Consider the following 115,663-nt stretch of genomic DNA (forward strand, 5'->3'; position numbering starts at 1 on the left):
CACAGTGGAAATTCTTGTGCTGTTTAAAGATGTTTTTCTATCAAAATAATGAAAATGTATGAACCATCTTGCACTGACTGGATTGGTTGAATTTCTCTGTATGAAACAGTTTGCAGAGTGGAAAAATACCAGACTTCCACCGTGCACGATACTCCTTCATTGCACAGTCACAAAAGAAGACAGAGAGAGGAAATGCCACGGATGACATTTCCGTCGTCACCTGTGGCAACTGCTGATGGCATGATTCTCAGAGAAAGGTGAATTCCTCTGGGTCTGTGGTCTGCCATCTGCTTTCCCCTGTCCAGAAGCTTAGAATAGAAAATGTCTCTGCCTCCTGCTGCAACCATATTGTCACTCCCATATGGCTTTGAGTCAACATACAAACGCAGCTCAAAAAGTTAGTATTTTAAGTCCCCTAGAGTATATTATAGTATCCAACTGACTTGTATAAGAACGTTCATTGTTCCCCTTGGCAAAACACAATTACCACAATGTCGATTTAGTGGCTGTACTTTCCAGCTCTTCTCACAATCTTCTTCTAAACATGGTTTTTGTCCAGTATTAAGTTTCAAATTTAATAGCACCGTAGAGACCTTTTGTTTTCCCATGTTGGTTTAAGGGTGAACCTTTTTCAGAGAACAATCCCCCCCCCACCACCACCACCACCAAGGACCTGTTAGCAGCAGCTCAATATTCAGTTACATCACAGCGTCTTTCTCGACTTTCAGATTAAACCCTCTGCTGACTGTTTTTCTATCTGAGGCAATGTTTCAGGGAAACAGGGAAAGCCTTACATGGCTGAAGAGGTCTACAATACATTTCTTTTACATAACATTTGTTGGCATCAAAGATGCTAATCACTCAGGGTTTCAGGGCATACACAGATTGTGTCGGAGCCTGGGAATAGCTGCTGCCAAACCTGGTTTTATAGATGTGCTCAAAGACTGCTAATTAGCATTTTTTTTTATTCAATCTTTACCACAACTGGAGCACGCATTTTGAATTTGGCATTATAATGCAACAACACCAACACAGTAAGGGAGCCCAGTTCACAGATCGAGACATCTAAGCTGAGGAAGCCAAACAAATGTGAAGCAGAGGTGGGCGGATCGATCCAAATATTGATATAATATGTAATAATTACATTACATTTTTCTATCCTTTAAGTTCAGTATGCATCCCACTGAACTGTGTTAAATACGCACTAAGAAAAATGTCTGAATGTTTTTGTGTTGACAGCAAACTGTGTTTTATTTATAGCCCATTTAAACAACAGAAACTGAACCAAAGTGCTTTGGAAACAGGTGCATTTAAATTCCAGATCTCCAAAAGAAAAAACAGTTTCTAAAAAACATGAATAGCTGAAAGTATGGTAAATTAAGTATGGTAAAAATCACAGTGATTTGTTCAGAATGTGTTCAGAATTTGCAAATTGATGATGATTTATTTCATAAATCATGACACACTGCCCTCCCCTGCCTCTTTTGGTTAACAATATCAATATTGGTATCTGCAATACTGGCCCTGTATTTACTTGGTATCAAATTTGAAGTATCTTGCAGCAGTAATGTCAAGTGACTTGATGTCACAAAAAGAGGTCACGCCCTATATAATAAATTCTTTGCCAGAGAATTCAAATTTTCAAAAGATTTTGTGACAAATTAAAGAAATAATTAAATATTCATTTGCATATATACGTTTAAATTTGTATCCTATTTGCTCCATTTAAAAATGTATTGATCAATTTATTTTTAGGACTTAAGGTGTGTTCTACATTAATGATGTAGAAGAAGAAGAAACTCACAAAAACACTTGTAAACTAATGGGGTTACACTTTCATATAGTCTAAATGGGTAATATACCTTTCACATAATAACATCACACAAAATCTGCACAGCGATGATGTGAAGCTCCCGTTCCACTACACCCCAAAGGTGGATTGAGATCCAGGTATTTACCAAGGCCTTTAGAATACAGTGAACTTGTTCTCATCTTCATGAAACCAGTTTGAGATGATCTGAGCTTTGTGACATGGCACATTCACCTGCTGAAAGCAGCGATTAGAAGATGGGCACACTGTGGTCACAAAGGGATGGACATGGTCAGAAAAAGATAGGTTTAACTCTTTAAAGCCCAAAATATTAAATGATGGCCTGAAAATTCAATTGTTTTGAAAATGAAGAGTTTATTGAACCATCTGACAAATTCGTCAGATGGTTAATTCAATTTGAATTTCCATATGACTTTTAATTTGTGCCATATTTACTATGCCTGTCTATTTCTTTATTTATCTTTTTCAAGGGGGGGGGAATCACACTGATAATGCAGAAGTCTCAAAAACTCACAAAAAACAGTCTGTCTTAAATATGATACACTAGGCGTTAACAGGGAAATCATGCTCAGTTGACATACATGGCCCAAAATATGCCAAGAAAACATACAGATATATATAGAAGATACAAGGCAAGCAACCAAGTGTTACAGCAGAAAGACTCATCAGACCAGAAAATGCTTTTCCAGTCTTTGGTTATCCAATTTTGGTGAGCTGGTGTGAATTGTAGCCTTAGTTCGCTGTTCCTAGCTAACAGGAGTAGCACCCACTGTGATCTTCTGCTGCTGTTTCCCATCTGCTTCAAGGTTTGCAAATGTGCATTCATCTTGGTTGTGACAAGTGGTTCAGCGGTTCTTATCATCTAAAAGGAGTAAGACCATTCTCCTCTGACCTCTGACATCAACAAGGCTCAGGGAATGGCCGCTCACTGGATATTTTTTCCTTTGTCAGACCATTTTCTGTAAACCATAGAGATGATTGTGCTAACCAAACTTCCCAGCAACAGTTGCTGACTCAGCACTCCACCCTTTTTCCCAATGTGGCCATTTCTGGATAGAAAGAGCCAACATGGCACCAGCCAAAGTGCTAAATGGTTGATGGCCAAGTCCATCTTTTATATACAGTCTATAACATTAAATATATGGGTCTGCGGGGACTGAATTTGGAGGCAACTCAAAAGACCATTAGTGACAGTTGGTTTGATCACCCATGGAGGTTGCCATTTCAGAATATACCCTTTGTCATATTTCTGGACTACCAATTGTAGAAGACATCAGAAATTCAATTGCTGATGTTGATCAATCGTGTGTAAATAGGATGTAGTACACCCAAGTTGTACTGTTCACCAGCTACACACGATCCCAAATAAATCCACTATCCTGTTTGAGAAACTACAGTACCCATCTGTTTTCTAGTCACACTATAGGTTTGACTGTTTAGATTATCTCTCGCTACATCTTTCACAGGAATGAGCCTGATCCATAGACAGGCAGAAAAGGGAATTCAAAGACTACTTCTTAGTAGGAGTAGCTGTTCAGCAGCTGCTGACAGATAGCTCATTCTCATGCTTGTGATGGCTGCTTGGCAGACTTGTGCTGCAGTCTCCCAGAGAGCCATCGGAGCAAATCTTATTAGCCCGAGCTCACATGCACAGTCACTGTCAACACCTCTCCACTGTAGGATTTACGATGAGTGAGTGATTGAGCAATGCAACGTTTTTCTCCTTCATCAAAAACGCACATATATACAACCATCACCTTACAGTTGCCATGACAACAATGAATACCCCCCCCCCCCCCTCTTTTTTTGTTCCAAAACACATTGCAGACTTTCTAAAAATATGTATGTTGTCTTTTCTCGCAGACTTTTTTTCCCCCAGATGACAGCCTTCAGAGCAAAAAGCTACAAGGTCAGTCTGTAGCAGTAGAGGAACAAAAAAAAACATGAAGGAAATAAACATATAGTCAATGTGAGTTTATTGAAATTTGTTGCAATCCATTACCAGGGGATGAGAGAGAGCATGAAGTTCAGTTTTGGTTTTTATATTGCAAGAGCAAGAGGCCAACACAAATCCAGCAGACTCTTGCAGAGAGGGTAAGGATATTGTTGGCAGTGCAGACAGACGGGTAAGTTCCAAGTCAGATGCTCCACCATCAGCCGAGCAGACAACGACTTTCACAGTGACACAACAGAAAAAAGAGAAATGAGCTGATATGTGTGTAACTCATCATAACCTTCCTGCCTGCCCCCACTCATCTGATCACTCTGGCTTTAGATGATATTCAAGTAGAAACGCATCCAAAATCTGCACAGTTCTGCTCGTTTTTGAAGGAAAGCATAAAGGAAAATAAAGATAAAGTGATCCAAATTGTGAAGAACACAATGGATACTGTGAATTTCTGAAAACATACTTGAGGTGACATTGTGCAGTTGCATGAGTAAGTGGGCTGAAGTCGCCCTCGTCTCGGAAGCCAGGGGGGCGATGAGCCATTCGACGCTTGGATCTTATGTAACACTGAGAGATGGGCTGTCAGTGGGAAGCAAATCAGGCATTGTGTGACTGATTTCAAAACCTGACCGCTGTGTTGCGATCGTAATCAGTCCGTGACAACACATTTAAGACAAGGAGGAAAACACACTGACTTCAATAAGCAGTAAAATACCCACAGATCACTTTATTTAGCCTCAAGTAAGCACATGACATATTTAAAGTTTAAGATGGAATCCAGTTTACAAAGAGTGTGCGCTTGTATTAACTGTAATAATAATTTTTGGTTGAAGGATAACTAGGTGAAGTCATCGCTGTTGCGTAGCAGCTGATAATGATGAGGTAGACAGCGAGACAGCCAATATATACACATCTGGATGTTAAAAAGACGCCAGCTGTGCCAGCTGAAAATACTTACTGTCGGGTAATTAAAAACACGGAGAACAACAACCTGCATAGGGCTGCGTACTGAGACTAAGAAAAGAAAGACAATAGACACAGCACCTACACAACCAGGGTACAAACATTATACCTGCAGCCTGGAAAGTACAGACTAAACACATAATATTAATAAAAAAGCCCTGTTCTTATACTCTTCTATAATAACTACACATCTTTTTTAATATAGCGGTTATATATCTGCTATTCTTTGAACTGAAACCTGATTAAAAGTAACAGATTTGCCACATTGTTTTCTTGTATTGGGTTCATTATCCGAAATCTACACAGTACAATGTATCTGAAGGTCATATTGTATATGACAAGAAAAAAATCAATGCTCTTTCACTGCACATACAATTCAGAATATAAAAATAAACTTTGTAAATATAAACTGAAGCGAGGAAAAACACATATCAGCAGCTTGGATTTACAGTTGTGTGGTGTTATTATCTTATACTTGGCACACTGTTGCTAAGTTACTTGGCTATAGATGTAAATAACTGATGATACATACAGCGTTATGGCAGCATAAATACTACACACATACATACAGTCAAGCACAGTTTCTCTGTATCATCTGTTTTGTGTCAATAATTTAAATGTAAAATTGTCATCACTTAAGTTGGTTTGGTTTCTGAAGTCAAAACAAATATTTATTTCCAGCTTCACTTCCTCACAGAACCTCTTAAGTTGGAGAAAAACAGGCCACTGATCCCTGTCACCTGTAAAGCTGAGGTAATAGTACCCACATCATCGCAGTTAATAAGCATTGATAAGTTAAGCAACTACGATACACCATTACTACTTTACACTAAGATTAACTGGAAACTGATAGCCAAGGAACAAAGATGTTACAAGTCCTCCAAGATGCCATTTTACTTTCAGTCTCTTAAAGTCATATAACAGTCTTTTAGTTAAAGTTTAGTTTAACAGTCATCAGAAGCTTACTGAAATACTCACACCCTCGACTGAGGAGCGCATCGCACGCCACGTCGGGGAAGGTGCACTTGGACGCCTTAACAGTCGTGGATAACTAAAGAAAGCTATCAGAGAGAGTAAAACAGTTCTTGTCAAGAATCTATTGAATAAAATGTTAAAAAACTGTTTTTTCTTCATCCTAGCAGCTTAAAAGTTAAACGACAAAGTCACTCAAAAGACATGAAATGTAATATCGATTTTAAAAAAACACACAGTTTTGATATTCTTCTGACATTGCATTGTCCCACACGTTCTGTTAAGTATCACTGTGTTCCAGTTAGATAAAGAGCTGCCCTTGCTGGCCACAGTAACCATCACAGTTTGAGCAGTGTGTGATGTCTAATCATAATAACAGCTAGTGTTTCACAAGTGTGCAACTCTTTTAAGATACACCACAAACACCACTACAGTCACTGTTATCATTTGAGTAAATATATCAAAGCCATTATATACAAAATAAAACCCTTCCACAGTTTCCCGAGTGTTTCTTCTCAGTGTGAGGCATTCAGATTACAGTCCGCTTACACTCTGAAACTGTACAAACAGCACTGCCTGGTAGCTAAACATCCACAGCAAAGAAAACACGCTCTGTGACTCGCTGGTCCGACTGAAAAATGTGTAACTATATCACACGTTCGCTACGCTATGCGACCCCACTCACAGAGCAAATGTACAGCAGCTGAAGCCACAATGCTGCAAGTTACACAACCTTATTCCATGGCAACCAACTTGATGATTTGACAACTACTGGCGCCTCAGTCGGCCTTGTCTTCGCCATTTTCGGCATACCCTCGGCTCATCATTGCTACCACAATGCTGTACATGTTGAGCCAGGCTTGACGCAGCGGTGCCGTGTAGGCCGGGCCCAGACTGCACTGCAGCATGTAGAGAAGGGACTCACCCACCGCCTGCAAAACACACAGGAAAAAAAAAAAGAGAAGAAGAAAGTGTTCACGGCTCATTCGCTCGTGAAATTGCTTTGGCAGAGTTGTGCGATAAGATGTTGGTCCTACGGCAAATGACTGCGTTCTGACTCCCACTGCCTGATGCTTCTTCCCGAGGTTGAGCAGAAAGTCCTCCAAGGAGTGAAGGTCATCCAGGTGGCTGACGGCCGCGTCGATCACAAGCATCACCTGAGGCCACGGCCACAAGAGAAACAGAGAGCCATCGCAACTGTCCACAAACGAAACTTTAACGTGTCTGTGTACTTGTGGTGGTTAATGCGGTGAACAGAGCTCACCTTGGTGACATGTTCCAGAAACTCGGGGCTGGCGAGGCGGTCCTGTGTGGAATCGCAGTTTGTACCGTAGTGGAAAAGATTGAGGAGCGCAGGGTCCAGCTCAAACAGTCTAACACAGACAAATACAACGCTGTTCTATAGGTGTGCACACATGGTGTAGCCTCAAATATTCACAGAGGGATAAAAATCAGTCTACAAAGCAAACATCTACACATATCCCCTGTCTGATTTAGCAGCAGCTGTCTCAGAGTAAATTGCAGGATTATTGCAGTCTGTCGCCAAGCAACAAGTCAAGCCTCCGGTCCGTGGTTCATGTGGAAAGTGTGCAGGAAAGGATATACACCTGTGCTACATTTATTTACACTGCTGCTATTAGGTAACAACAATACACAATCCTATCACTTATGCTTTGAGTGCTTTTATATTTGATCTTTTCTTCCAGCGCAAAGAATTAAACAACAGCCTCCTTTTATGTCGTGCTGATCATGATAGAAAATTACCTGGAGAACATGACGACACCATGAGGAACTTTGTTCTTGCCCAGGCTCTCCCAGCTGTCTCGTATCAGCTCCTTGTCTTTCGTCGACAGCTCCTCCATGCTACCTCAGGCTGCAATAACAAGACAAGTTCTTCAACTCCTCTAAACGATCAGTTGGAGGACGGCCATAGCATCCGAGGGAACGCACAGACAAAACTTCTGCCAATCCACCTGCAAAACAAAGTTGAGCATCAGGTGAGCAATTTGCTAACATAGTGTAAGGGTGGGGACACTGGTGCAGGAGAGACGCTCAGCTCAGCACAGCTCGAGACACACAGTCATACTGTACCTTTTTGAGGTCAGTCTTCTCTCTGAACTCCTTCTGGTGCTTCTGTGCTGTGGGGTCTGTCTTTTTCTGTGTGTGTGTGTGTGTGTCTGTGAGTGTTTATGTGTGCAGGCAGAAGCCTTGCCTGACACTCTGGTGCACTTGTTCCTCTCTTTCCCCAGCTCACGGTGCAGTCAGGAAGACAAGTTGTGCCACAATCTTATCTGTCACACAGGCTTCTATCTCTCTCTCTCCCCTTCCTGTTTGCCTCTTGATATGCTCTCTCTCCAGCTCAGGGGATATTATTCATGCCGCTGAAGGAGAAAAAGAGGGATATCTCTCTGCTGCTCCAGATAAGCTGCAGCGAGACACAGCTCCTCCTGCAGGTGAACCGAGGACTGAGACATGCAGAGATGCTGCTTGCACGCATAACATGCACTGCATTTAACCCAAAAAAAATTAGCCACTGGATTTTCAAGTTGTAATCAAGTGAAAATAAGCAAGAAAACAGCAACAGCAAAAATGCTGTGCAGTGCAATTGCTGGGTAAAGCAGGTAAAATCCATTTAAGGCCCACATTATCTATTTTCGGATGTGTCCCCAACTGCCTAAATTTTGCAGCACATGCATTTGAAAAATGAAATGTGTGGGAATTTTAATACTGCACAGCGGCTAGAGTAATAAGAGACCTGCACACACCACTTCGGTGAAATTATATTGTTCATCTGCTGAGCAGAGCCACTCCTTAAACAGCGCGATCATAACATTCAGCGGCCAAGCGTGCAGCCTCTCATTAATTTAAATGGGATGTGTTTCTTTCTTTCTCAGCCTCCACACATATCTGAGGCTGCAGTTTGTTTAAATAGATGTCACAGCCGCCTGCTCCATCGCGTTTCACCGATGCAGGTTCCCGCTCAGACATTATCTAACAGGTTGAAAGCAATTTGTTTTGCTTTGAGCTTTGCATCGGGGAATCAGAGGTGCGCAGCTTTCTCCTAAATGGACTACAGTGGCAGAGTGAGGAGGGATACATGGTTCCCATGACAACCTGACAGGATGTAGCCCTTGAAGCTTGATCCTGTGATATTTGAGCTTTCAAAGAAGCGACTGTCTGATTATTATTTATTACATATTATGTGACAACATTTTGGATTTTTCTCCTTCTCTGTATTTGTGAGGGATGGCTGAGCGGCAGAGGCACAAACAACAGGCTTGCCGACAGCTCCACAGGCTGGTCTCTTATTATTCCCCATTTTTTCTTCACAGCAGTGGATTTTTGCGCCATATTTATAGTGCAGACTGATCAGTCAAACTGAAGATAAAAACATTTAATAGAAAACAAAATGAAAAATAGCCCCACCTTAAAGATGATGATCCAAAACTAAATCAAACCGCTGAGAAACAATTTTGCGCTGGGCTCTTGCGCCTATATAGGTAGTCGCTCCTCCCACTTAAGGAAATAACAATTAAACACTAATTAACTGTTACATTAATTTATACAAGTGCTCAATCTAGCATTTAAAAAAATGTTAATAAGTTAGTAGTGGGAAAATAAATAAAGATGTATTTAGAAAATGTACCTGTTCATTAATTGCGTTAAATCAATGCATCCATCAAACATCACACAAGACTCCCCTTCTTTCACACTGGCCCAGGAACTTGACCATATAAGGAGTCCAAAAGGGCCTGGACTTGTTTGGCAGTTCGTGGGTCTGAGTTAGATAGAGGTTAGAAAGCAAATTAATCAGACGGAAATCTTGAAAACTTATCAAGATTCCATGGCTAATGTGGAGGCAACGCTGCTAAGAAAAAAGCACCATGTAGTATTTTAGAGGTCACGAGCCTCGTCGCCATGGTATATCTTTACTGCAATTATGCAAATATATTTAAATCTGAAGACAGCCAGCTGAATATTACTACAGCTCACTGTAGTAATATTCAGCTGGCTGCATGCAGTTCGTGCAGCATAAATATGCACGCTAGATGCATAGACTATGTTAACTCCTATCTAAGTGTTATGTTTTAAACCATGCTTAGTGATACCACTTAATGAATTTTAATATTTTCTAATGTGAATTTACTACACTGACTCCAAAGCACGGCACAACAGCCAACAAAACCATAAGGGCGTGCACTGATCTCCATTGATTATGCTTGTAAAAATATTCAAACGCTCCCATGTGGTTGGTAAGTAAAAATGTCTCGATGTCTCGAATTCCTGGCAGTCAGCTGTCAAAGCACAAGATACAGCGAGGCCAGTGTGTAAGAGTATTTGATGTGGATGTGCAGGCAGACCACTGAGATGGTTTGTGTGAATGCAGATGCATGGTAAGGACTGTTTATTTAGGTGGCACTGTGGCTGTAGAAATAACTGGGAACTTTAACTCGACAATCTAAGAAAAGCCAATGTCAGATGCCCTGTGTTCTTACGGGCCATTAGAAACATGTAAAAACATGAATTAAAAAATAATAATAATAAAGTAAAATGCAACTGTAAGCATTAGAATATAAGCATTTACATTAAAGCAAATTTAAGTATTGTCTCTTTAACACGGAGACTGATTAATGCTACAGACAAACTGGGCTCAACTGGTTTTCTCAGTTTATTTTTGAACCATTTATTCTGGCAACAACATGCTCATCATCTTCAAAACTACAGCTTACATATTCCTTGGGGAAAGTGTTGTAAAACCAACAGCAATCACTTATGTACATTTTTATAAAGTTTTATCTCTTTCCATTTGTGATTGCAAATTCCAGCTGTTTTGCGATTTCATGATTTAAAGCCGCTCATCTTAAACTATCAAACATTTGGTGCGGACAGTCAGCAGCGACATGAATCATTTTTGAGGACGGTGTTGTTTTCTAGTGGCGAGGCCACAAAACTCTGTGCCGCCTGAACCTTTTTGATCATGGCATTTCTTCCCCTTTGGACTTCACGCTCTTCTCTCCCACATCTTTAATTTTCTCCCCGTCTCCTCCATTTTCTTCCCTAAATCAGACATGTTGGGTTAGAAAATGACTATATTGTAATTACATCGAACTTTTACTTGGCTACGGAAATGGTCTTTTTTTTTCTCTAAAGACTGTAGAGCAAGCTCAGAAAATTATGTAATGCAACATGACCAAACCACATGAAGTCCTTGGCTCTCCCAGCAGCAGTGCTATTCATATTTTTACCGGACACAGTGGTATTACTCACAGGATGAACAAAACTTGCTACAATTTCTCACGCTGCATACCTGCTTCGAATGTCGTCTTCAGTGCTGCGGTCATCCTCGGATATGAGCCCGTCTCCATTTTCTTCAATGAACTGCTCCTTCAGCCCGGCTTTCTTCAGTTTGCTTCTGTATGTCTGCTCTGCGTGAGCTTTCGCATTTCTCTGCCAGTGAAAACTCAGACTTAGATTCCTGAACGTATGTCGCCTAACGCATGTAGTAATGTTCAGGCATTCCTTACCTGTTTCACCTGTTCAAACAGATAAGGGCGTTCACTAACTCGGGCCTTCATTTCCCGTAATTCTCTCATGTAATCCCTCATTCTTTGTTGATCAGCCTCCCTTCACGTAAGAGGAGATGATAGTTTTAACTATTGTAGCAGGCATGTGTGGTTCTTGTGACATGAAATGTAAAACTGCAGAATAAATAGCCGTACTTATACAGAACTCACCGATAGTTCTGTAGTTTCTCGTCATACACTTCTTTCAAGCTGCTGCGTGGGTCCAGTAACTTTGCATGGAGGGTTACTTTCTCCTTCATTGCTTGGGATCTCATTTGGTAGTTCCTCAACCAGTTCAAACTCTCTTGATTCTGACTATCCCTCATCTCCATTGATGTTCTGTTCAGGCAAAAATTGTCTGCATTTCAGATCATTTCATGGTTTAGGTGTTGAAACTATATAGAGCCAAGTTAATTTTTTCCCCAGTGGTCCATGCTGACTTACTGAGTCACCGTAGCTACGTGGTAATCATAAACCACTCTGAAACTCTAAGAGCAACCCGGTGTTCACCTCCCCAGAAGGTGAACATCAGTACACATCAGGTCAACTGTGACTGTCCTGTTCAGCACCCTCGGGTCCTCTGGTGCACTTCCAGCTACTTTTCCGCCAAAGTTTTTCAATTTATCCCTGAGAGAATAACGATCACTGTCCCACTATGAGGAACAATAATTGAAGCATCAACACAAGGACTCACAAATGTCACAAACTCCTGGAGGAAGACTGCAGAAATCGGAATGGATGTGAGGGAATGCACAAAGAAGTGGAAAAACTAGAGGGACATATACGTTTGTCCTCCCCAAACAAACTGACCACAGCTAAGAGTGGAGACCCATAAAGGTCCCAGCATAAGTGCCAGCAACGATGTCGGGCACTTACATAGAGATGTCTAAATCAGGTCTTAGCTGTCAGTGATCCAGGGTTTATGCTTTGGAGCGTTCTGTTTTGGTTGTAATAGTTGAGTTATTCTCTTTGAGTGATCTATGTTTGGTTTTCTTGTACTTTAGTGCTCTCTTTTGATCATTTTGTTTCTGTTAGGTTGTAGCTCTTAGGTTCTTAGTTATTCTTTCAACATGTTTGGGGTGTGTTTTTGTTTTCCTTCAGTTCTTTGGGATTATATTCTGTCTCCCTCAGTGTCTAGTCTCATCCTGTGTTTTCTTAGTCTTGTCTCTGTTTTCATTCCCCCCAGTCACACTGTGACGCTCGCGTATCTTCGTCTACACATTTGTCACGCTTCCTTTTATTTTGATAATCTTTGTTCCGTGTTCAGTGTATTGAGTTTTCCTTTTCTTTGTCTCGTCATGTCAGATTAGGTCCAGCTGTGTCTCCCGCTTGTTGCAAATCCTCCCGTTATCCTGCCTGTGTTTTTAAGTCCTCAGTCACCTTCTGTTAGCTGTCGCGTTCTCCACACTTGCTGTGTGTTCTTGCATAAGCTCCAGGTTCTAGTTGTTTGTTGTCATGTTTAGTTCATCTTTTGTTTCTTTCTTTCAGCGTTCATGTGCTTAGTTTTCATTTGTATTTTCCAGCAATAAAGATTTATGAAGTTAAGCTTTTGGTTTCTGAGTCCTGCGTTTGGGTCCTAACCTAGCCTGCCACACAGCTTACCATGACATTAGCGAAAGTAAGTAAAGGGCTTTTCACTGAACAGCTCCAAAAATCCTCCATTAATCTCATAGACAACAGATTATATCAAAATAGGCTATTTTTTCATACACACGGCCTGAGACTTAAATAGTGTTTCTATCAGCTCCGTATATTAATGTGGTGTATACTGATTACACGGTTATTATGTAACTCAAACCACTTTCTATTTGGTTATTTCAAAGTGTCTGACATTATATTGTTAAAAGCTTAATAGCACCGGAGTGAACACCAGCATTACTAACTGAAGGACAGATTAGCCTCATTAATCTCATTTATCCTTACTGAAAAAACAAATTTATTGCACATGAATACGTCAATAATGAAGTCTTTTTTTTCCTTTTGGGATACACTGAGACAAGATCTGCTGTCATCCATAAATATTCCAACTCACCTGATGGCCAATGAGCGCTTCCTCACAGCGTCTGTGATGTATGTGGGCAGTGTGTCAGTGGATATTAACGTTAAAGCCCCGAGTGACTTGCTTCTACTGAGATTACTCATTTTTGGTGCCTGTGGATGAAGAGACAAAAAAAACTGAAATCAAAACCAAACTGTTGGCCATCATGTGGCATTTTTTCAAGAATTTGAATAACATGAAGAAAATAGTAGCATAAAGACGTGTGTGAGAGCAAATGTAATAGCTTTTCTCCATCAAACATAGCATGACTAGCTTCATTAGTTCAAATGTTTTTTGAAAATGTATCACTGTTGACACAACGGACACTTTATCAGCACTGGGTTGGAACTCGTTTTTCATCCTCAGAACTGACTCAATTAATCATGGCAGAGATTCAACAAGGTGCTGGAAACATTTCTAAAAAATGTTGATCCATATTGACACGAGACATGATAGCATCACACAGCTGCTTCAGATTTATCCGCTGCACATCTATGATGCAAACCTCCCGTTGCACTGCAAAACAAAGGTGTTCTATTGGACTGAGCTCTGGTGATTGGAGGTGAACTCATTGTCATGTAAAGAAACCACTCTGGTCATAACAGGATGGACAGGGTCAGCAACAATACTCAGGCAGGCTGTGAAGTTTAAACGATGATGCTCATTTGTTACTAAGGTTGCCCAGAGTTTGACCAGAAAATATTCCCCACACTGTTACACCACCAGCAGGCTAAACTGTTGACACAAGGCAAGATGGATTCATGCTTTCATGTTCTCTAGGCTATATTCTTGGCCTCAGTATCATCGCCTTCAAGGTTTAATGTGTTGTGCATTCAGAGATGCTCTTCAACCCTTCCTATCAGCTCAAAGTAGTCTGGCCATCCTCCTCTGACCTCTGGCATCAACAAGTCATTTTCACACAGAGAACTGTGGCTCACTGGATATCTTCTTTTGTTCAGGCCACTCTCTGTAAAACCTCTAGATAGTTGTGTAGGAATATCCTAGTAGATCAGCAGTTTCTGAAATATTCAAACCAGCCTGTGTGGCAAAAACAACCATGCCACGTTCAAAGTCACTTAAATCACCTTTCTTCTCTATTCAGATGCTTGATTTGAACTTCAGGCTATCTTGCCCATGTCTATATATGTTTAAATGCACTGAATTACTGCCATGTGATGGCAAATGTGGCTTTAATATTTATACTGACAAGCAGTCTAATATGTGTGCCTAACAAAGTGGGCAATGAGTGTATATTTCCATATATTAGAGTCCAAGCCTAACTAAAACAATGACTGACATTTTAATGCAAGATTAAATGAACTAAGGAAGACCATCATTTGCCATCAACAAGTGTAAACTGGTAGTTTAGTTTTTATGTGTAACTACAATTACTGTGAGAACAACCGCTTCCAGAACCTCTTACTAAACAGTTACAGAAAAATAAAAATAAAAAGATTAATGGCAATAACAGCTTCAGGAATAATTTCATATCACTTACAAAAATCCTAAAGGATCTTCCGGAAATATCACACAGTAAAAGGTAATTTAGTACAATTACATGTGATTATTCTAGACATGTGGTAACAGTTAAGCTAAATGTACAGTAGATATTTGCAACGTCAGTAAAATATTTAAAAATCTGCCTTAACCTTTCTGACAAGCGTCATAAAACAGAACTGTGGTAATTGGATAATTACAAAAGCCACAAGACACATGAAAGGAAGACGTGACGAAACTTTCACTGATCACAAAGTTTGGATTAGAGAAAATTACTGTTATTCTTACCTAATTACTGGTATAATTATTTTTAGCCTTTAATGCTCTCATGTGAATCATCCGCCCAGACAAATTTCAGTGAACATACACTACCAGTCAAAAGTTTGGACACAACTTCTCATGCAATGTTTTTCTTCATTTTTACTACTCTCTACATTGCAGAGTCTCACTGAAGACATCAAATATGTGAAGCAAGATATATGGAACTATGTAGCAAATGAAAAACTGATAAATAACTCTAAACATGTCTTTGCATGCCACCCTTTGCTTTGTTGACAGTGCTGCCTTCTCCCAATGAGCATCATGATGGAGTCACCTGAAATGGTTTTCACTTCACAGATGTGCCTTCTCAGGGTTCATTTGTGGACTTTCTTGCCTTCTAATGAGGTTGGGACCATCAGTTGTGTTGTGCAGAAGTCAGGTTGGTACACAGCTGACAGCCCTATTTGACAACTGTTAGAATTCATATTATGGCAAGAACCAATCAGCTAAGTAAAAAGAAACGACAGTCCATCATTACTTTAAGAACTAAAGGTCAGTCAGTCCAGAAAATTGCAAAAGATTCTGAATGTGTCCCCAAACGCAGTCGTAAAAACCATCAAGCACCATCAAACTGGCTCACATGAGGACGGCCTCAGGAAAGGAAGACCAGGAGTCACCGCTGCTGCTGAGGATAAATTCATCCGAGTCGCCACCCTCAGGAATCGCAGGTTAACAGCGCCTCAGATTAGAGCCCAGATAAATGCCACACAGAGTTCCAGTAGCAGACTCATCTCTACATCAACTGTTAAGAGGAGACTGCACAAATCAGGTCTTTATGGTCAAATAGCAGCTAAGAAACCACTACTAAGGAAAAGCAACAGAAGCGGGAGATATTTGGTTGGGGGAAGAAACAAAAGGAATGGACATTAGAGCAGTGGAAATCTGTGTTTTGGTCTGATGAGTCCAAATTTGAGATCTTTGGTGCATGCATGGTTCCCACCATGAAGCATGGAGGAGGAGGTGTGTTGGTGTGAGGGTGGTTTGCTGGTGACAGAGTTGGGGATTTATTCAAAATTGAAGGCAGTGAACTAACACGGCTACCACAGCATCCTGCAGTGACATGCCATCCAGTTTAGTTGGACCATCATTTATTTTTCAACAGGACAATGACCCCGAATACACCTCCAGGCTGTGTAAGGGCTATTTGACCAAGAAGGATAGATTGATAGATTAGTCACCTGACCTAAACCCAATAGAGATGGTTTCGAATGAGAGGGATGGCAAAGTGAAGGCAAAAGGGCCAACAAGTGCTCAGCATCTCTGGGAAGTCCTTTAAGCCTGTTGGAAAACCATTTCAGGTGACGACCTCATGATGCTCATCAAGAGAATTTCAAGAGTGTGCAAAGCAGTAATCAAATCAATTACTTTGAAGAATCTAAAATATAAAACAGCTGAGTTACTTCACACTTTTTGTTTATTACATAATTGCGTATGTTTTCATTCATAGTTTTGATGCCTTCAGTGAGAATCTACAATGTAAACAGCCATTAAAATAAAGAAAACCATTAAATGAGAAGGTGTGTCCAAACTTTTGACTGGTAGTGTATATATACATCTTCTCGTGAAGTATGTCTCATTTAAAAAAGATCCGGCTCTGTAGAAGCACGACTTGAATTAAAGGTTACAAATCATGAGTCGGAAAAACTTTGAAACACGAGAAGAATAATTCCTCTTTGAAGATGGATTGCTGAAGGTATTTTAAAATAGCAATACGATTCCACAACTGAGGAGACTTGTTTGCAAAGCCACGAAAAAAATAACACACAAGGCCTCAAACCATACAATAAATCTCATTTCATGAAACAAGCTGTTTTCAAAGTCACAGAAACAAAAATGTGACCTGGTCAGATTCCCTTGTTACATTTTGTGAAATAAACACTGTGCTGTGAATACGGGAATATGTTGGATTGCAGAGCTGCCAAAAACTGCAGAGTCAAAGAAGAACAGATTAAAATGAAACAGAATAACATCCTGAACAGTAGAGGCTTTAAAGAAGGTAAGTGGCTCAGAGCAAATCTCCTTAAGAAAAAGAGAAGGGTACTGATTTGATAGGAAAAAAAAAAGTGGGTGGATAAGTCTCAAACTATCCATGAAGCAGAGCAGGGGTGAGACACTTCAAAAAAACTTCTGAAATGTGCATCTGGTTCAATACAGAGATTGTCCATTAAAACTGAGTTTAATATGATTTCTTTCCTGGCTAATAAAAATATTTCTAAAAATCTGAGTTAAAACATGAACTCTACTACATAAATGTTCAGAGAACATAAACTAAAACGAGCACGTAATATCACAACTGAAGTCCAAAAGCAGCTAAAGAAATAAATACCAATAAGAAGCAATGAACATGTTTTACCTGCAAGTGTACCGGACTCGTCCTGCTTTGCCTTGGTGGGCGAGATGAAGTTCTCAGGACAAATGGCTGACACTTTGTCACATCTTTACTCTGCATTTTCTTCAGCGTCTCTGTCTGCAAGGCCTTGTGCAACATGCTGAAATCAGGGATCTCGTGAATGATTTTTGGATGGAAACTAGGCTTCTCATCCAAAAATCTCAGCTTTTCTTTCCTGGTGCGCTCTGCTGTGCGAAGTTTCGGGCCATTCCGAGTAGGATTCTCCTCCCTCGCAGTCGCCTGAGAGTGGACTTTCCTGCAGACTTCCTCCTGGTCTAAATAAAGTTAGACAGGGTATACACTGTAGCCAATTCACTGCCTGGAGTGTACTGTATGCATGCACAAATATGATACAATAACAGTTGAAATCTTCCATTTAAAAACTCTTAATGAAAGTTTGAAGAAACACAGATCAAAATCAGCCAATCACCCAGTTTGCTTCCAGTGAGGACAAAGAAAATCTTCACTTTCGAACAGCTTCGCACATAAGCACTGCTACTTTTGTGGTGTTCTATCAAATGCTGCTAACAAACTACTCAAAACTTATCTGAATCAACTAGGTTTTTTGTTTAAGGTTTTACATGAATGTCAAAAGAAAAAGAAAACATTAGACACCACTGTGTTAAAGGGTTTTTACACTAAATTTGGGGATTTTAATTCAATTTGATTCCTTAAAAAATTCACAATGTCTAATGTTTATTAAAGTGTAGCATGGCTTCTTTCAGATTTGTGGGCTTCATTACTATTTCTTCATGATTTTGGTCTTAATTCATTATTTGATCTCAGAATTTTGCCAGTTCAAGCTTTTATAGTAATTACTCTGGCTGTTTAAAACTTACTTATATGCAGCCTAAGACAAGAAGTCACAGGAATGCTTTACCTGGTTCCAAAGACCACAGCCCAGTTACATGAATACTAAGTACCCTTTCTAATTCATCTGTTCATAAAACCAAACCAAGTCAGAAAAGGAAAACCAACCTTTTGTCTCAGGGTCTGGGGAGTCTTTTATTTCTTTCGGAGATGGTTTTCTAACTCGAACACCGTTTTTCATATCTTGCTCGACTTGGTTTAACCTCGCAAGCAGTTTCTCCCTTTTCTCCTTTTCTCTCTGCAGGAAGCTGAAAGGCTTTTGAATGGAAAGCAAGAACTGCTTCCTCTGTTCATGGGCCTCCTTCCTCTCCTTTTCTCTGTGCTCCATCATGTCCTGGTAGATGGGCTGAATGATGTGGCTGGGGACAGGAAGAGCAGAGAACTTCTTCTGACACTCAGCCTCGGCTTCCTCCTCTTTGATCAGCTGTGAAGTTTTAGCTAAAGGAAACCGCTCAGTCCTGACAGAACAAAGCTTCCCATCTGTTAAAGATAACCAGGCTGGAGAGGATGAGGTGTCGGGCCTCTCTGATTGTAGGGGTTTGTGGGAAGTGTTTAGGATTTCTGAAGAAGATCTTGTCATCCTGTAAAACAGTACAGCTCTTTGAAATAGGTCAATTTTAAGTGGACGAAAGCAAAAAAATAAAATAATAATATGAGGTAACATACTCTGTTGGGTTTTCACTTGAATCAGCTGACAGGTGAGCGTTCTGCTGAATCCTCTTTTCCAGCTCCTCCGTCTGTATCCTTTCTGTCTCCTGCAGCTGCTGTTTCAGGGCTTCTCTAAGAGCCTTAAGATGCAGCTGGAGCATTAACTCTGATTGCAGTCCATCCTCCAGCAAAGTATCCAGCTTTAACTTATCGTTCATACCTGTGATATTGAAAAGAAAAAAAAGAGAAAAAAGAGATTTTTTAAAATCTTGTGAATATCTATGTTGACTAGGAGCTGATATGCTTAATTTAATATTTTATTTGTCTATTGATAAAAACTATGACAATCATTTTGATAATTGACTCATAGTAGATGTCAACTGTCAGGAAATTCAATTCAACTTTATTTGTATAGCCACGCTTTAAAACAATATTTGTTTCAAGGTGTTTTATACTGTAAGGTGAAGACCTTTCAATATTAGAGAGAAAACCCCAACAATAAGATCAGCCCCTGTGAGCAAGCACTTGGTCACTGGTGGGAGGAGAAACTCTCTTTTAACAGGGAAAGATATCCAGCAGAACCAAACACAGGAAGGGGCCAACATTTGCAAAGACTGGTTAATGGATGAGGGGGAAGAGAAGGGAATAGAACCTAGAGAGACCACAAACAAGACCAAAAAAAACACTACAGGACTTAGTACCTAGTGTGTCTGTCTCCTGAACCCAAACTGGAAGATGGTTAGTTGGAAAAAAGTGAAATACTTTACTGAAATAATGTGATACACTATAAGGACAAAAGTACTGAGACAGCTACACATTACACATAGACAAATTACTACATAAATAGTAAACAATATGTATGTGAATAATGTGTATGAGAGCAATGTGTATTTCTTCATTGCAATTAAAAACTATTTCTCTTGCTGCTAAAAAACTCTGCTGAACACGTTTCTCTAAGGTCTTTCTTTTTAGTAATCCCACAAAATTCATGAAATAAACAATAAGGGAATTAGGATTTGTTCGTACTATAAACTGAGAAGGGGAAAATACAATCAAATAACTCTAATCAACGCAAATAAAAATTCCTGCATCCACGGACTACATTGCACATGCGCTCTGCTCTCAGCGTATGAGCTGTGTAAATTGGTCACTATGGCAACCACGCTCTCAGCGGAACATCGACATGGTTGTATGTGTTTAGGATTAATAGCGCTTGTTTAAATAAGATTTATACTTTTTTTCTATACAAACAAACTTCCTTTTCATCTTCTGCTACTTAAGTTCCCGTTAAATACCAATATAATCACAGAAAAATCAACCTGAGAGTACTAATGAGCTGCCAACCTGGGAGCAGACGAGTTTTAACAAGTATTTCACGGCGTCGAAGATTCCTCCAAGCGCTCAGTAGTTGCAGTACAGTTTGTTTGTTTAGCTAATGACTCCCGAAGCTGGTACAGTTCTTTGTATCCCACCAGAAGAGAGGTTTTAGAGTTTTTAGCCAGTTGTCAGTGCTGGTAGCTTTAGCGCTGTTTGTGGTCAGAGGCAGAAACGCCACCCGCGGAAATTGCCTTCTGTGATTGGTCGTAAAACCGGAAGTACTTCCTCTTGCAGCGTTTGTCAACACAACATGGTTGTTGTGTCACAGAAGAGTCGCAGTTGGTCTTAGAAGGACACATTCAAGGGGAAACGTCTGTCTCTTTAATTGTTGTATGACACTCTTCAAAGCCCGACCCAGGACTGTTTCCTTTGTTTATCCAGAGGCTTCTCTCTCATGCGAAGACAGACTGAAACATGCAGAAGCTCACGAGGGCGTCGCTGGCCTTAAACGGACTCAGCCGGTGTTTTGTAACAGAAAAGCATTTATCTGCTATAAAAATCACCAGGCGAGGATTAGTATGTGCAGATCACGGGAATGATGTTTATGATATAATTATATCCGGGGGAGGGATGGTTGGATCTGCAATGGCATGTTCCTTGGGTGAGTGCTCGACTAGTGTTGCAAGACTTTGCTGTTAACTTGTCCAAATCCAGATTAAAGTTGGTGTGCAAAGTAGCAGTGCACTCTTTCTCTCACAGAGAGGGAATGTCACTTTCTACTATACTGGAAAAGATATCTCTAAAATGTGCTGGAGTATTAAAACATGCAGTCAGAGCTCTAAATCAAATGATTGCATCCGTTTCACAGGACAACGAATCCAATTGCAGGTTCATTACACATGTTTAATCTTACACATGTGCTCTCATATTTAAACTATATTATATATTGTATGCATTTACTTTCCATCCACAGGTTTGGATCCAAACTTGGAGGGTAAGAAGATTCTGCTGCTTGAAGCCGGCAACAAGAAACTAATGGACAAAGTCCCGGACACCTATAGCACCAGAGTTAGCTCCATCAGTCCAGGCTCCGCCACACTTCTCAGTGGTACAGTATACAACCAAATCTGAACAGAATCTGCTTGAAAAATGCAGCAAAATATAATCCTGAGTAATTTCCTTTCTGTGACAAGTTTGTTGTCCTTGACTACTAAATGGCTCCCACAAGGTAAGCCAGGGATCAGACACTGGCTGGTCACCCATTTTTAGCAGGGATCGTATTTAACCACAGTTGTTCCTTTTGTAATGGATCACCTGAGGTTTTTCCTAGCAGTGTTTTTTTCCCTGTAGTACAGCTAAGAATGTGAGGTTTGGTCCAGCCCAAACTGCAGTTTAAATATGTCTCCTGAGCTTAAAGAAGTCAAAAGCCAAGGAAAAGGAGAGTCAGGGATTTGACACTGTAATTGCAGTTGGGCTTGATGGGCTTGTTTTTTAAACATAGTCTTTGTCCTAAATTACCACTTCAGGTCTTGAATCCATTAAAAATAGCTGAAGGTGGTCATCAGAACTTTTTCTTCTTCTTTCGACTGGTCCCTTTAGGGGTCGTGGCAGCATCCCACCCTATTCCTAACATCCGTTTTTGTCACAGCAACCCTCTGCATGTCCTACTACACTACATCCATGAATCATTTTTGTGATCTTTCTTTTTTTTCTTCTGCCTGGGAGTTCCTCTATTAATGGTTTTCACCTATCCAAAACATCCTTGCCTGTCTAACTTTGTCTCCAGACCGCTCAACCTTAGCTGTCTCTCTGATATAATCAATTCTGATCCTGTCCATCCAGATCACTACCAATAGAAATCTTAACATCTTCAGCGCTATCACCTCTAGTTCAGCTACCTATTTTTTCGCCACCATTTCCAAATCATACATCATAGCAGGTTTCACTACCACCTTGTAAACCTTCTGGAGAAACAATCCCCCAACAATCAAGCGACCCACTATGAGCAAGAACTTGGCAATGGCGGGAACAATAAACACCCTTTTAACAGGAAGAAACCTCTGGCAGAACCAGGCTCGAGGTGGGACAGCCATCTGCTGCGATCGACTGGTGGTTGGGGGATAATATGTGTTAGGATGTCACAAATCACACATCCAGGGAAGAGGCCCTGCAAATCAATGCAAAGTTGTTCTGAGTGATCACCTTTTTATTATAACTAAGCGTTTTTAGTCCCAGTGGAGTTGTTTCTTCCAGAATGACAATGCCGCCACCCATAGGGCAGGAAGGGTCACTGAATTGCTTAGTGAAGATGGCATTGACATAAATAATATAATATGGGCTTTGCGGCCACAAGATCTCAGCTTAATTACACACCTATGGAAGATTTTAGACTAGCGTGTTAGGCAGCATGCTCAGCCACTGTCATCAAAACACTGAATGAGGGTATATGTTTTGAAAGTATGGTGTTTCACCCCTGCAGTAAATTTCCAGTGACTTTCTTTTTTAGAATCAGTCAAAAGCTGCATTTAAGATGTTCTAGATTTAATGTGGTCCAACAGCTTATTAAGGTAGTTTGTTAGTTTTTCTTTCAATATGTGACATGTCTGTAAGTTAAACCGTATTTATCCAGGTTGAGGTCTACACATGCCAACCTCCAACCTCCTACCTGCCTGGTAGACTATGCAGTCCAGTGTATGAGCATGTGTGATAAACATTATTTTTGCAGGTGCCAGAGACAAACCCTAAAGTTTGTCTTAGCATCTCAAATTAAGCCCTTCACATATCTTATTTGTGTTTTCAGTCACAGTGATCCATTAATAAACTTTTCCTCTCCAATCACAGACTTTTATTTTGACTGTAGTGTCAATAAAAATGTTGAATGCGGCGGTGCGATTTGAAAGGGTAAATGTGAGACGTCAAGTTTGGCTTTGACATCATTGGCCGCAACTGACACCTGCACAAAAAATTAAAAGGTTACTAAAAACAAACAGTGACTGATGAGAGCTCAATGAATGATCTGTGCCATCCTTTAAGCACTTTATAATGTTATGTTTGATGCCTCTACTTTAATTAATACTCCTGAACAAAGGAAAAATGCACCCACAATCCAACATCTGCACCTGATTGTTGATCCTGGAGCTGCCAAAAGTGTCAGTCCTTAACCCTAGTCACAACATTCTGCACATTATGCAAACATGTGCATTCATTTTTGTTATATTTACTTCCAAAGTATGACTATGATTATTTATCCACACACATACTTTTTTTTCCCATTACTGTTAATTGCTCTGAAACGTGCAGAGAAAAACACTGAGGCGCAGAAAAATCCAAACTTCCCTGAATCAGTCTGTGTGAGTCATCTGTGGATCTCTGAATGACTTTACAAACCACATTTGTCCAATCTGACCTCTTTCTTTTGTCAGGTATCGGAGCATGGGAGCACATCACAAAGATGAGGTTCAAGCCCTATAAAAAGATGCAGGTAGGTCAATCTTAAAGTTAACATTGTTAACTGTGAGTATACCTTGAGCCTTCTTTAACACGGCGCATCTCCCCGAGTCGTCCTGTTGCACCGTTCGGCTTTTCCTTCTCACGTCCTCCAGACTTTGTAATTTACTGGAATACTGGATGTATTTCTGTCATCCATCAATCTCGACACTGTGCAATTTGTGGAGAGAAAAATCTGTGACGCTCAGCCTCCGCTCAGTCATTCTTAATAACCAAGCAACACAATACTCAATGTAATTGTTCCCATTAAAATGCCAAGCGGTGGTTTCGCGTGACATGCATTTCCTTCATTCCTTTGTGCAGTTTATGCCCCTTCGGTATCACCGTGCAATCTATAGCACCCCAAAACATCAAAGAACACAAGGCATATTTAAAAGTACAGGATGGCTCTCTGACCATGCTAGTTCTATTTATTAAAACTATGTTTCCTATGAGGAATACATTATTTTGACATTTTCAAATTGGTATACCCCCCAAAAAAAATCCTCTAATTATGAAGATTCATGTGAACAACGGGAAGAAGATGAAAGATTAGGAGAGTGGTTGTTTGCTGCAAAGTCGAGCCCGCTTTACAGCTGTGGGTGCAGCCTCGGTCCCTCTTGTAAGATGTGGTCGGTGTGTACCAAACACTCGACCGCAGGGTTTCTCTCTGGGCCTAAGATGTCATCATGCAGTGCCTCACAGTGATTATGGTAGTGTACCTCACCCATTATACCTTCACTCTGCTACCACTGTTTTGGCTTGTTTGCCCACTGAATTTCAGTCATATACATCCCAGTCATAGCACTGGAAAGTATGTTCTGCAGGTCAACTGTAGAAAGCAGGCTTTCCCTGCATTAAAGTAGGCGACGAGGGTTTAGATTTGAAACACAAGCAAACCGTTTGTTTCTTTTTCTTCCTTTCTGTCTCCCCCCCCCCCCCCCCCCCCCCCCCCCCCCCGCGCATTTTCCCTATAAATTTTTATTCACGCATCTTGTTTAAGTCTTGCAAAAGAAGTAGGAACTCACTCTGCCCCGGAGCTGCATCATTTCACCCTGCATTAAACAAAACCAAAACAATTTTTGGGCTGGTCTCAGTAAATCTTTCTTCCCAACCACTTATCACAAGCTGCAAACTCATTGCCATTAGTGGTTTTCTCATGGGTATATCTTCCTACTTTATGGCAAGTTGGAAAAAAGTAGCGCAGCAGCATATTACTGCAGAATGACGGGTTCTGTCATCCAGGAAAGGATCAACCTTGTACAAACACTTTTCAACCCCCCCCCCCCCCCCAAAATCCCGTTTAGCTAAAGCGGTGCTTTCAGGGTTAGAATTACAGTAGCCTAAAACTATATGTCACTCTGCCACTTTTGGTCGCAGATAAATATTGACTCTCACTCTGTAATGTTCTCAAACATGACATTTGTTATTTGTGTTTCCCAGAAAGTGTTTGAGAGAGAGAAAAAAAATCCACATCACAAAAATATTATTTGGTCCTGCGCCTCACAGAGCTCCATTAAAGCTGAAGTCAGCTGTCCCCACAGAGCGCTGCCCGTGACACTTGCCGCTCTGCATTTGATGCATGTAGGCTGTGCCGTCCTTCGGCGGCAGTTAACAACTTTGATGTGTTCAGCCTAAGCGAAGCGCCATTTCTCTGCTTACTATATATAGGAAACGGAGATGCGTTTAAGGATAGACTTGTAGACCGCAGGCGTAATGAGTCTCTCATTTAGGTTTGGGATGCCTGCTCAGATGCCCTGATCACATTCGATAAGGAGAACGTGGAGGACGAGATGGCGTACATCGTGGAGAACGACCTGGTCGTGGCCGCGCTCACTAGACAGCTGGACAGTCTGTCTGGTAAGATTATGATTAAAACATGAAGCATCCCCCACCCAGAACACACACAAACACACAGTAGTTTGATTTCTATTCCATCTCCCTGCTGCCAGACTCGGGCAGCTAAAGCCACCACTTTTATTCCATCCCGTCCCCAGGTTTTGTTTATTTGTACTCTCTCTCTCTGTCCCTGTGACTGTTTTTAAAGACAAGCTCTTGGAGCCATCCTTGTTTTTCATGCAATTTCAATCTAAACCTCACTGCCAGTGCTCCAGCACCCTGCGAGGACACGTGAAATGGTCCAGTGACCTATTTAAAGCCGCCATGTGCTCCCGGGCTGTGCCACCTCTCAAGACGCTAAATCGCTGACGGGGTATAGCGCCGCATTGCCTTTGACAGCGTCCCAACTTTTGTGAGGTTCACAAATAAAACTGAGCTCTGCTATGTGCTCCACAGTTAAAGTGGCATATTTATAAACACTTTTCGGCGTTGTGCGCCAAACAAAAGGGGCGTGCGGTTACATCACGTTTGTGCCTCATGTGCCACCAGCTGTCTCATTTTTAGCATTTGGGATTGTTATGCTCAAGATGCACATGTACTCGAAAAATCTACTCCTCACCAGCTGTTTTCAATGTAAGCCCTGCTCACCAGTCACTGAAAAAAAACCCAATTTTTGACTTTAGTGTTGCAGAAACTGGTCTGTGGATGGGTACCACTCCAAGTCAGCGTGAGCCAGAATACGATCTGGATCCTTACATGTTTTGCGATGTCCAGCTGTGGATATTTTAGGATGAGGAGCAGTTTTAGTGCAAAATCTAACAAGCTGGCAGCGTGTCTGAAGTGTGGATTGGTGTGCTTGTAGAGAAACACTATTAGTCAGTGCAATGCTTCGTGCCAAGACCATTAAGAGGACTGTCAAATGTGAACTTTGGCAGCTTCTATATGCCACCGAGGAAAACCAGTGGTGTTTTATGAGGTGGTTTATAGATCTTCCACTGCTTTTGCTGCAGGCAAAAACCATCCTTTCTTTCCTTAAAGGAAAAAGTGTCTGATGATGATATATTCACAGGACCAAGATTGATCTCTTTCTTGTGAGAAAGTCACACCAGCTGCTCATTTCTTTTGAGAAACACAGTTTTTCTTTTCTTTGAACAGTAGTCACCATTTTTGTGTGTGTTTATCTGGTGCTTTATTAGAAAATGTACAAGTGAAGTACAGGTCCAAGGTGGTGAAATACACATGGCCCATGCCTTCCCAGGAAACAGACTACATCCCATGGGTGTGCGTCACGCTGGCTAACGGAGAGACTCTTCAGACTAAGCTGCTGGTCAGTTTAATTTTATCACGCAATCTGTGGTTGTTGTTGTGTCATTTTTAATCCATTAATTTCCTCCCACTCATCTGTTTTGCAGATTGGTGCAGATGGACCGAACTCAATGGTGAGGCGGGAATTAGGAATACCCACAGTCAAGTGGAATTATGACCAGTCTGCTGTGGTTGCTGCACTGCACCTATCAGAGGTGAGCGTTACTATTTACACAATGTAAATCCTCGTAATTTGAAGGCTCTTTTGTTTTGTTCTTATTTTATGTCTCATATGTACATTCAAGGGACGTTTTATTAGGTCCTCAATAGCTTCAATATTCGATGTGTTACCTTTTCAGAGATGGTCTTCTGCATAATTTGGTTGAAATGAACGTTTTTTTCTTCTTCTGCTCTCTTAGCCACGTCTCTCTTGAAAAAGAGTTTGTAATCTCAACGAGACTTTTACCCGGATAAATAAAGGATAATTAAATAATAAAAATTTGAGGCACAGTTGCATTCCTATTAGTTTAAAGCTGTCTGACCATTCTCCTCAACCAGGCATTTTGACACAGAGAACTGGCACTCAGTGGATATTTTCTCTTTTTCAGCCTGATCTCTGTAAAGATGCTTGTGTTGGAAATTCCCAGCAGATCAGCAGTTTCTGAAATACTCAGACCAGCCAGTCTGGCACCAACAAACATACCACATTCAGAGCAAAGTCACTTAAAACACCTTTTATCCTATTCTGATGCTCGCTTTGAACTTCACCAGGTCGTCTCAATCATGTCCACGTGCCTAAAGACACTGAGCTGCTGCCCTGTGATTGGCTGATTAGATATTTGTGCTAATGAGTAGTCTAACAGGTGTACCTAACAATGTGGCTGGTGGGTGTATATGTACATATATACTGTTAGAGTAACAGATGCTCATATTAAACCTTGCAGCTGCTCTAAACACTCAGGCAGAGAGTGAACTGAGGGGTTGTGTGAAGGCCAAGTACTCTGAAGTGTGAATCATGCAAAGCTACTCTACTATAGTCCAAAAATAAAAAATATTGAGCTGGAAATGAGCATAAGTCTCCTAAATATTTAAGCAAACCTTATTGTAAATTCCTTGGTAGATTTGCTCAATGATTTTGTTATAATAGTAATTTTAATGTCACATCTGTCAGCAGTCGGAGAACAATACACCCGACCTTTATGATATTGTTTTTATGCACAGTTTATGATATTCAAATATAGCTGTACAAAACAATGCAGCTGTTTAATACGTTTTAATTTATGTGTCGGACAGCCCACGGAGAACAATGTCGCATGGCAGAGGTTCCTCCCAACAGGACCCATTGCAATGTTACCGGTAATATCTGGATTTTTTTTTGCTGCTGCAGTATTTTCATTCTGTCACAGGAGCATTTAATGAAACTTCAGCTGTTGCGTTTTGTTCCTATGCAGCTGTCCGACACACACAGCTCTCTCGTGTGGTCAACCAGCCATTCACTCGCAGAGGAGCTCCTCGAGCTGGATGAGGAGCGCTTTGTTGACGCCATCAACTCTGCCTTTGTAAGTCTCGGTTCATACATAAACTGCCAATGTCGTATTTACACTCAGGTTGCCTGTCTGTCAGTAAGATTTTGCAAAGTGTCTGTATTTGTATGCAGTGTGCCATATGTGGCACGAGGTTCTCCATACACTTCCACGATGAGCAGTTTTAAGTGGCTCACGCAAACAATACGGTCATTGTTTAGCCCAAAGTATACACAATACTAATATTTCATTGCAGGAATGATGCACCTTTCTATTTTTTCTGTTTGGAGAAACTCCTTTTTCCCAAGCTGGCTATTTTTACTGGGCCTGCTTATGGACGGGGTCACCACGGTTGAGTCACGTTTGGTTTTAGGCCTGGTTTGCTAATTAAACCTGTGGTCTCCCAGTGTCGACCATTACTGCATGGAATGTTTTTCAAACAGAGCTAATTCAACTCCATAGCCTGACCGTCATCTTCTTTTAATTAGCCCAGCTCCCGAAGCCTTGCCAAACCAGTTAGTTAGGGAGGGGGGGGAAAAAAGAAAGCCCTTTCGCTGGCCTGGAGTTCAGCTTTGCTCCTGTGTCAGCTAATTTCTTTGTCCACTAAGGGGACGGTGTCTGTTTTCTCTCTTTTCTGGCTGCTTTTCATTCTCTTGTCTTCTTTCCTGTCTGTCTGCTCGCTGGCAGTGGAGTAATGAGAACCAGTCGGACCTAATTGAGACGGCTGGCTCGCTGTTTCGAGGCGCTCTGTCAGCCATCATGCCGTCCGCAGGTTCACCTCGACAGCTTCCCCCGAGTGTGGCGGGGATCGGCCCAAAGTCACGGGTCATGTTCCCGCTCGGAATGGGCCATGCATCTGAGTACATCAGACACAGAGTTGCACTCATTGGGTAAGATAATAAAAACTAAAAGTAACAGCTCAAGCATGTTAATGCCTTTTATAAAGGAGAATGTGTATTACAAGGTCCTGGAAAAAAATTGCTCTTTAAAGCTTTTAACTGTTTGCTTAGTCAGTTAATAAAGGGATGGTGATTTGAACTTGTACTGTCTAGAACTACTCAACTCGTCTTTTGTTTCTATTTCAGGGATGCGGCCCATCGTGTCCATCCTCTGGCTGGTCAGGGAGTTAACCTGGGATTTGGTGATGTGGCCTGCCTCACGCAGATCCTAAGTCAGGCGGCCTTTAACGGGAAAGACCTGGGTCAGTGAGAACTCTAAACAGACATAGCACGGCGGTTTTCACTAAGCTCTTTTCCATTGCCCCAGCTCAAACGCACGCCGTCGATGTGAACTATAAAAAGCATCAGCTTTTCCGGCAACATTCATTTGATGTTTTATTTTTTTCCCATTCTTTCCTGGAGCTCTATGTAGTCGCTTTTCATAGAAAAAACACAAAAATGCTGGTATGTGATGTTCTAAAGTTAACGTAGCGCCAGTGCTTTGAGCTAATGTAGAAAACACATGACGGACTTATTCGGCTTAGAATTTATTCTCAGTTTTTTAACCTCCCGGTTCACGTGTGTTTGTGCAGGAGCAATTCAGCACCTGCTAGAATATGAAACCGAACGTCAGCGGCATAATCTGCCTATGATGGCTGCCATCGACCTCATGAAGCGGCTGTACTCCACCAACGCCGCGCCTGTGGTTCTCCTACGCACCTTCGGTCTGCAGGCCACCAACATGCTCCCAACGCTGAAAGTAAGCCTCTCCGTCTGTTCTAGTTTTAGATGTTAGCGAACCTGGAAATCGCTCAGATAACATCAACCACCTGTCAAGCACAAACCCCGCCTCCACCTTGACCCCACCTTCCGCCCACTTTTCTGATTACACGGAGCTTTACTTTAGCAGCATCTATAATTTTACTGGTTCTCAACCTACTACTATGGCATCTAAGTTTAGCCTCAAATTTAGTGTTACCAAAAGTGTGTGGGTGGGGTGCACGGCTGGTCCTGAGGCAGCGGACAGTGGCTTGTGTTTTCACACCCCTTTTATTACCGACCACTCATGTGAAATGGCTTTATTCCATACTAAGCGATTCAAACCAACACAACTGTAACGGGTTGTAAAGGCATCTCGCTGCGGAGGCACAAAGTTAAAGTCACTTTCTTTTTTTCCACATTAAATGCTGTGAGTTCACTGCTTTACAGTTCTTGTGTAGAGAGTTTGCAGTGCCGCTCGCTTATAACAGGCTTTTTCTGAGCATGAAACAGAGGGTTGGAGAGTTTTTAAGTTCATGTCTGTTTTCACTTCACAGGAGCAAATCATGGCATTTGCGAGCAAATGATGCGTCTCTCATGCAGCGGCCGTTTGTGGATCTCCAGCGACTTTCAGCTCTAAATGTTGTAATGTAAAAATACAATAAAATAATAAAAATTTTATTTTTCTCTTTGCCTGTCTAACATTAAATTATTTAAATCTTTTTTCTTTTAATATATTGAAACATACACAAAGCTTGTTTTTTCATGTTTTATTGACACATACATGATCTCACTGGATTTACTTCAAATGTACATATTGTCACGCATGAGTGTACTCTGATACTGATGAGTATGAGTACAGAGGCATTTGGCAGCAGTTGTGCGGCATAAAGTTTTTGCAATGTAAAAGCACTTCTTACCAAATAAGTTTCACTAAGTTTACATTATGTATATACAGCAGTAGTTATTGGAGTATGTTGAATATTAAAAGGACAGTAGAGGCATGGCTTACGAAACGGTTACACAAAGAGTTTAAACATTAATATCGGATGAGGATAATTAAAATACTCTTACATAAACTTTCAGTTATTTAAATATTTGTACAGTTCACAAGAAATACAAATGACTCTGAGCAACCAACAAGGAGTTCTCAAAGATGTTATTACAAAAACATTTTGCTGTATTTGTTTGGCTGTGGATTAGGAATCTGCATGCATGGTCTACCCTGGATGAGGCTTTCTTTTCCTTTGGTAGTACAGTTCATCACAAAGGCCCCAGGTAATTGAGCCCTGCTTCATAAGATATTTTAATGTCACAGTAATGACTGCACGCTAAAAGAATATGGAATTTAACCTCATTTAAGTAGCAGCATCTATAACCCACTCTGTCAGAGGCATCTCTCCACATCTCTCTTTGCTCCAGGGTCATGGTGAATCCACCACTAATGATGAATATGTACAGCTGTAGAATACATCAAGGTGAGTGACCTTGGCTACATTATCTGCAGTTAAAGTGTTACTTGCAAAGTAAATGGAAGCTATATGATGGTCAGCTGCTCTGTTTTGAGTTTGTCTAAGACTAGAGAAAATTAACTGGGGTCCTAGAAGATGATTTGCATCTAGCATGAAAAGGAAATGGATTTCCAAGCATCTACAAAGACAACAATGGTTGCTGCTCCAGCAACTAGTCTCTAAATGTTCCACTGTACTATACAGTGTACGCTGGGACCACAGTGAGCACCAAAGTACCACGACCTGTTGTATTGCTTCTAAATGACCTGTCAGGCACTTTATAGGTAGGTGGAGAAGCTGTTTCAGATTAGACACTCGGAGGGAATTAGAAAAGGTAAACGTTTTACAAAAATAAAAGTCAGCCCGCCAGTTATGAGCTCAACATACAGTAGAAATAGCTGGCCTTGTAAAAAAATAGTGATTTCTTTTTCAACAGTTCTTGAAGTGTGCTGAGGTTGAGGAGATGAGGGGCATGGTGAGCGAGGAAGCATGGTGTGAGTGGGTGTGTGTTGGTGATGGGCTGATGGAGGAAGGGAAGCCCCACAGTGACGGTCCCTCTCAGTGCCAGCTGCAGCAACAGCGACCCGCCTTAGTGGATGTTAAAGTTTCTGAAGTAGTCAAAGGTCGCCCCCAGGGCCCAGCTTGTCTCCACATTGTTCACCTTTTTGGCAAGCTGTCGAAGCAAAAGAGAGGAGGGATCTCCATCAAAACCATTTAGTTTTACAATGATTTTAAAAATACAGAGTGACAGGATGTGAAGGTTTTTGTAATCCGTTTTTATAAATAGCTACAGTAAAAAACCTGTCTGTAATTAATTTCACTCACATGAAGCACCGTGCTGTCTTTAAAGCCAAAGCCCTCTTTTAACAGGCAGGTGATGTATGTCATATCCATGCACAGGAAGGGATTAATTGCCCGGTATTTGGTCATCTTGTTGCACACTGCAAACACACACACATGAAAAAAACATCGAAACACAGTTTTTATATGTGGCATGAACAGAAGATTCACATGTTACGCAACAGCATAAAAATACCACCATTTCTAACTTGTGTGCAGCATGATTAAAAGATAGCCTTTCTGTTTTGGTTGGCTGAATAATCACGGAGGTGCGATTAATACGGCTCAAGGTCAGCACAAGGCTGTGGGTGGGTGGTGGTGTTAAACAGCCGAGCACAGTGTGTGTGTGTGTGTGTGTGTGTTTCAGTATGTGTCAGCCCCCAGGTGGTGTGTGGCTGTCAGGTGCCCTCCTGCCAGGGCCAGACAGACATCCTCAGCTCAGCTGCCAGCCCAGCTTGAGCTAGACTTGTTCCTCCAGACCACGTGACAGCGTTCTCACAATACAAACAGCCTTACATAACACACCAGCTCATTCCCGCTCGCTATAAATGTGGTTCAGCATGGACATTACAGCTGTCACTTACTGAAAATGATAGGAATGGCATGTGTCAATTGAATATACTTGTGCATTTTAATGGAATGTTAACATATATTTACTCTATAATAAACTACATTTGACCTGTAATTTGTCTCCATAATGCGCTTAGGAAAATAATCTGTTACATTTTACTGTTGTAACACTTTTTTTTTTGACAGGATAAGTTGTGCCAGTTTGGTGTGCCAAGCTTCTGGGCACGAACAAGCCTTTGCTTGACTCTACAGCATGAAGTGTCAGCGGTTAGAATATATATATAACTTGTAAGATTGTCGGTTTCACTCACTTTATCCAACCCCAGAGAAGATAGCGTGTGTAACTCATACCTTCTTTGGCTCTCTTCTTGAAATCCCTGACTTCAACCGTACCACCTCGACTGCCATCTGTGGAACAAATACAAAAACAAATGTGCAACCTGAATACCTACTTTGTGCAAAACATGGTAATTGACATGAAAGATAATGGAAAGAGTTGCTGGCCTGTGCCTACGCACCGATGAGACCAGACTCCACAGCTCTGTCGAAGTAGTAGGAGAAAGCATAGAAGATGCTGCTGCCTCTCACTTCATATGGCTGGTGAATTATTCCTTTGATCACCTTCATGACCTCGTAGTAGCACAACTTATAGCCGGCGTATCCTGAGGAAAGAAAAGAGCAGGAGGAGGAAGAAGATTTGTGACTTAATGTTGCATAGAGGAAGCAATGGAAGGAATGCAGTTCAGAACACTGGGAGCCTCACTCTGAGGTCAGTCAGCGGTTGAAGCTAGGGGCTTACCAGATAATATACCAGGGAAGCCCCAGAAGGGCAAGTTTCACACAGCCCCATAGGTATGGTTGGCTCACTTGTGCCGGCAAAACCATGTGCTGACAAGAGCGGCAGCTTGCACAGCCCTGTTGTGCTGTCTATTTTTACCACATAATTGTGAGCAAGCCAGATCAAGCTGCTCGTTACACAAAAAAATAACAATTCAGGGACAAGCCCAGCATCTTTTGGCTACTCGACTGTGGTATGGGAGTGACTGCCTTATTTGTGAACTTAACTGACAGTTTTCTTTTCGTTTAAATACAAGGTTGACTGCAATATAATTGTTCAAGAGGGAAGACGGAGAGGGAGAGAGGATGACAAAACATGCGTTCGGCGCCAAGGTTAAACTTTAAAATGTTCTCATGTGAGACTGTATTATACTGTACGCTATTGTGTTCCAGAGTTTGGAATGGAATGCTTGGATTGTTGGATCCAAGGCAGTGGGAATACAATCGAAACCTCAGACTGCTTTTATCTTACCGTCTGGAATCCCGCTAACTTTATAGGTGGTTCCTGAAAAAGTCACATTTTCCCTGAACTTTTTCGGGAGGCATGAGCTAGAGAAGACTTTCCAATCCAGACCTGGGAAAACAAACATTAAAAAAAGGCTTTTTTGTCTTGAAATCAATACATTTATGAAAGAATAACAAGAAAGATGATTAAAGTTATAAGACACCCTACCATCAGCTCCCAGTGCTCCAAGAGTTGCAAAGCGAGCTGCAAATAGTCCATTTCCAAGGTAGCTGTATAATGATGACATACAGTTAGGATCAATTTAAAGACATATATGCATGTCCTGCTTTGCATTATACTAAAAATATCTCACTCCTGGATTTACCTGTGTGTGTAGAGCTGATATGTTTGATTGAAGAGGTCAAAGTTGGCGATGTAATTAGTTGGAGCAGACTGAACAGTTTTCTGTTGGATCAACAGCACGTTTAGTTTTGTCGTGGACTTTTGGTGAAAAAAAAAATGTATATTTAACATGTAAAAATGTTTATTCACCTTTGACTTCGGGAGGAACGTGATCTGTGTAGATCCTCCGCCCAAATCCAGAATCCCGACCGTCCTCCTTGTGTTGGAGTAAAGGTGACCTAATGGCAAATAAGCAGCAAGTTGAACACAGGACACGGGATAAGAACGATTAAGTCCATCGTCGGTGTAATAAAAAGTACATATTGTTATAAATCTACTAATTTCCTAAGCTGTAGTTAGAATTTCCTGTGTCGTGTGAAATACATTTGATGGTATCACAGCGGTGTGAAAAACGTGAGGAAATATTGCTTGTTTTTGCAGTCTGTTTTGGACCAATGATTCAAGCTCATAACCTCAGAGAGGAGACAAGAGTCTTTCACTGAAGGGCTTCTGTGTACACTGGAGCCTCAGATATGAGCCTGCTGACCACTAACACCACCATAGCAAAACACAAGCAATGTCTTACCTGTAAGGAAGTTCACTGTGACCCAGGCGAGGACTCCTAAAACAGCACATGGGTGAAAATGTCAGCATGAGTCAATCCCTGAGAAGTGATTACAGCTGAGTTATGATAAATGTGCCCATTTAAACAACTTTAAACCCGCAGAATAACCTGCGAATGACTTTTAGTTCGGTTCTCCTTTATTAGGCTGATACATAAATAGCAGCTTTCGGTCTAACTTGCACGACTGCTGAGCAATCCAGGTAATTACAGTTGTCTCAGATGTAAAAGTTATTGCACTCATAAAGTGAGGATAACAAATAGCGCATACTCTATGATGAAACATAACATAGTGAGGGTGTCTTAATGAGTGATGTGGAGGCTCACGCTAAATTAAAGGGCGTGGGGCAGCTTGCGCTCACACTGCCATATTTATTTGTCTTAAATGAGGTAGTAACAGAACTCTCATAAAAAGAATTACAAGAGCAGCATTGTTTGTCCTCAGTAAATGGGGCTGTTAAAGCACCTGGTCAAACAATACCTCAATTCAAAAATCGTAATTTTTAAGAAAATAAAAATGTTTTGCATACTATAAACAGTCCAAATGGTAATGATGCAATGAAAAAAAATGACCCACCTTCATTTTTGCCATTCATGATGGTAACACTGTTCCTTGGCACATAGAAAGGGGATTCTCCAAACACCTCTTGTACCTGTGGAAAAGATTTATTCTACTCAATATGTCTTCAGCTGTACAATCATAGTAGACTGCATGATCAAGCGTGTCACTCTTTGTCATAAAAGTCTTCTCAACCCCCAGAAGACAAAATGTGCGCTCTTGCTTTAGAGTGACAGATAAGTAAACCACATGCACGGCTGGAACAGTAGTCTGGATAATACTTAAAATGACAAATATGGTTACTCCACACAACCCCACAACAGCTGTCCTTTGCAACATGAGAGCCACCAAACGGGCAGACATGCTGCCTTTTTTTCTGTGACACTTGTAAGCACTTAGTGGTTTCTCATCTCGTTCCTTGGCGGGACGGGTGGTGTTTGTGCCAAACTGTCTGAGGGCAGAGAGAAAACGTGCCTCACCTCCTTCAGAAGAGCCCTGGCCTTGTCTTCAGGCAGCAAGCGCAGACCTGCCGTGGCCTTTAGGACCACCGGGGTTCTTCTCCAGTCCTCCTCTGGCACTGTCTTCTTGGCAATCCTCAGTAACTGGCGGATGGTGTTGCCACCCTATGGAAGAGAGAACAAGGAAAATATTGAAAAATATTTGTAAAAATATATATTAAAAAATCCTACGTTCAAACTCTGTGGACATTTCTTTAGAGATCAGTGTTTAAAAACAGCTCAAAGGTAAGGTAAAAGCAGCAGATATTTTTATAATTACACAGTGTTTACATCACATGAACCCAACCCAATGAAAATCCCAGCGGTTTTGTGGATTCACGACTTAAAGGTATGTGTTTGTGTTGGGGGGTGCCTCCCCATTGTACCTGGTAATTAATACAGAGCTTTTGTGTAAATAGGCATCCATACCTCTTCAGGGTTGTCCTTGTAAGAAGACAGTCCAGGTTTGACTGCGTGGTACATTTCATTGTCCAGAACTGGAAGCTCAACTAAAAAAGAGAGAGAGAAAAGAAAAAAGTCAGTGAACAGATCATAAAACAGACAGACTGTAAAATGTGACATATTGTAATAAAAAAAAATAAAGGGTGACTGAAAAGCTTTATTTGTTTTGTTTTGTTTCGTTGTTTAACTTTTAATTACTGTGGATATTTAGGCTGGAGCTTTGACCTACATCCAGCATGAATTTTAAAAGTCTGCTTCCTACACAGTTGAGTCAGACGGGTAAATTAAAAGTCTCATCTACTTTTAGAAGCTGCATTGGCTGTGCACTCTGTCGGTGCATGTCTGTCCTTACACCACACAGCGAATGACCTAACAGCAAACAGAGTGGGAGTCAGCAGCATGTGCAAAATCCCTACTACTGCTTCAGAGACAGAGCGAGAGAGGGAGGGAGGGAGAGGGAACCGTGCACTTACCGGGGTCTTTCTGAATGAACTTGTAGATATGGATCCTGGTGCCTGTGCTCCCAGCGTCAAACATGATCCCATAGAAAACGCGACTCGTGTTGAAAGGAGAGGACCGCTCAGGCGCGTGATCACGCGCAGGATGCGGGTGGTACCGCTCAGGTGCAGGGTGCACGACTTCGGGCACCGGGTGGAAAGCTTCTGGTATGGTGTGGGTGACTTCAGGTGCCGGGTGGAAGACCTCGGGGACCTCCGGGTAGGTCGGCACACGGGGTGGCGAGACTTCAGACACCGGGTTGGATACCTCGGGGAGGAGGTTCTCCGTGTTGGCGGAGTGCTCCCGGTAGCGGTAGAAGTGGGGGATGTAGCGATGGTGGCGGTAGTAGGTCGCCTCCGCTAAGAGGTTCCCGGACAGAAGCCACACGTATAGAGAGAGGAGCAGGCTCGGCGTGGCCATTGTTTTCACAGCCAGAGTGAAAAGTCAGCTGGATTAAAGAAGAGAAGCCTGTGGATGCTGAGGCAAAGGAAGGCTTGCAGGGGCCCTGGAAAGAGAGAGAAGTGGAGATGAGGAGAGGCAGAGTGGATGCGATGCTCACTCAGGACTGTCCGGTCATCTGTTTACAGTATATAAAGACATAAGGCCTTGGCACGGGGCCATATCCAGAGCAGTCATCCACCAATCCTGTGGCGGTCCATCCCAACTCCATCAGGAGTCCCCCCCCCTCCCCACCATCACCCTCCTCCCGTGAGCTGAGCTAAGCTGACTGACTACCTGCCTACCAACAGCATTGCCTCTTTTCTTTTCTTTTCTTTTTTTTATATGTATATGATCAGGATTATTTTTGGCAGTGTTTTTCCCCTCCTCATCTTTACTGGTTATTCCAAAGCCCTAGAAAAAAAAATCCCTCAGGAAAGGAGAAAGGGGTTTATAAAGAAGTCAAATGAATGGCTCACACTGAAAAGTTCCAAAGAAATGGTCCCAAAATACTTTTATGAGTGCATTTAGGACTTGTATAGTAACTTTGCCTCAGAAATGTCTCCATCCTACAACTCTGGACTTTCACTACTTCACAGGAGCTCAAATGCTGCTGCTGCTGCTTAAATTAGGAGTGATGCAAGTTTATATTTGGCACATCTGCAGAGTTTCACACCAGTTACTGTAGTTTGAAACATTTTGAATGTCTTTGTTATAGGATCGTATTTGCACTAATTTGGGGATTAACCTCTACCAAGTAAGTATTCCCGATTTTTGTTAGGAAGAACAGCAAATTACTTTGAAAGCAACATTTTATTTCAGATTGACAGCTGGACATGATTATAGCTATATTGTATTATCATTATGTACAACATCTACAAAATTATGTTTAGCTGACAGAGTGAATTGTGCAGTTATATATGTATTTATATACAAAATGTAAAAGATTTTCTCTCCTCGACCGTCTCTTCACAATCCTACTATGATCACCATATGAAATCCGCTGCAGCTGTTTCACCAACCTTAAAAAATGCAAATGTGACCTGCAATCCAGCTGGAATAAAAGTTGAAAGAATGTTAGCAATCATCTCACTCCCACTCATCTCTGTGTTAACCACAGGCTTTCCAAGGGAAAAAATATTTGGGCTGCAAGGCACGTTTCATGAGAGAATGCATGAGTAGCTGTTTCTCCAATTTAGGTGGGCGGCTGGCATGCCATCATAAGCCATGCTGTAGAGAATCATCTAAAGCTTTCTCGCGTTACGTGTTTCCTGGTTAATGTTGAGTATGCAGAGGATATCCCACATCAGTCGAGTGCAGAGGCAACTCGGAGACCTTACGTGAACTGAGATTTGAACCAAGCTGTGATATTTTTCACCCACTTTGAATCAACAGAAAGAGGACAGAGATGTGAAAAAAAGGCACTGGTAGTCTAGCAACTAAGGCATCCCTGGAGAAGTGACCCCATCTCAACCACCCTGTTTTGACTCACGCAACAACCAAGGCAGAAACCGAGCTATGGGCCTGCCCAGCCAGGAGGGTACGGGGGGGCAGAGGTCCCATCAGTGGGCACAAGAAAGTCCACGGAAAGGACAATGTGGGGAGGGTGGGGCTTGGCACCAGAGTGCACCCATCATGCCATTCCCCTCCCAGGACACTCAACTGTGCAAAGCACTGTTCCAACACTGTAATTTGGACTAAAAATAATGGACTTTCTTTCCTCCTTCCTTTTTTCTAAATACTGTGGCTACTTTTTTCAATCCTGTGGCTCACCAGAATGGTCGTTCGCCCCTATCAAAGCGTACATGTGCAGGACCTCTCACTACATCTATGTGATCATACATGTCACATTGATATCGCACTTATAACATGGCTGCAAGTTGCAATTGTATGAGATGACGTCAACAAATCCTGAGTAAAGATTTTCTATTAGAAATAATAAAGAAGCAATTTTTGTTTTATTTGCTGAGTGAGTTTATTCTTAAATCATTGGTGCTTATGTTCAGACACATCCTGGGGCTACTGTTGCAATTGATATGTATAATGTGCAATGTTTGGACAACTCCACCTTGGGACATTTAGTGCTTCTGCCATGAATCACAGGACAATTTAGTTTTCAACACACCTATATTTATGTTGCCACTAAAGTTGTGCAACTGGAATTTTCCTCCGTGTAAAATGTCACGTTAACCGAATATGTAAAACAGGTATTTAAGAAACAAATTACTATATTATTGCAGAATAAAGTTTAAAAAATAAATAATTAAAAATAATCTTTTGCTATATTCTGAGTTCAAGAGTGAACTGCTGCTGTATACGCCTGCTGTGCAGTGCTTGTATGGCATGACACAGCACAAAGACGCTGTGTTAAACAAGAGGTAGTTTCAATTCGGCGTTTGGTATTTTGTTCAAGTTAACTGAAACCATAAAGCATGAGAAGGGACCCCAGCTTTGTAATCTACACTGTGCAATATATCATTAATATGCTGCAATGTTACCCTCAGGAATGCCATGTTTGTGGGTGTCCTACCCCAACAAGTCCATTGAAGAGACCCAAACCTTGTCATTACAATTCCAATGATAATGACAGCTTTGAAAAGTTCAGGGTTATTTCAGTTTGCTCTCTTCACTGTCATAGTAATTACCTTTAAATTTAATCTTCAAGCTCTGTTCACGATGCCAGAGCACTGAACGCCCCTATATGGTTCAACTTACAGTATAGCCACACACAACTCGTATTGCGATATCTACTTTTCTTTTTTTCTTCTTTTTTTTCCAATTTGATGAATAATTTGCACTGGACACTCAGGCTCCTGCCTGCAGAAAGCTGAACAAGATGATATGAGAGAATTCAGTGGTTTTGAGCTTGAATTACGACCTGCACTAACTTTACATTGTTTCTATTGGATGAGCTTCTTCGAAGATGTAAGCCAACTGCATTTATGTTGATCATAGTGGTTTTCCCATAACCTCGGCAAAAAACAACTGTGGGGATAGCAAAGAAAAAAACACAGTTCTTTTCAGGACAACATGAACAATACTGCTGACAGGAGCCAAATGTGTCTCATGTCATCATGTGGGAGGAGATCATGTGAAAACAGATCCTGTTTGATAGTGCCCAGCTTGAGACTACTATAATTACAAGACAAGTGACAAATACAGACAGTACTATGTCAGCCTTGCACGTTGTTCAGCAGAACAGACATTTGCACATCATCTCTGACAGTGATTGATTGAGTCATCGAGTAGCTAACTGAACACTTTACCTGTAAAGAACAAGGTCGGAAGTGCTCTTCTGCAGTTGGAGATACAAAATACAAAACTGCAAACACAAAAATGAAAAAGAATCTGTAACTTTTGGCTTTAATTTATCAAACGACAGCAAAACACAGCACCTTTATGACACTTCATTGCAAAAACTCTTTTTTTTTAAAAAAAAATAATCAGCCAATAAATAACTTGTATAATGTTTGCAGCCAAAGGAAAAGGAACAGTACTACATGTAAACTACATAAAATTTTTCTATAGGGGTGAAACCAGACCAGCATGCAGTTCATACAGGCACAGGTTTGAGTAATGTAAGAATATTAATTACAAATAAATAAGTTACTGCTGGGGCATCTAAGTACTTTGTTTTCATGGTCATCTCTTGTACATGTTGGCTCACCATCACGGCTTAAGCCATTTGAGCCAATGTTCATCTTATCTGCACCTTACTATCATAAAATGTAGCAATACACTTATAATAATCTATCTATCATACTATCAAACTAGGTCAGAAGTGACTGAATTTCAATTTTCTTGGAAAATACATGGCACAAAACTTGTCATTTAATTTGTCTATGTTTTCTTTTTTCTTTCTGTCTTTTCCTTTCTTTTCTCCTCCAGCAGCTGCTGGCAGTTTAATGGTGTGGGGGATATTTCCTTGGCTGCCCATGTCCATGCCTTTATGATCACAGTGTAACCATCTTCTGATGACTGCACCAGCAGGATAATATTTGTTCACCTATTTCTAACAAGGAATACTTAATAAAATTGCAGGTAAGTGCAAGATAAAGAAAAATCACTAACAAGCCAACAATCTCCTTTGAATAGCAGTTAAAGATACTGAACATGAACTATCCCTTTCTGTAGCTGCTTCTAAATACACATCCTCTTCCACTTCTCTTGCCTACGGTTTGCCACAAGGTTATGTTTTAAGCCCCAAAATCTTTCTAAGCAACAGCTCTCACATAGGTGCTTAGACTCCATTAAAAGTTGGAAGGCTCCTGGTTTGTAGCCCTGACAAATTTGTGTCTAAGGTAATGGAAACTCTAGCACCCCTTGCCACATTTGTTAAATCTTCTATCAGGAACTTTGGAATAACTTGTGACTCCGATTTCACATTGGACAATCAAATCTCTGGTTTGCTCTTGTTTTTATTACTTAAGCAATATTGCCAAGTTAAGTGCCACTGTATCAGGCTGTGAACTGGAAATTGTTATTCATGCATTCATTTTATTTTGTCTAAGCAAAACCTCCTTGGAACCACCCAAGGTTGTTTAGAACCCAGCTGCAGGATTTCTGACTCTTCTGAGTGTTGCTGACCCAGATGCACTGGCTCCCCATTATGTTCACGGTCCATCTTAAGATTTGGCCTTTGACTTTTAGAGCTGTGCATAGACAAGCACCATCATACATTGGAGATTACATGCACATGTCCCAAGTAGGTCCCTGAAGTTATGTGACTATAGTGTCTGCTGGTTGTTCATCATAAAAGGCTGAAAACTACGGATACAGCGCTTTTTTAACAGTGCCACCTCCACCCCAGACTCAGGAACGCTTTCCCTGTGGGCGGGAGATCTGTGGACTCGGTTCTCTTAAAGAAAAAAAAACTAAACAGCTGTTACTATTGAATAAAAAACAACGGAATTGATGGAGACGGCTAGCACAACCATTGTAACGAGCTATTTGTTGCATATCAATAAAGTTTATACAAAAAAAAGTCTACATCGTGCCCTTGGCAACAACCTTTGACCCAAACATTCCCAGCAGGTTACTGGAGCTACTCATCTTTCAGTGTTATTATTTGCCCTCAGCTTTTCCTCTTTGTTCTAGCACTCGGTTGTTGTAGCAGTAATTGTAGCAGCGATGCCGACGAATAAAGCCTCCAACCCTAAAAAGACCAAAGGCGGGTAAGTGTGCGTTTTGTTGTTGTTAGCCGAGCTGAAGTACAAACGGAAACTTGAACTCCTCTTTGGGTTTTGTTTCAGGAAAGAAAAGAAGGAAGGCAAACGGGACTCGAAAACGGACAAAGAGTCGGACGTGGAGAAGGCCAAGGCCAACGCCGTCCTGTGGGAGCTGAGGTTAAAGGCCACCGAGCAGTCCCTGAGGGACTACACCGAGTCTTGTCAGAAGGTGGCACGCGCAAACGAGCATCTCACCAATCAGCTGTACCACGCGGAGAAAGACGCGATCCATACAGCAGGCCACTGGGAGAGACAGCTGGCAGCTAAAGAGGAAAAGGTCCCGGAATAACTCAACTGAATATTTTAAAGCAGTGCCAACCGAAAGTACAATAAAAGCTAATACAAAATTGTCAAACTTTCATATGTTAGGTGTAAATCAGGGGTGTCAAACATAAGGCTGGAGGGCCAGAATCGGCCCAACAAAGACTCCAATCTGGCCCTCTATGACTTTGGAAAGGAGGGCATAAATGTAGGATTTTTCTACTGATATAGACTTCAGACCAAAGATGAAGCCAAAATTAATCAAGTCATAGATAAACAATCAAATGATGGAAAAGTTTCTGTTTTTTCACTATTTACTACAAAAATGTATGCTTTATATCCACAGTGGAAAAAAAATGAATAAGAAATTTAAAGTAAATTAAGCAAACCTTTATGTTTTATAATAGTTTAGGCAATGTGCTACCAGAACGTTTTGAGTAATATTACACATTAATTTCTTATAATTTAAACCAACATTTAAATTATCAGTTGTGCTGACAGATTTCTGTCATTTACTACTGTAGCATTTCTTTATATGTAGAAAACTGAGACTTACTGCTGAAATTGCACTTCTTTTCTTTTATGAAGATATCTCAAGGATTAAATGTGTACTTAAAGTTCTTTCCACCAACAGAAAGGGGAGATTTACTGGACTGGCCCATTTAAGATCAAAGTTGGTAGATTAGGATCATTTCTACTTTCTATATACAACACCATAAAAGACAAAAATAATTTATTGAATAAAGAACAAAAATACTGCCGACCTGCCCTATAATGACACCAACCTCTCTCCCAAAAACCTTGGTAGTCCTAACGAGGATCACCCTGTACAATCACCAGTGCCTAGTGTCCTAATTCCTAGTTCCCATCTTAGCACCCCCGTTTTATCATTATTTCTATTTGTATTTCATTAATTACCTCTCCTTTTCAGCATTCTTATTGCTATCAAGAAGTAGTAGAAATTGTAGCAGCAGTAGTGATGGTGGGAGTGGTGTTATTACTAATGTTATTACTAATTATATTATTATAATTGTTGTTGTTGTGATTTTTTGATATCACATATATTCACATATGGAAAAACATCAGTAATTTCCACATTTTTCTCAAAATTGATTTTTGACTTTATTTTTTAATATGGCCTGTAAATGGTCTGTATTTATAGCGCCTTACTAGTCCCTAAGACCCCAAAGCGCTTTACACATCCAGTCATCCACACATTCACACACTGGTGATGGCAGCTACATTGTAGCCACAGCCACCCTGGGGCGCACTGACAGAGGCGAGGCTGCCGGACACTGGCGCCACTGGGCCCTCTGACCACCACCAGTAGGCAACGGGTGAAGTGTCTTGCAAGGACACAACGACCGAGACTGTCCGAGCCGGGGCTCGAACCGGCAGTCCGAGCCGGGGCTCGAACCGGCAACCTTCCGATTACAAGGCAAACTCCCAACTCTTGAGCCACGATCGCCCCTCAATATGATCAACAATATTTTTTCTTTCTTAATGTGGCCCTAATATTCCGTCGTAATCTTTCACAGTAAAACACTCTCTGTTTAAAAAAGCTCAAAGTGTGCAGTGTGTGGCCCATGAATATGTAAAATTAGGTTGACAGCCCTCATGTAAGTGATCAATGTGGTGTTTTCTTGGATGATTTAAACTGTTACTTTACAGATTTGTGTGCTGGAGAAGGCCTTACAAACTCAGCAGGCACTTGCCCGAGAAGAGAAGGACAAATTGGTGAGTTCATATAAAACTCAGCCACACTAAAAGAAAGACAGGCACTTTCACATCTGGTCCACGAAACGTGCTCCACATGCCTAGTATGTACATGGCAGAAAACTCCAGTAGAGCTTGTGATTTACTGTACTCGTGTTAAACCTGTAGCATCACAAAAATGTGCTGCGCTGTGTCTCAACAGCTGTCTTGTGTGCAATTATGTGGATATTTATTATGTAAGAAAACAACCAAACAAAGTGACCATAAAGCAAAAAACAAACCCCACACATTCCAAGTTACATGGTCCAATGTTATTTAAATCCACGTCAGTGGCTACAGGGGGGAAAAGCATAATTTAAAAGTGCTTGGTTGGAGAAAAGCAGTCTCGTTGCTGGTCTTGATGTGTTAACCATACCTCACATATCACACATATCCTTACGCTAAAATGCAAAGGAACTTTTGACTCTTCCATCCCTGCACTCAGCTTCTTATAATTAAAATAAAGAAATTTTGCATTGCTTGCTTGACAAGTGGAGACAAAAAAAAATGTACAGAAAGCCTTTTGCTAGCAGCTGTTTTCCATCCTCCAGCTCTTTTTACATGATGGATGAAAAAAGAAGCCTGGTTTGGACCAACTTAAAACAAGCCTGTTACATAAATGTATGGACCTCTCACATACGATCAGTCAGTGGAAAATTCTGTGGCTAACTCCAGAGATGTGACCCAAAACATGCTGTTTACAGCCCTTTTCTTACTGTAAGGTCACATGAGCTGAATGCTTAATCCTTCCTGGAAGACATCGAGTTGGCCTAGGATGCAGCGTTGGCATATAGGGCCTATTTTTGCCACCCTCTCATGGCTTTCAGTGAAATGTAGAATTCTTTTTTTCGTGGACTCTACATGGTCTGGCTTATACTACAGGCCTGCAGCCTCTTTAATTATGTTATCAGTGTTTTTTAACTGTTCTTAAAACCAAGAGGTGACCACGCTTTTGATGTTTTAGCAACCAAACTGTGGAACAGCCTTTCCCCTTCCATCAGGTTGGCTGATTCAGTAGTTTTTGCTAAAAGCTAATTTTTGTAGGTTATTGTTTACATAAACATTCATTCCATAGCTTCTATGTCAGTATGACTGCTTATCTCTGTGTAATGTATGTTTTGATGACTATCCAAACTATTCCAATAGTGATAAGCTGTGTTTTAAAACAGTTATTTTTATAACTGTCCTGCATATGTTCAATTTGCAGCATCAGGAAAAGACATATTTAGGCTGTACTAATCGCTGTGAACTTTAAACTGGAAGGTATTTTTGGAAGGCTTGACCACTTGATAGATCCCACACAGTGAAAATTGCAGATGACGCAAACCAGCTTGTGTAAATACTGTCGAGTGGCTCTCTGAAGTCGACGAATGCGAACGGAGTTATCTGCAGAATAACGATTAGGCCTAACGTTGTAATCAGATGGTTGATAGCCTCTCATTTACTCGTCATGTACATGTTTGTGGGTGCGTGTTTTTCTAGTTTCTCATGACTTTGGTCATTTTGTCACATTTTGCTCAGACTGGCTTCTCCACAGTAGCATCTTGAGGTATTTAGCACGAGTGATCTGTGCTGAAGTCAGTTTGCAAAAGAGCATTGGCCATTTGAACTCCACGATGAAATCTTCCTAAGTATTACAAGCTGCACTTGTGGGATGTTTGCACCAGATCCAGTCTAAGTGGATTTATGCGTACAGTTGAGACATGGCATTTAATACCCAGGATTCTGTTTTTGTGTCTGTGTGTGTGTGTTTGTCTAATTCAAAAGGTCAGTGAGCTTAACATGATCCAGGAAGAAATGAGAAAGATGAAAGAAATAGAAGTCCAAAGGGAGCAGGATATCGTTCACGTGAGGACACACAAAAAAAAACCCAAAAAAAAAATACTTATTACATGTAAGGATATTAAAATGTGACCAGTAACCATGGTTTTTCATATTCCAGATGAAACAAAGCAGCGATGATGCTTACAAGAAGCTAATGCAACACCTAAGAGAGAAGGAGGATCAGTTCTTAAAAGAAATGGTAGGAAGTCAGGAATATAATCCAAAAATTCTCCCCCGGGTTTGGAACTACACTTACTGGTCAACTTTGTTAGCTATGTCTTGCTAGGACCAGCTTGGACCCCCTTTTGGTTTTAGAAATGTCTTCATTCTTCACGGCATAGATTTAACAAGGTGCTGACATGACAGCAACACAGTTTCTGCAGATCTGTGATGTGAATCTTCCGTTCCACCTTGTCCTTGTGCAGAGGTCTGGGGCAATAACTATAAAACCACATTACATTCACTTTTTACTCTTCAAAAGAAAGCAATTCGAATCATCCACAATGCAGGTTATAGGGAACATACAAACTCACTATTTTTGCAGTCTGAAATATTGAAAATTGACGATATAGTGAAATTCCAAACAGCACAAATTCTATTCAAAGCAAAAAATAAAGAACTGCCAGGTAATATTCAGAGTATGTTTTTTTTTGAAAGAAGGAAGTTATAATTTAAGGGGTTTTTGTAACTTCAAAACAATGAAGGTACGTACTACAAGAAAAGGCTTTTGTGTTTCTGTTCAAGGAGTGAAACTATGGAACAAACTGAATATGGAATTAAAGCAATGTCCAAACATAAAACTGTTCAAAAAGAGTTATAAAAATATGATCTTCTCGATCTATAAAGAAAAGGAAAATATTTAAATTAAGTGAATGTCTCTATTTAAAAACAAACAAACAAAAAATTCATGATGTGATATTATAGTATATAGTATATCAGAAATCTGTTCACTATTTTTATTACAAATTATATCAGTAAGGAAGCTGACTAAATATTCACTGATAATTTATGGGACAGGGGTGGGATTAAATAAGTGTATACTTCTTCCCACTCCCTTTCAACATGTAAATTAATCAGAATGTTTTTTTGTATGTAATTTGTATAGTATATTTTTTTTCTCTCATTTCTTTTCTAAATGTGCTTGTATATTGTTCACATGTTGAAATAAATTACCAATCAATCAATCAATCAATCCCAAAAGTGCTCTTCCTATCGGCTTAAAGCAGTCTGGCCATTCTTCTCTCATGTCTGGTATCAACAAGACATTTTCTCCAACAGAACCGCTGCTCACTGCAAATTCTCTCGTTTTTTGGCTGCTGTCTGTAAACTCTAGAGTGAAAAATCCTGAGCAGAGCAGCAATTTCTGAAACACTCAGAACCATTTGGTACCAAATGGTCAAAGTCACTTAAATGACCTTTTTCCCATCTGATGCTCGGTTTGACCAGGTACAAATGTCTAAGTGCAAAAGATGTTGGTGAAAAAGAAGCTTTAATATTGAAAGTTGAAAGAGTGAAAAAGCTGTAAATTTCCCTTCAGGAACACTTGGAGAAAGAAACAAAGGCATGTAGTCAAACAATGGCCAAGATGGCGGAGGACCACCGTGAAGCCATTGTGTGAGTCCTTTGTTTGTTTGTTTGTTTGTTTTGCTGTCACTTTACAGTCTAATTTTGCTCTATAAATTGCACTGTCATGCAAAGTGCAAAGAGAAAATAATTTACTCATATGAGTGATTATGTATAAAAATAGATTTCGCTAGAACTGATGTTATTTTTTGACCACGCCGGCTCGTCATGTTCCAAGGAACACATCCTCAGCCATGCTGCAGCGAGGAAAAAGTAAAGTGTGTGTGTGGAAGACCATAGTTTATTACTTTTGAGGCCATAAGATGTGCACTGCCTCTGCTGTGTTTAGTTATTTTTTACAGCTCATAAAACATTTACATTGATACTGGTGTGGTCCTGTCGGTTTGCTCTTGGTGTCGGTAATTGATTTAATTTTGGACACATGTGGGTGATCTTAAAAAGTCAAGTGCAGTCATTCAGTTAATTCACTTTACGAGGCTTACAAAAGAAAATGTCCTTATTATATTATTGTAATATGCACTACTTAATAACTTTGAAATATGCAGTCATGGTAAAAATAATATTTTCTTTGAATTACATTCAAGTTTTGTGTATCAGGACATCAACAGATGACATATTCGTCAAGGACATCCTTTAATGAACAAAAACTAAGCCAGAACAAAGAAGCAGTGTGTGAAAAACTAAGTACATCCACACCACCTTTATTGTCTGTTTAAAATACACTGAGCTGAAGTATAATGAAATGTGCTGTATGAATAAAATTGCCATCGTCATTTAGCAGAAATAACGTTACTGTGTGACCGTGTGCCTCTTATATCATTGTGGAGGAATTCTGACCCACTTTTCTTTACAATTTTGCTTCAGTTTATTGAGGTTTGCAGCAATTATTCATGCGCAGCTTAAGATCATTTCACTCGGGTTAAAGGTGGCGCTTTGACCAGGTCATTGTTAGTCTTTTTCTTTTTTTTGGCCATTCTGTTGTAGATTTGATGCTGTGCTCGGGATCATTGTCCTGACCACTGGCATGACCGAGTCAAGCCTTAGCTATCAGACAGATGGCCTCTCATTTTGATTCTAGAATACTTTGGTGTACAGAGGAGTTCGTGGTCGACTCAATGACTGCAAGGTGCCCAGGTTCTGTAAAACAAGCCCAAACCATCACTCCTCCACCACCATGCTTGGCAGTCGGTTTGAGGTATTTGTGCTGATATCTTGTGTTTGCTTGTCATGAAATGTGGCACTATAAATTATGGGCAACAACTCAATTTTGGTCTTGTTTCTCCAAAGGATATTGTTCTAGAGGTTTTGTGGTTTGTCTAAGATGCATCTTTGCAAACCGAAGTCATACTGACATGTCTTTTTTTTAGAAAGACGAGGCAAAGATGCAATACTTTGTTTGTTTGTTTGTTTTTGTACTGAAGTTACATGCTAACTGGGGCCTTAGTAGTCTTTTTTTAATTTCTCTTAGCTGGAACATCTACTTTTGCAAAGATTGGCAACTTCCTTGAGTGTTTTCCACTTGTGAACAATCCTTCACTGTAGAAGGACTTCAGATTGTTTAAAATGAGCTAATAACCGTTCCCAGATTCTCTGAGATCATTGCCGATATTTTTCCTAATTGGAATTGTGTCTACACACATCTGAATGCACCAGATGAACAAACTGCCAAAACCTTTGCTTCTGTGAACATGGTCACATTTCATATCATTTGAGTAGCAGCATCTGACTGATAGTTGCTCTCATGATCTCTGTGTAACTAGTACTTAGTTTTCCCCATACACTGCTTCATCAGCCAAGTTGTTCTTGACTCAGTATAATATGCCATGTTTTATAGATCATCTGAGGTTGTGTTTATCTAATTTTAAGTGCTCATAAAGACTAAACACTGATGCACAAAATCTTAGAACTGACAGGGTTTATACTTTTATTTTCATTTTTTGGACTGTATTTCACAAATAAATAAATGAATATTTTTTTTGCAGCAGGCTAGGAATTGACTGCAAATACTGCTGAACACAATATCAAGACTGGTGCGTGTTCATAACTGTTGATTCATTTTTCAGTGTCTCTCTTTTATGCTGTAAACTGTTTAGGCGATTGAAAGATGCTTTGCACTCTGTGATCAAGGAGCGCGATTGCCTCATTGACAAGCTGAAATATCACATAAAGGAGGCAGAGGATCTGCAGAAGTTAGCAAAGTTACTGACTGAGGAAAACACCTCACTGGCATTGGACAAGGTATGTTTAAACCAAAGGACAGCAAACACCAGAGTAGCTATTAGGCACCAGCAGTCCCTGGACAGAGGCCATTCATCTCCATAAAGACATTTTAAATCACTTTCAGTTATGAAACACTTGTCAGATCTGTGCAGAATATATTTCAGGTGGTTTTTCCCTTGTGTTGTTTATTGTGCTGATCCTGTGTATTTTGCTTGTGGTCCCACTCCCACCCCCCTCATCTTCTGACTACTATCCAGCCTCTCAGCGGTCAGTGGTTGTGGTGAGTTTCCACTGGTGTCTGGGTTCAAATAAAGTAGCTTATCCTTGGCCGTTTTCTGGCTGTGATTCTTAAACATAAATAAATGCTGGGCACATTAATCTTACCTCTGATGATGACAGCTAATCAGTAGAGTAAACCTGGCTTACTGAAACTTTGACCACTCACTGAGCAGAACAGGCTGGAACACAAGTCAATATCTGTTCCTTGTTCTACACTGGAATAAAAGTGAGAGGATTTTCTAAAATTAACTCTGTGTTATCCGTTTCCTGCTCACCTAGAGCATGCTGGAGTTGACGGTAAAGGACAACGCAGCACAGATGGGGACTCAAAAACAGAAGCTAACTGAACTGAGGGCCGAGGTGGCTTCCCTGGAGGAGGCCCTGCAGCTCAAAGCCGTGGAGATTGAGCAGCAGGAGAAGAAAGAGAAGGCGAACCTGGTCACCATCCAGGCCAGCCAGGTGGAGCTGGACAAGCTGCAGAAAGTGCTCGCGATGCGAGAAAAGGAAATGAAGCATGTGAAGCAACTGGCGAGCACCATTGTAGCAAAGCGCCAAGAGCTGGAGGAGTTCTTCCATGAAGCACTGGGTCATGTGAGGAAGGAGATCAAGGACAGCAGGCTCCAATACAGACAGGAGGCACTGCAGAGTTATCGTAGGAGGTTTAGAGAAGCCACAGCAGGAAAGATAAAGTTCCCACCCATCCGCACCTTCCATAAAACTGCCCACAGTACCAACTCTGTCTATTCAGACATGGAGGCGGCTGCGACATGGTAGGTGTCCTGCCCTTCTCATCATTTCCATACGCTGTGTGTATCTTCCTGATATTTTTAATTCCTTATGTTTACTAGTGCTGATTCCCAGCTTGTTCAGTGGTCAGCAAACATCTTTGTGGTTCATATTCATTGAGTAAAGGAATTTACACAACAAAAGTGACACTGAAATGTGATTTCATCTGCTTGTCTTGAAGGACGGATCAACCGGGGAGCGAAGTTGAAATCTCTGATCTCACTTGGGAGCAAAAGGAACAAGTGCTCCGGCTTCTCTTTGCTAAAATGAATGGATGCAGAGAAAGGTAATGAAACGCTGCAATTATTTGTTTATGTTTGACTTAGCAAAAGTCGTGCTGGACGCTTTGTTCGCTCATTGACTTCATCCCGATTTTAATACATTCGAATCCTTTTGTAATCCCCCAGAATGAACTGACACTGCTGCAGCAATTAACTCTGAAGAACAAAGTGCAGTGACACTGTGCAGAGGTTCAGTCACAGCTTCTGATGACTCCTCCCTCTTTTTAATGTTTTAAACAGCCATTTTCTCAGCAGAAGAGGATACCATAAAACATCAGTTAGGCTTCAAGCAATTTTCTTTTCCATGCAGCTGCTTAAAAAGAATGAAGAAAGAGTCTGGGCACAATAGTAAAAATAGGCCCAGGCCGCAGAGTCGTGTGCTTGGAAACAAACATCTGGTCACGTCGATTTGCTTTCACCCTATTGGCCTCTCTTCACGTGCACTCGCAGCTTATTTTGTTCTTTGAACACTTGTGGTCAGAGAGCAGCTGGTAACATGATTTTCAGGAAGGAGTGTGCAGGAGAGCTGGATGTATAGGGGCAAGGCAGGCATGAGAAGTATATTCAGGTTAACCTCGGTCTGGCAGCTAGACCAGCAGAATAACACAGAACATTTGGCAGCTGAAGTTTGCAGCATGCAAATCCATGTGCGTTGTGCTGACCCGGAGTAACCCCTTCGCTAGACAGGCTGGAGGCCTCAGTGAAAAGACACCACTGTGCTAAAACATGACTTTTCACTGTGAGGTTCTGTATTTAACCGCAACTCCGCATCTTCCTGACAGCCAAGTCAGCCGACAGGTGGCTCTGCCGGCCTCCACTGAGAAGAGGAGCTTCACGGAGAACGATGTAGCCGGGTAAGACGCTGAAGGAATGCACAAGAATAAAAACTGTGCCTCATCCTTGCAATTAAGAAGCCCTTTAAGATTTATTGGTCCCCACATTCCATGTTTAGCCAAAAAAGCAGCGGCTGTGAGAACATGAGTGCCTACATGTGATTTATCAACACAGTGGCATGATGATGACTTTCTTCCAGAATTAGAGAGGAGCTGTCCCCGGCGACCATGAGCACCCCGGCGCCATCAGAGTCCACGCTGCCAGCCGCCCAGCCAGATACACACATCACGTGACCTCCGAGTGGCCTCTGTGTCTCACATTAAACTGTGCTTGCGTGTTTCCTCAAGAGTGTTAACACAACTAGAATATAGGATGTTTGTTTGTGCTTGTTCAAAATATCTTACCGTGCACGCATGTGCGGTGTGGCATGTGAGTGCTTTTGCACGTTCTGTCTGTTGTACCTCAGTTTAAAAAAAGAAAAGAAAGAAAATCTATTTGTGACTACAGAGTGCTGATAAGAACATATGCACCAGGTGACATGAGGATTTCAGTTTGCCCACACACCTTACATCCACTTACATCCTTTCTTTGCGCCTTCCAGCAAGGATGTGACAAGCAGTTGGAACAGAAGTAGCATCTTATAAGCTGAATAGCCGGGTCACCTGTACAAATGACCCCCCACCCACACTCACCCGTGTGGTAAGTGGTTAAAAAGAATGGATGGATAGATGTTTTTTTTTTTAAGTCATTTTTGAGGGGTTTTATCTTTTATTATGATAGAAAAGGTGAAAGTAGATTGGAAAGCTGGAAGAGAGCAGCAAATGGCTCAGGGCTGTTTCAAACCCAGGCCTGTAAAATTTACATCTTATCGGTCAGTTGCTCAATCCGGTGAGCTATAGTGTTGCCTGTGTATTGATAGATTTGATATAAAGTGTCAGCACATTGACGCTCTCTTATCTGATAAGTCATATACACAATACTAGAACGTAAGCTTGATGAGTATCAGTACAGTGCAGGTGCAGCATTTGCACATTAAGACACTTGATGAATGGATAAACATGAGGCACGTTTACAGGAAGATGCCTCATTGTGGCAGAGGAGAAAAGGGGGTCATGGGAGGAGAGGTGTAAGATAGCATAATCAAAGGCAACCGGTGTGACTCCAGGCAGCTTTCATTTCTGTGAAACACAAACACAGCAAGTGTATAAGAGTTTCAGCAGGTGCTGTATTTCTGGAAATGACATTGACCCAATAATGTTACAGAACTTTTGGATTGCCTTAGTGTTGTCCCCTCACACAATAGCCACATATACATATCTAATATAAAGCCTTTTAATCTGGGGATTATTTATTTATAACTTGTATTTATGAGCTATTCACAGGTGACATATGAATCTGCTTTTGCAAGTGGAGCGTTTGACGTCTCCTGGTTTACAAGAGTAATCAGCAGCGACTGGATGGAGCATTTAGCGTCCCATGGTAGGCATGGTAACGGCAGGACTTTTTAAGGTGGCATCTTCAGCTTTCCATTGTGCAGTGACGGTTTTGATCTGTGTGTAGAACTGGATGCCCTGAAGAGCAAAAATAAAAGCGTTTACATCACATTAAGACAGCTGCTGTGTTTTTACTCTCACAGGCCCAACGACAGGATCCGTTTGTTTTAGTTGCCACTCACTTGTTTTCCGTAGAAGTTCGTGTCCCCTCTGAAGGATCCCCTCGATCCAGTGAAGGAGAACATTGGCAGCGGCACCGGGATTGGAACATTGACTCCCACCTGCAGAAAACAAGCATTGTCCCTTTCATTTCCATAAGTGTAAGGTTTGTAAAACAATTCCCTCAGGTCCTAAATTGCTAGGGACAAGCGAGACTCAGCTGATGAGAGATGCGGTACGTGCGTGCTGTTTACAAAGCAGGCTTACACGATCGCACAAAACAGAGATAAACCTGTGGCTTTTATTTGATGTGTGAAAACGAAGCGTGCTCTTACGAAAAAGGGAGGAAAACCAAAAATATATAAAAATAAAGTTTTGTTGCGAAAACACCAAGAGGCACGGCATGGTTGGTTTAGTGTGTTTTAAACAACGGGAATAGGTTTGCATACTTGGGCCTTTTGGCAAAGGTGCATGGGAGAAAAGAAAAAAAACAGAAAAGTAGATGTTTGTTGCATGGAGGTTTGGAGACGAGTACGGCACATGGCCTGCACAACATTCCCCGACATGTGAACAGCAAACACAGGGCATAACTAGGCTCCACAGGCAAACAAACAGGATGGCCATGTTTTTACTTAACTGTTAAATACGCACCTAGAAATCCCTTTTGAGATTTAATTTTAACAATCCTCACCACCAACTCCCCTCTTCCCCTGAATACTACCTGGAAAATTTCGATGCATCCCTATTTTTATTTAACAGAAGCATATTTGCTGTTGCTATTTGCGACTTTCTTGGGTGTGGATGTGGAGGGGAAAAAGGGGGTTGCTTAAGGTGTGCATTTTGGGTAGGGAGCAAATAAGGGTATGCTCAACATGGAAAATAATTGTTTTTATTTAATGTGTGAAGGCTTTCAAACAAATATGATGTTCTCTCCGCTTGAGATGGTGCATAGAAACGACAGAGCGGCGTGAATGTCTCCTTTCTCCCTTGAACGAGCTGCACATTTGGACGCAGCGGCCACTCACCTGGCCCACATCCACCTCGTGAGTATATTTGCGTGCGGTGGCACCGTTTGTGGTGAAGATGGCTGTACCGTTGCCATAGGGGTTCTTGTTAACCAAACTGATGGCGTTGTCCAGGGAGTCTGCCTCCAGAACGACCAGCACGGGCCCAAAGATCTCCTCGGTGTAGCACTTCATCTGAGGCTGAAAGAGCGCACAACGGAGCACTTTCACAGACTGCAGACATCTTTGTAATATCACTCACGTGCAAGTACTTTTAACACATGAAGCCTCATACTGTGACGTTGCCGAGGATGGTAGGTCCCACAAAGTTGCCGTTCTCGTAACCTTTGACTTTAATATTTCGGCCATCCAGTAGCAGCTTTGCTCCCTCCTCCACGCCGCTCTGGATCAGACTGCAGACTCTGTTCCTGGCTTGGGGAGAGATCAGAGGCCCCAGATCTGCACCAGGCTGGTCTCCTAGCAGGGCCCCAAAAAACAAACAGCTATAAGGTTACACGTTCTGTCACTTGACTGATGCGAACAAACTATGGGCACTGACATTTCGTTGGCCACAAAAGCCAGGACAAGGGGCACTTTGAGGCACTCCCTCTAAAATGGATTCTTGCGGGTTTCCTGTGTAATGTACAAATTAAACTTCATATCGCTGTAAACACACAGACTCATTCTCCATTTTACTTCACATCAACTTCTTTTCTCATAGGATTTGATCCTCTAGACCGCCATTTAGGCCCGAGCCGCAGATCTGGCCACAAATTTGCAGCATGGCTGACTCAACAAGCCCAGCTGACTCCCAATGTGAAGTTACAACAGGCCATAAGGCGAGAGGTGAGGTTAGGGCGGTGTGGGTGGCCCCGAGATGAATAAAACCAAAAAGGACCTTGGGGGAAACGCGCTCAGGAGAACAGGAGAGGCTGAGGTGAAGGCGATGGGGCGTGGTACCTGCATCCACGCGCAGAGCTTTGGCACGTTCCACCAGCTCCGGCAGCCAGCTACGCGCCTCGCCCACCAGTATGGCTGTGGACAGAGCCATGCAGCGTTGTCCCGCTGCCCCGAACGCCGCGCCCACAAGCTGGTTCAGAGTGTTCTCCTTGTTGGCATCAGGCATCACCACACCATGGTTCTTGGCTCCCTACAGTACACAAGAAGTGGTTAGCCCTTTGCCGTTTGATCTCCACATTACAGCAACTGGTTAGTCACAAGCAGGGACATAAAAATCAGGGAATTAGATTAGAAACAAACGACCTACAAATTTCACATTGTAAACTTGGTCCACATTTCAGTCCACGTGAGGCAATGGAACATTTCCAGTTCGCAATCTGGGCCTTTTTAAATGTGATGCACAGCTGCACCATGCACATGCACTCCTCAGTACCATTGGGCGACAAACACTTGAAACTGTTGGCCAATGCTGCCACCTTCTGGATGTTTAAAGCACATGTCAGACATTAAAACTGTTGCTCACCATGTTGGACTGCACCCTTTTGCCATTTTTAGAGCCCCTCTCATAAATATACTCCCCTGCTTGATTTGAGCCAACAAAGCTGATAGCCTTGATGGCCGGATGGTCACAGATGAAGTTCACAGCTGTAAGAGGAAGACAGTTACAGAGATGACTTAAGTAATAGCAGGTGATTACGGTTTATGATTTAGAGCAAATGTAGATATCTTCATTGTTACACACATTGTTTTTCTGCCAAGATAACTACATTTTCTATCTGAATGATGGATTTAAAAAAAAAAAAAAAAAAAAAAGGATTTATTGGCGGTAATTTGAGGCTTTAAGCTTATTTGTCGAACATCTTTACATCTTACTGTAACATTACACAGCCACCAGCTCTTACCGTCGTGTTGGCCGTGGATGATGTTGAGCGTTCCATCTGGAGCGCCAGCATCCTGCAGCATCTTAGCCAGCAGCATGGCGCATGTGGGCACACGCTCCGAGGGCTTCAGCAGGTACGTGTTGCCACATACCATGCCCATAGGGAACATCCACAGGGGGATCATGGCCGGGAAGTTGAAGGGGGCAATGCCGGCACACACCCCAAGGGGAAGGCGATAGGTGTAAGTGTCCATGTCTTTGGAGATGGAGGGCAGGGTTTCCCCGAGCATCAGGGAGGTGATGCTGCAGGTGTGTTCTACCACCTCTGCACAGAAAGAAGTATGAACCATAGTATGGTCAGGTTTAGCAATTAAAGGATGACTGGCATCTTTTCATTTCACGAGATTTTGTCCTTATGTTCAACACCCCTGGCAGTAGTTGGTTATTTATGTGCACAGGCACGACATTTAAACAAAAGCATGTGTGTGTCAGCTGCTACACCAGGATAAAGTTAGCAAAGGTAGATATCGTGATCTGCATTTTATTAAAACGATGATTCAAGTATGATGTAAACATGAAATATTTTTATTATAATGACAACTCCAGCTGTCACAGATACATTATTTTTTATTCTAAGCCAATTTATACAACTACGTCAATAAAAAAACCGGGCATATGAAGATGATCTAAAACACCATCTCCATGAAAGAAATAACAGACATAACAAACCACATCAAATCACTGAATTTGAACTAATAATTTTTTCAGGAGCAACTTTGTTAGTTCACATATTACTAAAAACTCATCTCCTTACTGTCCCAGGCCAATTGTTGCATGTTATTTACTATCATAGAAAGGCCTAAAAATATCAAAATTTAATCTTCCACAGAATCAGTCATGTAATAAACCACCCTCTGTCCCGCTTGTCCCATATACAAGATGAAACAGATTAACAGATTCCTGTAAATGAGTTAAGAGCCTACACAAAATGCAAATATTTAACCACTTGTTGCTCAATGACAAAAAGGACATCTGTGTGCATGTGTGTGTGTGTGTGTGTCAGACACACTTACGCAATCCTCTGAACACATCTCCCTCTGCATCTGCAAGGGTCTTCCCCTGCTCCACTGTGATGGCCTTGGCAAGTTCTTTCTGAAACGCATGAGGACGCTGTATCAGCTATATAGCCTAAAGTCAAGTTTCACTCAAACAAGAGCTCTGAACTACTGTGGACGGACTAACATGCTGTCTGTCCATCTGTTCATTCATCCATCCAAGCCCACGGCTGGAGTGGGGCTGGATACGAGCTGTCATATGGTGAGAGGTGGGGTGCACTCTGAACAAGTCACTAGCCTATTGCAGGGCTAACGCAGAGACATAGCCAGTCTAAAATCTCCAGTTAACCTAACACGCATGTCTTTGAACTTTGGGAGGAAGCCAGAGTACCCAGAGAGAAGAGGGAGACCTAAGAACCTCTCTCTGTGAGGCAACGGTGAGTCCACGCTCTTGTTTGATTCATTAATTAAACAAGGCTGAATGTGTTTTTACTTTCAGAGCACCTTACGGTGACTTACAATATTGTCCTTGATAAGCTGCTGATAGCGCAGAAAAACCTGCTGTCGAGCCAAGATGGAGGTCTCAGACCAGGAGCGAAAGGCTCTGGAGCATGAGTCTACAGCAGCCAGCATCTCCTCCTGGGTGGCTTTGGGCACGCGGGTGATCACCTCATTGGTAGCCTGTGAAAGTGGAAAAAAGTCATGATCTCTAAGCTGGATTTTTTTTAAACACTAAAAATAAGTGCTAATTTATACTGCTCATTCAATAATGCCAAATCTGAATCTAAATGTTGACGTGGGATGCCCATCTACACAAACCAGTCTGGACCAGTATGTCCAGGTTAAGCAACTCCATACTGTACAAGCACAGTGTGGTGAGGCATCAGTATACATTCACCTCAACTAATAATGGATGTTGCCAAGAAATACTAGAAGTACTTACAGGATTGTGAATATCCAGCCATTCCGAGGACTTGGATTCAACAAACTTCCCATCAATAAACAGTTTGGTGGTGGGCTGTGAGGAAAGATATCAGCATTTACTCGTAGGGTTGATTATCTCTGAAATGTATTACCAGATTAACAGTTACTCATAAGCACTCACCACAGAGGAGGAGGAGCAGCACAGTCGGCCGACTCTAAATGGAACCTGTGAAAGCGGCACAGCAGGGAGTCAAATCGCTAAAAGTAGCAAAAACTGCAGTATTTATCCATCCTAGAAGTACAACGTGCTGTTTCATTTGCACATTTTGTCAACCAGCTGCAGCCTGTTGGCCGATTAGATTAATGTGCAACTACTGAGTGTGGAGTTGTGAAAATGGGGACAAAGTCAAGCTGAGTGAAGCGGACTGAGAGAAGGAATGCGGTCCAGGCTGCAGGTGCACGGGTAGACTTCTTTGCGCTTAAATGCACCTGCAGCTGAACACGAGTAGAAAAACTTTCTTCATGTTATAAATCAGCTCTTGAAGGCATAAAATTATTATTATTACTTTTAATCCTCTTAAGATTTTTGAACTGAGGAAAAACGTTATTCCTCCCCTGTAAAGGAATGCACGGACATAACTTCTGCAGGACACTGTGTCAACAATCAGAGCTGACCACACGCTGCCACTTGCACTTTACCTTGGTCCTGAACGCTGATCTCAGAGCTGTTGACGCCATTCTGGGATATCATGTGCTACGCCGAACTGATTTGACCCACTGTGCAGGCAGGTAGCGCGGTGGCCAGCAGAAGACAGCATTCAGCTTTCCACCCCACAGATGTGAATCACCTGTGGGCGGGCTCTGGGGAAATTGAGGCTTCCTAAAGGCTCCAAATTCGCCCTCTCACTAATAACGCAGCGTGATTGGGTTCTCGAGATTGCCTTCTGTCCAATCACGACTGCAGCTTTTGGATTAAACCCGCCCTAGCTATGGAACGCCACAAACTATTGGCTAATTAAACCAGTCAGTTCTCCTGTCAGGAAGTGTGTCTCAGCTGAGCTGTATCCACACGCAGTTTTGAACAAAGTGGGACTTTGCTGTAAAGTGTGTGATCTTTAAGCGATCAGTGGCCCTTATCCAAAAGATTAAAGTGTTATCGCAGCCAGCGACAATGCGCTTGTCGTTAGCCTGCCTCGCTAAGGTACTGTCACTGTTCGCCGGGTGTTATGTGTGCATCAGCTGCTTAATTTCAACCATATGAAGCCCAATGGTGCTTAGTCATGGACCAAAGAGTAGGTAGGAGGGAGTTTAGGGGACACATCCTATTGGCTGCTCAAAGTGGATGAGATTTTTTGTAGAAAAAGTACTTGCAGTAACTGATCCAGTCTAGTCGAGGGAAATCTACAGAAGTATGGCAACTCAGACTAAGGTGAACCCACTGCATAAAACCACAAAGCAAAACTGACTTTGTTTCCAAACTGACTTAACATTTTCTGTTTTCTGTTCAGCCCATACTTCACGGATACTTCAGAAGCTCCTGCTCCTGGAGGGTTCGCATTGGTAAGTCATGCCCTGGGAATGTTCAGCTAAGCTTTGGTGTAACTTTTTTTTTTTTATCACTAAGGTAATGAACTTGTTTGTGCACCAGCTTTTGCTCTAAAAGGTGTTGAATATGACCAGCTTCCAGTCAATCTGATCAAAGATGGAGGGCAGCAGGTACAGTGTGCAGACAAACATGACACTTTCTGCATGATTGCTTGAATATTAAAGAGTCCAAAATCCTGCTAAAACAATATGTAGTTTCTTAACAAGGTGCTGTCTTAAACAATAAAACCATGCATTTCTTTTTTAAAGTCATGTGTTAGTCTGACAGTGGCTCTCTCTGTGCCAAAGCTTACTGAGGAGTACAAAGCGCTAAACCCCATGCAACAAGTGCCTGCAGTGGAAATTGATGGCACCACTCTCTCTCAGTCGGTGAGTCTGCTTCCATAACACTGTCATGTTATCTTATTACATTTACTGAATATTTTGGTAATACTGGTAACAGTTCTAGTAAAAACCTGACTTGTTTTCTAACCTTTAAGCATTTGCAGGTAGTTACTTTGTAATTTCAAATAAAATACATTAAAATTCCATTTAATTACACCTTTAGTCGGTGTATTTTTAATTACACCATGTAACATTAAAAAAACGTTACCAAAATTCTTTTGTTTATGTAGCTGGCAGTGATCCAGTACATCGATGAGACCAGACCAGGACCCCGTCTTCTTCCAGCAGACCCAAAGGCGCGTGCCCAGGTTAGGATGATAAGTGACCTCATTGCCTCGGGTATACAGCCCCTGCAGGTAAGCAGAACACAGTCCACAATGCCATCAGTTCAAATCTCTACTCTGGTTCACAAAAAATCCATGCTTGCAATGTCAAGGTCAACCTGCAAGACCAGTAACTTTATCTTTTTTTTTTTTTAATTCCTGGACTTCGCAGAATTTGTATGTAATCCAGAAAATAGGAGCGGAGAAGATGCAGTGGTCTCAGCACTTCATCGATCGTGGTTTTCAAGGTAAGCGGAAGCCTGTCATCTACTCCTCTATGCTTCGTTTTAATTTTAAATGCGGAGAACTGCACTCTGAAAACACTTTGTTTTACACAGCAGATGATGAACACAGAGTTGCCTCTATAAGTGCACATTTTTGCTGTCATTACAAAGCGTGACTCATCAGCTTAACCATCCTGCTTTGCTTTAATGTCGCAAGCAGGAAGGCTTTTAAAACTGACGATGATGATTAAATCAACAGTGATCCATTCCTGAGAACTTAACACAGAAGTACAAACTTTTCTGTTCTCCCAATATTTACATTTCCAAACTTTCCAAAGTAATAATCTAGTTCTGCCCCACATTTGACACCCCTGCTCTATACATTAGAAACATGAAGTGATGAGAAAAATGCCAATGTGTTTTACATGCATGCGTTATTACCCCCAGCTCTTGAGCCAATTCTGAAGCAAACAGCGGGGAAATACTGTGTAGGCGATGAGGTAAGAACATGAATATATCACAGGACAACATCTGGGCAATTTCCAGCACAAAGATTACTTCTTACTTTCTGCTTCTCTTTTAGATTTCCATGGCAGACATCTGTCTGGTCCCACAGGTCTACAACGCAGAGAGGTATGCTATGAGAAGTTTCATAAAACTGCAATAGAAGCGCTACTTTAATAGAGATGGGCTTTCCACAAAATCCAATTTACATATTTTCCCTCTGGCGTGCAGTGCTGTTTCTCTGTCTAGTGCGTTTTGTTCGAGCTGACCAGCATTTAAGATGGTGGCTATAAAAACATCTGCCTTGTTTTAAATATGATGGAACCAGATGAAACTAGTTGTGCCACAAAGCGTCAAATAATACATTTGGAAGGTTAGCAGCAGCATCTCTTTCCAGAAATCAGAACAATTTACTTCTATTATATTCAAGAGAAGGCAGAGATCCCAAAACATGATATAACCTCGAAACAGCCTGTACAGGGAAGCATCACCACTATGTTTTTAATGTCTACAGGTTCAAAGTGGATGTGGGGAAGTATCCAACCATCAAACGGCTAAATGAGGCTTTACTTGAGATTGAAGCTTTCCAAGTGAGCCACCCATCACGCCAACCAGATACACCTGATGATCTGCGTGCTTAGTACAAAGCCACTGAGAAGTTGTTTGTGTTAAATAAAATGACTGAAAAGCGACTCTGTTCCACTGCAGTTACTTTAAATGACAAGAAAGGTTCAAGTAAAAAAAAATATTTATTAGTATTTTAGCATGAAATTGAACTATGACTTTAATTTGCCTTTTTAAAAAAAACAAAAAAACAAACAAACCACCATACAGATACGTGGAGAGGAGGTACGGGACAATAATGTGTTTAAAAAAAACCCCAACGCTCAGATTTGCTATGCAAAGTGGAAAACCTCTCGTCTCACTGTTCGCAGCGCGTTGCCTGATGGTGATTTTCTAAGACACATAATAAAGTAAAAGAATCACACAGGAGACACATGAATAGAAAGTCATTGCAACAAAACACAAAGCAGAAGAATTAGTCTTCCAGACAAAACGCTCTTCTCATGTCTGATCACATCACGGGCCATGGTGGCTAAAAACTGTTTCCAATTTGGACTCATTTGTCAAAAGGAATCTCCACGGTGCATTTGATTGTGTCATCATAAAAGGAACCAGAGCAGTCCGACCCACCAAACACCAGCAATGCACACTGGATTTTAACATTTTCACCCTGTCCATGTGTCCCAGTGTCTCTTAGGATAGCGCTGCCCAAAAGCATCATGCTGTGTCCAGCACGAGGCCTGGAGCAAAGCAGGGGAGACACCAGTGAAGTCCACATATTCGTATCTGGGGGAGAAAAGAAATGAAGCTCGATTAAAAAGCAGCTGATTTCATCAATATTGATGCTTCGTGCAAAATAGCAATAATACTGAAGAAAAAAAAAAAAAAAAAAAAAAAAAAAAAAAACACCTGCTCACCTGTATTAAAGATGTGAACATCCTGCAGGGCTCCAATTGCACTGCACCCTCCACTGACTAAAATCCTGTTGTCTGAAACTGGGAGTGCTGCATGAAACCTGTCAATTAATATATAAAGAGGTTTTATCTGTATCATTGTTATGGCCAATCTTTACATATTCTTAAATATGAATTATGTTCAGCTAAAAGAAAAGAATAATCTCACTAGGATGAATTTTGTGTTAAACAACATTAAAATTGCACTTGACTCTTTCTGGGATGCCCAAGGATACTACAACCAGATGGCTACATGGATGACATTTATCAAGGTTGATTAGTTTACTCACCCTCGAGGCAGCGGTGGCATGTTCCCACTCTTCACAGCTGTGTACTCCATAAATCCTGCACTCAGTAGGGAAAATGTAAGAATCAGTGCAATCCTGGACACTCTGTTTCAATCTAAGGCGGTCAGTGGCGGTCTTTATCTTACCCAGATCTAACACATGGAGGTCGTTAAAGTAAGCAGCTGTCTTGCGTCCACCGAATATGATCAACTTCTGAGACAGAAGCGTAGTCGTGTGCCTGTTAAAAAGCATGAAATTAGCATTCCTGAGAATTAAGAAAGCACTTAGGGTACAGTAAATTTACTGAAGACTGACCCAAACCGAGGCAGAGGTCTGTCCCCTTCCACAATGGGCTGGTACCAGAGTCCAAACTCTGGGTTGAAGATGTATAGAGCATTACTGCAGGATTTATCCCCTGAGGAAAGGCTTGACTGAACTCCTCCAAAGACAAAAAGTTCTTTTTTGTAAAAGGCTGCAGAGTGATACGCTAAATTTGGAACGCTGCCTTTTGCCTTAAGGATGGGAAATATCCACAAATACAGCAATGAAAAGAAAAGACAAAGAGCCTATTTCACATACACGTACATGCTTTTAAAGAATGTGAAAACGCAGCATGTTAACAACAAACCCACATTGACAAGCTTCCACTTCCAGGTCAGAGTATTAAGGACGTACAGCTCCGTGTAGCGCCGACCCTCCCTCAGGCCACCGTAAACAAAGACTGCTCTAGAGTCTGGGTCATAGGTTGCAGTGTGTCCTCGGGCACAGGGTGGTTCAGGTCCAGAAGCAGAGGAGTTCAGCGGGAACCAGAAGTCACCGTCTGAAAAGAGGTCAGGTAACGATTAAGTACAAATGCTTCCTCCACCGGTGCCGCACACCTTCACTCTAGTGACATGCTTTATAGATACAGGGAGCTAATATACATATATGGCCAGATGTATATTCAGCAAAGTCCACTGACCCAACTCGAGCTTCCACAGGGAGTCTTTGCAGTAGTTTTGTTCTGAAGTCTCCCCTCCAATGAGGATGGCAGTATCAGGGTCACTCAGACACATGGTGTGGCACCAACGCTTTGACGGACACGCTGAAACTAATCACAAATCTTTGTAAAAGCCACTTCTGTGCAATCCTGTGTAATCCCAATATTTTTTTCCTTTTTGCCTCTGACCTCCTCTGTTCTCACTCTTTATGAGCACAGTCATTTCTTCTTGACCGTTTATCCCGGATGACCTCATCTTCTTAGGGGTCGAAGCTTGGTCTACATCCTCTGAGAGGCTGTCCACGTCCTCAGAGCTCCACCTCAGTTGGCCTCTCCTACCAATGACTGTACGTCTGGGTGTCTTTTCCTTCCAGTCACACAGAGCGCACAGCAGACCTGCGTCAGTTACTGCCCTCACATGCAGACACTAACATACACCTAAGGATAACACTCACTGTAGGCCACACTGGAGGTTTATTCCCCACAGCGGAGTCACTGGTGTCGACTTTATTGACTTGGACCTCAGCAAAGCACACGCTGTCGCTCCTGTCGCTCAGGTGTGAGGTCTCAGAAGTCACCTGGATTTGTATTAATTGAACAATCATGACGCTCGAAAACCAAAGTGTGCATTCCCACTGAACTATTTTGGCCCCGTTTATCTCACCGTTTCACTTTCAGCATCTTGGGTGTGTAATGTGGTGGAATGATCGGTCACATCGTGCCCTTCGGGGAACAAGCATTTCCTTTGAACCAAAGGGGTACTGCTGAAGACGCTGGAGTTGTCCTGTGGCTGGTCACAAGTCTTGGCAAGAAATAAGTGAAATGCCACTATGCAATATCAGCTACAGACTGCTTTTTTGTTTTAAATCCCACATATAGGCATGATGCCTAGCACTCTGACGCAAAGAAAGCAGGGAGTGTAATGGAAACTAGCACAAAGAAATGAATATTAAATGACAATATATGCCATAAAGCTATTTATAGCAAGGTGAAAATGGTGGAATCAGATTCTGTTTTCCAAGAGTTATTTATAAAAAAAAAAAAAAGCAGTCAGCATAAGATATTAGGTTAAACTTCACCTTCCTTTTAGGCTTATTGTATCTACTCAGTACAGGAGTTGGATTAATTGCATTCAGATAAGCTATATTTGCCCTTTGCATGCTATAACCTGTAGCCTGAACAGTTTGTGTGTTTTAAAGTGAGGCTATATGTAAATTCCCCACTGCATTTAACCATTAGTAAAATAACCCAGACTTTCCCCACACAAACATGAGCTCTACGTGAGTTTTTTCGGATCTGGTCGCGCTAAATACTTGTGTTTTGTACCTCTCCAGAGACTGTGAGTAAAATCTTGCCATAAACTCCCCTCCTGCCCCTCTCTGCAGCCACTTTGACCATCTCTGGGCTCCAGTCACCTTCCCAAGTCAGACACCTGAGCACAAAGAGATGTCAGCAAACTCTAGTTTACAAATTCACAACCTTGCGGCTACTTCACGAACCTAAATTGAGAGGACAGAATCCCAATTTTCTGAGCTGGTACTTCTGCACTGACCAGAACCTCGACTGAAATTGTGGTCAAACTGCATTCCCACTGTCCCAGACCGAAGATGACCAGCTGCTTAGGAAGAGGCAGCGGGACATGGACTTGAAAGCACCTCCGGTTAGATTTGCTGTGAAGAGTGAGTCCAAGTAGTGATTCTTCGCGTCCTTAATAATCTGTCAACATGGTTTTTTTAAATGATTATTATTATGTATTTATCAAACGACATACCTAATAAACTGGCGGGGGACGTCACGCAAAGACCAAAGGACATAAAAATTCAGTCTCCCCATGTTGTTTTACGGATCCAATACGTTCTGAGAGCAGCAAACATCGGCGGTACTTAGATCTCCAGTGCTAACCTCTGATTGGCCGAGAGGAGCTCGAGGCCGTGGTGAACACGCACAGGTGAGAGGTCAAAGTAATTAAGTAATAGGCCCCCTAGTGGATCTGCTGGTTGGACTCCAGATGCCTCACTGCCTTTCTATATGTCTTTGGATAAAGGGAAGTCAAGTGTATGACTGAACATCTATCCATTCGCTTAGCAAATTCAAGATCTTTGTCTCATAACAAAAATAAAAATAAAATAGTTACAATTTAAACTCTAAACACCAAATATCTGCTATCAGTATTTATTATGGATCTGTGCGGGCTAACTGAATAGACTTTCAAAGTCATTTCATTGTTTTATAGACACACAATTGATTGGCATGATCAAATTTCGTCAGTCATATTTGCTTCACGTATTATTGGTGATCAAGTGAGAACCTCCACTGCACTAATAGCAATATCAGATGAGAGTTCTAGCTTCTCTCATCAGTAGGTGAGAGTGGGGCCGCTTAGGTACGAGGTCCATCCAGGAAATGTGGCTTGTGGCTACCATCTCTACTACTACACTGTTTTCCTCATGTTAGCACTTATAGTTTTGGGGGGGGGGGGGGGGGGGGGAATTATATGTGGGACAAAGAAACTTCTGAGTGTATTAGACTTGTGTTTCAGCCATCTAGAAAATGGCTGATATCTGAAATTTTCAAACAGTGAATGAACTTTTATTAAAAAGACTAATCGTGCACTGTGGTCGTAAAGGGATGGACATGGTCAGGAAAAATATTCAGGTAGGCTGTGGTGTTTTGATGGCGTGCACTTGGTACTTAGGGGGCCCAAAATAAGCCAACAAAATATAATCATGTCAGTTCTTGGGCTCTGTGGTGTTAATGCAGTGTGGTTGTGTCATATTACTTTATTATTCTGTCCACCCTCAGGAGCAACATTTCATCTAAGAGGCGACAATGCTAAAAACAGCTTCTATTAGAGTTCATCTCCACTTGCAGTCTGAAACCATGCACTCTGGTTCTTACTTAATGAGACCCAAGCTGATGTAGAGTTTGGAATAACAAGAGTAAATCGATATATTTATCTTCATCTTTATTCTGATTGTTTATATCACAAGAAATTAAGTGATAAAAATAAAGAAGAAATCAAATGACAAACTAAACAGGTGTAGGTTGATGCTACAGCTTATATAACACCTGCTCATGACACCAGACCAAAAAATGACCGCATAAGGAAAATTAGATCCCAAACCTCCGATTTACATACAGAACCAAGACAAACCATAAAAAAGAAAGAAAAGGAGCATTTATCACAGTACTGAATAATTATGTTAGTCCTATGCAATTTTTTAAGCAGTCGAGTGTGCTGCAAATTTTTATTTAGTTAGTACAGTTCCAAAGGCCTCGAAACAGAAACTCAATGACTGTTCACATTTGTGCTAACCTTGGGTTTCTCAAAATAATATAACTTCATCTTCATTTGTATTTATTATCCCTTTTTTTAAACAGCTTCTGGATGCCAGCTGACATTCGACCATCATATGCTTGTAGATAATGTGGATTATGTTAGAATCTAGTACATCTTTATATTTCCGTGAAGTTAATTGAATAAATAATGAATTTGATGATACTGAGAGTAGCTTTCCATAAATTATTGACCATTTTTCTTTTTAAAAAAAAGAAAAATCCAGTAAAGCCCAAGCAAGACTAGCTGCGTCGTAAGATTGTGTGAGGCCTTAAGGGAGAACTGAAAATAAAACCTGGTTTCATCAGCACCTCTGTGCAACTATTACATCAATCCCCTTATGTCACAATTTAATGGAAACACAAGGGGCCACCCTGAAGTGCTTTCTAATCCTGGATGTGCAGCGAGACTGTTATGAAATGACGGGGTCTCGGGTGAAATGCGCAGCTTTGGCTGGCCATTTTTTAATTTATTTTTTTCTCAAGCTGTCCAGTAATCGACCGTGATTCATGCTGGTTTTATCTAATCGCCTCAATTAACCACAAAGGAAATGAGACAATGGTCTGTTTATTGAGGAATTAGAAATTTCAGGATTTGATGCCATCAGCATAACTTACAGCGAGGGTTTAGTACAGTAACAGTATCAGTTGCTTTACAGTATGCCGTATACAACGTCAGCAGCCAGATCTGTGAAATCTTTGGAAGATGCACAAAGAGTGATTGAAATGAGGAAAGAAAGATAATCTTTTTTTTTTTTTAAAAAGACCAAAAACAAAACAGTAACTTACTTCTTAGACTTGTGCACAAAAAATAATCTACCTCCAAACATAATGAAAGTGTGCAAGTCAAATGTAAATATTGATTTTTTTATTACATAAGGAGCTGCATGTGATAAGGGATGGCTTTTAATTGTGTCATAAAAAGCACAGTCTGATTACCACTTGCTTCAGTACATTCGACTTATATATATTTTTTAACCAACACACCACTGTGACAGCAGACATCGCCATACTCTGAATTTACATAATCTGAAATCTCACGTGATTAGGATCAATACAGAGAAGAAAAAAATAAGTTAGGTTGGTAACAAAGACAAAGCAATAAGAATAATAAGAAAAAAAAAAAAAGGTGCACAAGCGCGCGCGCACACACACACACACACACACACACACACACACGCACAACAACAAAGCTTCTTTCTTTAGATCATAGCTGATTTAACACAGTTATACCCGTGCAGGTCTTCCCTGATCACTGCTACCATAGATCTGTTACAGGTGAAGACAATAGATATTTTATGATGGGCACTTGACCAAATAGCACGGTGCACACATGGGAAAAATGGCACATATGCAAGGCTTCTTCAAACACATGTTAGCAAGACACTGAAGCGTTTGAAATCTGTGGGATTACAAACTTAAATTCAACAAGAGACAACACAAGCAGACGGTGCTAAAAAATAGATATCCCTATATATATATATATATTTTTTTTTTCTATTTTATTTTAGAATTTCAATTATGTCTCCCTCCCATCCCTCCCCCAACAAGTGTGGAATCAAAAATAGTTCATTGTTCTTCAGTAAATTGTACATTCATAAGCGATAAATTGGCATCTCAGGCACTATAATAAACCCTGTAGTAAAGTGTTTTATTTCGCCAAAGGGAGTAGGAGTTGTCAAACTTCAGGAGATAAGTGCCTTCACCTGGAAATTCGTGGCTCCCCCCCTGCACGGACAGGTGGCTGTCCTGGCGGTACACGGGGAGGATTTCAGACAAGTTAGAGTTGGTGTGAGTTTTGGAGCCCTTCTCGACGTCCCCGTTGCCGACGGGCCCTGCAGAAATCACATGATCCACAAAGTCAACACACCGAATCGTAACCCCAGTGGGGGGAAAACATATAAAAGTACAACTGCCATCGCAAAGAGGGGCGTCGGCGCCTGACCTTCAAGCTCCTCCTCTTCGTCCTCGTCATCGCTCGACTCGCTGATATGCACCGTGATGGACCGACTCGTCACGGGAGTCCAGTCAAAATAGATGCCGAAGCCAATGTCGTAGCCGTCTGTGGCAAACTCCCAGCACACTTTATTGGCTTCGGGCACGGTGGGCACGTGGACCGTCATGATGTCGCCTCGGTACACGGTCACCATGCTGTCCTTCTCTGTTCGGAGCTTCACCTTTAACTCCTTCACAGCAGCAGATGTCCAAGTTGTCGGGGGGTTCAGGGGCGGCATCTGGGCTGCCATCAGAAGGGACACGCGGCAGTGACTTTAACAAGATGTGACAGCAACTGCAACACTTTATCCAACTCATTTTAAGATGGCAAAATCTCAAGCAAATACTGTGCACGCACACTGCAATTAGCGGGACGTTTATGAACCCGCAGAGTCAGAATCACTGCTGAACAAAGCAGCTGTCACTATGGCACACTGCAGGTCCTCACCTTTCATCTCGGCGGAGAGCTGACAGCTCCCTGCACTGCTGTTCTCCTCGCCTCCTTCCCCCAGGGCCAGCTCAGCAGGGGCCTCTTCATTACCCTCAATATGCGCACACATCGGGGTTATTATTGTAAAGACTTAAATTGTTAGACTATGCCTCCCTATTTACTGCAACTTGTTTACAGCTCACCTAAGCACACAGTATTACCTACCTCAGAAAGACGTCCTGAATCCTCCTTGGTGTCATCCATACTGTCTTTGGACTGAGTAAAGCTCTCTGAAAGATTTGTATTCTGCAGCCTTAAGTAAAGAAAGAATAGAATTTTTAAACCAAGATAACATTCAGACCACCCATCTGCATAGCAGCTCCATTTAAAAGCCGCAGCAACAGGTTACCTGTCCGGTGGCGTGTTGTCGCACTGTTTGGCTGTTACTCCGGGGAAAGATGAGAAAGACAGTGATGAAAGCCGTGACTGGAGCTGTGATGTAGCCTCTAATCTCTCCATGGCTGTCCTGAGAAGGCAAACACCTCAGTCTGCGTGGCTGCAAAAAGATGAAACCCCGCCCCTCCCAACCACAGGGGAGGGAGACGGGTGAAGCTAGCCTCCTAAAGCAGGCTGTTTAAACTAAACAAGCTGCCGTTTCACATAATAAACCCCGTCAACCGCAGTATTGCCTTCTGATTTAACAGTTAAAGCAGTAGCGACGAGCTGTGTTTACATGTGCGTGGAACTCTAGCTTCATTAACCAGGCTAGCTGTTAGCTTATAGCTCACGCTAGCTAACCAGCGAGCAGTTAAAAGGACAGCCGAAGCTGCGGACACAACACCCAAAAACTTATCTCACCACAACGTAGCGTCGAAAATATGATGTGATTTTAGTTTAATCAAGCTCAGGGCATGAGGAAAACCGCCTCCATATCCCTGCAATCATGTGAGGGACCTCTCCACAGTGCTGCCGCTGCTGCTTCTGCTGCTCAACAGGAAAAAACAGACCCGGATTTTTTGACACTTCCGTCTTTTCTCGGAAAATCTGCGAATCTGCATCCTTACCAGGAGCCTACTGCAGCTCCTCTGAGGACATACGCCGCTGCTTAATATTTAAACCAGTCTAAAAGTATACGTCCCAAAGCCAAATCATAAACACAGATTATTTAACAAAATCTAACAACTATCTTTTTTTTCAGTTTTAAGTCTTTTTTCTCATGATACAGTACTCTGCAAAGGTCTTGAGCCCCCCCCCGCTTTTCTTATTCAATTGGGAAAATCTAGGAAAGAAATAGGAAATTTATTAAAACGTGTACATAAATGGAAAGACAACATGTAAGACAAAAGCAGAGTTTGTACAACTACAGCTCTCTTAGACAAGCTTTCCTGTTATTTCTTTAAGCAGTCTTTAAAGCTCTTCTCTAGATGTTGGCTGTATTTTTGTTCCATTCCCTGTCAAGATGATCCCACACTGTTTCAATATTGTTGAGGTCCAGGATCTGGGGAGGCGATCCATGACTGACAGTGTTCCCCTGTGCGTAGTATGCTCTTAATGCATTGGCAGTGCATGTGGGATCATCGTCATGCTGAAAAATGAAGCTTTTGGCAATCAAACCTAATGTTGTTGCATTAATTTCAACAAGATCCCCAACACCACTGGCTTAAATGCCAACCCAAACTATGACAGTGCCTCCACCGTGTCTTGCAGATGGCTGTAGACACTCACTGTTGTACCTCACCCCTGATCTCCTCTGTATGTCACATCTGGATTCATTACTCCATCGGACCTGTCTTCAGTTCATTTGGTGTGTAATTTGGTATACTTCAGCTGTTTCTCCCCATTTTCCTTATTTAAGATAGGCTTCTTGACAGAAGTCTTTCCACTGAGATCTTTACTGACAAGGCTGCAGTGAACAGTAGATGAAGGTCCAGGTTTTTTGCAAGAGGCTGCCATCACCAAAGTAGCTACAGATACAACTTAAAATTGGTTCTTTCCCAAGTCGCCTGTGCTGTATAGAGACAACACTTGTTCATCCATGAGTGCATTTTTTGATGCTTTAATGTTTCATAGGTCAGTGTTAAGTGGCTTAATAGAGAAAATAAAAAAACATATTAAGCTTGAGACTTTTGCACAGCACTGTAACTGTACTGCATAAAAGTATCTGAAGTAAACCTATCTACATTTCACAAACTTTAGTGAGTCCTTCATGTTATAAAATGATTTTCATTCAAAATTGAAAATGTAACACAGTAATACAAATTTTGAATTGGAAGCACACTGACCAGCCTCATTATTTAAGACAGGTCACAAAAAGCTAAACAGACTTTTATTTACTTTTTAATTTTTCGTATTGTTATGTATTCTTTCAAAATGAGACATGGTTCACAGAGACTGAGTTCACGTATCAGTGATTTTAATGCTGTGGCTGATCAGTGTGTCACTTTGCTGGTGTCTCCATCTGGGATTTATAAGCTGCAGAGAGGCACTGTTGCACAGATTTACTGCTTGATAGAAAGCGCAGCAGCGGGGTCTCCCTGATCTGGGCATCCATAAGTGAAATCCAGGGAAAAGGCCTTTTTGGAATAAAGTTGAAATATATAATTACTATTTAAATGAGATATATGACAGTTTAAAAAACAAACAAACACTGATCTACTCACTCATCTGAGAGAAGAGAAGATGCATAGGATGAATTGATGAAACTGTGTGCATTTAATTGCACAGTGTCTCCACATTTTTCTTTAAATATTGATTTAATTAAGAGGAGAGCCTCACTGGATCCCAGACTGGCAGAGGTGCAGATATTCAACAGGATATACAGCACCGCACACACCCAGTTCAGACCCAGAGAAATACCTCCTACATGTGGAATCAAAATGTACAAACTAAGAACAGAACTTGTAAAGAACTTGTTTAACTGAAGCTCATGCAAAATACTTTCTGTCACATATGAAACAAAATGAAAAGATGCTGAAGTGACATACCTTTCATTGTGAGAGGACACGATGCTTCTATCAGCAAAGGATCTGCTAAAGCTGAGGCCACATGACTGCAGGACAGCCAAACATCCACAGTGTCACAAGAGACAACGTCATACTTTGGCTTCAGGATGTAGTCGTGTCCAAGAAGCTTAGCTAATCTGAGACAGTAATTCAAAAGAAAGCGATTCATTGACCCAACCCCCCCAAGAAATGACCAGTCCTTTGTGTGTGTGAATATGGCTGTACCTGGTGACGGGAATGGCAGAGGTGAAACTGTACACAAGGCAGTGTTTTGCCAGATGAGAGCGGAGATCAACACAGACTTTTGGGATTTGAGAGGGCAGACAGCAAAGGAAAAGAACATCTGCCCATGCTGCCAGTCTGCGATTGTCAAAGAAACATTCAACTTCTGTATGGACAAATTCCACTGAAACACAGAACATACAACGATCTTAGCAAACACTTTTTTTCTTTTATCAGTACACACGGAAGTTTGGTCCAAGTGCAATTTAGTTAAACCAACACATGCTTAATGATTAACTCAAGAATACCATAGAGTCACAACAAGCAACCAATAACTATTCATAGTCTTAAAAGGGCATAACTGAAAAAACAAAACAACAACAACCTAGCTTAAATCTGCTCAAAAATGCATCTGGGTAGCTTAAAAATTTAAGAGTGAAGAGAGTCATTAAGGAAGCGTATGGAAACCCCTCAGATTACCCACTATCTGAAACAAGGAGCTTTAGCTTCTCATCCCTTAAGCCAGCCTTCTTCTGACTGGCTGCCCCTTGCAAACAGAAGGTTTGACCATATTAGTGGTATCCACTCTGAGTGATATCATGAGGAGCCAGCAGTAGGAAAGCTAGCATTTATAGCCACATGAACAGCGATCTTTCACCTCACATAGATTACTTCAACGAAAGAATCTAATTATTTGAAGCTTTGACCATGTCTAATATGAGCATCCACCACTCTAACGCTCCACTGCATCACAAGCATTTTTCTCAGATTTGGGCTTTTTGTGCGTGTGTACCTGCTAACTCTGGTCTCCTAGTGGAGATCTTAATATGTGAGGGTTTGATTTTGGTCTTTTCAAGAAGTGCTTGGCACAGCTGTTTTCCCAGATGGCCCATCCCAAGTATACCCACGCGGAGGTCGTCGTGCTCTCCTGGTGCCACTGGCTTTCTGATTTTCGCTGTGCGCCTTCTGATGGCACATCTATAATACAAATGAATGAAGCAGCTCAGACAGATTAAAATATACTCAAATGACTGCAAGACTATACGTGTGGGATGAGTTCACCTTAGCGAGTCAATGAGCTCACACACGAAAGCTGCGTGCGCGCACCCGCAAAATGTCAGTCCAGCCGAGCGCGCCCGGAGGTAAAGTAACTTCTTTTCGTCGTCAGCGAGCCCGCTCTCAAAACACAGAGTGCTCAGGTCGGCGACTATGTCCGCCATCACCAACACTCTTTGAGCACACAGTTAAAATGTTAAACCCCTTAAAATAGTCCAAGTCTACGCTCTTAACACTTTTCAATAGAGATTTGGGAACCAGTTCTGTTGCCATGCCAACTTAGCGAGGTTAGGCTTTCAAAATAAAAATCACTTGACAGACGGACGTATAGTTTTCAGAATAAAATATATAAAGCAAACGTTGAAATATGATGCTAACACAACTCCTAAGGTTTACAAAAATGTCTAGAGTCTAAGTAAATAAACACCAACCAAGCACACTCCAGTGTTAATTTCACCGTTTTTATTTCTCCATCATGCTTTTAATACAAATTCATGAGTCACCTGTACATATATTTACAAGAAATAATACTCTTACCACATAACCAAAAAAGGAAGAAAAAAAATAAAAATCAAGACTTAGCAACACAATTGATCACATCAGACATCAATATATAAACATATAGCTTAATAATAATTAAAAAAAAAAACTAAACAAATGAGATTATCAGTACATTAAGACTTTACTTATGGATCTTGAGTAATTCACTTTATCAACAATTCAAAAATGTGATACACGAGACTGTAAGAATAAAGCAGTTTTTAAATTTAAACCGCAGCTTCCTTTTTTTAAACAGCAGCTTTTGTGAAAATTATGCAACACTAAAATTGTGAAACCTTAGAACAAGTCTGGATAATCGTCCCATCTCTCACTTGTTACGCTTCGACTCAGTTAAAAGTGCAGATTACAGAGCTTTACAAAGATGCAACACATTCAGTTTTTACATTTGTTCTCTCATATTTGCATGAAATGCTGCTCATTAGGAATATTTACAGTAAATAACAAGGCCCACATACAGTACATCTTATATAAATTAAGGGTCATTACACCTAGAATATTAGTGTTTGCTGACACAAAGTAGGATAAGAGAACGCAACCACACAATCTGTAAACAGCTGTTTGAAAATGAAGCAGATGAAAGGACCTATTCCTTCATTCTTAAGCCTTTACATTTTACATTTGTATGGTCTACCCTACAACATAGCATCATACACAATAACATTATAAGTGCTGCTCAAACTCACCCTTCTTCATCCATTTGATTACAAGCATACAGTTGAACAATGTTGATGACCATGAAGGCACTGTGAGGCATGTGATAAGCTGACACAAGCTAAAAATCACAGTAGCTCAAACTGCCACAGGATGAACACCATTTTATTTACACCGGCACTCACTGTCCACCTTTTGCCTTCTTCAAAAGCACACCTATTAAGCTGTAGCTGCTGCACAGTCATTGTTTCAGTTTTCCATAAGGCAATGACACTTACTCGTCGCCCTGCCTCCATTTTTGCGACTCCTCCTGACGTGCATCGGGGTGAATCTGGTTTCTCATCCCACCCAAGACATTTGAAGTCGCCTCAGTGGCCATAATGAGTGGCTTGACTACTGCAGGTGGAAGCTGGCGGAGAACTCCACCGACTGCCCCAGTCATACCTCGCTGCTCGTGCTCCCGGGTGGCTGTGTCGTAGATGGTTAGTGCAGTGTCTGTGATCCCCTGTGGGAACATTTTGCAGTCCTTAAAACATCTTTTCTTTCACAGAACTGAAGGTTTTCCTATTTGTTTTTTTTACCTCTTTCACCACAGTGTAGGCTTTGGCTACACCTTCTCTGAGGTCGACAGGCTGATGAGCCAGTCCATAATGGGAGATCCGTTTTACCCTCTTTGTGTCCCTCTCATCAGGCACTGGAGACACCATGTCATACGCTGTCTCAGCGGCTGCCTAAAAACAGAAAAAAAAAATTATAAAAGACAACAATTAATAGATTTTTCTACGTGCTTTACAGAAGGAAATGCATGCAAATATTTTATTAGCAGCAGTGGACCAGTTTACCTGAATAGTCCGCACCATCCTGTTTGTGAGCTCCAGGGCAGCCATAGCTGTAGAGGTTCCAAAGGAAGCCGTGCCGCGCTGAAATCCACGGACTATCCGGCCATCCTTCCTGTACTGTTCAATCGGGAGCCAGACCAAATCCCTGAGTCCGTGAACTGAATATGAAAGAAAAAAAAAACAACATTGACAGAGGAGTAAAGCAACTGAAAGTCAAAAGCTGGACCTCAGCTCTCATATTGGAAATGACTTTCACAGCAGTTTCTGTTCCAGATTGTTTTTTATTAAAGAAAAAGAAAGTGATTAAGGCTGATTCTGAAATGTCAGCAACAATAAAGAAAATTTTGTCAAACAAGGAAATGTTGACTCAAGGAACTTTTCAGAAATTAGAAAGTTGTTGGGCCAAGCACCAGGCAACTCCTTTACAAGTCAATTAAAATGAGAGAACAACAAAAATCAGACTAGTTAACAAGTCTGGACGTAAGATAACAGACAGTTCACTGACAAGTTAAACAATGTCTGTACAAATACAATTTGGGAAAAATTGTGATTTTTTAAATCTTATTCTTTCATATTAGACAAAGTATAATAATAAAGTGTAATAAAGATGTGCTAAGGTTATAGGTGTCAGTGCTACAGTCCACAGCTAATCCATTCAGTTCAGTTCTACACTGTGTTAATAATTGCGCAACAGGAGCAATGCTTCGATTGCTAATGGGAGAGTGAGGCAATGTATAGGAAGTTAACATCCGAGCTTCAGCAGCTTGGAGACGCTTCTCTTTAGCTACAGCAGCAGCTTTCATTCGCGCATTTCCAGCAGTTTGAACCATTATTGATATCCAAGGTGTCAGATCAGAACTACAAAAATTTGGACCTGTGCATTCTTAAATTTCATTTATTGCTGGCATCTGCAATACAACTGATACACATCAGTTTATTCTGCTGCAAGTAGCTAACACGAGCACTGCTTAGCTTACATGTTAATGTTTATAGACCTGAGCAGATTATGGTTACACACTGCTCAGCTTATTCATCAGTGTGATCTTACAAGGCCTGCTAATAACTGTTTATTGTCTAGATAAGAACACTGCAAATCTACACTTGTTCACAGAGCTGTCACTTGTGTTCCTTTTCACTGTGCTTGTTTATATCCACTCACGGGAAAGAGTGTGTAATGTTGCTGAGGTATAACTGACAGTTGATGTGCACTGTACATTAACAAACATTTGCATAATTGGATTAAATAACTAGTATTTCATGTCTTGATTAACAAGAGAAGCAACATTTAATCATGTAGCACATCCCAACTGGCCAACAAGAACAAGGTACAGCAACAGCCCTGTTCTTACCAAATACAGTAAACCATCTGAGATTATCCCTTGAACTGTTACACTTACCCAGTTTTACCAGAGTATGAATAGGTGCCACACCACTCAGCAGTCCTTGAAGCTGGTTTGTCTTTATGTCATTTAACCACTCATTTATTGCATAGGAAAAGAGCTTATCCACACCTAATAATCTGAAACACAAACAAGTATTACTTTAATACGGATCACTGTGTGCGAATTATGTTTTTGCTAATTTATTGTCTCATGAGATACATTTTGCGGTATACTTACCCCTGCCTGTAGCACAACTGCCTCAGTTTGAGCTCTGAACAATTCAGCTGTGTCAGCCCGAAAATGATCCCTGCAAATGTTCCCTGGAACGAGGTACTCATAAAAATCATTCATGAAGCACTCATAACATAACGTGGAGTTAATCAAGTCCTCTCTTAGACAGTTACCTGGTCCATAGACACGTGTTTCCCATGGTAGTCCAGGCGAATGGGAACCTCAGAAGTAAATCGAAACTCCCTGTTAAGATGACAAGGGGTTGCTGAACACAAACAAGCAGTTTGGAAAGTTAAACGGCTTAGTGGTCAATAAAAATAACCTCTAACCTAAAGAAGATGGGTTGGTCTGTGAAGGGAGAAGCAGAGGCTTCACTGTCATTTGCGTCTTCCCTGCCGGATGTAGAGAAACCGTTTTGGCTCAGTCGTCTCTGTGCAGGCACCGAGATGATTGGGGCTGGATCCTGGCTCCCACCAGCGTGCTTGGAGAAGCTGCAAGAGATCTCTGGGGCAGCCACTTTCTTTGTGGTAACACAAACCGCTAAAACAGACAAAACGTTAAAGATGCATGAGATAAAAGTAGGATTCATGATAATTATACAGTTTTGTGGCAATCTTACCTTCGTGAATAGGTGGTGAGAAAAACTCAACTTCAGCAGCAAGACTTGTAAAGAAGTCTCTCAAGAAGAACAGTGCATCCTTCAAATAAAGAAGAAGCTATCACTTAAAAGATAATGCTCATTGTTTGCCAGGGTTAGAGAAATAATTTGTACCCAACTCTCACCTGATCAATATTGAGGCGAAGAGGCATTAGAGTGACCCGTAAACAGCACTCTGGGGGAGCTTGGCCTGACTCAGGACACATGTGCATCGCCTTGACTGTCAACTAAGACAAAAAGCGCACACACATGGTTACGACAGGACAAAACTTACCACGATTACCACAAGTATGGTGCTTTCCTCACCATGTTAGAATGGGCTTTTCGGGGCATTTCCTTGCTAGAGTACAAGTAGAGAAACTTGTTCATCTGGGAGGCAGCTAGTCTGTCTCGAATCTCCAAGTCCTGCACAGAGAACACCTGCCGGGACACTGGCTGGTCCACTGCTGGACGCGACACCGCTGAGATCTGGGGGTACACCTCGTGCTGGAATCTCACCTGAAGAAGCAGTAAAAGAAAAGCTGAAGAAACCCCAAATGGCATTTCACAAAATAATGAACATGTATTTCTGCACAGCATAACTTTACCTTGCTGAGTTGAATCTCCATCAGGACATCAGGATTCCTTCCCTTTCCACCACCAACCCGCCCTGAAGCCTTCGCTTGTCTCACTGGAGTTTGAGATGGGGAGCTATGAGGTGTACATCTGCAAGACAGAGTAAAGACCAGAGTTAAGTAAATATGTCTTCCTTTTAACAAATGTAAAGAGAACCCAGTTTATGACTCACCCCCGGCTTCTAGCAGGAGAAACTATGGAGCTCACACTCCCAAAGTCTTTTCCACCATAAAGATGCCAGATGACAGAGATCTCCTTAATGAGGTAGCGAACCTCTGGGATGGGAAAGTTGGCTCCACGGCTGGAATCACTTCCATCCAGAGGCTGACTGAAGTGATCGTCTTTGACTTCTACTGGCTCCGAGGATAGCTGCTTCACCACCGGCTCCTGATCTCGATCCTGAACACACATTTTTCTTACAGTCAGGCATAAACAGGTTTTGCAAAAACAGTCGATCACTATGCTATGTAGCCTCTTCAAGTTAAGGCTACACAAAAATATGTAGCCTTAACTTGAAGAATGAGTATGTCCCAACCTCTCCTCTGGAGCTCGGAGTTTCCAATATACAAAAGTCGTCAGTCTCTTGGGCCAGATTAGGGGCTGGTGTGATGAGAGGAGAAGGAAGCATGGGGTACGGGGGGCTTAAATCTTGGCAATTCCCACTTTCATCTGGGAACAGGAACAGGTCTGAGCGAGGTGGTTCTTGGTCTTGAATCTGCTCCTCAGGTGTGCCTGCAGTGGTGTGAAATTCATAAAGTAAAGACTCCTCATGGGTGAAACACTTTTTTACCTCACTGAGCGAAGTATTTACCGTTCTGCTGCGGCCCTGGTACAGGCTGCCCATCAGTCTCTTCCATAGCGTCACTCATGAGATCCTGTAACATCTGCTGCTCAGTCTCAGCGAGGAGCGAAGTCTGAGATGGTGGTCGGCTAGAAGCCTCCATCTGTCCAAAAATACACTCAGAATAAACTTGTGCATATGGTAAAGTTTGACAATTATGCTTTAACTGAGTGACACTGCTGACCTTGCTTTTTTGTGCAGTGCTGCTGTGCTTGGTCTCTGGTTCAGCTGGGGGCAGCAAGTCTCCATAGCTGGCTACATACTGTATGAGGTTCATGAGGGCAGCACAGGAGTCCGAACAGGTTCTGATATGGATCACATCACTGGAGCAGCGCAGCTCGAATCTGGGCTCCGACTATCACCCAAGAGACAGCGAAAATAAGTGTTTGTACAAGCCTGTTTTGTCTGTTTTTTAAAAATGGGAATATGAATAATTAACACTTACCAATTTTCCATCTACTCCAGGTTTGACTGCTGTTATCCTCAGCTCTAAGGTTCCCATGTCTACCACTTGGACATAATCTGTGACAAAAAGAAAAAGTCAAAATTTGTCAAAGCTTCATGTAAAGTCGCATTCAACACCGTTTCTGAAGTCAACTTACCACGAGCTAGATTTACAGAGACAGCATTACTTTTATCTGAGAGGAACAGAGCAGCTTCGTCCAAAATGATCCTGGAAACAACATATTTTACTAAATAATGTAACCTCCACACATTTTTGTATTTCAGAAGAAATCCAGTTGCTTTTTCACACCTAAGTGTTGATGAGGAGTTGTCTAGAGAGACGCTACTGGAGATGCTGAATGTTTCCACAACCAGCAACGATCTGAGTGGCAAGTACAGGGGTCTGCAAAAAACAAAATAAAATCAAGCATCACATAAGAACACACTCTGATAATAAAACCAGCCACCATTTAGTGTTTTGTTCTACTTCACCTGTAGTCCAGAGAGCAGCTCCATAGGTGCAAATGTAGTGTGGTGACAGACGTAGGAGGAGCGTAACCCAACACGGGTTCATCAGAAACATTCAGAAAGTCAACAATCTGTTGTAGACAAATCATCAGTAAGATTATGAATACCTGATGTTATTGCACATTTCTTCTGTGCTTTGTAAACACATCATATGAAGGTCAAATAAAGCTTATATGACAGCAGCCTAAGGCAGTTTGTTTTACCTGGTCATACCAGCCCAAGCTAGGAGGGACCACTCTGTGCTGGAGTGTAGCACCTCTCACCCCAACAGCAACCAGAAACTCCTGCATGACGGAAAATTAGAAAGGAGGGAAAAAAAAAAAAAGAAGAAAAAAAAAAAAAAGAGGACATCACAGCGAGCACATTACTTCTTAAATTACGTGGAATTTTTTTAATTTGCATACAAACATACAGTGGCTTGCAAAAGTATTGGGCCCCCATGAACTTTTCCACATTTTGTCACATTACAGCCACAAACATGAATCAATGTTATTGGAATTCCACGTGAAAACGTATTTGTATATTTTTATATATTTTATTTATTGTTTACTCTACTTAATTTGTAAAATATGTGTACACACACACACACACACACACACACACACACACACACACACGTAGAAAAGTATTTAGTATACACATCCAGAAATGCATATACTATTATATATTGTACATATATTTATTAGTTTCAGATGTAGCCATTCTTGTATTTTGCTTGTTTACATTATTGTATTTTGCACAACTCTGTTGCTTGTGAAGCTCGCACACAAGAATTTCACTCACATGTGCTGTACCAATGTACCTGCACATGTGATGTGACAATAAAAGTGATTTGATTTGAAAGACCAACACAAAGTGGTGCACACGTGAGAAGTGGAATGAAAATCACACATGATTCCAAACATGTTTTACAAATAAATAACTGCAGAGTGGGGTGTGCGTAATTATTCAGCCCCCTGAGTCAACACTTTGTAGAACCACCTTTTGCTGCAGTTCCAGCTGCCAGTCTTTTAGGGTCTGTCTCTACCAGCTTTGCACATCTACAGACTGAAATCTTTCTGAAAACAGCTCCAGCTCAGTCAGATTAGATGCACAGCGTTTGTGAACAGCAGTTTTCAGATCTTGCCACAGATTCTCGACTGGATTTAGATCTGGACTTTGACTGGGCCAGTCTAACACATGGATATGTTTTGTTTTAAACCATCCCATTGTTTCCTGGCTTTATGTTCAGGGTCGTTGTCCTGCTGGAAGGTGAACCTCCGCCCCAGTCTCAAGTCTTTTGCAGACTCCAAGAAGTTTTCTTCCAAGACTGCCCTGTATTTGGCTCCATCCATCTTCCCATCAACTCTGACCAGCTTCCCTGTCCCTGCTGAAGAGAACCCCCCCCAGAGCATGATGCTGCCACCACCATATCTGACAGTGGGGATGGTGTGTTCAGAGTGATGTGCAGTGTTAATTTTCCGCCACACACAGCGTTTTGCATTTTGGTCTCATCTGACCAGAGCAGCTTCTTCCACATGTTTGCTGTGTCCCCCACATGGTTTATGGCAAACTGCAAACGGGACTTCTTATGGTTTTCTGTTAACAATGGCTTTCTTCTTGCCGCTCTTCCATAAAGGCCAACTTTGTGCAGTGCACGACTAATAGTTGTCCTATGGACAGATTCCCCCACTTGAGCTGTAGATCTCTGCAGCTCGTCCAGAGTCACCATGGGCCTCTTGGCTGCATTTCTGATCAGCGCTCTGCTTGTTCGGCCTGTGAGTTTAGGAGGACGACCTTGTCTTGGCAGGTTTACAGTTGTGCCATACTCCTTCCATTTCTGAATGATGGCTTGAACAGTGCTCCGTGGGATGTTCAGGGCTTGGGAAATCTTTTTGTATTTCTCAGTAACTTTATGCCTGACCTGTCTGCTGTGTTCTTTGGACTTCATGGTGTTGTTGCTCCCAATATTCTCTTAGACAACCTCTGAGGCCGTCACAGAGCAGCTGTATTTGTACTGACATTACACACAGTAATCACTCTATTTAGTCATTAGCACTCATCAGGCAACGTCTATGGGCAACTGACTGCACTCAGACCAAAGGGGGCTGAATAATTACGCACACCCCACTTTGCAGTTATTTATTTGTAAAAATTTTTTAGAATCATGTCTGATTTTCGTTCCACTTTTCACATGTACACCACTTTGTGTTGGTCTTGTGGCTGTAATGTGACAAAATGTGGAAAAGTTCAAGGGGGCCCAATACTTTTGCAAGCCACTGTATACACACAGCCACATAAGTGGACTTATTTAATAAGCAACACATAACAAAACAACATTTCTCTTCCACAGTAAGGGTTTAAAAATGTAATAACCACCAATAATGAAACATGGCGATTTCTCAATTTTGACTGGGAAGCAGATCCAAAACTCATGGACAATATGAGTGCAGAATAAAGCCTGCCAGCCTTTAAAAATAACTCAAACATAAGTACTTTATGTACAGAATGTGACACTTGAGTCTGTAGTGGACTTGCTGAAGTGGTTCACAACAAATCTGTGAAATACACACACAGTCCTCTAACTGTTTTGAGTATCTGACCTTGATGTTGCGTTCTGCATTCTGTGATGAGATTTTGACAGCGACAGAAACCATGCTGCGAGCTTCTAAACCGATACCCTCCGAAGGCGTTGACAATTTTTCTGAAGATGTTTCTGACTGGTAGATGGTTGGCTCTAGCCAATGAGGATGTGTCCTGCATGGCAATTTGATGTCTGAGACGGAAGTGCCTCCATCTATGAGTCCTGGGGATAATAACAGATTGAGTCATCAGTGAAAACGCATACAGTCGTACAGTTAGTACAGTTCTAGACCGTTACCTATACTTTTATATATTTTTAGGTCCCATTATCACCACATATCACTCATAACATCATAAGACTAAGACAATAGTGATATTACACACAAACAGGAAGCAGCTTACCTTGGTGATACATGCAGATGCTGCTGGTGTGAAAGCAGATGTAGTGCTGATCTTTAAAGCCTTCATACTGAGTGACGCTGAACAAAACTGCATTTTTCACCTCCAGCCAGAACTCGCCATGTTTGTTTTTCAGTGTGGTTTTATCCTCCTTCTGTAAAAACAACAAACTCAACTCCAATGTCCACATAACAAGCTATCCACAAATTTCATTGTTTTTTTGGTGCACTTTTTATTTTTTCCCCAGGCAGAACAAGGGTGACCACTAGAAGTGCAACACAGGGGAGATTAAGTCAGGTCAAGTCGCTGCAGATATTGAGGACTACCACAGCAGCAACCTGTCCATGCTGTCTTTAGTGAAAGACACAATGGGAGGGGCCCAGCTGGCTGGTTAGCAGCAACTGAACTTTTAAAGCTGGAGTGAGGGGACTGTCCACTTTTAAATCAGTGATGGATGTTGTCGATAAAATAAAACTGACGTCAAATATATTTGGCCAGCAAGCCAAAGTAAAGCCTGCGTGTGGAAAATACTGAAGGTTACCTTGGCATTAGCATGAAGACACATAAGGCCATGATTGACACTAAGATTGACAGAGAAAAGGCTCTGGGAGTTCTTGCTGTGGGCTTTGGGCTTCTTCTTCTTTCGAGATCTGAAGCCCAGGTCAGCGGCAGGCGAGTAATAGTGCATGTTCTCCTCCTCTGATCCACTGGTCTCCTCTGCAAAGACAACAAAACACCCATTTATGAGCAGATAAGTTGTAATTTAAACATGACATCATAAGTGACTAAAGAATTAGGTGAAAACACTGTTCTGTCGCACCCTCAGGACCAGTGGAGCGGAACTGGCTAAAGCTGTCCTTGGAGTAAGTGTTGATCAATTGACTGGCAACAGAGAGTCCAACTCCATATGGCATGTTCTCTACAGTCTCCACTGGTGATGGAGCAGTGGGCTCCCACAGCAGAAGGTCATTGTTTATCCTAAAATATTTAGAATATGGATAAGAATTATTAAATGCATAGAGAAGAATATGCAGCTGAAAAAGTTTTCCCCTGATATGACAGTAGCTGGTGAACCTCAGGTCCAGTAATAAGCAATGTTAACAGGCTGTTAAAGATGTGTGTTGTAGATAAATTAGTTAAATTAAAGATAAATAAATAAGAGGCAATGAAGTTGCTCTGGGTGAAAGCCAAGTGACCTACCTGTTGTGTAGTTTTTCATAAAATGCCTTGCTGGGGAGTGTTAGCTGCACATTAGGGAAACACAACTCAAGGATGAACCGGGAGTTATTCATCGTTTTTTCCTGGAACACCGTCATCTCACCGACATCACCAGGAATGACCATCTGGAATTACAAGATTATAATAGTAAATGTAAACACAACTCTGTCACCACCTGTTTTGTCAGCAGGTTAGGTACGCAAAGCAGAGCTATTGTACACCTTTGCATAAAGATGCACCTGCCACACATGTAAATATATTACCAAATATCCTCGCTTCCCAATGCAAATAAATCAACCTGTACATTTTGCTCCAGCTTTGGACCAATGCCATTAACAAAATAGCAACACCTTTCAATCGACAAAGAAAACTGGAAAAGTATTTAAAACAAAACACATGAAGGACTCTGGACATCAAATGTATCTTTCAATAGTATTTTTTCAGTGTATTAATGCCTACATCACTTACTGCCTTTGGAGAAGCAACTTTGTGGATTAGAAGTAAATGTAATGAAATACGTGCTTGACTGGTGAAGGTGATGAGAGTGACACAGTGAGACAGAATGGAGAAAAACAGCAAAAGATTTGCATGTAAAAGATGAGGGAGGGGGGCAAGAAGCACAGAAGGTACGCTACTGGAGCTTCAACAGTGAACATTCAAAACTTTAGCTGTGGGGGAAGGAGTGGTGATGCTGTGATTTCATATTACATGTAAGATGATCACTCTGAGAGAAAGTTAGGCAAGATATACACGTTTACTGTAGCTGTGTCATAAGAATAGATTTAAAGCAACAGATCTAAAACTCATAATTTAGCATTGCAATAACATGCACAGCAGCAAAACATCACTTTGAGCATCTTTCTTACAACTATAGTGATACAGACCTATAGTGATAGTTCAAATTAAACATTAGTGAATTATTCCAAAACTACCTTGTTGAACGTTATTCCCTGTTGCTCAAGTCTGGCAATTCTTTCAAGGAAACATCAAAAAGCAGCACAAAAATGTGGCCACATACACACACATATATATATATACATATATATCTATATCTCTATCTATCTATATCTCTATCTCTATATCTATCTATCTATATCTCTCTATCTCTCTATATATCTCTATCTATCTATCTCTATCTATCTATCTCTATATCTCTATCTATCTATCTATCTGTGACTAATGACTGTGGAAACTCTGATACAATGTTCCACAATGGGTTTTCCCCACTGGTTACAGCTCGTCTGATATAATTGAGTCTTTCCAGCATACACGTGTCACAAGCTTTCAGTTTCCACATTACATTAAACTGAATCAGATTAGGAATGTCCTCCAGATAACATGTGTGTCAAACAAATATCTGGAGATATAAATCTTAAAGACAGATGTGAGCTGAGAAACTTTCAGCTTTCTGCAGAAGCGTCAGAAAGCAGCTGTTTAGTGTGAGGTTGTCTGGTAATTATTCACTGTAGTTTTCAGGTGCAGGGGCTACAATGCAGATTTGAGATGCTACAGTATGAACAGTTAAAATCAAAGAGACAGTCGTGTCAAGAATAGGTTAACTGGACATTGTTGACCCATAACCTACCTCTTCATTCTCATACATAACCCTACGTGAAGAAAAGGGTGATGGCTCTGGCTTCCCAAAGTCACATACATCCTTCAGTGAATGAGCAGCCCCTTCCTCCTCCTCCTCTTCTTCAAGAGAATGGTCCTCAGCCCCCTCATCTTCAGCTGTCACACGCTCAAGGATGGAGTGGACTGCAGTTGGGTTCATCTTGAGCACAACCCTGCCCAGAAAAATGTAGTATTACTGACACTGCTAAACAAAGAGATATGTATACTGGTTGGTTATGTGATCTTACCTTGGCCAATCAAATTTTACACTTTCAGATGTTGTCATGTCTCCATCCATCGTGTGTGACACTCTGAGGAACCGGGCAGCTGTTTGATCGTCCTCTTCCTGGAACCTCCCTGTGCAAACGGGTAAAAGTAAAAACAATTAAAGTCCAAGTCAACAGACAATTAAATCTTCAGAGGAGCTTTTGAAATCTTGACACACCAGTGAGTTCCTTAAAAGTGAGCTCCATTTTGGTTTGGTCAGGTGAATTGCCACCCATGAATTCGGTTTTCAATTCCAGCTCTTCCAGCTCCAAGTACAGCGTTTCTTTCTGTAGCGACTTCTTGAACCAAGGGCCCCTCTCTTGATCTGAACGCAGATCAGGGATGGGGAAGCGCACAGCAATGCCCAGCACTGGTGCATTAATTGTCAGTGACACATGACAGTTGGCAGGAGTATGGCTGTCATCAAGGAAAACCTCTGTAAAAGCCTTGTGCTGTGAAATTTATGAAGAAAGCCAAAGATGTAGATTAGATGACTTTCATATATGCCAAGTACAAAGAAATGTGAATTTTCTATGTACCGACTTACTGTTTGTTTGTTTTTTGTAGGAGAAAAGCAGTTTGTGCCTACACTAAAACCTCAATGTCAGAACATATACACAAAAAGCATAGGCTTACATGATGGACCACACTTACCAAGCTGACAGGTTTATTGTAAGATGTATACATGTGGGAGGCCATCGCCTCTGTGGTTGCTAGTTTCTGAGGCTGCAGTAGTGAGTTTAGGCGGTCTACAATACTGATGTCCAGCTCAGAGTGCACAGGACCCAGCTCCACCTGGATCTCAGCTTTCCTGGGAATGGTGCTGAGACGTACCTGGCCGCCCTGCACAGCGAGGCAAAGGGTTAGAAGTAGAGGCCAGACACTCATTGTGGAGGAACGGCATTTGATTGTTAGAGTGTTGTGGTTTCATATTGAGCTAACGGATGCAGTTACCTGAGGACCTCTGCGCTCAGCCTGTTTGTAAAGCAGGTGAAGGCAGGTGGTAAGCGGCGCATCAGCACTGGCTTTGGTGTCAAATGTCAGCAGCTGAGGTGTGAGAGAAAAACTAAAGTGAAACACTAATGTCAAGACAGCTGCACCTTTCAAGTGTTCTGTATAAATACATATACGCAGTGTTCAAACATCCAAAGCGTTATGCAGTGAGAGATGTACGAAGCTTAGGCTTGAAGGTCTCACCTCAGTATATTGAACTCCTTTTTGCGAGCCACCAATAACAGCCTCAGAGGTGAACAGACACTCTAGAAACTCCATCTGGTTCAGGGTAATGTCAGTGCTAAAAGTCCTTAAGTTGGATCCCTGCCAGTGATCATAGTTTAACTTCAGACCCTGGCCTACAAACCTGCAAACATAAGCCCAGGTGATTCAGGTGATCTGATTCATTCACATGCTCATTCCTTCAGAATACAGGAATTTGTTAAAATTAGAAGTGCACCTGAGGTGGTCATGAGGACAAGCCTGATTAAACACCACCCGAGACTGAAGGAAAGCGGCTGGCTCAAGCTGTCCTGGGCCCACCATGCTGAAGAAGTGTGCAGCCATGGGGCCAAGAGGACTGGGAGCAGCATGTGGTGGCGGCAGCGGGTCAATGTGGAGGACTGAGACAGCCAAACTGCCCAGTGTCAACCTCAGCACTAACTCTGGCCTTGACTCATCACTGTGGGTTTTGGACGAATGGGCTGAAACACAAACAGCAAATAATGTCCAGCTACAACCATGTACATGAACACAAAGGGGGAACTGATCTTGGGAATATTTCAGCATAAGTCTTTTGATTGAACATAACCTGTTCAACAACTGCTGAAACTGTTTGTTTCACACACTGGATAAACTGAGGGTGAGTGCATAATATATGTTTATGTATCTATTAATTTACTGTAGTGCTTACAAGTTTGCCTCAACAGTTTCTGAGGCAGGTGCGAATCCCGTGACTGGAGGGGAGTTTCACAAGTCTGCTTCTCTCTTTGTCGTGGTACGTCCATATATTCGTCCCACAGAGCCTACAAAACGCAGATGAAAATGAAACACTACTATTCAAAATATTTATTTGTATAACTCATTTTTCCTGTATGAGATCACTAACTACTGAGTTTCCAGACCATTCAGAGTCCTTAATCTCACCTGATTTAAACCATATTGAACGTTTCTGTAAGCATGATCACACAAATGAAGGCTTACTGTTGCATTTCCAGAGGGAGATTCTCCTGGTGAGGCAGAGTAGTTACTGGTGAGTGACAAGTCCAAATCAACAGTGGGTGGTTCACCCAGAGGAGGCAGGGATGACAAGCTATGAGACATGTCCATGTCAGCCATGGAGAAAAACACGTCATCTACATTAGCAAAACAAAAAAGATAAAAACAAAAACAAAAAAACAGAAAAATATTCATCAGAAGAGCTAATCAATCACCAAAATCAAAGAAAATGTAGACATTACAGGATGGTGCTTCAACTCAACCTCGACTCGACACAGTTCTGGTTGTTTGGCTTTCAAAGAGGTCAGGATCTGCTCCTGGGACGGCAGTATCCTTCTTTAGGCACCGGTTCAGTTCCATATGGAGGCGATACTCATCCTCCTGCTGTATTGGGCGATTTTTCCTATCCTTAGTCCATTCCTGTGCACCTTAAATGAAGAGTTAGAAATACACTTACATTCACAATTTCTAAATAACCCCGTAAGACCCCATCTGGTCCCAAAGTTCTCGAAAGAGAGTGGTTCTCACCTCCACCAGAGAAGGCTCCAAATAAGTCCAAAAGAAGGTGAACTTGCCGTGGGGAAAGCAGAATAATCAGTGTATCGATCTGTCCAACAACATCCAGCTGAGAAGAAAAGTTGGCAAAATTTTGTGGATATTACCCCAAAAGTCTGATACTGGATAAACAACGTGGGAAATTGTTTTCCTCGTAAATCTTTGTGATTCAAAAATAGATAATTTACCTTTGCACCAGGCATCGCTAGGTTATTTTTGAGAGTGAGGGACAACTCAATTTTGCCACAGAGGCTGCCAACCTGCACAGGTTCAAAAGGCGCTGAAGAGGATACAGGCTCTGTGAACTGGGGATGCGGCTCGCATATTATTTTTGGATTCCAGCTAGGTGAGAGTTTTGGCTCAGTTTCCTGCAAAATACAGAAAGACTTGATTAAAAAGGCCACATGCATATATACAAGTCTTACAATGTGAAAGTTGCTACACTAACCGATGGAGTAGGTGACGATTTACAAGCAGCGCGAGACGCATCAGAGAACTCGTCCCAGAATACAGTAATTCCCTCCATCTGCACGTTTTTATGTGCAAACGTGGTTGGCTGATGCACATTGACACTTGAACTCTCCTCACCTGTTTCATCGCAGTACACAATCCTGAAGAGAGACGGTATTTGTCAGGGGAGATCAAGTATTAAAATACAAACTTCTCACTAAACATCAGCACCAGTACCTCCCCATGCTCAATGTGTTCAAATCTTTGACCATATATACACCAATTTGAAGTATATTATCTTATTGTGGAAACTGAGGTGCCACTGACTGTCAAAAACTTACTTTTTGATTCGAATCTCAAGAGCGATTCCAGTTTTAGAATTTTCTGGAATGTGTTCGACTCTAAAAACACTGTCCAAAAATGTCACTTTGACTCTTCGCAGAACTGTGAGAGAAGAAATTTAAAAGACATTGCTTTACACAGTATTTGTGAAGTAAACCTGCTGAATGCCAAAAAACACAGAAGCAATTTACCTGTTTCTATCGTCTCTGCAAACTTCTCCAGTCCTTCAAATGGCTGGAAGCTCTCTCCCATATCATCGGTTAGTTTCTGGCTCAGGCATTCTTTAGCAAGCTGCATGCTGCTTGTCATGAAACTGGACCAGTACATGGGTTCAACGCCAGATGCTGGAAGTATAACCAGCAGTGATTACCTTACTTGTCTACTCATATGTATAAAATAAAACTGTTTACTTTTACTAATTTTAAGCTTTTTCTCAGGTGTTGTAGAGGGACAAATATATATATATATATATCCTTACCCACTCTTGGTCTTGGTCTGAGAACCATCTCCAAACCCTTGATTTCTAGGGCACAGTTCTCCTGCAGCAGTGCTGCCCAAGGGACTGTCAGAGAGATGGTCTGGATGAACCCTGTGATTACCTCAAAAGGAGCATCTGCAGTCTCCAGTAGCTCATTGAGTGACTGAGGAACAAAATTTTTAATTTTTTTTAAAAAAAATAAAAAAACATTAGAGGACCTCTTAGTTTATTTAACTGATAATTTAATCTGGCGTATTTTCAGCAACACACATGCACTACACATACCCATGTATCCAGTGGAACCTGTGCAAGAGACCCAGTGCCTTGATAAAGGTCTAGACTGAGTTGATCCAGACTAAGCTTCTCCTGCAGAAAGTTGCCCAGGTACCGATGCAGGAGGTACCTGCAGGCCCGCTTTTTAATGGACTCAGAAAAAGGCCAAGGCATCTTAACTTCAGCAGGTGAACAACACACAGGTAGTGTAAGGCGCCCTGATGCTCTGCACGTGCAATCCTACAGCTGCTTCAACAGCTACAAATTAGTCAGTGACGTTACAGCTGTGTCATCCCGTTGACCCGTCGAGAAAGCGTGACCTCAAACATCCTTCATCACCCCCAATCTGGTACACTTGGGAGGATGTGATGACACTCGGAGATGTGTATGGGGATTGGTCCGACTCCAGTTTGCTACGCCTGCAGGAAAAACATGCAAATGGTGCCACCCCCCTGTGTAATTTGACACTTGACACAACAAGTGACTTAACATAAAATACTCGAAAACAGCAAGTTAAATTAATGCTAATGCTTTAGTTTAAGGTAGTTTTAAATTGCTTGCTAGCAGCAATGAGCGTTGTAATGTAGTGCAATCTAGACTGTCGATTTTTTTTTTGTTTAAGCGTACGCTGACCCCGTTTAAAGCCGGTGCAGGCCTTGGAAATACCTGTCAGCATGTCACAAACTTGATGGCACACATTTACCCATGGCTATATTAACCTACACAAAGCTGTCACGCAACGGCAGGAACTGCGCTTTTATTGTCGGCAAGACAAAGGCAAGTCATTGAGCTAACTAGCCGGCTAGCAAATATGACGTTAGCTAGCTTACCACCTCTGTGGGAAGAGTGAGGCAGCATTAGCATTGCCGGCTAACGTCAAGCTTGGCATTTAGCATGGGTGCTAACCCTAAAACCCAACACTAACTAAAGATATCTACCCTCACACGTCAGATGCAAACTGACCAAAGCGCTGCTTAAATACACACTGATTCTATAAGCAGTCACGCGTGGGATAATTAAAAAAAATTGAGGATATTAGTAGAGCTGTTAAGTTACCTTCTGACTGAGTTGTTTACAAACACTTTCATGACTCCGCACCAACTACACGCTCCGGGGTGGGATTAGGCAGTGATGTCATAACATGGCGGAGCTGTGTAGTCCACCGGGCACTTAGTGGGCCAAGGTTTAATATACTTTAACATAAATATAATACGCTGAAAAAAGAAAGATAGCGTCGGTTTATGTGCTTTTATCCGGCTGTGAATAAATTAGACTAACAAAAGATAGCAGCTTAACGTGAGGTGGCGCTGATTGGACTGTCCTGCCCACGGAGAGCTGGAAGCTTCCACAAGCCGGAAGAACACCGCTTGCGAGGAGGTGAGAAAAATAAACGCACTTTAGTTAGAAATGATTTTTTTTTCGTGATCTGAGTAAACCCATCAGTTAGGGTCTAAGCTAGAACTCGCTGTATAATTTTAAAGAAAGTGGCAGAAGTATGGTATGGCGGGCAGTGGTTCAGTTACGAGTTTCCCCCAAAATGTAGCAACTGTTAGCTGTTTAAATTAGCCACAGCTGATCGGACTTTATTTATAATAGCTGCTTTAAATTCGCACACTTATTCATTACCACTGACTATGATGTTTGTTTGTGGACAGGGCACAGCTAGCAATAAGGTAAGGTTACTCACAGTCCTCGAGATGTCGCTGTTACATTGCTTTTATTACTACAATCAAATACCACACACTGTGGTGCAACAGTAATTATCAGATAATGGAAAGTAGAACGCTTTATAATGGCTATATAACAGGACAAGATGCTGATGGTGCACGTTTTGTTTTATTTTTTTGCTTTTATGTTGGTGCTTTCGCTTTAAACAGTGAATTATTTTTAATGCAAAAGAATAGAATAGATCTTTATTGTAACTGTTACAATAACAATGAAACACAGTTTGGCATGTCTCCGTTGGCAGTATGTAGATTTTCATTCAGATTCTTTTTATTCAGTTTTCTGTGTTTCTCTAAAGTTTTCTTGAGCAACAGTTTTCCAGGCTTTCTAAAAGTCTTTGTGGTGCATGCATACTATCATTCCTTGCTGCTGGCCTTTGTTCCGACCAATACAATTTCTGAAGTAAGCAGTTTTCGAGTATGTCTCATGACCACCACTTAAATTTCTAAGTTCCTTGTATTTGATCATTTCTATGTTATGCTATTTTTACATTTATTATATTACAGTAGTGTGCAAAAGTCGTGTGTCACCCTCATTTTCTCATATTTTGATTCCAAGGAGACAGACCTTCTTCCTTTTTTAAAGTGGTCTTGAACAAAAAATCTTCAGTCTGCAGGCAGATTTTTCTTTTGACACTTGGCTGCTCTTCCTTTCTTTCTTTCTTTCTTTACTAAACCATTTCACACTGACTCTGAAATCATTCAACCATAAAAATGCACATAATTCAAGGTATGAACTAACTAAAGAGCAGACATAACTGGCTGCACATAACAAATGACTTGGCAAAGAACCAATTTTAAATTGTATCTTGAGGCTCTTTGCTGCTAGCAATCTGTCAGGAAAACACATAGTCATCAGAAATTATCTCAGTGGAAGTGTGGCTGTCGAGAGGCCATTCTTAAGGAAGGCAAACAGGGAAAACTGCTGAGGTATTAGGGCTGAACGATTATGGAAAATAATCTAATTGCGATTTTTTGCCCCAATATTGCGATTGCGATGCGATATGCGATTATTTTTTAAGGTCTTTGTCTTCTGTATTATTAAACAAAGACAAGCAATACATCATATAGTATGGCCAATACTATATTACATTAATTTTAAACTGTTCTTTCCTGGAAGACAGACCTCTGTTATGATGACATGAGGTGATGCATGAATTGATGACTGACATTTTTATTTAACTTCTTCAATCACAACAGTATATTTGAACATACACAATAGTTTATTTTTAGCTTACAAACATCTGAGCATAAAGTGCTGACAAGGAACCCTGGTGTAAACATTAAAATGAAAGTCAGTACAATGTGCAGATTGCAGAAATATATATAAAAAAAAATCAGTGGCTTTACCACACTCAGTTTTTCGACATCTGTGAACTACTAGACAGTCATTCAATTAAAAAATAATATTAAATAAATAAAACTAATAAATAAAAAATACACACATCTTACTGATCTCTGCAGTCAGTAACATTACACATAAAGTGCAAACATAATAGCAATTGTATAAACACACACACAAACACGCCTTTAAAATTTAAAGGCGTGAAATTGGACGGTCTAGTTCTGATTAGCGTCACCGCTGTCTCGGTGGAGTTTAATAAACTCGGCCGTCTGCTTCTTGCTATCTAAAATATAACCAGACACTGGTGTAAATTCTCGACTGTCTCATACTTCTGTTTAATAAGTTTTCTGTTTGACGTTTAGTCAGCTGTGTGAAAACCAAGGAGGAACCCACCCGGGGGATTAATAAAGTTTTATTTTATCTAATCTAATAACTTTAATCTCAGCCAAACCGATTTACTCACGAACAAACAAAACACTGAAAAAAGCCCAACAATAACATTTTTAGGTTGTCTAAGTGACTTATATATCGTTAGCTTGATAGCATAATTGCCTAAGTCATTTTTTTGTGTTTTCGGAAAACAAGAAAAAACTAATTTTCTAAATATCACATCGTTAGCTTCATAGCATAAGTGCCTAAGTCATTTTTTGGTCAAATTGAGATTTTTGCCTAACTTTACTCCCCTACCCCACTGCTGCATCATCCTGTCCATCTGCCTATGTCATTGGCCAATCACAACACTCATAAGAGTCAAAAAACATACTTGCCTAAGTCATTCATTTGACTTAGGCAGTTTTACCATTGGACTTAGGCAGTTTTGCTACAATCAATTTGACTTGGGCAGTTTTGATGTATGCAAAATGGCTGATAAGAAGAAGAGGTTGACCGCAAGTGAAGCCCTTGCTCTTCTTTTTGATTCATTTACATCTGGTAAAAGTTCATATTTTTTTAGTTTTTTGGTCACTAAATGTATTTTCATTCAATCAAAGAGGTTATGACCATGTTAAAAGATTACTTTTTTGTTGCAAACAAAGTATGATGGCTAGCTAACATTAGCGTTAGTAGTGTAGCATTAGCATAGTAATGTAGTACAAGCTAGCAGCTAGCTAACAGCAGCATGCTACCAGAGTAAATCTTTGGCAATTTCAAAGGCAATTTGAGCATTTTCAGCAAGTTTGCAAATTATATTATGTTTCAAACATTTGCTTTTTATTAGGAGGAGAGTCTAAGGACGGGGGACGCCCTGGGTTCATTGTTAATTGTTAAATTGGACTTTATATTGACTGTGTTCAAATGACTGATACTGGTTGAACTCTATTGCCAGTAATATTCATGTAGCCCTTTGAGGCGACTGTTGTTGTGATTTTGGGCTATACAAAAATAAATTGATTTGATTTGATATTAATAGTACAAATTGATTTATTTATTTTTTTTACATAGCAGACATTTTGACTACACAAGTAGATTTAGATGTCATCTTGATTTACCATTTTAAGATACTCCAACAGCATTTTATTTTCTGTTGTATCATCAGGAAAGGAAGTTGATGTGAACTTAGAGGAGTTGGTGGATATAGATGAGGGAGAAGGAGGAAATTATGTTGATATGGGGCAACAGACTGATAAGCAGCCAGAGGAAGGAGAGGAAGATGAAGGAGAGGAAAAGAAAGGGGAAGGAGAGGAAGATGAAGGAGAAAAAAAGGAAGGGGAAGGAGAGGAAAAGGAAGGAGAAGGAGAGGAAGATGAAGGAGAGGAAAAGAAAGGGGAAGGAGACGAAGATGAAGGAGAAGAAAAGGAAGGGGAAGGAGAGGAAAAGGAAGGAGAAGGAGAGGAAGATGAAGGAGAGGAAAAGAAAGGGGAAGGAGACGAAGATGAAGGGGAGGAAGAGGAAGGAGGGGAGGTGGAAGCAGAGGAAGAGGAAGCCAGTCCAACCCCCAGCACTTCTGCTGTTCGTCACAAGCGTCCACTGCCCCATACGTGGAAGAAAAATGTCATCAAAGAAAAGCGTCTGAAGGGAGAGAATTACAAGAATACAATGGGACAGGAGAGACCACCAAAGGCCATGGGCCCACCATGCACATCACAGCACTGCTTCAAGTCAACGAAAAGAAGTTGTGAGCTACTGACTGAAGTTGAGAGAAGAGGAATCTTCAACAATTTCTGGTCCATGCCTTCCTGGGAGACACGCAAGGTGTATATCCAGACTGTTGTTGAAAATGTGCCCATAAAACAGAAGAAAGGTGGTGTTGATTCAAGGAGAACAACATCTCTGCTATACCACCTGCAACTCTCAGATAGATGCAAAATACCTGTGTGCAAAAATCTTTTCTGTTCCACACTTGGTATTGCCCTGAGAACCATTGGATCATGGTTAACTGCAGGCATGAAACCCAACACTCATACCCAGCCCAACCCCAAGATCAACAAGACTGGTCCTCATATGCCAATATCAGATGGAGACCAGGCCTTCCTGAAAGAGTGGCTCTCTGGAATACCTACAGTCCCATCCCATTACTGCCGCCAGGTTCCCTCTTATCAGAACAAGAAGTTCCTGGAGCCAGGAACAGTTTTGAGAGAGCTTCACAAGGAATACCAGAATGCTGCCAATGAGAATGGAAAGCGTGCTGTGAGTGAGACATACTTTCGGAAGGTTTTTGGAGAGCAGGATTACTCTGTGTTCATTCCAAAAAAAGACCAATGTGACATCTGTGTAAGCGCCAAGGTAGGAAATACAGATGAGGATGCTCTTGCTACACACTTGAGATTGAAGAGTCAGGCTCAAGCTGAAAAGGCTGCAGACAAAAATGAATCCAGTGACACACTTTCAGTGTGGACAATGGACCTTCAATGCGTTCTTCTTTGCCCCCAGACAAAAGCAAGTACAATGTACTACAAAACTAAATTACAGATGCACAACTTTACCTGCTTCAACATGAACAACAGAGATGGGATTTTGAATCTGACTGGGAAGACCTGCCTCGGCGCATCAGCATACCCGACAACAAGCCATTCAAGTGGATCCCACTCTTTCCTGCTCAGTTGCCCATCACCCTGAGGAAATACAGTGACTTACAGTCAATGAAAAATGTACTACCAAGAGTGGCCCACAAGTACTATGATGATCTTCCTCATCAGTAGTATACATAGCCTACCAAATAGTACACACACACACACGCACGCACACACACACACACACACACACACACACACACACGCACACACACACACCCGCACACGAAGAGAAAGAGAGAGAAGAGAGAGACAAACACACACAGACAGATACAAACACACATAGACACACGCACACCTCTTTTATGAGCCTACAGGCCTCCTCTGCAAATTAATGGGTGGGTGAGGTGAAGTGAGTAAGTCTCCTTACTCTAGCTGCCATTTTGTGATTAAAATTGAAAAGTTACAGTGTGTTATGGTTACATTATAGTATGTCATGTTCATTTTATAGTTTGAAGAAAAACTGCCTAAGTCATAGGCATAATCTGCCTAAGTCACTTTTATTAGACAAAAGAAATGATGTTGGGTTTTGTTCTTTTTCCATACTTTTCCTCACATATACTTAAATGTTCTGTGAAAATATCAATTAAAAATATGCATGTGATATTTAGAAAATTAGTTTTTTCTTGTTTTCCGAAAACACAAAAAAATGACTTAGGCAATTATGCTATCAAGCTAACGACATGCATATTTTTAATTGATATTTTCACAGAACATTTAAGTATATGTGAGGAAAAGTATGGAAAAAGAACAAAACCCAACATCATTTCTTTTGTCTAATAAAAGTGACTTAGGCAGATTATGCCTATGACTTAGGCAGTTTTTCTTCAAACTATAAAATGAACATGACATACTATAATGTAACCATAACACACTGTAACTTTTCAATTTTAATCACAAAATGGCAGCTAGAGTAAGGAGACTTACTCACTTCACCTCACCCACCCATTAATTTGCAGAGGAGGCCTGTAGGCTCATAAAAGAGGTGTGCGTGTGTCTATGTGTGTTTGTATCTGTCTGTGTGTGTTTGTCTCTCTCTTCTCTCTCTTTCTCTTCGTGTGCGGGTGTGTGTGTGTGTGTGTGTGCGTGCGTGTGTGTGTGTGTACTATTTGGTAGGCTATGTATACTACTGATGAGGAAGATCATCATAGTACTTGTGGGCCACTCTTGGTAGTACATTTTTCATTGACTGTAAGTCACTGTATTTCCTCAGGGTGATGGGCAACTGAGCAGGAAAGAGTGGGATCCACTTGAATGGCTTGTTGTCGGGTATGCTGATGCGCCGAGGCAGGTCTTCCCAGTCAGATTCAAAATCCCATCTCTGTTGTTCATGTTGAAGCAGGTAAAGTTGTGCATCTGTAATTTAGTTTTGTAGTACATTGTACTTGCTTTTGTCTGGGGGCAAAGAAGAACGCATTGAAGGTCCATTGTCCACACTGAAAGTGTGTCACTGGATTCATTTTTGTCTGCAGCCTTTTCAGCTTGAGCCTGACTCTTCAATCTCAAGTGTGTAGCAAGAGCATCCTCATCTGTATTTCCTACCTTGGCGCTTACACAGATGTCACATTGGTCTTTTTTTGGAATGAACACAGAGTAATCCTGCTCTCCAAAAACCTTCCGAAAGTATGTCTCACTCACAGCACGCTTTCCATTCTCATTGGCAGCATTCTGGTATTCCTTGTGAAGCTCTCTCAAAACTGTTCCTGGCTCCAGGAACTTCTTGTTCTGATAAGAGGGAACCTGGCGGCAGTAATGGGATGGGACTGTAGGTATTCCAGAGAGCCACTCTTTCAGGAAGGCCTGGTCTCCATCTGATATTGGCATATGAGGACCAGTCTTGTTGATCTTGGGGTTGGGCTGGGTATGAGTGTTGGGTTTCATGCCTGCAGTTAACCATGATCCAATGGTTCTCAGGGCAATACCAAGTGTGGAACAGAAAAGATTTTTGCACACAGGTATTTTGCATCTATCTGAGAGTTGCAGGTGGTATAGCAGAGATGTTGTTCTCCTTGAATCAACACCACCTTTCTTCTGTTTTATGGGCACATTTTCAACAACAGTCTGGATATACACCTTGCGTGTCTCCCAGGAAGGCATGGACCAGAAATTGTTGAAGATTCCTCTTCTCTCAACTTCAGTCAGTAGCTCACAACTTCTTTTCGTTGACTTGAAGCAGTGCTGTGATGTGCATGGTGGGCCCATGGCCTTTGGTGGTCTCTCCTGTCCCATTGTATTCTTGTAATTCTCTCCCTTCAGACGCTTTTCTTTGATGACATTTTTCTTCCACGTATGGGGCAGTGGACGCTTGTGACGAACAGCAGAAGTGCTGGGGGTTGGACTGGCTTCCTCTTCCTCTGCTTCCACCTCCCCTCCTTCCTCTTCCTCCCCTTCATCTTCGTCTCCTTCCCCTTTCTTTTCCTCTCCTTCATCTTCCTCTCCTTCTCCTTCCTTTTCCTCTCCTTCCCCTTCCTTTTCTTCTCCTTCATCTTCGTCTCCTTCCCCTTTCTTTTCCTCTCCTTCATCTTCCTCTCCTTCTCCTTCCTTTTCCTCTCCTTCCCCTTCCTTTTCTTCTCCTTCATCTTCCTCTCCTTCCCCTTTCTTTTCCTCTCCTTCATCTTCCTCTCCTTCCTCTGGCTGCTTATCAGTCTGTTGCCCCATATCAACATAATTTCCTCCTTCTCCCTCATCTATATCCACCAACTCCTCTAAGTTCACATCAACTTCCTTTCCTGATGATACAACAGAAAATAAAATGCTGTTGGAGTATCTTAAAATGGTAAATCAAGATGACATCTAAATCTACTTGTGTAGTCAAAATGTCTGCTATGTAAAAAAAAAAAAAAAAATCAATTTGTACTATTAATATCAAATCAAATCAATTTATTTTTGTATAGCCCAAAATCACAACAACAGTCGCCTCAAAGGGCTACATGAATATTACTGGCAATAGAGTTCAACCAGTATCAGTCATTTGAACACAGTCAATATAAAGTCCAATTTAACAATTAACAATGAACCCAGGGCGTCCCCCGTCCTTAGACTCTCCTCCTAATAAAAAGCAAATGTTTGAAACATAATATAATTTGCAAACTTGCTGAAAATGCTCAAATTGCCTTTGAAATTGCCAAAGATTTACTCTGGTAGCATGCTGCTGTTAGCTAGCTGCTAGCTTGTACTACATTACTATGCTAATGCTACACTACTAACGCTAATGTTAGCTAGCCATCATACTTTGTTTGCAACAAAAAAGTAATCTTTTAACATGGTCATAACCTCTTTGATTGAATGAAAATACATTTAGTGACCAAAAAACTAAAAAAATATGAACTTTTACCAGATGTAAATGAATCAAAAAGAAGAGCAAGGGCTTCACTTGCGGTCAACCTCTTCTTCTTATCAGCCATTTTGCATACATCAAAACTGCCCAAGTCAAATTGATTGTAGCAAAACTGCCTAAGTCCAATGGTAAAACTGCCTAAGTCAAATGAATGACTTAGGCAAGTATGTTTTTTGACTCTTATGAGTGTTGTGATTGGCCAATGACATAGGCAGACGGACAGGATGATGCAGCAGTGGTAGGGGAGTAAAGTTAGGCAAAAATCTCAATTTGACCAAAAAATGACTTAGGCACTTATGCTATGAAGCTAACGATATTACGTTTAACCCGAGCAGCGAAACTCCGCGGTGATCTGAAAATGATGTGCCGGGAGTTGTGCCGTTCTCGGCCGCATCAGTAACCCTCGAGCTCCCGGCTAGCTGTCGAGCTGGTGGGTAGCAGACGCCTCTGAAAACGTCGAAGCACTTTTGCAAATATGGGATATCTTGATAAACCGAGCAGATATTTGATGTTTACACAGCTACTTTCTCGCCTGAAAATATGTTAAAAGTTTATTTTGTGACCCAGAAAGATTAGTATGAGTAATTTTAAAACTTAGTAGCGGCTGCCATTGCTGGAAACTGGAGTTTGGCTGGGCCGCGCTATGAATTCTGGGATATGGTAGTAATTTGGACAGCCTTCGGCGCGTCGCTGTGACGTAATCGGTCTACAAATGCGGCCTCAGGAGGATGCAGCCCATGAATTTGGACATGTCCAGAGTATAATCGCAGCCTTTGCGGTTAGAAAATTGCACTTGATCATGTCGCGATATTATCGCAAATGCGATATATCGTTCAGCCCTATGAGGTATGATAGTTTAAATCAGAGAAGGACAGCAGTGAGTATCTACAGCCATCTGTGAAACACTGTGGAGGCTCTGTCATGGTTTGGGGGGTGCATTTCAGCCAGTGGTGTTGTGGATCTTGTCAAAATACATGAAATTATGAACACAGAAAAGTACTTGCAGATTTTGGTCTACTAGCTTTTTAACAGATTCATTTTTTTTAGCATGGCAGTGATCCCAAACACACTGCCAATGAAGTAAAAGCGTACCTGAATAGAAAAACATACGATTACAAGACTGTCAGTGAAGGATTGGCCTCCCCAGAGAGGAGCTCAACATAATTGAAGCATTTTGGGATCATCTTGACAGAGAGTAGAACAAAAGGCAGCCAACATAGAGAGAAAAGCTTTAAATGCCCTTTAAGAAGCCTGTTCTACTACTTAAAGAAATTACAAAAAAATATTGACTTTCAAACTTGTTTTCACCTTATATACTGCATTTCCATGTGTCTTTGCACATGTTTCAATTAATCACTCCACCTTCCCATTTTTCTGGCAAACTGTTGAAAAATGAGGAGTGGCTGTAGACATCTGTTGACATTTTTTTTATAAGCAAATAGGACTATACACTAATTTGTTTGTACACAATTAGAATTTATTCCAATAATTTTTGATCACTAGCATTTTTACTACCTCAGTGGTTTGGTGGATAAACCTTATAATCTAAGGTTTATAAGATATTTTGCCAAAAACCTAGTCTTAAAACACTTTGGTTAGCAGAAAACTAAAAAACTGTACTCTTCCTGGTTCAAGAATGGTATTTAATGTCCATTATTCTACTTTCTCATCCCATAAAAATCATTCTCTGTGTTTTTAACATCGAAGGTATGGATTAGGTCAAGGCTGCTTTCCATACAGGCATCAAGCCACCCGTGTGAATGATGAAAAACCAGTTAGGAACCACGAGACGGCAAGATATGCAGGAAAAAAAGCTCCTAATGTTATGCAGCTTGACGTAAACGTGGTGTGACAAAACCGAACTTGCGCAACAAATACCTGTTGCCACGGAGCAAGTCGAACACGTGATACGTTGAGTAGTTTTTACTGATTCGTATGGTACGGTTTCAGCTTTCAGTCAAATTTGAAAATTAAAATAAAAGCCTGTAAAAGTTTGTAAATCTGTCCAGTTGAGCACTGGGAAACACTGACACCACCATCAATCAAAATTTGCTGTTTTGTGTTGCCGGGAGCAACACAACCATTCTTGTGTCGAGGGAGTGTTTTAAAGTTCCCTCAGCTGACAACAGATTGAGAAATCCCCTTCAGATACGTGTCTGGTGCAATGTTTTCCTTCTCAGAGGAGCTGTATTGAACTCTGGAAGTGAAGCAAACATTTAAAATTGTCCAGTGGTTGCTCCAAAAAATACAGGTTTAACCTTTAGTCACACAGTCAGCTCCTACAGGATGCTAAGTATTCAAAATAGTCTACTTTGCATTTTTTTTTAAACAAACACGTCAGATCCTCATGTTTCACTTCTGCTTTAGACATGGTGAGATACACTGTCACAGGAAGATCAGATGTGACACACACAGATGTGTTTTTGTCTGTAGCCCTGGTGACCTGTCCAGGGTGTAACCTGCCTCTCACCCTATGCAGGGACATGCCCCAGTCCCATTGTGACCCTGAGTTGGATAAGTAGAAGAAAATGGGTGGATGGTCAGCTTTGTGTTTCCTAAAAAAGTCTTAAAGTCTAAAACCAACCAAACTGAATTTTAAGACTAGGCATCTCTTAACCTTTTAACATCCACCAGCTCATGATCAGACTTGGCTTTGGTTTAGTTATATCCTGTATAAAGAGGTTGTTTTTCTTTAGAACTTAATTTTTTATTAACACCTAAGCAGCTTGTACAGATTCCACCAATGACAGACTGTTTTTAATAATCAGATAAAGACACAAAAACTGGGGGCCAAAGCACAGAGACGGATACGTGAAATGAAGGTTGCATGCTAACAGCTAAACACAGATTTGGCACATACTGGCTTCATTGTTTAAATATCATAGAAATATGGCTCTATCATTAGATAAATAAATCTTTCTAGGATCTCAAGGTTATTTTTTTATCAGATAGATTCCCCATATGGTATGTTGGCAGATCTAGTTTTAACTTTATAATCATGATGCGTTTAATTGCTGCTGTCAAAAATAATCATAACAGACGTTTACTAGCTAATCCTTCAAAACCTGCTGGAATTCACCTGAGCAATGCAAACTTTGTCCCTTTTACAACATTTTTGGTGAACTATGTATCTAATTTTGGAGGTGACCAGTCAGTCCCAGTTTGTGTACCTCATTTACTTCAGAAGATATTTCGGATACCTTGGACGTTTTGACTTCTCTCCGTGAGTTTGAGTTTATGCTTCACTGCATATTTCATCCCATTTATGTGACTGGAATTTTTGTTTATAAATTAGCATCCCGTTTCCTTTTTTAAAGCCTTTTTTTCCTTTGTTCATTATGATTGTTTAGTTTTTTTCTTTTTTTAAAATTAAACTAATCTGGTATTTTGAAATGCAAAAGAGATCCTCACGGGTCAAAATCTTGGTTAGCAGTTTAGGTTAGTAAAGGCCCTTAAGATATTCAATTCACAATGATATCAAATGATTAATTCTAGAATTCTGATTTTATTCAATGTCTTTTTTTATTTCTTTTTGTTAGCATAGTCTGAAACTAATTAATCTTCTCAAAAATCTTGAATGTAACCTCTAAAAACCACCATTTTTCAATTTTTATGCCCATCACACTTGAATCAACCAATGCTGTTGTTTTAACGTGTTATAGGGGATGGAGGTAGACTGCCAGGCTGAGGAGTCCATGGTCTCTGCTTTTGATGAAGAGTCTGTTGAGCTCGGTGACGTCAAGGACATGAGACTAGAGGCTGAAGCAGTGGTCAACGACGTCCTCTTTGCTGTGTCTGAAATGCACGTGTCACAAAGTCTCAACAGCGCGTCCGACGTGGCCTACATAAATGTGGAAACAAGAGAGGGAAACCGTTACTGTCTGGAGCTCACTGAGGCTGGGCTGAGGGTGAGACGATGCAGTGACACGTTACCCACATGCGTTCACTTTTAAGACTTCAAACCGTGCAGAGGTTTTACAGTAAATCACTGATTTCTTCCCAAACAGGTGGTGGGCTATGCATTCGATCAAGTGAACGAGAATTTGACGACTCAGTATCACGAGACTGTTTACTCGCTCCTAGACACGCTCAGTCCGGGTTACAGAGAAGCCTTTGGGAATGCTTTGCTCCAGCGGCTGGAGAGGCTGAAGCAAAACGGACAATGAAAAGGACCAAGATGCTGCATACATTGTACACGTGACACGGGGGTTGATGATGACGGCAATGTTTGAGTATGAGCCAACACTAAGTTTGTTCATATACTTTATCCGGTTATGTGATATCCAACTGCTTAGCTCCCATACAATAAGGGATACCCAACTACGACTGCTTTTGTTCTAAGTTTCATGCCATTGAATTACTTCATGTTATTTCCTTAGGTTTAGTGGCTGATATGGGCTGGCTGTATAGGGCTCTGTGGCGATAGTGTTGTTGACTTTACTGTGGAAAGACTGCAGCTTTTGTGTTTTCAAAAAATTTGTAACGCCACACATTGTTTAAGAATTCTGCAAAGTTTGTGGTCCTTTGAAATGTCAAGAGAGAGAAGCAGCGAGCTACGTTAATACTGGTCCTGTTTACCCCCCGTGCCCTGCTTGCACTAAACCTGTGACCTGATGCTCAGATATGCTCAACTAGCTTTTATTCAGCTGTGAAAGTGCTGAAACTGTTTTTGTTCCAAGCATATACTGCCTTAATCTCATTTTCCATATATATATATATCTAACTAGGTCAGGGACAGCACTTATTTTAACAGCTCTAACTACATTGTAATTTGAGTATCTACTAACTCATCAAGTTGTGTTTTATTATTCTGCTTTGGGGGTTTTCTTGCATACTGCACAATTCATTGCATTTCAGACTTAGCTGTAAAAGTGAAAGGCTTGAAGATATTTCGCTGTTCAAACCTTTTGGTCTTTTTATCAAACTGCACAGCCTGTGTTAACGCTCAGCGAGGATTTCCAGAGCTGCTTTAAAACGCTGGTTTTCTCTGCATGTGACCTGGTTAAACTTCTACAGACTCTTTACATCTGTGCATTCATACTGTCATTCCTTGCTTCTGGCCTTTGTTCAGACCAATAAAATTTCTGAAGTATGCAGTTTTTGAGTTTGTCTCATGACCAGCAGTTTATAGATTTAGTTTTTTCTATTTTTACATTTATTTTACAATAGAACTGTGCAAAACTCTTGAGTCACCCCTTTCTTCTTTATACTGTGCTTCCAAGGAGACAGACTTTCTTCCTTTTTTTAAAGTGGTCTTGTACAATAGTTCTCAAGGCTCCAGGCAAGTTTTTCTTTACATTGGCTGCTTTTTCCCCTCATTTTTAATCTGGTCCTTTTACTTGACCATTTTCAGAGGGATTATTTACAATTATTTATTCTTTTACACATGAGTCATTCAACCATAAAAAGGCAACTAACTACCCCAGCAGACATTGGCAAAGAACCAAATTTAAATTGTATCTTTATGGACTTTGTTACTTACAGCCTGTCAGAAAAACACATAATTTGCTTTGCCAGACATGAGTGAGGGTTTTTGCACCAACAAGGTAATTCCCAAGGAGCTAGTGGGAAACTTCGCACATCTCTGCCTTGTCATGGTTTTCAGTTTTAAAGCCAGCATAAAAACCTTTATCCGGGCAGTAATTTTTTTTATAGATCCAATTAAAAACATCCAACCACTCAAAAAGATGGTTTAATTTGCTCTTTCAAAAACAGAACAGTAAAACAACACAAAGCAACCCAGGGGCGTAGAGCCTTAAGCATGTGCACGCAGCATACAAGGACAGACAAGAAGCCCTCCTCCCACAGACATTGATTATCTTGTTAATAGTATTACAACTTCACTGTGTATGACTCTGGATACTGTAGCTCCTCTGAAAAAGGCCCAAATCAGAAGTACTTGAATCCCTGGTAAACCAGGAGAAGCTTAACTTGACGTGTAACCTGCGAGGGCTGCAGATATGGTCTAATGTTATCAGCAATGACAAGGACATGGGGGGGGAAGCAAAACTAGAAAATTTGTCAAGAGGAATCAGGAGAGAGCGATGACCTGTGGCTGCCACTGGCTGGCTCCCTTCTTGAAGGTGGTCTTGTTGCCTCGGCAGTGCACCTTTTGTCACTTTCATTTGTACCAAGGCAGGTGAAATGGAGTCACAACAGTTTACACTTCCTTACTGCACAGACTGATATCTCGGAAGTTTAACTGCATTAAACTGTGATGATTGAGCTTTCCCTTATTGGTTTTTTATTAGTGTAGTTTCATTCCTCATTTGAAGAACGTGTTTTCCGAGCTGCCTGATTAGACCTGATGACACCAAAAAAGGTTGAGCCAAAAGAAATAAAAGGAAATAAAAGCAATTGCCTCGTACCAGTCTGACTATATAACTTTATTATACAAGTTGTTATGGAAGTTCCCCGACGGGTAACCAGATGCCTGAACTACAAAACAGGTTTTTCTCTTATCCAGAAGTCTGGCTCACTTGTTTTGCCATGGCAACTTATTCTGCAGAGCAGGGTAGTTTCTCAGAATAGAGATCAGCAGGTATGAAATCACCTAATGACACCAGAAAACAGCATCACCATTCCTTGAAGATTCCTCCTCAGGCCTGCGTGCAGATTATGAGGGCTGAAAGTTTTTCAGTAGTGTGTCATGTCAGCGTTTGTGATTATCCCTTGCTGTTGTTTTTTTGTCCCCCCCCTCTGTTAGCTGCAAAAAAACAAATTCTATAAAGTCCCAGTATATTATAAAACCTGCCTTATTTGTACTTAGACTGAGCCCACTTTTATATTTACTCTTTAACTCAGAGCATTTTTATATATATAAAAAAAAAAAAAAAAAAAAAAAAGTCAATTTAATGAAATATGAATCAATTCTTGAACATCCAACTATAACACTCTACAAAGCTCTTCCTCTTACACACTCATACTACCGTTTTCTTGCTTTTATGTTTAACCTCAGTTCCCGTATAGTAAAGTTTCATGTTCCTTTTTTTTTTTTTTTTTTTTTAAAGAATCAGCTGTTGTGCATTTGACATTTTAGTCTTTATTGGTCAGATGCTGCCGGTGTCAAGCCTTTCATATGAACCAAGCTTTCTACAGTCACTTATGGTAAATCCTGGGCTTTTGTGACAGTGCTCGGGTAAGTGAACCCAGATGATGGAAGGATACCCTGAATATTAAAATACAGGCCTTAGGTGTTTGACAAAGTTAGTTTTATTGAAAACATTCATGTAACAAAAATGCCATTTGGGCACACATTTAGAGCTCCATTAGAATTTTCTTTAACAATTCCCTTAAATCTTGCTGCACACGGTCAACAAGAAATATTACAAAATTCATAGTAAAGATCAGTACAGCATGTACCTTCTGACTACACAGCAGCCAGTAAGACAAGACAGTTCCACAGCAGTGGAATGTAGTTCAGGGTCAATCACACATCCACAACTCGTAATTTGATTATTAGGAAGACCGTGGGGAGAAAAAAAACAAAAGCCTCTAATTTCAGCAGAATTTTAGATGTGCGATAAAGTCTTGCAAACTAGTGAACACTTAAAAATCAGTTTGATCGATATAAAACAAGATCTTTCAATGTTAGTAGAACACTTGTCAAAACTAGTTCCCTTTCAGAGGCATTTACTTGTTTGCTACACAAGCTGAACTGGAAACTTGATGCAGAAGAGATCCTTCGTGTTGTCATCTCGTAGCTCCCACTCCACAACCAGCTTGAGCTGGAGGGGAAAAAAAGAAAAGAAAAAAGTAGCCAGTGAACAGAGTGCATGTTCGATGTCAATGAAAAGAGAAATAAAGGGTACAAGAGCAGAGTCCAGAATTACTGATACAGGCTGAAAACTTAAAGCAAAACTAGTCGTACACATTAACAAAATCATCATGATGGAATATTAGAGACTATAGTCATGCTTGCACACATTTTCCCAGCTAACAGTTTGCCATGACCTGAAGGAGTCAATTACTGTTTAAATCTCCATAGAATAAAACCATAAGAGACCTTTAAATGCAGATTTGTCACATTACAACAGCCTGCAGACAGGAAAGAAACTGATAATGACCAGTATCGAGGAGCAAACGACTGTTGCCAGGGTGGCATGAACTACTTACAGCTGGATACTCGTCCTTTACAGGTAATGTAGCCACATAGTGATAAGTCTGCCCATTCTGGATGGGACACTCAATTCCAGATTTGCAGCCGTCTACAATCGGAATAGCGAAGGGGATAGGAACGCCAGCGATGACGCCGTGAACCACTGCAGTGCTCTCCTGGCTCGGCACAGCTTGAAGCAAACATGACAATGTGATTAAAGCTTTAGTTGTAAAAGAAATGCATTTATATTCTGGACGTTGGGAGAAACATTTCTAAAAGATGGGGCTCACTCACCAGAGGTGAATGTCACATTGACTGTGTAGGAGTCTCCTCTTTTTAGCTTGCAGGGCTGACTGGGACAAGGGGTGATTTCAACCGTCACCACTTTCCCAGAAACAGAGCCTGAAGAGAGACAGAAAAACAAAACAGGATTGGAGGGATTTCATAGTGTGCATGCTTACAGTTCTGCCTTAAAAAAAAAAGTTTAAAATTGAAGTGAACTCATCGCAAAGTGCAACTAAACCACCAGATTCATGCTTTTGCAAGACAAATACAGGTCTAGGTCATATTCAGGGTGGCATCTGGTTAGATCACCAAAGCCTCACTATTGTGTGGTAAATGTTGTTCAAAATATATAAGAAGAGCTTGTGTGGCTGTTTATATTATGGACATGTAGGGGTGTGTGTGCGCGCATGTAGATCTAGGCGTGAACGGTGCTACCTCTGTTTAAGCGTGGTGGAGGAGGACAGGTTGAATAACTTGAAAGCATATAGTGAACTTAAAAAACAAAGTGCACAATTCTGTCAGTCAGCTTTCCTGTTTTCTTGATACAGCAGCATGAGGAAGCACTGGTACATGTTAGAGACATCTATGAGTCATCTACTTTCACTCCAATACCAGTTTTGAATGGCTTGAGTCTTGTTCCTGACAAATACCACTCATATTACAAAAACACATGACTTAAGCTGAATCATGGAGACCCATCCTGGAATCTGAACTGAAGGACGAAAATCAAAAATAATTAAAATATCCAAGACTATAAGTGACAGAAAACTAGTCTATGAAACCGATTAAAGAGATTCAATAAGTTTAATAACAAACAAGTGTATTAATCGCACATTCAACAGTTTCGACGGATCACACGGGTTAAAATTAGTCTCTTAGTTAGCATTTAAATGGAGAAGTGAATCATCACCATCAGCGTGACTCGTAACTTACCGCAATCTAAAAATTTCACCGTTTCCGCGCAGCTGAATCCAATCAAGCACAACACAATGAAACTGGTCCGGGCGTCCATGTTTTCCCCTTTGCTGTGTGTGAGCCTAAGGAACAAAAAAAATCTTTACTCCACAGGAAAACAAACTCAGTCCCCGCAGTCAGTGTTTGAGTCAGATGACTTGTTTGCTCGTCCCGCGGACGTCCCTAGTACAGCACTGAGTACAAAGCTTAATAACAACGACATTTACTTAAACTTGATGGAAAATTAGTAAAATTGCAAAATAAAACGTATAATTTTTGTTGAAAACCACGATATAAACTCTATAAATTATACCTTTAGCTGACAACGTCGTAAGAGCTACCACCTTTCTTCCTGCACTGTCAGCTACGAGAGGCGGCGCGTATTTAAAAGGTTCCTGGCGTGTCCTCCACCCGACGGTGAGCCTGTCAGGAACCTAACCCCTTCTTAATACCCCGCCTTCTGCCTTGTAATTGGAGGATCAAAACATCAGACGTGAAACGCACAAATTCTCTCTAAGCTCCACCTACAAGGGCAAAGAGCTGAGAGGAGATATGCCTGCAAGCCACGACTAAGGTATCGAATACCCAATGAGTCATGATTGGCAGCTAGTACAACGAATCAAATGGCTAACATGGGCACGATAATATACGTCGATGTAGGGGCGGGGTTTAGCAACATCTGTTATGGAAGATGTCCTTCGTGAGAGGAGCAATGATATCTGCGTCGAAGTCAAGATTATTGACTCTCGCTAGGTAAAGTTAATTTCTCACAAATTGCAGGACATATTAAACGTCTCTCTAAAAAAGTAATAACTAATAAAGTCCTGATTGTGTAAAAAATGTAGCTACTGCTAGCTAGCTAGCAGGTTAGCCTTCAATGCTACCAATAAATAACGTTATGCTAACGAGCTAGATTAGATTAGATTAGATAGAACTTTATTAATCCCTCGGGTGGGTTCCTCTGGGAAATTCGATTTCCAAAAAAGCACAGCACCGACAGAAGTTACAGCTAGAAGGCTTGTTAGCAACGCTGCAAGTGTGATCTGTTGTTTTGCAGGGCATCCACTCTCCCAAACATCCTCAACGTGACTGAGCAATTACACCGTCTTCCTCACAACTCCCAGTCGCTGTATGTAGCCGGGCTTCGGTGCTACAGCAGCGCCTCCACCCAGGAGAAGCCAGGGGTGTCAGGTTCATCTGAAGTACACCTCACTGAGTCATGCGTGAAGGTTAGGACACAGTCTTAAACTGCTGTTTTCTGCTAAAACCTCAAAAGCTGAAACACCAAGTCACCATAATTCAGGCTAAGAGTTTGACTCCTTTAGAGACCAATTAGACTGAGCTTATTTAACCCTGTTGTTTGGGGACGCCATGACACTGTCAGTTTTTCTAGTGTTTAATTTTTGTAAATACTAAAACACACACAATTTTAAAAAAAAAATCATCAAGAAATCAAGTTTCCTTCGGGATTAATAAAGTATTCTGATTCTGATTGATTCTGATTCTGAAGTTTACCAATAGAGTTCATCAAGGTGAAAAGTTATTCAGATCAAAATGCATTTAAACTTGAGTTTTCAAAGTATGCTAAGGTTGTAGGTCCACCCTGAAAAACTCCAGGGCCCGTATCCCTAAAGATTCTGAGAATCCTCTCAGAGAGCTCCTAACTTAACCTAAAAATTCCTTGCCAGGAGTTTTAGCTTAGAAGTGATTCCAGAACATTTTCAGTGAACTCTGAGCAAGGAATGGATGGAAAATCCTATCTTAGTGAGGAGGTGTGGTTGACCCCGTTGCTAGGTATGAGTCATCATTTCAAAAGCCGTGATTGGTTGATCCTACAAGTTTGATGGAAATGAGCTTTTGGTGATAATGAGCAAAGGATGTACCCTCAAATCAATAAACATATTATATACTCTAATCTTATGCTGACTGTAATTGTAAATAATATTTCACATTCAAGAAAATATCTGGAAAATGAATAGTAAGCTGTAGGGGTTATAGCCATTAGAATCTAAAATATGTGAAAACTTAAACTCATTACACCCTGTTCAAATAATGATTCGTGTCTTATTTGCTCATATAAATATCCTAGCTGGCATATTTTGTACTTTCACTCCCATATGGACCCCGTTGAAAACAAGATGGCCTATCTCAAGAGGCTGTCCTTAATGAAGTAGAAATCACAACGTTACAAGTCCAGTGTGGTCTTAACGAGGGTAACATGGCTCAGCTTTTAGCAATGTCTGTGATTGCAGACTCAAGTCATCACTGCTGCATTGTTGCATTTTCCCGGTTGCCAAATACCTCGGGGTTGTGATTACTTTCGTCTCCGGTGTAATAGCGTTGTGGCATCGAGTTGGTGAAGTAATTGCATCTCTAAGGAGATCCACCACAAACATGATTCCTGCACGATCCAATCTGTAGCATCTCAATAATTCCCTGTCATCCAGTGTTTGCAGGACATCTCTCCTGCCTCTTCTGTTGGCCATTTTGTGCAGCTGCTTAGGGGAACTCCTAAGCCACTAAAAGTCCTCTTCCCTGCTCTTAGCAGATCTCGCCTTAGGAGCCCTTTTAAGCGCTAGGAATCTTGAGGAATAGCTTTTATATTAACTGGGATTGTCGTGTCACTTTTAGGGGAAATTCTAAGAAAACGTCATGACTCTGAGAATTTTCTTAGAATTTGGCCGCTAGGAGCCACTTTTTGCACAAAGATTCTTTAGGGATACGGGCCCAGGTCTGTACCAATCAGAGAACATATGTTTGAACACAGAGCTACACACTAATATACTGTATACAATAATTAGCTCATGGACAACGAGATACAGTTGATCTCAAACTTTCAAACACCAGCATCAGAAAACTGCAGACACTTTTTACACGTTGAGAGGCTTAATTAAAAAAAATGTTTTCCTTCCTTCAAACTTACTTTTATTCTACCAGGAACTCCCATGTGCTTTTAGATCTAATCCTTTTTATGAGCTAACAGCCATACAAACACCTAACATATCAGAAATGCAGCAACAGCAAATGTAATGTAAAATACACAAATACCCAGAACAAAAAGCAGTGGCAGCAGCTCAGGAAAGACAACCACATCTTTTTCACCACATTCCTTATGATGCCTTTTAATTCAGAAATAGATATCAGTGTTTTTATCATTTTGATCTTTCTGCTAAATATTCTATTTCCAAATTGTTTAGTGGGAAAATGCTCCACACAGGAAGACCCCAGCTGGCTAAAATTGGTTATCATTCACTCTCTGTTTTGATAAATGAGTATGTGTACCTCATGTGTTATATCTAATATGCTTATTTAATACAGAGACTAGGGGAGATCACGGAAAAGGGCGAGTACCTGAGAATATATGTGGAGGGAGGAGGCTGCTCCGGGTTTCAGTACAAGTTTTCGGTTGACAGAAAGAAGAACGAGGACGACAGGTAAACAACCCCGAATCAAGATTTCCTTATTGCATAATCTAGTGATACATGTTCCTTGTTGTTGTTTCCTTATGGGCTTTTTATCAGCTGTGCCACTGCTGTGATTTCAGAGTGTTTGAGAAAGGAGGAGTTGGCGTTATTGTGGACCAGGAGAGCCTGGAATTTGTGAAAGGATCCACGGTGGACTTCAGTCAGGAGCTTATTCGCTCCGCCTTCCAAGTGCTCAAGAACCCACAAGCTGATCACGGCTGCTCCTGTGGCAGTTCCTTTTCTGTTAAATGATCCTGCCTAACTCATTCCCCGACACCTGCAGCAGTAATATGCAGCACTCTGATTTCACAGTTTATTGGGTGCACATGTGCAAAACGATAAAATATGAAGAGATATTTCTCATTTGAGTGCATAAGATAACTAATATAATAATAATATATAACTAATATATATATAACTGTACAGCTCGACATGAAAACTAGTAGATTAAAATTAGTCTTTTTTGCTGTGAAAATGACTTGAACTGAATGAACAACAGATGTAAACAGTATTCTATTTCAAATTGTGTACAAGATAGGAGACGATGATGCTCACTGACAGTCAATATTTAGCAGTACTTTTTTTTTTTTTTTTTTTTCCTGTCCCGTTTGGCTCTTTTGCATCAGAATTATTGTCTAAAGGCAAAGAAAGATGCCCAACGGATTTACTTTACCAAACTGACCATCCCAGCCTTGCCGTAATGGTCCATTTGATTCACCTTTTATTGTTTATTTTATTTTCACTTGCTGAATACGGGACAGACTTGACTGGGGGAAAGAAGGGGAGAAAGAAAGAGGGAAAGAGAAACAGCTGAGAAGAGGGACGGGGGAGAAGGGCAAAAGACAAAAACCAACAGAACGGGCAGAGAAAAAAAATGCATATATCAATCACCTGGATCACCTGCTGAGAAAGAAAAAAGAAAGCAAGCAGAAGAGAACAAGAGTAATAGAATAAACAACATCACAATGATATATGGGAATATGACAGTAAATACTAAATATTAAACATTATTGTGCAGCACATAAGATCAACAGAACACAGTGTGCTTT

General features: G+C 41.3%; 14 protein-coding genes across 19 annotated transcripts; 5 read left to right on the forward strand and 9 right to left on the reverse strand.

The window, feature by feature from the left end:
- Window positions 1-6,493: 6,493 nt before the first annotated feature.
- On the reverse strand, window positions 6,494-7,576 carry ngb (neuroglobin). The gene is made up of 4 exons (XM_085343036.1): window positions 7,479-7,576; window positions 6,979-7,087; window positions 6,752-6,871; window positions 6,494-6,646 (listed from the first exon to the last, which is right to left on the reverse strand). Exons 1-4 carry the CDS (start codon window positions 7,574-7,576, stop codon window positions 6,494-6,496), a joined length of 480 nt encoding a protein of 159 aa, XP_085199162.1.
- Window positions 7,577-10,690: 3,114 nt separating this feature from the next.
- Window positions 10,691-19,259, reverse strand: fam161b (FAM161 centrosomal protein B). Of its 2 annotated transcripts, none has more exons than XM_085343462.1 (8): window positions 19,060-19,259; window positions 18,502-18,974; window positions 17,488-17,798; window positions 13,311-13,429; window positions 11,450-11,617; window positions 11,240-11,339; window positions 11,023-11,162; window positions 10,691-10,772 (listed from the first exon to the last, which is right to left on the reverse strand). In XM_085343462.1, the coding sequence occupies exons 1-8, from the start codon at window positions 19,257-19,259 to the stop codon at window positions 10,691-10,693; spliced, it is 1,593 nt and encodes a 530-aa protein (XP_085199588.1). The 2 variants fall into 2 exon arrangements, with proteins under 2 accessions (XP_085199588.1, XP_085199586.1); XM_085343460.1 differs by having other exon boundaries at window positions 18,502-18,992.
- Window positions 19,260-20,657: 1,398 nt separating this feature from the next.
- On the forward strand, window positions 20,658-30,839 carry coq6 (coenzyme Q6 monooxygenase). The gene is made up of 12 exons (XM_085342837.1): window positions 20,658-21,019; window positions 21,332-21,466; window positions 23,781-23,839; window positions 25,578-25,704; window positions 26,880-27,010; window positions 27,096-27,203; window positions 28,282-28,344; window positions 28,440-28,547; window positions 29,199-29,401; window positions 29,597-29,712; window positions 30,043-30,209; window positions 30,766-30,839. The coding sequence occupies exons 1-12, from the start codon at window positions 20,833-20,835 to the stop codon at window positions 30,793-30,795; spliced, it is 1,434 nt and encodes a 477-aa protein (XP_085198963.1). The 5' UTR covers window positions 20,658-20,832; the 3' UTR covers window positions 30,796-30,839.
- A 1,469-nt stretch (window positions 30,840-32,308) lies between these two features.
- Window positions 32,309-37,871, reverse strand: entpd5a (ectonucleoside triphosphate diphosphohydrolase 5a). Of its 2 annotated transcripts, none has more exons than XM_085342642.1 (13): window positions 37,427-37,871; window positions 36,921-37,000; window positions 36,474-36,617; window positions 36,013-36,088; window positions 35,400-35,435; window positions 34,964-35,052; window positions 34,797-34,876; window positions 34,640-34,701; window positions 34,439-34,540; window positions 33,648-33,791; window positions 33,481-33,537; window positions 32,545-32,660; window positions 32,309-32,392 (listed from the first exon to the last, which is right to left on the reverse strand). In XM_085342642.1, exons 1-13 carry the CDS (start codon window positions 37,869-37,871, stop codon window positions 32,309-32,311), a joined length of 1,515 nt encoding a protein of 504 aa, XP_085198768.1. The 2 variants fall into 2 exon arrangements, with proteins under 2 accessions (XP_085198768.1, XP_085198769.1); XM_085342643.1 differs by having other exon boundaries at window positions 33,481-33,530; window positions 33,644-33,791.
- Window positions 37,872-43,019: 5,148 nt separating this feature from the next.
- bbof1a (basal body orientation factor 1a) lies at window positions 43,020-53,234 on the forward strand. The gene is made up of 11 exons (XM_085343306.1): window positions 43,020-43,063; window positions 43,142-43,394; window positions 45,050-45,115; window positions 46,901-46,981; window positions 47,076-47,156; window positions 48,495-48,571; window positions 50,635-50,779; window positions 51,320-51,810; window positions 52,008-52,112; window positions 52,890-52,961; window positions 53,141-53,234. Exons 1-11 carry the CDS (start codon window positions 43,020-43,022, stop codon window positions 53,232-53,234), a joined length of 1,509 nt encoding a protein of 502 aa, XP_085199432.1.
- Window positions 53,235-53,700: 466 nt separating this feature from the next.
- Window positions 53,701-60,252, reverse strand: aldh6a1 (aldehyde dehydrogenase 6 family, member A1). The gene is made up of 12 exons (XM_085342396.1): window positions 60,116-60,252; window positions 59,598-59,642; window positions 59,436-59,510; window positions 59,012-59,173; window positions 58,511-58,589; window positions 57,460-57,762; window positions 57,081-57,202; window positions 56,558-56,747; window positions 55,893-56,074; window positions 55,619-55,798; window positions 54,617-54,715; window positions 53,701-54,512 (listed from the first exon to the last, which is right to left on the reverse strand). Exons 1-12 carry the CDS (start codon window positions 60,152-60,154, stop codon window positions 54,408-54,410), a joined length of 1,581 nt encoding a protein of 526 aa, XP_085198522.1. The 5' UTR covers window positions 60,155-60,252; the 3' UTR covers window positions 53,701-54,407.
- A 501-nt stretch (window positions 60,253-60,753) lies between these two features.
- gstz1 (glutathione S-transferase zeta 1) lies at window positions 60,754-63,142 on the forward strand. Of its 2 annotated transcripts, none has more exons than XM_085342647.1 (9): window positions 60,754-60,845; window positions 60,925-60,976; window positions 61,065-61,132; window positions 61,271-61,390; window positions 61,636-61,761; window positions 61,901-61,976; window positions 62,400-62,452; window positions 62,536-62,585; window positions 62,971-63,142. In XM_085342647.1, exons 1-9 carry the CDS (start codon window positions 60,828-60,830, stop codon window positions 63,095-63,097), a joined length of 690 nt encoding a protein of 229 aa, XP_085198773.1. In that variant the 5' UTR covers window positions 60,754-60,827; the 3' UTR covers window positions 63,098-63,142. The 2 variants fall into 2 exon arrangements, with proteins under 2 accessions (XP_085198773.1, XP_085198774.1); XM_085342648.1 differs by having other exon boundaries at window positions 60,757-60,845; window positions 61,310-61,390.
- Window positions 63,143-63,576: 434 nt separating this feature from the next.
- Window positions 63,577-67,072, reverse strand: LOC146612542 (uncharacterized). Of its 2 annotated transcripts, none has more exons than XM_085343424.1 (13): window positions 67,011-67,072; window positions 66,739-66,909; window positions 66,566-66,671; window positions 65,904-66,029; window positions 65,695-65,817; window positions 65,429-65,606; window positions 65,222-65,350; window positions 64,893-65,080; window positions 64,576-64,772; window positions 64,407-64,498; window positions 64,264-64,318; window positions 63,938-64,035; window positions 63,577-63,806 (listed from the first exon to the last, which is right to left on the reverse strand). In XM_085343424.1, exons 1-13 carry the CDS (start codon window positions 67,070-67,072, stop codon window positions 63,577-63,579), a joined length of 1,755 nt encoding a protein of 584 aa, XP_085199550.1. The 2 variants fall into 2 exon arrangements, with proteins under 2 accessions (XP_085199550.1, XP_085199549.1); XM_085343423.1 differs by having other exon boundaries at window positions 65,904-66,041.
- Window positions 67,073-70,122: 3,050 nt separating this feature from the next.
- On the reverse strand, window positions 70,123-71,997 carry tmed8 (transmembrane p24 trafficking protein 8). Of its 2 annotated transcripts, none has more exons than XM_085343157.1 (6): window positions 71,859-71,997; window positions 71,410-71,521; window positions 71,226-71,313; window positions 71,019-71,112; window positions 70,521-70,814; window positions 70,123-70,410 (listed from the first exon to the last, which is right to left on the reverse strand). In XM_085343157.1, exons 2-6 carry the CDS (start codon window positions 71,517-71,519, stop codon window positions 70,193-70,195), a joined length of 804 nt encoding a protein of 267 aa, XP_085199283.1. In that variant the 5' UTR covers window positions 71,520-71,521; window positions 71,859-71,997; the 3' UTR covers window positions 70,123-70,192. The 2 variants fall into 2 exon arrangements, with proteins under 2 accessions (XP_085199283.1, XP_085199282.1); XM_085343156.1 differs by having other exon boundaries at window positions 71,410-71,526.
- Window positions 71,998-73,389: 1,392 nt separating this feature from the next.
- noxred1 (NADP-dependent oxidoreductase domain containing 1) lies at window positions 73,390-75,444 on the reverse strand. The gene is made up of 6 exons (XM_085343455.1): window positions 75,287-75,444; window positions 75,018-75,202; window positions 74,228-74,408; window positions 73,985-74,139; window positions 73,661-73,859; window positions 73,390-73,573 (listed from the first exon to the last, which is right to left on the reverse strand). The coding sequence occupies exons 1-6, from the start codon at window positions 75,442-75,444 to the stop codon at window positions 73,438-73,440; spliced, it is 1,014 nt and encodes a 337-aa protein (XP_085199581.1). The 3' UTR covers window positions 73,390-73,437.
- Window positions 75,445-76,022: 578 nt separating this feature from the next.
- atg2b (autophagy related 2B) lies at window positions 76,023-93,517 on the reverse strand. Its single transcript, XM_085379185.1, has 43 exons — window positions 93,456-93,517; window positions 92,412-92,818; window positions 92,127-92,289; window positions 91,840-91,992; window positions 91,648-91,750; window positions 91,305-91,467; window positions 91,045-91,224; window positions 90,830-90,926; window positions 90,565-90,729; window positions 90,287-90,438; window positions 89,997-90,108; window positions 89,544-89,787; window positions 89,288-89,450; window positions 89,045-89,137; window positions 88,745-88,933; window positions 88,269-88,542; window positions 88,072-88,180; window positions 87,795-87,996; window positions 86,192-86,334; window positions 85,812-85,969; window positions 85,533-85,708; window positions 84,995-85,145; window positions 84,613-84,815; window positions 82,234-82,314; window positions 81,995-82,101; window positions 81,813-81,905; window positions 81,661-81,731; window positions 81,504-81,580; window positions 81,243-81,413; window positions 81,029-81,161; window positions 80,753-80,949; window positions 80,390-80,616; window positions 80,190-80,307; window positions 79,909-80,100; window positions 79,728-79,829; window positions 79,564-79,642; window positions 79,274-79,484; window positions 79,118-79,187; window positions 78,951-79,033; window positions 78,729-78,850; window positions 77,335-77,489; window positions 77,074-77,223; window positions 76,023-76,997 (listed from the first exon to the last, which is right to left on the reverse strand). Exons 2-43 carry the CDS (start codon window positions 92,571-92,573, stop codon window positions 76,767-76,769), a joined length of 6,225 nt encoding a protein of 2,074 aa, XP_085235311.1. The 5' UTR covers window positions 92,574-92,818; window positions 93,456-93,517; the 3' UTR covers window positions 76,023-76,766.
- Window positions 93,508-106,901, forward strand: gskip (gsk3b interacting protein). Its single transcript, XM_085379186.1, has 3 exons — window positions 93,508-93,776; window positions 105,476-105,721; window positions 105,821-106,901. Exons 2-3 carry the CDS (start codon window positions 105,479-105,481, stop codon window positions 105,977-105,979), a joined length of 402 nt encoding a protein of 133 aa, XP_085235312.1. The 5' UTR covers window positions 93,508-93,776; window positions 105,476-105,478; the 3' UTR covers window positions 105,980-106,901.
- Window positions 106,902-108,996: 2,095 nt separating this feature from the next.
- LOC146612547 (NPC intracellular cholesterol transporter 2-like) lies at window positions 108,997-111,539 on the reverse strand. The gene is made up of 5 exons (XM_085342864.1): window positions 111,464-111,539; window positions 111,130-111,233; window positions 110,206-110,313; window positions 109,929-110,101; window positions 108,997-109,540 (listed from the first exon to the last, which is right to left on the reverse strand). Exons 2-5 carry the CDS (start codon window positions 111,206-111,208, stop codon window positions 109,457-109,459), a joined length of 444 nt encoding a protein of 147 aa, XP_085198990.1. The 5' UTR covers window positions 111,209-111,233; window positions 111,464-111,539; the 3' UTR covers window positions 108,997-109,456.
- A 278-nt stretch (window positions 111,540-111,817) lies between these two features.
- On the forward strand, window positions 111,818-115,103 carry isca2 (iron-sulfur cluster assembly 2). The gene is made up of 4 exons (XM_085343027.1): window positions 111,818-111,903; window positions 112,208-112,379; window positions 114,469-114,584; window positions 114,695-115,103. Exons 1-4 carry the CDS (start codon window positions 111,842-111,844, stop codon window positions 114,864-114,866), a joined length of 522 nt encoding a protein of 173 aa, XP_085199153.1. The 5' UTR covers window positions 111,818-111,841; the 3' UTR covers window positions 114,867-115,103.
- Window positions 115,104-115,663: the final 560 nt, after the last annotated feature.

This window comes from Diplotaxodon limnothrissa, linkage group LG19, assembly GCF_057381915.1.
Source record: "Diplotaxodon limnothrissa isolate DT_005_m linkage group LG19, D_limnothrissa_male_GT1.1, whole genome shotgun sequence".
Lineage (NCBI taxonomy): Eukaryota > Metazoa > Chordata > Actinopteri > Cichliformes > Cichlidae > Diplotaxodon > Diplotaxodon limnothrissa.

Coding starts and splice junctions, on each gene's coding strand:
- ngb (XM_085343036.1), bottom strand. CDS start 7,576: ATGGAGGAGCTGTCGACGAAAGACAAGGAGCTGATACGAGACAGCTGG. Junction 7,088..7,478: donor GGTGTCGTCATGTTCTCCAG/GTAATTTTCTAT, acceptor TGTCTGTGTTAG/ACTGTTTGAGCTGGACCCTG. Junction 6,647..6,751: donor TCAGAACGCAGTCATTTGCC/GTAGGACCAACA, acceptor TGTGTTTTGCAG/GCGGTGGGTGAGTCCCTTCT.
- fam161b (XM_085343460.1), bottom strand. CDS start 19,259: ATGAACGATAAGTTAAAGCTGGATACTTTGCTGGAGGATGGACTGCAA. Junction 18,993..19,059: donor TCAAGTGAAAACCCAACAGA/GTATGTTACCTC, acceptor CCTATTTCAAAG/AGCTGTACTGTTTTACAGGA. Junction 11,340..11,449: donor GAGAAACTACAGAACTATCG/GTGAGTTCTGTA, acceptor TCTTACGTGAAG/GGAGGCTGATCAACAAAGAA.
- coq6 (XM_085342837.1), top strand. CDS start 20,833: ATGCAGAAGCTCACGAGGGCGTCGCTGGCCTTAAACGGACTCAGCCGG. Junction 21,020..21,331: donor TGCAATGGCATGTTCCTTGG/GTGAGTGCTCGA, acceptor TTCCATCCACAG/GTTTGGATCCAAACTTGGAG. Junction 23,840..25,577: donor AGCCCTATAAAAAGATGCAG/GTAGGTCAATCT, acceptor TCTCTCATTTAG/GTTTGGGATGCCTGCTCAGA.
- entpd5a (XM_085342642.1), bottom strand. CDS start 37,871: ATGGCCACGCCGAGCCTGCTCCTCTCTCTATACGTGTGGCTTCTGTCC. Junction 34,877..34,963: donor CGTTCCTCCCGAAGTCAAAG/GTGAATAAACAT, acceptor TTGATCCAACAG/AAAACTGTTCAGTCTGCTCC. Junction 32,661..33,480: donor CAAGAAGAGAGCCAAAGAAG/GTATGAGTTACA, acceptor GTGTGTTTGCAG/TGTGCAACAAGATGACCAAA.
- bbof1a (XM_085343306.1), top strand. CDS start 43,020: ATGCCGACGAATAAAGCCTCCAACCCTAAAAAGACCAAAGGCGG. Junction 48,572..50,634: donor GACCACCGTGAAGCCATTGT/GTGAGTCCTTTG, acceptor TAAACTGTTTAG/GCGATTGAAAGATGCTTTGC. Junction 51,811..52,007: donor ATGGAGGCGGCTGCGACATG/GTAGGTGTCCTG, acceptor CTTGTCTTGAAG/GACGGATCAACCGGGGAGCG.
- aldh6a1 (XM_085342396.1), bottom strand. CDS start 60,154: ATGGCGTCAACAGCTCTGAGATCAGCGTTCAGGACCAAG. Junction 57,763..58,510: donor AGATGTGTTCAGAGGATTGC/GTAAGTGTGTCT, acceptor CTTTCTGTGCAG/AGGTGGTAGAACACACCTGC. Junction 56,075..56,557: donor AGCTCTGCGCGTGGATGCAG/GTACCACGCCCC, acceptor GGGCCCTGCTAG/GAGACCAGCCTGGTGCAGAT.
- gstz1 (XM_085342647.1), top strand. Junction 61,762..61,900: donor CGGGTATACAGCCCCTGCAG/GTAAGCAGAACA, acceptor TGGACTTCGCAG/AATTTGTATGTAATCCAGAA. Junction 61,977..62,399: donor CATCGATCGTGGTTTTCAAG/GTAAGCGGAAGC, acceptor TATTACCCCCAG/CTCTTGAGCCAATTCTGAAG.
- LOC146612542 (XM_085343423.1), bottom strand. CDS start 67,072: ATGGGGAGACTGAATTTTTATGTCCTTTGGTCTTTGCGTGACGTCCCC. Junction 66,672..66,738: donor ATTCTGTCCTCTCAATTTAG/GTTCGTGAAGTA, acceptor CTTTGTGCTCAG/GTGTCTGACTTGGGAAGGTG. Junction 63,807..63,937: donor TGTTCACATCTTTAATACAG/GTGAGCAGGTGT, acceptor TTTCTCCCCCAG/ATACGAATATGTGGACTTCA.
- tmed8 (XM_085343157.1), bottom strand. CDS start 71,519: ATGGAGAGATTAGAGGCTACATCACAGCTCCAGTCACGGCTTTCATCA. Junction 71,314..71,409: donor GACAACACGCCACCGGACAG/GTAACCTGTTGC, acceptor TCTTTACTTAAG/GCTGCAGAATACAAATCTTT. Junction 71,113..71,225: donor ATTCAGGACGTCTTTCTGAG/GTAGGTAATACT, acceptor GCGCATATTGAG/GGTAATGAAGAGGCCCCTGC.
- noxred1 (XM_085343455.1), bottom strand. CDS start 75,444: ATGGCGGACATAGTCGCCGACCTGAGCACTCTGTGTTTTGAGAGCGGG. Junction 74,140..74,227: donor TCTGCCATTCCCGTCACCAG/GTACAGCCATAT, acceptor TTACTGTCTCAG/ATTAGCTAAGCTTCTTGGAC. Junction 73,574..73,660: donor TCTTCTCTTCTCTCAGATGA/GTGAGTAGATCA, acceptor TATTCCAAAAAG/GCCTTTTCCCTGGATTTCAC.
- atg2b (XM_085379185.1), bottom strand. CDS start 92,573: ATGCCTTGGCCTTTTTCTGAGTCCATTAAAAAGCGGGCCTGCAGGTAC. Junction 80,617..80,752: donor CTCCGAGCTCCAGAGGAGAG/GTTGGGACATAC, acceptor ATGTGTGTTCAG/GATCGAGATCAGGAGCCGGT. Junction 76,998..77,073: donor CCTACACTGTGGTGAAAGAG/GTAAAAAAAACA, acceptor ATGTTCCCACAG/GGGATCACAGACACTGCACT.
- gskip (XM_085379186.1), top strand. CDS start 105,479: ATGGAGGTAGACTGCCAGGCTGAGGAGTCCATGGTCTCTGCTTTTGAT. Junction 105,722..105,820: donor TCACTGAGGCTGGGCTGAGG/GTGAGACGATGC, acceptor CTTCCCAAACAG/GTGGTGGGCTATGCATTCGA.
- LOC146612547 (XM_085342864.1), bottom strand. CDS start 111,208: ATGGACGCCCGGACCAGTTTCATTGTGTTGTGCTTGATTGGATTCAGC. Junction 110,102..110,205: donor CAATGTGACATTCACCTCTG/GTGAGTGAGCCC, acceptor GTTTGCTTCAAG/CTGTGCCGAGCCAGGAGAGC. Junction 109,541..109,928: donor TAAAGGACGAGTATCCAGCT/GTAAGTAGTTCA, acceptor TTTCCCCTCCAG/CTCAAGCTGGTTGTGGAGTG.
- isca2 (XM_085343027.1), top strand. CDS start 111,842: ATGTCCTTCGTGAGAGGAGCAATGATATCTGCGTCGAAGTCAAGATTA. Junction 112,380..114,468: donor TCACTGAGTCATGCGTGAAG/GTTAGGACACAG, acceptor TATTTAATACAG/AGACTAGGGGAGATCACGGA. Junction 114,585..114,694: donor AAGAAGAACGAGGACGACAG/GTAAACAACCCC, acceptor CTGTGATTTCAG/AGTGTTTGAGAAAGGAGGAG.